We start from the raw sequence: 144,179 nt of genomic DNA on the forward strand, positions 1-144,179 counted from the left end.
CAAGAGACGTCTTTTAGAGTGAACAATGGCTTTAATCCTACATCGGAGTGGAAGCCCATCATTGCTCTCCTTAGTTTTAGCAACTAATCAATTAAGCACTGACAAGCCGCTAAAACAGTCATCATGACTTAATTAATTGTTGAAATGGTGGTGACAATTTATTTTTCTCTGGGTTGTTGATAAGGATATACACTGATTGTACAAAACATTAGTAACACCTTGCTCGTTCCATGACATAGACTGACCAGGTGAATCCAGGTGAAAACTATGATCCCTTATTGATGTCACCTGTTAAATAGACTTTACTCAGTGTATATGAATGGGAGGAGACAGGTTAAATAAAAAATGTAAGCCTTGAGACAATTGAGACATGGATTGTGTATGTATGCCATTCAGAGGGTGAATGGGCAAAACAAAAGATTTATGTGCCTTTGAACGGGGTATGGTAGTAGTTGCCAGGCGCACTAGTTTGAGTGTGTCAAGAACTGCAACGCTGCTTGGTTTTTCATGCTTAACAGTTTCCTGTGTTTATCAAGAATGGTCCACCACCCAAAGGACATCCAGAAATATACAGTGCTTTCAGAAAGTATTCACACCCTTTGACTTTTTCTACATTTTGTTGTGCCTGAATAAAAAATAAAAAAATAAATTCAACAAATTCATTAAAAATTTAAATTTAAATTTAAATGTTTTGAGTCAATAAGTGTTCAAACCTTTGTTATGGCAAGCCTAAATAAGTTCAGGAGTGAAAATGTGTTTAACAAGTCACATCAAAACTGGGGAGGACTAGGGGGTTGCTCAGGATAAAACATAAATGGAATGGAGCTAAGCACAGGCAAAATCCTAGAGGAAAACTGGGTTCAGTCTGCTGTCCACCAGACACTGGGAGATGAATTCACTTTTCAGCGGGACATTAACCTAAAACACAAGGCCAAATCTTTACTGGATTTGCCTACCAAGAATACAGGAAATGTTCCTGCGTGGCCAAGTTACAGTTTTGACTTAAATCTACTTGAATATATATGGCAAGACCTGAAAAAGGTTGTCTAGCAGTGATCAACAACCAATTTCACAGAGCTTGAATAATTTTTGAAAGAATAATGGGTAAATGTTGCACAATCAAGGTGTAGAAAGCTCTTAGAGACTTACCCAGAAAGACTCACAGCTGTAATCGTTGCCAAAGGGCTTCTACAAAGTATTGACTCAAGGGTGTGAATACTTATGTAAATTAGATATTTCTGTATTTCTTTGTCAATAAATTAGCAACATTTTCAAAAAATATGTTTTCACTTTGTTGTTATGTGGTACAGTATGTAGATGGGAGAGAAAAACGAACAATTTAATCCATTTTGCATTCAGGCTCAAATATGGAGTGGAGGCTCATCAGACGAGGACGAGGAGGACCATCCTCCTCAGTGAATTTAATAAATAAAAAAAATGTAAATATTAAAAAATAAAGATAAAACTACAACACATATATTCACATCACCAAATCATTTATTAAAACAAACTGTTTTGCAATGGTCTAGAGTAGCTTCAACGGGACTATGTAGAGTAGCACCAGTAGCCTAAACCTATTGATGTTACATTAAGCTGGGTGAATGGAATATGAATGACAGTCATCCAATATTCTGTAATAGAAATAAGAGCATCCTTCCTCATCTTAAATGGCACCGACTGACACACACACATTTTTATGGGATGGCTTTATTGAAATGTTTCTCAAAGCAGTTGTTCTAACAGTAATTAAACTTAGCCGGAGCACAGTCGCAGCTTCCCCAAGGCAGAGATGGAGATAGAGGCTTTAACAGGATGTATTGCTTTAAGATCTGTCAAATCAATCCCAGTTTGTTTTAGTTTCATAGTATCTTGTGTGGTGAGGATATTCAGTATATATATATTTATCCTCACCACACAGAGACTATGACAAATTTAAAAAACGGGGATTGATTTGACAGATCTTTAAGCAATAAATCCTGATAAAGCCTCTATCTCCATCTCTGCCCTGGGGAAGCTGCGACTGTGCTCCGGCTAAGTTTAATTACTGTTAGAACAACTATTTTGAGAAACATTTCAATAAAGCCATCCTATAAATGTGGACTTCAATTCAATTTTCTGACAATCCAAAGAGGGATTTGCTCTGTGCTAGATATGCTAGATGCCCCTGCTCCAGACTTTCCTTTCCAATCCCACGACACTCTACAAGCGTATTACTGAAAACATGATTTACATTTCAAACTTGACCTAAAATTGGGATGGGATAAAGACTATTGTGTTTTAACTAGCTTCTCTGGGTGTGCTTTTCCAGTTATTTATGGTCAAGGAATGGCACAGTGCACAGTGTTATATTCAGTATATTTCCACCATGGCAGACTGAAATCAGACTGACAGGCTAATTACGTAAATAAGTTCTTAAAGCTTCTAAAAGCATTCTGAATACTCTTGGCTCTGTGCATGGGAAAGGCCAGGGTCAAAAGAGAAGTCAAGGGTCAAGATCACAGACCTCCGGAGGGAGGGCAATATTTAAATAGGAGTTCAGGTACTTTACTCTGAGTATAGCTTGGCTACTATACATTTTCAGAGACATTGTTACATCTCTACCGTCAGATTGTTTCAGGTCATGGAAACTCCTTCAGCTCTTGTTGCTCAAGTTCTTTAGCTACAGTATGGCCCTGGTAGTGAACATTGTCATTTAAGCCTTGCTCTGAACAACACTTTACACAGGCCTAATTGTTTCCTCTATAATCTATCGGGGTAGCAAGTCACAGAGAGCATTATCAGATCAACCTTAGTGCCCTGCCATTCTCCTACACACAGATCGATACTGCAGGTCAATGTCTAGAGCACAGGCGATTTGCTACTCTCAAACAGAGAGAAGCGGGAAAGTTATGTACTGTACATGGCTTATCCAGTCAGCTCTCAGTAACACATTACATGAAAACATTTAAATAATCATACAGACCCTAACTAAGTAATGAGATGACAATTATGGGTAACTACATATTACCGCAAATCTTTTTTTCAGAGTCAAGTATATTTGTCCAAGCCTCAATTGTTCCTTGACTAGCACCATTCATTCTCACTATCGAGAATTCTAATGTGATGATTTCTAATAAAATCATCACATTAGATTAAAATAAAGCCATATTATAACCTATGTGTTGTGATAATTGCGTTATTTGCTCTGTGACCTGTTAGGTCATATCCCTTGCCACTGTGATATATAGGCCTAAGGCCAAGACAATAAGGAGACACGCACCTTTTCAACCACACCTTTGTTTCATCACAAAACCAGAGAGCAACATCACTGGTGAAGTCCACAATCAAACAGTAACATGACCTACTAATGTTTCCGTCTACAACTATCGATTTAGAACCACAGAGAGTTACAGTCACAAATAATAAAGGAGCTGCCACTATTTCAGCGCCATTTCAATTTCAACATCATCAAATCACCTGTGCTTAGTCTATTTCTGTGACAAGATACTAAAATCAATTTAGTCCAATCAACATAAGCTAAATATGATATGGCTGTCCATGGTACTGATTTCTCTATGTCTGTCTGTCTGTCTGTCTGTGTGTGTGTGTGTGTGTGTGTGTGTGTGTGTGTGTGTGTGTGTGTGTGTGTGTGTGTGTGTGTGTGTGTGTGTGTGTGTGTGTGTGTGTGTGCAAGTAGAAAAAAAACATTGACTCACCCAGAAATGCCAGTGCCATCCTCCTCTCTTTCATGACTGTCATACAGTACACGTGTTTCGTTTTTGTTGTCCTAGGCTAACTGGCTAAAATGCTTGCTTGCTAGCAATGTTATATCTAAGCTGCGCGCGTGCACAGGCAGGCAGCTCCCCGGTACTGCCATGCAGAAGAAATATCAGGCTCTGCAGAGAAGCACTAGACTGAAATTCACTCAACTTTATAGAGTTTTCCCTGTTAGTTAACACCAGCAACGTTTCCCTTTACTGTGGGAATTGTGATCGAATCAACGCAATATTAACCACTTTCAACACAAAATAACGTAACAAAATGAACTATGAAAGTCTTTTAGTATGTAAAACCAACTATGCAAGAGATTTAGTTGTAGGCAGAAAGCATCGGAGTAGGATTCTATTGCATTGACAGGCACGACTCAGGCCCATACTCTACACAGGCCGGTGCGCCATAACCAATCAGAGCTGCAGTAGGCCTATATGCAAATAGACCATTGCCATATATGGATCTGTGCCATTCACTTTGAACAAGACCGTTTTTACAGAATGAGCAGTGGTGAGTAGATGCACTTGGTTTGAGATCGAAGGGCGGCAAGTAGCCTAGTGGTAAGAGCGTTGGACCAGTAACCGAAAGGTTGCAAGATTCAATCCCTGAGCTGACAAGGTAAACATCTGTTGTTCTGTCCCTGAACAAGGCAGGTAACCCACTGTTCCTAGGCTGTCATTGAAAATTAGAATATGTTCTTAACTGACTTGTCTAGTTAAATAAAGGTCAAATTAAAAAAAGTGAGTTACATTTGTTCATATCCTTTGCTAGTGAGTTATTAGCCCATTTGTAGTCAGCTATGGGGGAGTGATTGCTTCCAACAAGAGCACAACACGTGTGCATTTCTAGACATATTTGAAAAGCTAGTCAAGTAAACAGCTTTTTTTTGTCTTTAAGGGGAAGTGTTGTATTTTGAGACAGGCTTGAATAGGCTAAGTAGCCAATAGGCAGATGGTAGCATAATTTGTCTGATTCTTGCATTAAACAACACAACAACATGTTCAGTCACCTCCTTGTCTGAAGGGCAAGTGGACAAACAGGTTAATATTAAGCCCTGCATGTTTTTTTTAAAGTCTTATGGAATGTAGGCCTACATTGAACAACACATATCGGCTGCTACTGTAGGCTGAATGACAGAACAGCTAATGTTATGGGATGCATTTTCTCCATTGTTTTTGATGGTTGACTACTCTGGTAGTCCCATATTATGATCAAATAGCCACAGTAGCTTACTTGACCACTTAAAGCGGGTACAGCCTCAGTGTTCACAGTAAACATGCTCCGGAATTTGCACATCATTTTCACAACATTCAGGTTTGCGCTCAGCAGACCTGAAATTTGCTCAGCGCTGCAAAATTTGAGGGAATATTGCTCAATGGCCTAACTTCCTTACATGGGCTACAATGCACCGGCCCAGCTAGTTAACATTAGCCTACTACATCGGTGGAGGCTCCTTAGAGGAGGAAGGGGAGGACCGTCCTCCTCAGTGAATTTCAAAAACATTTAAAATGTGAAACATTAAAAAAGTTATCCTTTTTAGATAAAACTATACTAAATATATCCACGTCAGCAAATAATTGATTAAAACACAGTCTTTTGCAATGAAGGTCTACAGTAATCTTAACAGCACTTTGTAGGGTAGCACCATGGTGTAGCCGGAAGACAGCTAGTTTCCGTCCTCCTTTGGGTACATTGACTTCAATACAAAACCAAGGAGGCTCGTGGGTCTCACCCTCTTCCATAGACTTACACAGTAATTATGACAACTTCCGGGGGACTTCCTCCAACCTATCAGAGATCATTTAGCATGAACTGACATGTTGTCCACCCAATCAAAGGATCAGAGAATGAATCTTGTACTGAAAACATAAGCTACAGCTAGCTAGCACTACAGTGCATGAAATGTGCTGAGTAGTTGACTCAAAAAGAATGAAAAACAATAGTAGAACAGTGTTGAACAAATACATTTATTCAAAAATGGAGGAGAAGCAAGAGAAAGAGAGAGCTAGCTACAATTTGTCTTTTTTTTAAATGATCACTTACATAACTAGTGAATGCAGATAGCTAATTTAGCCTACTCAAACACCCAGCTCAACAGAGCGGGATGCTATGTTAGCTAGCTGGCTATGGCTATCCAACACCGGAACTCTTCCAAGTCAAGGTAGATGTATTGCCTACGGGCCCGCCGGTGTAACTGCACTCCAGTGTAACTGCTAAACTGCTTACTGCTGACTGTATGTTAATATGTTGACAACAATGTGGGCTGTGTGTAGCAGTTATCGGTTATGATATGAAGGTTTGGCTTGGAAAGGTTCTTTCGCTTGGTATCAGACAGCTGATGTGCTGTCAAATGAAGTACACAAGCGAAGGGAAAAGGTGAGAGGAGAGACATTTCTCTCGACCTGTGTACATATGCTGTAAACTTACATTCATAGGCTAGGGAATAGCAACCTCATGATGGGTATAGGAAACATTTGAGTATCATGTAGTGGCCTAAACCTATCGATGTTACAATGAGCTATTACAATATGCTGTAATAGAAATACGGCCATCCTCATAAAAATTGTCCTCCCTCATCTTTAACAGCACCGATCGCTACCGTACTACATCTAGCTGCATGTTGAACTTCCATCCTCCCAGGCCAGGGGCACAATGCATGAATTTAATGTTAGATCAGAATCGTCGTTATAATCATTGGCCAGTACGGAGAATTAAGTAAAACTACAAGTCCAAATCCCTATTTCCACCCATGGCTAATTTAGGAAAGGGATGTTTTTAACTAGCTATCTAGCCACTGGAGGACAACAATGATATGCAACAATTCAAGTTCTTATTCGGTAAATGACGTTTGGCCTGTGATTGGTGTGAAGCCAATTTCTATTGGTGCGCCAGGACCATTCACAGTTGAGCTTACTCAGTTAATTTTTTTTTTCAAGGGAAGCCAAATGCTCGCTGGCTTCCTTTGCATCTAATGCCAAGGGGCAACAACCATGTCATACTCTTTTTGAGCAGACAGCATCAGATAGATGGCCTACACGTACTGAGACAGAGGGGCGCTGTTTCGCACGCTTGGATTATTTCTCCGGTGAGACATTCAGCATCTTGTGAATTGAAAACAATGTATGAAACATAGAGAGACTAAAGATAAATGACTTATTTGTTTTCTTGGTATATTTTTGGGGGAAGCCAGGCTGCCCTTGGCGGCCACGAATACGTGCTGCTGGGGTGATTGCCATCTAAGAACCAACATCTTTTTTTGCGTCAGTGCTACCTGCCAGTAATAATCGTCTCTGATTGATTGAGAGATTCAAGGAGCTATCATCATTAAGTAACATAGCAGATGCAATGCATTGAATATTTACATTCGTGCACTTTGAAATAATTTGTTTTACTTTGTCCCAGAAACACTTAACTGCAGGGCACTCCCACATCATATGAAGGAATGTGCCTACCTGATTTGTGAACAGTGAACAGTTGGGAGATGGGACCAATTTTATCGTAAAACATTTCCTTGGTGTTAAATGTCTGTGTACACACTTAAAATGTATAAATTGATGGGATGCCAAGGTCACATGCCATTTTGATTCCTAGTTATATTGTTTAAAAATGTTGCGCCAAAAATAAATTGTGTGAGCAATAATAGGACCAAAGCATAGTTTACGTTGTTTAAGGAATATATCAGTAAAGTCCACCTCTTGCAGGGCAATAGGAGACACCATATTTCTCTCCATACTCAGACAAGGGGTGGAAAAATCATGTCTAAAACAATTAAGGATGGGACAAAATGCTAGTACCTGGAAATAGAATTTAAAGTTTGGAGCGGATAGTACTCCTATGTCTTTCTCTCTTTGAAGTTTGTTAATTTTACCCGGGCTTGCTTGCCTTGCCATATACATTTAGAGACCACACTATGGATTTTATCCCAAAAGCCAGGAGGGGGAGACAAGGAAACATTGAACTTCAGAAATTCAGGCTTTACAATATATACATTTTTACAATAGATACTGTATTCTGCTGTGTTAAAGCAACTGGGAAAGTAGTCCATCTACAGAGGTCGGATTTAATTGATTTGACCATTCTGTTAAAGTATCTGGCAATGGTTTCATCTAAGGATGGAAATATATCTATTCCCAAATATTTGAAATGGGAAACTATGGGATTCCATAGGTAGAGATGTTATCCATCGGGGTCTTGACAAGCAGTAGGGCAGATTTGTTAAGATGTATTTAATAACATGAGATGGAGCTGAATTTGTCTATGATCTTCAATGCTTTTGCGAAGGATTGAGATATATTGTCAAAATAAAGTAAGATATCGTTGCCATATAATGAGATGACGTGATATGTAGAATTGAGAGATAGAACTTCCCAAGGAGCTTTGTTTTCTGATGAAGCATATAAGATATGTAATAGACAACGGAGGTTATCTGAGGATAATAGTTTTTTTAACAAATTTGAGTAAGTAAGTTTCGAGACTGGATGACAGAATTTAAAAAAATTGTTTAATATATGTGTTTATCAAATATATGGGGCAATACTGAAAGCACTGGGAGGCGTCCTTACCTTTTTTATATATAAGTGAAATTAGTGCTGTATTTACATATTTTACAAATTAACCTTTGTAAACAGCTGCGTTCAATTCAAGTAACAGACCTCAGCAGGAATATCGTCCCAACTAGGTGATTTGCCTTTATGCATGTTATCCAATGCCATTTTGAGTTCATGGAGAGAGATTTTGGCTCCCAGCAAGCCAACTTCCTCAGTTGAGAGCAGTGGTGACCCGTCATTCAGGGCAGAGCCCCACCTGTTTAGCTAAAAAATATATATATACAGTACCAGTCAAAAGTTTGGACACCTACTCATTCAAGGTTTTTCCTTATTTTACTATGTTCTACATTGTAGAATAATAGTGAAGACATCAAAACTATGGAACAACACATATGTAATCATGTAGTAACCAAAACAGTGTTAAACAAATCAAAATCTATTTTATATTTGAGATTCTTCAAAGTAGCCACCCTTTGCCTTGATGACAGCTTTGCACACTCTTGGCATTCTCAACCAGCAACAGTCTTGAAGGAGTTCCCACATATGCTGAGCACTTGTTCGCTGTTTTTGCTTAACTCTGCGGTCGACCTCAACCCAATTGAGATTGTTTGGGATGAGTTGGGGTGATTGTGGAGGCCAGATCATCTGATGCAGCACTCCATTACTCTCCTTCCTGGTCAAATAGCCCTTACACACCCTGGAGTTGTGTTGGGTCATTGTCCTTTTGAAAAACAATTGATAGTCATCAAGGACATCAAAAAAATTTCGTGTTTATCTTGGTCTGAGGTGGAATTAAAGCTCTTTGTATGACGTGACCGTCCATTTCCTGTTTCTGGAGCGCGCGAAAGGGGACATGGATTTGCCTTCTGTTTAGCTGTCGTTATGGACGACTAATATCTCCGGCTATGATTTTATTTGATACATGTGACCATATCATCGTAAAGTATGTTTTTTCAATATAGTTTCATCAGATTATTGAAAATTTTTCGGGAGTTTTGCCGTGTTCCGTTTGTTGACGTTGGAGAGCTTTGTGCCACTTGGCAAGTGTGCGTGCTAAATCGAGAGGGAAAATGAACGTTCTGAATCCAAACAACGACTGTTCTTGACAAAGGACACCTTGTCCAACATTCTGACGGAAGATCACCAAAAGTAAGAAACATTTTATGATGCTAATTCATATATCTGTCGTGCATGTGAATTAGTCGTGGGCGCCCAACTTTGGGGTACTCAGCTATACCGAAGCTGGATTTCGTAATGAAGTTATTTTTTAGAATTCTAACACTGCGATTTCATTAAGAACTAATGGATCTATCATTTCCTATACAACATGTATTTTTTACTTATGTTTATGAATAGCTATTTGGTCAGAATATGTGTGTCAGAAAACGTGTCAGAAAAATATCGTTGCTGTTTAGACGTTGTGGGAAAAAGATGCTACGTTAGCACAATGTGTAACCACTGATTTCAGCTCTAAATATGCACATTTTCGAACAAAACATAAGTGTATGTATAACCTGATGTTATAGGACTGTCATCTGATGAAGAAAATCAAGGTTAGTCAAAAATTATATATCTTTTGCTTGTTTGTTACGATCGCTAACTTTTGCTAATGGGAAATTGCTTGTGTTTCTGGCTATTGTGGTAAGCTAATATAACGTTCTATTGTGTTTTCGCTGTAAAACACTTGATAAATCGGAAATATTGTCTGGAATCACAAGATGCCTGTCTTTCAATTGCTGTACACTATGTATTTTTCAGAAATGTTTTATGATGAGTAATTAGGTATTTGACGTTGGTGTCTGTAAATATTATGGCTGCTTTCGGTGCAATTTCTGATTGTAGCTGCAATGTAAACTATGATTTATACCTGAAATATGCACATTTTTCTAACAAAACATATGCTATCAGACTGTCATCTGATGAAGTTGTTTCTTGGTTAGTGGCTATTTATATCTTTATTTGGTCGAATTTGTGATAGCTACTGATGGAGTAAAAAACTGATGGAGTAAGAAAAGTGGTGTCTTTTGCTAACGTGGTTAGCTAATAGATTTACATATTGTGTCTTCCCTGTAAAACATTTTAAAAATCGGACATGTTGGCTTGATTCACAAGATGTGTACCTTTCATATGCTGTATTGGACTTGTTAATGTGTGAAAGTTAAATATTTAAAAAAAATATCTTTTGAATTTCGCGCCCTGCACTTTGAGCTGGCTGTTGTCATAAGTGTACCGACGTCGGGCTTGCACGCCAAACAGGTTAAACTCTGCTCTGCACCATGTGTGTGACTTTTGGAAGGAGTAACTTGCCGTGAACACTAGGCGCATTGCTGCCCTTCGTGGTCTCCCCATCTACCTTTGTGAGGAAACCACTGGATTCCAGTAAATGGTAAAACACTTACATTTATACATGTTTCAGGTGGAGGAAACTGAAGAGCCGGACATTACAGACACACCTGTCGCTCTTCTCACAGTCGTCAGCGACACCTCAACGGATCATGTCCAGTTCAACCCAGCGAGGACTGCTGTTGAGCTAGAAGGTGACATTGAAATTACTGATCACTCCAGGTTGGCTGATGCAATTATGTTGTTATTTGGTTTGATTTCCGCCTTGCACCTGAGTTATCTCAAGCAGCTGATCCACAAATCCTGATGGGCTTGGATGATGGGAAAATGCTTAAACCCAAGCTGTTGTCTCTGAAAGATTGGAGCAAGAGTAAGAGTAATGCTGTATGGGTCTGTGGGGGTATTTGCCTTTAGGGGTATTTACCATCACCATTGAGGTTTTAGATTTGTCTCCAACTCATGTCCTTACATGGCTGCAAGGCCTTCCTCGTAGATCCGTCTTTAATGTGTGGCTCCACATTGTCCCATCATTGTCTTGTTAATCGCAGTATAGCCTCACACAGACACTGGCTCCAATAGAAAATCCTACATTCTTTAGAAGTTGTAAATGTTCTCCTTTAATTGTCATTGATGTTTGACGTAAACCATGTCCTGTTTGTGTTATTTTTGACCACACACATATTTGAGCTCTTCTGCTCTTCAGTAGAACTCAATAGAAACAGAGACGGCTCTTTCTGTACGGCTGCAAACAATGTGGAGTGTTTGATGAGATATGCGAGAGTTGAGATCCAGTCAAAATAAAGTTGTAACATACAGTATGTTCTGAAAAATGTAACGGAATTAAGTGAGAGAGAGTTCATTTGCACTAAAATAAAGCTGAAACATATTTTCTAAAATGTATGTATTACAACGGTTATAACAGTTAATGGTTTTTGATCATGGCTGCAGCTTTAATGTGCAGCTTTGTTTTTTCTCTTTTTTTGTCTAATTGCTGCAGCCTCATATACGGACAACGTTTACAATAGAAAATTCAGTGACCCTTTATTTGGATAGTCCATCCGTACATGGTCCATATATGCTAAATTAGCTATCAACAAATATTAAATGACTATCAACTAACCCTAACATATCAGCAGAGATGCTGTTGACATTTTCTTCCTTTCTTGATAGTTTGAGCAACTACAGGGGACTATCCAAGTAGTGTTACCGAAAATTCTAAATTCTTTAGAAGTTCAAAATGTTTTAACCAGGTTTCCATCCAACCAGAGAACATTTATTTTGGACGACGTCCTAAAAATTTCTTCAGGGAACAAGCTGGGAACTAAACAAAAACCTCCAGGGGACCATGACAGAATGTTATACGTTTTAAGTCCTTAGACACCGGATTTATCCTAGCCCTCCGAAAACTGGACACATGAATGGTCTCGCATCGTCCCATGAAACGTGTCTAGAACATTAATATTTGATATTCGGTCCAGCTTTAAATGGCGTTCAGCTTACAAAGGCTTCATCAAGCCTTCATAAGCACTACATAAATATGTTACAAAGGATCTATAACCATACGTAATGCTTTATAAAGGGTTCATAAATGTGGCATAATTTGTGACAATCACCCATGTCAAATATGACATAACCCACTATGTCAAATGATATGAACATGTGCTTTATAAAGGGTGACATGTTGTGCTGAATGATGGCACATGCTCTAAAGTGAAGTCATGCTAGTCACATTACACCTAATCTCATTCCCAGACACTTCCGCCCAAATGCGCAGATAGTCTGGTGGACCAACACATACAAATTGGCCTTCATTTTAAGAAGATAAATTGTGGAAATTAGCATGGTTTAGCCATAATTATGACTTTGTAGTTGTGTTAACTAGTGACGACCAGGGGAAATGATGTCAAATACTTTACTCAGTAAGGACACTCTCATAGAATGTTATGGTCACGCCCACTAAGGCCAACTTTGAATGGGTAATATCCCAGTCTTATCAGTACTGTGTGTGCAATACCTTGATGAAAGCCCCCAACATAAAGAAAAGTGTCTTTATCCTGGACCCTACTGTAGTTATATGTTCCTCAGTACACAAATACACTCACACAACAATATAACGAGCCATAGCGTGCAGTGCTGGACCCAGTCAGGTCTTTGACACATTTACCACTCCCCCGCTGAAAGATCAGCCACAAAATGTTGGCACCATTGTAACAGGTTGTAATCAAGCCCTGGACTCCAGCATGGGAACAGAAGAGGAATACCAATACTTTGTTTGAAGTGAGACACAATCAGTCATTCATAACACATCCATAACGACTATCACATGACGCTGTACTTACTTTAAAGTCAGACCCCTTTGGTCATTTAGAAAACATATATAAATGCCTCGTATCATATAACGCTGTATTTACAAAAAAGTCCGACACCTTTGGTCATTCATAACATATACTGTACATAAAGGCTTAACGATGTAAACACAAAATGTATTAACACTTAGGGAATTATCACTAACAGATAAATCAGATACACATTAAAGACATGTTTAAACCATACATTTCCTTTAATTTTTACATTTTTAAACAACACACACATAAAGTTTCAAAAAGTTCAACAATGCAATTACACATTGAACTTACCCAGGGCTGTGAACAGTGTAGCTTATTCTTGAGCTGGCAGACGAATGGTTCTTTCCCCTCTGCCTGCTGGAGGTACTGCATGTTGGTTCCACTTTAAAGTATGTAAGGGAATTTTAATTTTGTGCTTTTCTTTTAACTCATTTCTGTCTTCTTTTCATGTGCTGTTCTAATAACCAATATCTGTGTTCATGCAAGTGGCTGACTGAACAAATCCTCACTTATCAGCAGTGGTGGAAAAAGTACCTAATTGTCATACTTGAGTAAAAGTAAAGATACCTTAATAGAAAATTACTCAAGTAAAAGTGAAAGTCACCCAGTAAATACAACTTGAGTAAAAGTCTAAAAGTATTTGGATTTACATATACTTAAGTATCAAAGTAAAAGTACAAGTATGAATCATTTCTTGTTTTTATTTATTTAAGGATAGCCAGGGGCACGCTCCAACACTCAGACATCATTTTCAAACGAAGCATGTGTTTAGTGAGTCTGCCAGATCAGAGGCAGTAGGGATGACCAGGGATGTTGAGGTCAGGTCAAATATTGGCTATGCACCCAATAGGGAAAAAGGTTGGGCCATCCTAGCAATGTTTTAGAGTAATATAATATATACAATTTAGCAGACTCTTTTATCCAAAGCAACTTACAGTCATGCATGCATACATTTTTACGTATGGGTAATCCTGGGAATACAACCCACTATCCTGGTATTGCAATGCTCTACCTAGATGCATAATAAGGTTATAAATGCTTTGTGAAGACTCAATTAAAAATTATTTATAAGGCCTTTATTAAGTGGTGCTTATGCCACTCTTTATGAAAACACAGGTTTATGTCATATTTGTCAGTGTGGATTATGTCACATTTGACTATGTCACACAGTTGTCCCACATTTATTAACCCATTATAAAGCATGACATACGGTTATATATGATTTTTGACACATTTATTCAGTGTTTATGAAGGTTTTATGAAGTCCTTATAAGCTGCACGCCATTTAAAGCGGGACCGGATATTCTGAGAACATGGTTACCACGTTCTGGGTAAATTCTCTTTGACATTAAGGGAATGCTGTTCTCTTAACTCTGACACAAAAACATGCTAAATAGGTTCTAAGAAGGGTTTTGCTAACATACATAGAATGTTCCCATCATGTTCAAACACCAGGGGAACATTACAGGTAACTGTAACGCTCGTCTTCCTCCTCTTCTGAGGAGGAATAGTAGGAAGGATCGGAGGACCAATGCGCAGCGTGGTAAGTGTCCATATTTTAATAAAGAAATAGAACACTGAACAAAAACAACAAAGTGAACGAACGAAAACGAAACAGTCCCGTAATGTGAAAACACAGACACAGGAACAATCACTCACAACCCACAATAACAAACAGGCTACCTAAATATGGCTCCCAATCAGAGACAACGACTGACACCTGCCTCTGATTGAGAACCATATTAGGCTAAACACATAGAAACAGAATAACATAGAAAAAGGAACATAGACTACCCACCCAACTCACGCCCTGACCATACTAAAACAAAGACATAACAACAAAACAAAGGTCAGAACGTGACAGTAACATTACAAAAACGTTCTCTCTCCCTAAAATTGCTAACTGGCTTATACTCACTTCACTTTCTCTCAATGCACAGTGCTCAAACTATAAATCATTATTTACATTCAAGATCAGTTAAGTCAGATTAAGTAGCATATGTTCAATCTTTACTGTAGCATTGTCACCAGAATCTCACCCTCATAAATTGGCTGCTTGTTTCTTATTTTCTGCAGGGCTCTAAAGCCTTTTTTAAATATTGAAATCAGATTGTTTTTTGTCAAATTCATTTTGGAATAGTGACTGTCCAAGTTACAAGTGACCAAATCAGATTTGTGTGTGTTCAGACGGCAGTCATTTGCTGACATGGTTACGCTAGCTGTCATAGTAACGACGGGTGTGTGCTTGTGCTTCCTATGAAGGTGGTTTGAACTGTGGCTTGAAATAGCTGATTCCATGTGCTTCTTGGCTGTTCAGTCTGCAGGAAAAATAACAGATTTGAATCAGATATGATAAAATAATATATATTTGAGTCACTTCAAACTGCCAAAGTGAACAAGGCTTTACTACTTCCAGGGAAAAATAAAATGTCAGCCGGGAATGATAATGCGATCATCAGATTCCTTGAAAAGCGGATGGTGGGCGGCAGGCAACAACATCCCACTGGGCATAAACTGGTTGACTCAATGTATTGTGACGTGGAATCTACGTGTAAAATATATTGGATTTGAAAAAGGTTATCTACTTAACAACTGAGGCCTATTTAGACAATAGAACAATTAAGTTGTTTGAACGAGATAAATTGTTCAAATGACTTAGTATCTCAAACGAATTACTTAGTATCTCATTTGAACAACTTAGTAAAAAAAAAGAGGAATAAATCAAACTTTATTTGAAATGCATTTAAAGTTTGATTAGACTAGATTTAGTCTATAACTTCGATTTTTGGTAATTTTAGTAGCTTAAAGTTAAGGCTATCTTACAAACCAATGTAACAGTATTTATTCAACCTTAAAATGAGTAACACATCCATGGCCACATTTTGAGGTTAGCCTATTGTAGCTATAGATGTATTCTTATGTAATCGTAGAAAGCATGCATGTTCAAGATAGCATGCAAAGGTCACAGGTCTGTGGAGATCTTCACATTTGCTCTAATAATCTGTGCAGAATCTTGAACAGAATTGATAACATGCACTATACACTTTTAATGTAATCTCAACTGCAATTCAGGTAATTTGGTTGTGCTATTAGATGAAGCACAGTGATAACACAATAAGTTGTATAAATACAAAATATCTGACATTGTATTCCCATTTGAACTTTGTTGTGCTTTTAAATTACCCACATTTCCACTTTGAAATTATGTGGTGTGCCCAGTGGGATGGCTCCTGCGTGACTGCTGAAAATGTCACCAGGTTTTAATCATCCATCATGATTGCAAATACGCCTCTTAATCTACACAAGAAGCTAGTTGCACACAGAGGAAGTGAATGGTGTCCCGTAGTGTCATTTAACGGCTTGAGATAAAAGCACAACATCACAGCAGAACACTTGATATGATAGCTGGGTGCTTTTCCACCTTCCGGACCACTATTGTTACGAGGCTAGCGTAGGCTAAAGGGACAGGCATTTTATTCCATACCTGTCAATCAAAACTGAATTAATAGAAACTGTGTGGATCTTTGCGCGTTATTAGGTGTCAAAAGTGTTCCAGCACCATGTTTGTTTGATTAAATGTTGGCATGCTACATCTGCTGCTTGTCATGGTGCTCATTGGAATAATCAGATCAGAGAAAGAAAGGAAAGAAGGTAAACCAATGTTATGGACAACAGTGATAGCCCGGAGGAGACGATGCAAATCAAATCAAACAATGCAACTGTCACGTTCGTTGGAATGAATGTCGGACCAGGGCGCAGCGTACTTTGAGTTCCACATAATGTATTAAAGAAGTGACACTTTAACAAAGACTAAACAATAAACTAACAAACAACGAACCGTGACTACAACACTAACTCAAAACATAAACAATATCCCATAACCCACAGGTGGAAAAAATGCTACTTAAGTATGATCCCCAATTAGAGACAACGATAGCCAGCTGCCTCTAATTAGGAATTAGACCCCAAGACCCCAAAATAGAAAAAACAACCTAGAACCCCACATAGAAAATATAAACTAGACTAACCCCCCAGTCACGCCCTGCCCTACTCCACTATAGAAAATAAAGGCTCTCTATGGTCAGGACGTGACAGCAACGCATTGCAGGAAATCAATTGTCTGTCAACCCTCTCAAAAATGGCAAGACGGTTCCTGTTCACAATAATTGCTTAAATATGGTAACATATTGTGTATCACAATATTGAATGATTTGCAAAGGGCAGTGTGCACTCATCAACAGAGGAATTGTTCAAACTTGTACATTAATACAAACTGAAAATCTCTCATGTTCATGATGTTGTTTCTGAGGGGGAAAAAAACGTTCAATCACCACTACAGGAAATTGTGTGTGTGCATGTGTATGTGACTGCATGTATGCGTACGTGCATTCCTGTGGGTGTGTTTGTGTGCCTGCGTGCGTGCTCGTGTATGTTTGTGTGTCTGTGCGTGCATGTTCGTACTAGTGCCTGTGGATATCAAACTGTCTGAATGTGAAGAGATTACAGAGATTCCCTCCCACTCACTTTTGTTATAATGGATCTGTTCTCCTCTCCTGAAAATGAAAATAACCATAGATATAAGCTTCCAGGCGCAGTGAAACGTATTTCACAACTCTATCTGTCACGTTCCTGACCTTATTTTCCTTTGTTTAACTTTGTTTAGTTGGTCAGGACGTGAGCTGGGTGGGTAGTCTATGTTATGTGTTTCTATGTGGGGTTAAATGTGTTGCCTGATATGGTTCTCAATTAGAGGCAGGTGTTTGACGTTTCCTCTGATTGAGAACCATATTAAGGTAGGCTGTTCTCACTGTTTGTTTGTGGGTGATTGTTCCTGTGTCTGTGTCTACCACACGGGACTGTTTCGTGTTTTCGTTCGTTTGTGTAGTCTGTACCTGTTCGTGCGTTCTTCGTGTATATGTAAGTTCTCAAGTTCAGGTCTGTCTACGTCGTTTGTTGTTTTGTAGTTTGTTTAAGAGTTTTACCGTCTTCGTCTGTCTGTAAATAAATTCATTATGTCTTCATTCAACGCTGCGTTTTGGTCCGACCCTTACTCCTCCTCCTCATCCGAGGAGGAGGCATTAGACAGCCGTTACACTATCATTCATTCTCTTTTGATTAAATGTTTGTATTTTGTTTACTCTAAATGAACATGGTCACCCAGTATCTCCCAGTAAAATAAGCGTGGAACCATTCCATACATGACATCAGTTTTGCCAACACGGGTAACTGCTGCTGTGTTAAAATGGCCAGATGGCTATTCTTAGTCATTTTCGCATATTTTTTTTAGAGCTATGGCATTTCAAATGTCCTCACTGGCCCTGGCTCTTGGGCTCTGCATAGCAGACTGGTTATTTGGAGTCCTGCCTCTTCTCGCCACTTTTCCATATTAACACATAATTATAAACTGGGTGGTTCGAGCCCTGAATGCTGATTGGCTGACAGCTGTGGTATATCAGACCGTAAAACTATACAACAGTTTGTGCACAGCAAGAGAGCTCAGTGGTTCCCACCTGATAAATGCTGTCCATAATGGGGCTTCACAGCATCCCTCTTCCTTCCACATGCTCCTGACAGGAAGTGGACGCCATGTCTCAGAGTGACCTCATCCTCCCCAGTCTACCATTGGAGTTTAAAGCTGGGATGGTGTCACACATGGCTGCGTTTACGCTGTCAACATTTTCACAGCCAGTTTGAACTCCGTAACAAGGGCATCATGATGTGAAGTTTATGACAAGATCATTGCTTGTTTGGATGTTTATGACAGAATGTTCTATAGAATACACGTAGAGGGTTTAAAAGATAGAGAGCATAACGAAACACCAAACAATACCCACAATTCTCTAAGAATCTGTCAGTGGAAGATGTTTGTCTTCATATCTTGTTTTATGACCTTAAAGATGAATTATCATCCACCTTGTTCTGCTTCGTGGGGAGGCTCGTAAGGTTGCAGTGTAATAAGAAACACATTAAATTCAACCTTGACTCTCTACTGTATATGGTCATACCCTTTGTGTTGTGTCCTACAGTAAATTGGGTTGATTGTGCTCCCTTACAGTAATATCAAAATGAATGACTTGCACACAAAAAAAAATATATAATTCTCAAGGACAGTATGTGCTCATAGGGAAGTACTTTCCTATCACTGTCTTTACATTGTGGTTGTAGTGGAAAAATTTGAGGTGAAACTCGCGACTGGCGACTTGCTTGCGCCAGGGCCCAGCGTGACGGCTCAATCACAATTTCTGACATTGCTAGGATGGCTGTCCATTTGTGGCCTGTCACAGGGGTCAAAAACACCTTATCTGTGGACATTTCCAGGGAGGGACATTCCCACAGAACCCTGGGAGCATGGACTCCGTTGGAGGTGTGAAGACAGATGAGACGTGGATTCAACAAAATGAATGTTACTGTGTGAATTAAATTGTCATGTTTGGTTTGCCTCACGAGTTCATAAAGAGCTACATATTTGTGTATGTTTTATTGTACTCTAAGTGCTATGGATTTATTGTCACAGGGAAACTGTGTTATTTTGTTCGTCACATGGCGGATAGTTCAAAGAGGGAGCGACACAGGGGTGCACTCACATCATTTAAATTTAGTTGATTAGATTAGAATATGATTGTGTTTTCCTGTCTGAAAGTGCAAAGAACTGCTAATTCAGGTTGGGGGTGAGTTTCCGCTTGAATTTGGATAAAAGAACAGTGAATTTGTTCATACTTTGAGAACTAGCTACCAAGCTCCTGTGTGTATCAGACATACATAGTTGTGTGAACTGAATACACATGTAGCAATGTTAAGTCTTATTTAGTTGATAGTCATTTACTCTGTGTTATTCTGTAATGTATCAAGTATTTAATGTACAGTGTAATTGATTGAGTGTCAATTCTTTTGTGACTAATACATTCTATTAGTTTAATTGAGTAAATGCATTCCTCGTTTTTACAGAATAATTATGTGATTGACTATAACCTTATCATTTAGTAGGTATAATGGTAGTTGTTATACTGAACACTATACACATAGCATATACTTGGGTACTATCTCTTATCTGCTTGCCTCAATAAATTAATGCTAGAACATTGGTCGCCAGGATTAGCTATTTGTATCTAGTCTATTAATAATTGCATGATGGTGCAAGTGAGAAACATGTTCACTATAGTCATACTGAGAGGTGATGTAAGGCTCACTATCTTGACTAGAGACGAACAGGGCCTGTTGCGCTTATTCACATAATTTTGGAGTCAGATTGATTAATATAATATATTATTATGTTCAACCAGTGGAGGCTCCTCAGAGGAGGAAGGAGAGGACCATCCTCCTCAGTGAATTTCATGAAAATAAAAATAGTGAAATTAAAAATGTTATCCTTTTTAGATAAAACTATACTAAAAATATTCACATGCCAACAAATAATTGATTAAAACACATTGTTCCGCAATGGAAGTCTAGAGTAGCCTCAACAGTACTTTGTAGGGTAGCACCATGGTGTAGCCGGAGGACAGCTAGTTTCTCTCCTCCTCCGGGTACATTGACTTCAACACAAAACCTACAGGACTCATGGTTCTCACCCCCTTACATAGACTTACACAGTAATCATGACAACTTCAGGAGGACGTCCTCCAACCTATCAGAGGTCTTGCAGCATGAACTGACATGTTGTGCACCCAATCAAAGGATCAGAGTAGCTGAAAGTGTAAGCTACAGCTAGCTAGCACCGCAGTGCATAAAATGTGGTGAGCAGGGGACTCAAAAAGAGAGAAAGACAATAGTTGAACAGTTTTGAACAAATTAATTTATTACACAATTAAGGAAAAGCGAGAGAGAGAGAGATAGCTATATATATATAAACTTAGCAAAAAAAGAAACGTCCTGTTACTGACAGCTGCGTTCATTTTCAGCGAACATAACAAGATTCAACAACTGAGACATAAACTGAACAAGTTCATTCATGTGACTAACAGACATGGAATAATGTGTCCCTGAACAAAAGGGAGGGGGGTCAAAATCAAAAGTAACAGTCAGTATCTGGTGTGGCCACCAGCTGCATTAAGTACTTCAGTGCATCTCCTCCTCATGGACTGCACCAGATTTGCCAGTTCTTGCTGTGAGATGTTACCCCACTCTTCCACCAAGGCATATGCAAGTTCCCAGACATTTCTGGGGTGAATGGCCCTAGCCCTCACCCTCCGATCCAACAAGTCCCAGACGTGCTCAATGGGATTGAGATCCGGGCTCTTCACTGGCCATGGCAGAACACTGACATTCCTGTCTTGCAGGAAATCATGCACAGAATGAGCAGTATGGCTGGTGGCATTGTCATCCTGGAGGGTCATGTCAGGATGAGCCTGCAGGAAGGGTACCACATGAGGGAGGAGGATGTCTTCACTGTAACGCACAGCGTTGAGATTGCCTGCAATGACAACAAGCTCAGTCCAATGATGCTGTGACACACCGCCTCAGATCATGACAGACCCCACCTCCAAATCGATCCTGCTCCAGAGTACAGGCCTCGGTGTAACGCTCATTCCTTCGATGATAAACGCGAATCCGATCATCACCCCTGGTGAGACAAAACTGTGACTCGTCAGTGAAGAGCACTTTTTGCCAGTCCTGTCTAGTGCAGCGATGGTGGGTTTGTGCCCATAGGCGACGTTGTTACCGGTGATGTCTGGTGAGGACCTGCCTTACAACAGGCCTACAAGCCCTCAGTCCAGCCTCTGTCAGCCTATTGCAGACAGTCTGAGCACTGATGGAGGGATTGTGCGTTCCTGGTGTAACTCGGGCATCCCGCGGTTGTGATGTTCGGATGTACCGATCCTGTGCAGGTGTTGTTACACATGGTCTCCCACTGAGAGGATGATCAGCTGTCCGTCCTGTCTCCCTGTAGCGCTGTCTTAGGCGTCTCACAGTACGGGCATTGCCATTTATTGCCCTGGCCACATCTGCAGTCCTCATGCCTCCTTGCAGCATGCCTAAGGCACGTGAACGCAGATGAGCAGGGACCCTGGGCATCTTTCTTTTGGTGTTCTTCAGAGTCAGTAGAAAGGCCTCTTTAGTGTTCTAAGTTTTCATAACTGTGACCATAATTGCCTACCGTCTGTAAGCTGTTAGTGTCTTAACGACTGTTCCACAGAGGCATGTTCATTAATTGTTTATGATTCATTGAACAAGCATGGGAAAAAGTGTTTACAGATCTTCATTGTAAAGCGTTTAAAGTTATTTAGATTTTTACGAATTATCTTTGAATGACAGGGTCCTGAAAAATGGACATTTCTTTTTTTTTGCTGAGTTTATATACTACCGTTCAAAAGTTTGGCATCACTTAGAAATGTCCTTGTTTTTGAAAGAAAAGCTGATTTTTTGTCCATTAAAATAACATCAAATTGATCAGAAATACAGTGTAGACATTGTTAATGTTGTAAATGACTGCTGTAGCTGGAAATGGCTGATTTTTATGGAATACCTACATAAGCGTACAGAGGCCCTTTATCAGCAAACAATACTCCTGTGTTCCAATGTCACGTTGTGTTTGCTAATCCAAGTTTATAATTTTAAAAGGCTAATGGATCACTAGAAAACCCTTTTGCAGTTATGTTAGCACAGCTGAAACTGTTGTTCGGATTAAAGAAGCACTAAAACTGTCCCTCTTTAGACTAGTTGAGTATTTGGAGCATCAGCATTTGTGGGTTTGATTACAGGCTCAAAATGGCTAGAAACAAAGACCTTTCTTCTGAAACTCGTCAGTCTATTCTTGTTCTGAGAAATGAAGGCTATTCCATGCGAGAAATTGCCAAGGAACTGAAGATCTTGTACAACGCTGTGTACTACTCCCTTCACAGAACAGCGCAAACTGGCTCTAACCAGAATATAAAGAGGAGTGGGTGCACAACTGAGCAAGAGGACAAGTACATTAGATTGTCTAGTTTGAGAAACAGACACCTCACTAGTCCTCAACTGGCAGCTTCATTAAATAGTACCTGCAAAACACCAGTCTCAACATCAACAGTGAAGAGGGGACTCCGGGATGCTGGCCTTCTTGGCAGAGTTCCTCTGTCCAGTGTCTGTGTTCTTTTGCCCATCTTAATCTTTTATTTTTATTGTTCAGTCTGAGATATGGCTTTTTCTTTGCAACTCTGCCTAGAAGGCAAAGCATCCAGGAGTCGCCTCTTCACTATTGACGTTGAGGCCATGCTCATAAAAAAAACAACATCCTCCCTCATATTAAACAGCACCGACCGCAACTGTGTTCAACATATTTCCTACATAATGGTTAGGTCATTTCCTCCTCTGTATTGTCTGATCTCATCTCTGATTCATACACTACTGATTCATACACAACTGAACAGTATAATTTCCAACAAATGCTTCATGTAAACTGTGTACAATTTGTATACCGCTCTCGTATGTTCTCTCTATTCTGTTTCATTTCAAATTCAGCTGCAGAGAACTGCTATAGAAGTAGTATTTCATAAGAGGACTGGAGCTGTACAATTATCCCAGTAGCTGCCAGTACCTCCACTCCTCAAGCCTCAGTGACCCGACACCTGGTGATGGCTTTTGTTGCCAAATGTTGGAGATTGGCGAGAAAAGGTTGCAGTGATCCTGTAGGAGTGATGTGAGCATGTCAGCAGATGGTGTGGGATCATGGTGTGAGAAATAATGGATTGACAGACAAGCCTCCTGAAGAAAACACACAGGGGAGAGATGTGAATGCGTCAGCCCATGTCATGCTCCCAGTCCACTCGCCCTAGTGTCAATGTAGAAAGATCTATTTTGACTTTGCACCTACTTTCTCTTTTAAAGCCATGCTCTAGTTGCATCAACTGCGTGTGTGCAACCATCCACCATCATTACACATGTAGAGTGCAGTGACACAATAGTGTGCACATATGCATTCACATTTAACTTCAAAAGACGCATGCTGCTGACAGGAAAGAGTTCCAGGATTTGTGCACAGGAGGTAGTTGCAAAGACACCATGTGGCTGCCCCACACCCCCCTAGTCTTTCTAGTCTGTAGAAATATAGGATATTTTGCAACTATATTAACTATAGCCTTATATCCCAAATATACTGTATAAGAGTATTTGGCAAAGATGGTATTAGTGGATCTAAGATGCCGTTTAGTATGAGCCACACATTAAATGTCCTCTTGTCCTTTAGTGATGTCAAGGTGTAAGTCTCAGTGACCCACGAATCCCTATTAAAATGAAATATATTTGAAGTTCATGAGCACATATTTCTTTATCTATACATAATGTTTCTGTGCCATACACACATAGCAGGAAAGCAGAAGACCTGCAGGGTGGAGAAGATGACACAAATGGTATGTGAGCTCACATCAAAAGCATGCGGCTGCTTAGTGACAGCACGACATTCTGCGTCAGCCCGTCCCTGGAGTGGAAAGAGCTGTTGTTGGATATGTGGGGAGAATTCTGGGGAGATTATGATGAGAGGAAAACCAGCAGAGGGGCTCTACCTCCCTAGGCCTCCACGAGGAACAAGCCCCAAGGCAGGGTAGGATCAGTGTACCATCCTCAACGCCTCTCCCACTCCAAGTCATGACTTCCATGGCTTTGAGGTCGATCCCATTTAACTTCAAATGTAAAGGCAAAAGGCTCTAATTCCATATCCGTTATAAAGTGTTAATGACTCAAACGTATGATGAATGTAAATGTGCTGTTAATGCCTTGAAGTGTGCTATAAATGCAAATACATAGGTTGGATGACTAAACCTGTTTTTCTCTTGTGCTCATCGTGCTTCACAATCTGTACTTAATCAGTACATCTCTCCTATCCACCAGAACAAGCAGATGCCTCAGGCAACAATCAACTACAGCGGGGGGTGTCAAAATACATTTGCCCCGGAGGCCGCATTCGGTCTTCATCGAGATCTGGAAGGCCGCACTGAAAATGTTTATTATTTCTTTGCTGTCAAAATCAGCAAAAAATAGTCCTCTAGCTGTCCCGGATCCCTCCGGAACTTTCATTACGCACACCTGTCCCCTATTCCCACTGATTAGTACTTGTGTAAGTGTGCCCTTTGGTATCCATTGGGCTGTTGATTATTGTTACAATGTCCGTTGGTGCGTGTGAGTACCTGTGCTGTGTGTTTTGGGCTTTCGTGCCCTTGTGGATTGCACAGATGATTATGGGTCTCGTCCCGTGTGATAATCATTGTGCGCGTGTGTTATTTATTCAACGCACTCCTCGCTCTTTTGTTTTGGCTTTCTACCTTGTGTTTTGTTACGTGTTTGTTTGGTCTTCATCCCCGTGCCTTTACACGGCACGCCGTAATTTGAGCACAATAAAAAAAACTATTACGCATTCCTGCGCCTGTCTCCCGAATCATTCATGCCAACGTGACACTAGCCATAATTTTTTACATGTTTTATGCTCCTTGACTGTCAAGAAACTGTATGAATGTACGTCCATTAACATTTCTACACAGTTTTGAATTTAGTTTTTGTCATTTTAAAGTATACTGAACAAAATCATAAACACAGCATGCAACAATCTCAAAGATTCGACTGAGTTACAGTTCATATAAGGAAATCTGTCAATTTAAACATTTCACATGACTGGGAATACTGATATTCATCTGTTGGTCACAGATTCCTTGAAAAAAAAAGGTTGGGGCGTGGATCAGAAAACCAGTTAGTATCTGGTGTGACCACCATTTGCCTCATTTAGCACAACACATCTCCTTCACATATAATTGGCTGTTGATTGTGGCCTGTGGAATGTTCTCCCCCTCTTCAATGGCTGTGCAAAGCTGCTGGATATTGGTAGGAACTGGAACACGCTGTCATACACGTCATACACTCTCAATGGGTGACGTGTCTGGTGAGTATGTAGGCCATGGAAGAACTGGGAAATGTTCAGCTCCCAGGAATTGTGTACAGATCCTTGCGACATGGGGCCATGTATTATCATGCTGATTGGACCTACTGCCAAATTCTCTAAAACGACGTTGGAGACGGCTTATGGTAGAGAAATGAACATTCAATTATCTGGCAACAGCTCTGGAGGACATTCCTGCAGTCAGTATGCCAATTGCATGATCCCTCAAAACTTGAGACTTCTGTGTTGTGTGACAAAACTGCACATTGTGGGCTTTTATAGTTCCCAGCACAAGTGTATTGATCATGCTGTTTAATCAGCTTCTTACTACGATACACCTGTCAGGTGGACGGATTGTCTTGCCAAAGGAGAAAGGCTCACTAACATGGATGTAAACAAATTTGTGCACAACATTTGAGAGAAATAAGCTGTTTGTGTGAATGGAAAATGTCTGGGATCTTTTATTTCAGCTCATTAAAAATGGGACCAACACTTTACATGTTGCGTTTCTAATTTTCAGTGTATATTGAGTTTGTCATCCCTTAAAATCTATTGTGTGGTTCTTTTGTTCTTTGGCCATGAGGAGTATTCCCTGGAGTTGCAGTGGGTTGAAAGGTTCCCTCAGCCTTGGAAGGAAAACAGCCGTGTAGAGAGTTCAATAGTGTAATTGCTGAGTGTGTCAGGCAGATGGATGTAGCAGAGTGTTTGAGTGAATGCTCCATTTAGATCCCTCAGATTGGCCTGTTAAAACCTGTTTGGGATAGGGGGCAGCATTTTCACGTTCGGATGAAAAGCGTGCCCAGAGTAAACTCTCTAGATTTGTATAGAAAACACTCTGAAGTTTCTAAAACTGTTTGAATGATGTCTGTGAGTATAACAGAACTCATATGGCATGTGAAAACCTGAGAAAAATCCAACCAGGTAGTGGGAAATCTGAGGTTTGTAGTTTTTCAACTCATTGCCTTTCTAATATACAGTGTCTATGGGTCATAATGCACTTCCTAAGGCTTCCACTAGATGTCAACAGTCTTTAGACCCTTGTTTGAGGCTTCTACTCTGAAGGAGGAGAGAATGAGAGCTGTTTCAAACAGATGTCTGGCAGAGTGCCATGAGCTGGTCACGCGCGTGGCCGTGAGAGCGACCTGCGTTCCATTGCATTTCTAAAGACAAAGGAATTCTCCGGTTTAAACATTATTGAAGATTTATGTTAAAAACATCCTAAAGATTGATTCTATACATCGTTTGACATGTTTCTACGAACCGTTATATAACTTTTTGGACTTTTCGTCTTATCTTTCGCCTGGACTTGCCCGTGCCTCGTGAGTTTGGATTGTGAACTAAACGTGCTAACAAAAAGGAGGTATTTGGACATAAATTATGGACTTTATCGAACAAAACAAAAATGTATTGTGGAACTGGGATTCCTGGGAGTGCATTCAGATGAAGATCATCAAAGGTAAGTAAATATTTATAATGCTATTTCTGACTTCTGTTGACTCCACAACATGGCGGGTACCTGTATGGCTTATTTTTGTGTCTGAGCGCCGTACTCAGATTAATGCATGGTGTGCTTTTTCCGTAAAGTTTTTTTGAAATCTGACACAGCGGTTGCATTAAGGAGAAGTATATCTTTAAATATGAACTTTATCAAACAAAACATACATGTATTGTGTAACATGAAGTCCTATGAGTGCCATCTGATGAAGATCATCAAAGGTTAGTGATTAATTTTTATCTCTATTTCTGCTTTTTGTGACTCCTCTCTTTGGCTGGAAAATGGCTGTATGTTTTTTTGTGACTAGGCTCTGACCTAACATAATCATATGGTGTGCTTTAGCTGTAAAGCCTTTTTGAAATCGGACACGATTTGCGGAACCCCTAGCCGTAAGAAGTTCTTAAACACCTTTCAACCGACACATTACTCAAACTGTGTATGGCTCGACTAACCTGGAACCATTGGATATAATCTTCACCTCCCAAGAGATACTGTAAGTCATTGACTAAGTCCAGTCCATCACTTCTTTCCGCACTGATCATTGACTAAATTCCATTCAAATTTCCTGGAATGGAATATGTAACAGTGAGGAAAGTTTGTATCGTATTTCAACGTACTGTGCAATTATATACATTGCTTTTTTAGTTAAAAAACAAACACAAGAGGGACATGTAATACTACATAAACTGTACATATCTATTGTAGTAACCGTTGACAGCATAGAAAGTAACTTTCCTGTGAGTTCCCAATGCTTTGTGAAGCCCTAAATCACTAGTAGAGACACAGCTAGCCAGGCAAGTGAAAATCCTATCTATTATTCAACAGACAAGAGCATGGTTTGAGAATTGTGAAGCACACATACAGACACATACACATGCATGCAAGCCCACACGGACTGTGCCACAATCAAATGCCTTGCAGAGGATGATATCAAGCCCTCCACCCCATCACTCTCTATTACACACACGTGTGAATGCACGTACGCTCGCACACATACTAATATCTCTCCCTTGTTTGTCTTTTTCGTATCACCTTAGCATCCCTAAGTCATTATTCGAACTTCTATCCTCCAGTGGCTGAACCGATACATTCTTCATCAATGGAATTTTGGTTCTGTCTTTTGTCATCCATGCACAACATCCACTACTGTATATGACCTTGCAGCACAAGCTCATACAGTATATCAAGGCACAATGGCCATTCAAGTTAGATTTGTTTTCATGATTGTGGAGGCAGAGATTGAACCCTTGTGCATCTCATTGTTCTAGACCTTCAGTGTGCAGATGAGAAAGAAGCCTAAGGGAGAGGAATGGCAGCCCCTGTAGACCCCTGAAGACCAAACTCCATACAGCGCAGACACGTGTCACTGCATGTGGTAACGTTGGAGACTGCAGCTGCTGAATTTCCACGGAAGGTAGAAAATAGGAGAAATCCGTCAGACAAAAATGTGATGAAACAAAGGAATCAAAGGAGCAGAAAGAGCGAGAGAGAGAGAGAATGAGAGAGAGGAGGAACAAGTGAGAGAATCTGAGACAGATAGAGAAAATGAGAGCGAGAGAGAGAGAGAGAGAAATATTCATCACATTTTTTTCTGTCTTCAAGCCACTGTTGCTATGCTGGAGTTACAACATATGTGAGAAACCTTTGATTTTCTCACTAGTGGGAGGAAACGTGATCTGCCTGCACATTGCAGCCTGCTCTACCCAATGTGACACCTCCCTCCACAGCAATGTGACTAAGGTGGCTCCACACCTCATTAGGAGGCAGTCGAGGGCTACTGTCTCCATGATGCACTGATGATCACTTATATAATATCATCTGGTTATTTGAACAATCTTCACCCGGGGTGCCACACACACACTCCTAATCACTCCAATACTGATGAATTATATTTTCCCTGTTCTTACAAATGACATACTGTATACAGTGAGCTCCAAAAGTATTGGTACTGTTACAAAGTGTTTGCTGTTTTGTCTCTGTACTCCAGCAATTTGGATTTTAAATGAAACAATGACAATGAAGTTAAGGTGTAGATTGCCAGCTTTAATTTGAGGTTATTTTCATCCATAGCGGGTGAACAGTTTAGAAATTACAGCACTTTTTGTACATAGTCCCCTTTTTTAGGGGACCAAAAGAATTGGGACAAATTAACTTATACAGTATATGTATTAAAGTAGTAAAAAGTTAAGTATTTGGTCCCATATTCATAGCATGCAATGTCTACATCAAACTTGTGACTACAAATGTGTTGGATGCATTTGCTGTTTGTTTTGGTTGTGTTTCAGATTATTTTGTGCCTAAAAGAAATTAATGGTAAATAATGTATTGTGTCATTTTGGAGTCAATTGTATTGTAAATAAGAATAGAATATGTTTCTAAACACTTCTGCATTAATGTGGATGCTACCATGATTACGGATAATCCTGAATGAATCGTGAATAATGATAGTTACAGATAAAAGTTACAGATGCACAAATATCAAACCCCTCCAAAAATGCTAACTTCCCCTGTTATTGTAATGGTGAGAGGTATAATAGTTTGGCTAGGAATATGGGACCAAATACTAAACGTTTTACTATTTTAATACAGATAAGTGAATTTGTCCCAGTACTTTTGGTCCCCAAAAAGTGCTGTAATTTCTAAACGGTTCAGCTGATGTAGATGAAAATACCTTCAAATTAAAGCTGACAGTCTGCACTTTAATGCCATAGTCAGTGTATTATTTAAAATCCAAATTGCAGGAGTACAGAGCCAAAACCACAAAAAAATGTATCAGTGTCCCAAATAATTTTGGAGATCACTGTATATTTAATCTCAATCTTAAATATACAACTTCCTCCTCTGTCATTTGTTTCCAAAATGTCATTTTTCTGCCAGTGGGACTCATTCACCAGCTAGCTACATTATACTGTATTTAAATCAGACTAGACTGCAATTCACAGATAAATCTAGAAGATTCTAACATGAAGATCCTACTCTTGACTTGAAAATGCAGTTGCTGAATACATGGATGTTTTATATTATTGAATTAGAAGGGATGATATTGTCGTGGAAATTCTACACAGGGACACTCGAAGTCAATCTTAAATTAATCATTGTTTGTTAACAGTTAACTGGAGAGGTTCGAACCAACTTGATGCACCATAGTACACATTTGTCAGGAGCTCTTCCGGAGCAGCCCTGTTAGTTCTCTCATATACTGCAGACAAGTTATATTTGCATGATTTAGCTTATTCATCATTCATAATTAATTCCTCATTCACGTTTGCTTCATTCATGTGACCGACCAATACTGGTTCATGCATGTGACAGACCAATACCTCACGAGGGTTCTTCTCTCCAAGCTGAGACCTTGAAACTGGGCGTACTGCCAAATTGCAGATACTGATAGTGAGGATTCGTTCAATCAGTCACTTTCATGAACACAGAAATTGGTTATTAGAAAAACACAAACTTAACATTTTCCATCACAATATACAGTCATATCTTACAATGACACTTGTAAGTCCAGTTGATCCAGTTGAGGTCATGTTTCTGCTGTAAATGTCAGTATCTGGGTGATTACCCCAGCACCAGATAATGTTCTGGCTGAAATTATCTGTGCTCTAATCAGAATCTTAATTATTTCGGGGAAAAATACAGAGCTTTTGCACTGTCACCCCCCCAAAAACATTATATTTTCCATTGATTATGACCTGCCACCTACATCAGAGAGAAGTGTCAATGGGTGACATTAGTTCTTAAATGTTCTTAAACTTAAATGTACCGAGCACTAACAGAGAAGCACTACTGAAGTGAGTTGATGAGACGGATATGCTAATGCCAGTTAAACTGCCTACATTTTTTGCCTATTGCATTACACTATAATTGCGGGCAAAATTGCACTATATGCTCTATATACTATACCACCATTCCCCATATTATAGTGTACCAATTTTAACCAGGGCCTATAGGGCTCTGGTCAAAAGTAGTGCAGTATATAAGAAATATGGTGTCATTTGAGACACAGTTTCTACTGGAGGGGTCAGTGGGGGCCAAGCAGACCACATATCAGACACGCTACTAAACAGGTATTACTACAGCATGCCGCACACGGTCACACACACAGTCACACGCAAGCATGCAGGCACACACGCACACACACACACACACACACACACACACAACACAGGGGTAAAGCTGCCTCCTCTTCCCAGTGTGTGTCCATCCTCCAGATGACTCCTTTCATGAAAATATTAAGTGTCCTCGTTGTGAGTGAGTCACCCTGCAACAATATCCTCTATATGTTATCTGGGCCGAGCAAACCTTGTTCACATTGTATGTGTAATCTGAAACGCTCAGTACAGTAATCGTGGGCTGTGGGTGATGAGCAGCGCAGGAGACCTTGCTCGTCATCAGCTCTCCTGCTGTTCCTTTGTGGCCCTGCCAAACCTGCCCACAAATGGGTGTCATGACTCATGTCGTTGTTCGTTCCTTCTCAAGCAACCCATCTACATGTCTAAAGGGATATGGCAAAGAATCAGCTGACGGCGGGGGCAGATACGGTATTCACGTCAGTCCCAGTGTAGTGTCACCTGCCAGGCAGTGTTACTGTGTGTGTGGGCCACCAAGGTGACACTAGGACACATAACACCATGAGTCTTTGATCTGTCTGACAGGAGAGAGACCTCTTCAGCAACGGTGGTGCTTCCGTGATCTCCAGTTTTAGTGTAAGTTTCACTGGAAAAGATACACAAACATGAGCCAACAACATCTAAGCTGCCAGTAACCTTTCCTCGCATAGCCTTAGTGAGTTCCAAGTAATTTAGCTTTGTTTATGGCCTTCAGGTTAATTGATGAGACATGATAATATGACCAAGCCATGATTAGATAGGACGAGACCCTAGATCTGAGACTGTTAAACTTTCAATAGAAAATCTCCAAACATACACTACGTTGGGTGCAGAAAGCCCTGCTCAGGTTCAGATGGATCCAAGGTGTTAATATTATTAAATCAGACATGAATGTATTTATGCAATCTAAGTCAACGGGAGTTTCGGAAAATGCTACAGCGGAATGCTCAATTAGGAGTGCTCTACTGAACACGACTAACTAAGCTGCCTGGGCCCCAGAAGTGGAACACACATGGGTCTCCCCTCATCCGGGAATCGCCGTCTGGACCAAAAAGCACTCTTCCAGCAGATCTCCACATCCCCACTACTCCTCTCCGTTTCTCCCCGGTGCCATCTTGCACTATTATTGTGCACTCATCACATATGTCTTTCACCGGGGCCAAGCTCCAAAGTTAAAATAGGATTTATTGGAGTGTGAAAACTGTTTCAGATGCAAAGTTTGGATTAGGATGTATTTCTGAATATAAAAAGGCAGTGAGAGGTTGTGAAATGATTTGCATAAGTACAAGGGTCTCAGAGGGTTCTCACACCTCACGGATTGAACTGCTACAACAAATCTTGCCTATTTTACATGTTTTACCAAAGCAAATGGACAAGGTTCTGTTGAGTTACACCCCTCAGGACTCTCGGCTATGATCTCCAACTCCAGGCATACGGAATAACTTAACTTTTTATACCAATGTTCCTATTACCTCTTAAATATATATATATATATATATTAATTTCTGCCATGGCATTAAAATCTACAAAAAACACTGAAAAATAGCTTATATCTCAAGGCCATCAGACTGTTAAACAGCCATCACTAACACAGAGAGGCTGCTGCCTACATACAGACTTGAATTCATTGGCCACTAACAAATGGATCACTGGTAAACACCACTTTAATAATGATGTTTACATATGTTGCATTACTCATCCCATATGTATATATTGTATTTTATACCATCTATTGTAGCTTGTCTATACCACTCGGTAATTGCTCATCCATATATTTATATGTACATAATCTTATTCCATCCCTTTAGATTTGTGTGTATTAGGTAGATGTTGGGGAATTATTAGATTACTTGTTAGATACTGCTGCACTGTCGTAACTAGAAGCACAAGCATTTCGCTACACTTGTAATAGCATCTGCTAACCATGTGTATGTGACCAATAACATTTGATTTGATGTGATGTGATGTTACATTTACGTGTGGGTGTGTGGGCATCACCTACATTTTTTTCTAACAGTGTTCTATATCACTGGTGAGAATGTAACATGGTGACTGTTACATCACATCTATAGTTACTTAAAGATGCAGTTTGGGATCTTATGAACTTACAAATTCGTAACATATTGTACGAATTGGAATTCCTAACATACGAAAATGATGACGTAGTACACAATTGTGCAGAATTTCTGGGGAATCGTTTTGGCTGCTTTCAAAACTTCTGGCTGAAATTATACATAAGCTCTGGAGCATCACTTTACTAACTCATTAGAAAAGAGGCTGATCTGATCCTCAAAAGGGAAGAAAAGGTTTTTCATGTCAAAGGTTACCCTCTCCAGTCAGGTTTGAATGTACAGCCAGCATCGTTCCGACTTTTTCATTGCATTCTAACAGAATACTACAAAGTCCCCTTAGGCTTCCGGACCACTGCACCTTCAAGTGCATCCGAAAAAATCCATAAACTCCGTGGCTACATCATTTTTCCATTCAGACTGAAATGCTGTCTCCCTGTTGCCATTAGGCGTGAACGGGCTCTGTGGGGGATTTCCGGTTCACCAGCTGGGATAGAGCATGTTGACATAAAATACTGTACATACTTCCCCTGATCAAGCTCTGGAAAAACAGTTTTCTTTTTCCATACAGAATGATTAAACCCATCATGATAATGCATACACTTCTAACTTACCTCCAAGAGAAAAACAGATTTGATAAAGAACCATGTTTAGCTTTAATTAACTCATGTGTCTGCTTTAATCTGCACATTAATTAATCAAGATCGGTTTGAGATTCTAAACATGGTTCTTTATCAAATATGTTTTTCTCTTGGAGGTAAGTTGGAGATGTAAGCAATGTCATGATGGGTTTAATCATTCTGTTAGTCTCCAGTCATGGGGTAAGGTTCAGATTTTGATTCATTGAGTGTTTCCAGAGAAACATAAATCACGCACATCATCAAAATGCTTCTATCACTCCAATGAATAGAAAGTAACTCTTGGAGGCCATACCTGCAAACATTTGAAACAGTTTAAACTTAAAATGTGCATCAGCCAATTTAAATCGTTGATTCACTTGCACGTGATAGAAAGCTACATTGTAGCTGCTACCAGTTCTCACAGTCTCACTTCAGAATTAGACGTTCATTCATGTTTCTAAAATGTCAACTGTTGAAGTTGTTCCAAATGTCAAATGTAAGGTTACGTTTAGGCATTAACTCCACATTTTTAAGGTTACAATATGGTTAAGTTCAGGTATTAACTTCAAATGGTTAAGGTAAGGGTTAAGGTTTGGGATAGGCTTAAAATCAAAATATCAAAAAACAACTTTCTATCACTGGATTCAAACTTGCAATCTTTCAAATCAGAGGCAGATGCTTATGCTTATCCACCATCCCTTTCCACGGTACTGTAGCGAAACCCAAATCTTCTTCAAGGTAACAGCATTCACTATTGTCCCTACTGGCCAGTTTCCATGTCAATTCCCGATGTCCTCAGACATGGATGGACGTCGAATATCGACTTGTATCATGGGTGACCTGGCTGTGTAGTTGGTCCCATCAGATAACCTGGCACATGTTAGCCCTATGCTAACCTCACCAGATGACAGTGATTATTTCCTGGAAAAAAATTTTGCATCAGCCTATCAAAGACCTTAGACTTTATGTCCACCAACCAATGACATTTCTTAAAAGAGGTCAACCCTGGCCACAAGATAGATATTTTAAACCTATAAATTCAAGGTTTACTTTTGATCTGTTGGTCTGTAACAAAATGCTGTGTGCCAATATTGCATTGATGCATCCTCGACTAGGCTACTACAGTAGCTACAAGTACTAATCTCAGGTTTTTGCATATACACGTATACATTTTTGGCATATTTGCCCCCTTCCGTCCTTGACTTATCCTAAATAAGTCTATTTAACACACATAAGTTGTAGGAATTTCGATATCACAAACATAATTTGTGTTACATGCAGTTATAAGAGAACATTGTGAATCTATCATGCAGGTAAGATGTTACATTTCTATCAGAAAGAGTAGATTCTGAGGTTTCCAAAACCCTTACAATTGCCAAATATCTCTCAAAATTGAAGAGACTTTTTCTAAGAATATCCACTGTTCTATGCGCTCCACACGTGAGCACGTGGCAACAGATAGTCTACAGTGACATAAACTAATGAAAATACTATTGTGTCCTTTGAAATGACTATTTTTCAGTATTCTGACGTTACCCAAGACCTTCATATCACAACTAAAGGATACTTTTTCCCATAGCATATATATATATATATATATATATATATATATATATATATATATATATATATATATATATATATATAATGTATTTATTATATATGTTAGAATGTTTGAGTCAAAATGACTGCTCAACGGCTCAAAGGGGGCACTTGAGGCCCGGCTTTTCTAGTGTTAAATGATTCATCCTTAAAGAGGAAAGTTACAAAAGCTATTTAAGAATGGTTTCCCAGAAGATAAAAACACACTGCTCAAATTTCTACATGTAGGAATGTGAGGTAAAACACTACACTTTGAGTACTGATATTAAGCCTCGATTCCAAACTATTCACATGTCTACAGTTGCATCGAAAGAGGCTGAGTATGTTTAGCCTCAACATTACATTTTATGTTAAAGGGTGTGTGTGTGTGTGTGTGTGGTTTAGGCAGGTAAAGGGCAAAAGGTAGAAAGCTCACATACAGTAACATGATAAAGACATGGAGAGTGGTTCTAAAGTGTTTCAAAGGAAAGCTTTTCATCAAAAAATCAAGTGGAAAACCTGAATACCTATGTAGGGCTATGTGAGGGAGTGAGAACACACTGTGCGTCTACCGTCCTTTGTCTGTGTGCATATATGCATGACTCAAATGTGCAATACCATACCACAACTTCATACTGTATATCACAAAATAGGACACAGTAGTGACACAGACAGAAGCTGGATTCTAGATTGATGGATGAAAAACAGGAATATGATCAGAAACCTGCAGAGAAGACAAAGGAGCATGGACACCGTCACAGGTTACTCTCAACAGCAGACAATAAACATGTGGATTCATAGATTCAGAACTATATACAATATTTATTGACAATGTTTTTTTTTTCTCCATGTGTATTAAAACAGGTAATTCATAGGTTTCAGTACAGATCTTGTTCTGGAGATGCTCTTTGTGAGTGGCACGAAGAGGGAGGGGTTGCCGCTCTCTGGAGTGACAATAGAGGGACCGCCTAGGGCAGGGCAGGAGGCTAAAGCTTCATCTGTGAGTGTGCGCAAACACACTGTCACCAAGATGGTTAATTTAGGCTCTGATGTCACTTCTTCCGTGTCATTCACCAAGAGGAATCTTTTTATCGGAGTATACAAATATAAAAATATATGAAAGCAAATGCGCTGTGAGGTACAAACACATATTTCAAAGTAAAGCCATTTTATGAAGCAGACATTTTGCCAGTCAGAGATGTGCTTTCAAAACATCCCACTGGCTGACATACGTGCACACTCTCACACGGAAACACACACATACATACATATATAATATACTACAAACAGTTGTACTGTGGCATCACTGGGCAGATTAAGACGGGTCTGTAGCACTTCAGTAGTGAACTGGTTAGTTGGAGTTGTGCGGACCTGAGATGGGTGACTTAACGCTAGCTATAAGAGACCCATTAGTCTCCTTTTCACTTGACCTGTGCGCATGTGTGTGTGAGTATACATGTACGTATGTGTCTTTGTGTGTGTGTGTGTGTGTGCGCGTGTGTGAGCATGTGAGTTTGTGTGTGTATGTGTGCATATGTACAGTATTTGTTATATCTTTCTGATCAGCGGAACTAGAAATGCTTATACTCTTGCTTACATGTCACAGCTAACTCAGCCATGTGCTGCAAAAGAAGAGTACCTACATTCTTGCCTTTGATAATGCTTTAAATTTGGCCAAACTAAAGAAATAGTGATTTGAGTAATTGGAGCATATTGAAAACAAATCATGTATGTTTTAATAAGTGATCGAATGGTACTCTTCAAAATATTTACATTATTGTTGTCACATCAGCTGAAACCATGGAATTGCTTTGCATTCGTCTTACAGTAAAGTACAAATCAGGAAGTAAAAATGTATTTTAGTATTTTCTAAAGAAATCTGCAAATATTTACAGGAATATTAGGCTCCAAATGATGTTTACTAACATATTATTTTATACGTACACCTAGAAACAGGTTTTGGAACACAGTATTGTAAGCCCTACCCCAACTCTGTGAAAACTGTACAACACCAATATCAAGATATTTTTGTAGAGCAATTTACATATAAATCCTATTTAAGACAAACGTATATGTAGATTATCTGAAAAGAAAAGAAAAGAAATGCATGGTCATATGAAAATATATTAGCAAATTGGTGAACGGTCATGTGCTTTACACAAACACAATATTGTGATGATAAATAAAACATGAGTAAAAGGACAAATAGCAAAAATAACCAGCCATCATATAGATGTAGATTAGGTTAAATAGCCATAGTTAATATGCATGGTTATTAGGGGAGTATTCAGTTAAACCTTCACTCCAGGAAACCCATGTAAAATCACTTAGGTCTTGTGTTGCAGAAATGCACCAAAAAAGTTTTCCTGCAGTACAGGTTTGACTGAATTCCAGCCTTAGTCTCATGTTTATCTGGTATCACTTATTATCAACTTTACAATCATTATATTAATAGTAAGTATACTTCTATCACCACTTCAAACAATAATACAATGTTAACACGAAGAACAGATATGCTTTCTTTCTCAGATATGCAAAAAAACAAACACAATTATAACATTTTCCAAACGATCCCATTACTTATTCATCCTTAAACATTTACATTATGTTCACCATGTCACAACAAGAGTGTGGTGGCAACCTTTGTTTGGATTGTGGAAAAGTAAGTATAAGAGCAGGGGTTAAACTTTATGGGCCCGGGACCCCTTTTGTGATAGGAAATTCATCAGGGATCCCCTCATAATCCACTCAAACTTCCTGAGTGGCACAGTGGTCTAAGGCACTGCATCTCAGTGCAAGAGACATCACTACAGTCTCTGGTTCAAATCTAGGCTGTATCACATCTGGCTGTGATTGGGAGTCCCATAGGGCGGTGCACAATTGGCCCAGCATTGTCTGGGTTTGGCCGGGGTAGGCCGTCATCGCAAGTAAGAATGTCCCAAGTTAAATAAAGGTAAAAAAAAAATCTGAAACTTGAGTGCAATAAAAATAGCATACAGATGTAGGATCTTAATTTGATCAATCTTTTGTTGCTGAAAATTTTCCTGCAAAGAAGGAAATGCAATCTTGTAGTGTACTTGTAGTTTTAAAAAGGCATCTAAAGTTTGTAATTTCCACTTTGAAATGTCAGACTTGATTTGCCCTAACAAAATCTACCCCTACACATGTTTTTATGAATTATAATCCACATAATAATTTGCATTTCCTGTTGCTGCAAGATAATTTTCTTGCTGTAGCAAACTGTACAAGGTGTTTTACTATGATGTCTACAGTGCATGGCTGGACGAACCAAGTCTCAGGCCCGGTGGAAAAACAGGCCCACTTGGCATCGAAGAGAAAATGTTGCAGTTTTTAAGCTGCCATTCTATACAATTTTACATAATTAGAAAGATAAATTAATTGCATTTATGTTCAAAACAAGTATTGAGTTGAACATTGGGTAATTGGTGGAGTATTGTGGATACCAATATCCCTGTGAGCATCCCAGACCCATTTTGCCCATGGTTAAGAACATACTGTATGTTATAGATTAATAGAATGACATAGTATTGTACTGTATTACAACCTCTAAATGTATTCCACGACTCTCTTGGACAAAATTTGTTTAATCTGTTGTTGTTAGCAGTATTCATAAAAAACTCAAATAAAAAATATCTGGCTGCGGACACCATTTTGGGAACCCCTGGACCTAAATCAAAAGCAAGGAACTGAACACAAGTTGACAGTATTGAGAAAAGAGTATGTAGATGTAAAGCATGTAGATGCAATGCAATATGACATATTTTGTGAATATCAATGATGTTGAAAACAAACGCAATTGAACTTGAGGTGATGTCACTACATCTGCATTTAAGGAAAATACAAATGTTCATGGACATGTTTTGTATATTTTATTGTTACCGATCATCTAGGGTTCATCAAACCCTAAAATGATCAGAAATCACTAAGATAAATCATTTAGAATATTTGTGCATTTATCCCTGTTTTTGGTTCCATTACTATTCCAAGGAGCATAAGAGAGAAATTGAAATGGTCTAGTCTAATCCTTGAAACTATCTCTGTTTGGAGGGAGCACCAAGTTATTTTGGAACACCTACTATACAGCCACTATGGCTTTTGTATCGGTTTGTGCAAAATGTTGTTTTATAAAGGCAGTGGTAAAACATGGGAATTCCAACATGTGCACAGTTCTTCATGAAGTTTCACTAATAAGGTAAACAAACAGACAGGAAAGTAGTAATATTACAGTATTGTGTGTTTTGGTGTCAAAAATGTTTTAGAGGTTTCTTAATTTACAGTGCATTTGGAAAGTATTCAGACCCCTTGACTTTTTCCACATTTTGTTACGTTACAACCTTATTCTAAAACGAATTGACAAAAAAAAATGCATCGTCAATCTACAAGCAATACCCCATAATGACAAAGCGATAAACAGGTTTCTAGAAATGTTTGCAAACGTATTAATAATAAAAAATAGAAATACATTATTTACATAAGTATACAGACCCTTTGCTATGAGACTCGAAATTGAGCTCAGGTGCGTCCTGTTTCCATTGATCATCCTTGAGATGTTTCTACAACTTGATTGGAGTCCAACTGCAGTAAATTCAATTGATTGGAAATTATTTGGAAAGGCACACACCTGTCTATATAAAGGTCCCACAGCTGACAACGCATGTCAGAGCAAAACCCAAGCCATGAGGTCGACGGAATTGGGGTCCGTAGAGCTCAGAGACAGGATCGTGTCGAGGCACAGATCTGGGGAAGGGTATCAAAAAATGTCTGCAACATTGAAGGTCTTCAAGAACAGTGGCCAACATCATTCTTAAATGGAAGAAGTTTGCAACCACCAAGACTCTTCCTAGAGCTGGCCGCCCGGCCAAACTGAGCAATCGGGGAAGAAGGGCCTTGGTCAGGGAGGTGACAAAGATCCCGATGGTCACTCTGACAGAGCTCCAGAGTTCCTCCGTGGAGATGGGAGAACCTTCCAGAAGGACAACCATCTCTGCAGCACTCCACCAATCAGGCCTTTATGGTAGAGTGGCCAGAAGGAACCCACTCCTCAGTAAAAGGCACATGAGAGCCCGCTTGGGGTTTGCCAAAAGGCACCTAAAGGACTCAGAACATGAGAAACAAGATTCTCTGGTCTGATGAAACCAAGATTGAACTCTTCACCTGAATGCCAAGTGTTACGTCTGGAAGAAACATGGTACCATCCCTACGGTGAAGCATGGTGGTGGCAGCATCTTGCTGTGGGGATGTGTTTCAGCGGCAGGGAATGGGAGACTAGTCAGGATCGAGGGAAAGATGAACAGAGCAAAGTACAGAGAGATTCTTCATGAAAACCTGCTCCAGAGTGCTAAGGACCTGACTGGGGGCGAAGGTTCACCTTCCAACAGGACAACGACCCTAAGCACACAGCCAAGACAAAGCAGGAGCGGCTTCGGGACAAGTCTATGAATTTCCTTGAGTGGCCCAGCCAGAACCTGAACGAACATCTCTGCAGAGACCTGAAAATAGCTGTGCAACAACGAGAGGATCTGCAGAGAAGAATGGGAGAAACTCCCTTAATACAGGTGTGCCAAGCTTGTAACGTAATACCCAAGAAGACTCAAGGCTGTAATCGCTGCCAAAGGCTCTTCAAAAAGTACAGAGTAAAGGGTCTGAATATTTACGTAAATGTGATATTTCAGTTTTTTATTTGTAATAAATTTGAAACATTTTCTAAAAAACAGTTTTTGCTTTGTCATTATGGGGTATTATGTGTAGATGAGGTGGGGAAAAAACGATTTAATACATTTTAGAATGATGATGTAACGTAATAAAATGTGGAAAAAGTCAAGGTGTCTGAATACTTTCCCGAATGCACTGTATGTTGAATGTTGATTCTACTACTCGCGATGCCATACCTAGGCGTGATTCTTTATGTTTCACTATTAAGGTAAAAATTGAAGGAAAAGTAGCATTGTTACAGTTTACTTATGGTAATGATTTGTCAGAAAAGTAGAGTAATGGAATGTACTGATAACCAAAAAGAAACATATCTTTAAAATAAAAGAGGACTGCCCCTTTTCAATTGAGATTTGGAGCAGTGTTGTGCTTTTTTGTATTCTGGTTCATTTTACCAGCTTGAAGAGCAGGCTTTTCTCTCTTTCGTACATGTTCTTTTGTATGGTTAATATCGAAACCTGGATGTTTGAAATGGCAGTAATGACAATGTATATTTACTATGTGGAGTTGCTCAAAACCGTCATGCAAACCCTTCCAGCTTCCTGAAGTGAATTATGTCATGGACAAACGCTGGATGGATCCTCTCTGGAACTATGATAGACACCATTCCTTTTTAAACAATCATTTACAGGAGATATTTACACATCATGGTGATAGAAAATAATGGCTTGTGATGCATCACAAAATGCCCATGATAGACGCCTTAACTGCTGGCTCAATGGCATCAGTCATTAGGAATAGGAATCGCATAGCAGATGTTATCTGATGCTTCTTAACAAACTAGAGCCAATGTGCGTTTCTGTATATCTATATGAAGAGCAAGCATGAACAAATACATCATTGTATCCTGTAATCTTACGGATCTGTGAACAAAGGACTAAAATGGACAAGGGACAATATGAAGATACACATTTGTGCATCTATCTTCAAGATATCTTTGATCATATACAGTATCTATCCCTGTATCACTGATTCGTGAACTGCATTGATGACTAATGCAGCCTTCTCTTTCTCAGTTTCTCTCTCTTCTTCTGTCCTTTTTTTTTGCAATATATTCAACCTCTCAGTTGACAGGGGGCTTGAAATTTGATCAATCAAGTGAATATTCTGTACCTTTTCTGAGTGAATAAGCTACGAAAACAATGTTAAACCAGGAATCAAAGGCTTAGTGATACATTTGTCTGTAAGGTGTGCTATAGCATTCAATGTGAATCGTCTGTAAGCTTTACCTTCTAGTTTCTTCGGTCAAGGTTTGGAATGATGTTAGTTTCTGTTGTTTAGAATATCTACGACACTATCAAATGTTTTCTTAGAATTGAAATAATGCTTAAAAGAAAGTGTATGATTTGTCAACTATATCAACGTAGAAAAGGTTGGTTAATCATAAAACCCTCATGCTATGACTTAATATAGCAATACTATGAAAATGGAAAGTTCACAATACAAAGACAAAATCAATTGTAGGATAAATAACATCCCATCTGTCTCTTTGAATGAATACATCTTAGAAAAGATTGACCTGAATGTGCTTGTAGCTGTTTTAAGGAATGTCTTTGTGGTCTGTGAGTCATTTTAAAATCAATATATCATTAATATTTCTAACTATGTTTTGGCAACAAATTAAATATAGATTGTACAAATAAAACAAAAATATATGCATACAAACATTTAAAAATGATAAAATACTATATTCACTAAATATTCTAAATTATAAACAAAAACTCTGGTACAGGCACCATATATGTTCTGAATCTTTCTCTCCTCTAAGGTTTTCATGTGTTAGCCAGCAATTAAGGTGTTCCAAGCTCAAATGGAATCAGTCCTGATTTTGTTTTAGTAATTCAGTCTTGTGTTGCAAGAACAAACAGCAAAATGATACCAATTCAGAGAAAAACAAGCAACATTTTTTTGTTTGTTTTGTTCTGCCCTTGCTGAAGTCCATTTAGTTGACGTAGTAGAGCCAATAGATAATGTTGAACAAGGAAAATACAGTGGGGAAGATCATTCTCGACCACTTGTCGATAGAGTTTACATCAGTTAAGTCGGGAATGTTAATCTTCAGCTGAGAAGCACGCCTCCGTAGCCGGCTCTTCTTCTGAGTCACATGCCGCTCCAGAGTGTTGCGTCCAAAGTTGTGCCTGGCCTGCAGCCCTGCTTTGCGGTACTGCAGGGTGGAGCTGTCATAAGTTAACATTGTGCTCCTGGGGTCACTGAGACCAAGGGTCAGCTCCGACGCTCCCATCTCATTCTTAATTTCTATTGTTCCCAGTAGAATGTTTTCATGTGGGTCCATCTAAAAGGTGAGAAATGATACAAAGAGTTTAGTTACAAAACGCTATATCCACCAAGTTTTGTTTTTCATCAGAAATGATTGCTTATGGGTACCTTCACGTGTGTGTAAAATATAACTGTTCTCAGATGTTTTATTCATAGATTTTAGATTTTCCAATGCTTCCCACAGTTGTGTCGTTGTCTGGATGTCCTTTGGGTGGTGGACTATTCTCGATACACACAGGAAACTGTTAAGCGTGAAAAACCAAGCAGCATTGCAGGTCTTGACACACTCAAACCATTGCACCTGGCACCTACTACCATACCAGTTCAAAGGCACTTAATCTTTTGTCTAACCCATTCACCTCAGAATGGCACACATATACAATCCATGTCTCAAGGCTTAAAAAACCTTATTTAACATCTCCTCACCTTCATCTATACTGATTGAAGTGGATTTAACAAGTGACATCAATAAGTGATCATAGTTTTCACCTGGATTCACCTGGTCAGTCCATGTCATGGAAAGAGCAGGTGTTCCTAATGGTTTGTACACTCAGTGTACATCCATTGTTTACCTGGTATGGAATATTCTTCTCCTGTATACTTGACTGTGTTGTGGTTGTCTAACCTAGCTATCTTAAGAGGAATGCACTAACTGTAAGTCTCTCTGGATAAGAGCATCTGCTAAATGACTAAAATGTCAAACGTAAATATTTGACAAAGATCTCATATTATTGTATTAATATTTAAAAAGAAAAAAAAAATGCTTCATTGTTCAATGAAGCATAACCCCCCCCCCCCACACACACACATTTGTTAGTATGCATGAGTCTGACGGTCCCTGCGTAACAACAACCGCCAGGGATGGTTGTTAGCAGGAGAGTGATTGCCGCCAACCAGGGCATCGAGATAAGCCTGTTACCTCACTCTGCTAACGGAGTGGGGAGAGCCAGGCATGGAGGAGGAAAAGTGTAGGGCATCACCCTTGACAGGGTGTGTCAGCGCTTCCATCCCTAAAGGTAAATTGCCAACATATATTGATGGAGCCTCCAAACTACCCTCATGGGGTAGTCGCTTCTAATAGACTGTGGAGTCAGACATGAGAGATGCAATAAACTGACTCGCAGAAGTTGATAACACAGCAGGGGCAGAGAGTATCCCAGTTAACTGGGTTCTCGTAATCCATCTGAGGCATAAGCATAGTGTTTTTCTCAAAACCTGCTTCATCCTCTAGGACTGTGCCCTCAGTAGAGTGGCAACAGGCGCACTTATACACGTCACTGAGCAGGTGCACGTACGAGACAGTAGCCGACACAATGACGTAAGTCGTCAACCAATGTAGCTAAAAGGAAGAAGGAAACATCCTGGTGACCCAGATGTCCTAATCCTAAGCGGTAGAATTTGTACACTCTTTGTGTCATAAGTCGTTTTAGTAATCTAATACTAGATTAAAATATGTTTGTAATTGTGTCTGATATTTTGTTCTTTCAACTCAACACCCCTTTGCCTGGACACGCTAGGAATGGAGGAACCTGGTTTTATCACCCTTCTCCTGGTGGAGCCGACTCTGGCTGACTACCTCAACCCCACATGCCATGCAGCTAGAGCAACCGCTACTTCCCTCCCTGGAAAGATGAGGTGCTTTTCCGCCTCCATTTTCCAGAAGTTGTAGAATAACGTATGGTATAGGGGTGAGGACAGAGAGGGCACGGGGAATTGAACACATTATTGCACAATGAGGCTTATCAGAGGGGTTAAATGCATTCAGTTGGACAACTGACTAGGTATCCCCCCCTTTCATTTCCCATGTATTCACCATCTACTAAAATGGGAAGCTATCAATCACAGCGTTTATTTGCTAGATGTTACTATAGAGTACTGCAGATACGTACATACAATTAAAATGTGTTTAGAATGTGCAAACCAGCATCTAAAAGTGGAGTTCAGGGGAGGACAATGATGGTGGTGGAACCTATAGGTAAAATGTAATAAGTGGTGTAAAGGAAATACCAAAGTCGTTCTAGTTGGGTTCTTTTTACTATATGTTGTCACTCAGTTGTTAATCCAGTACCTTATTCTTTTGATCGCCTAGTCCCATCGCTGCATCATCCACAAAGATTGGTTCCCACATTGAGTCATGAGCGTCAATATCCCTCTGTTTCATTCGCGCATACAGAGTATCGTCTCTCTGAACTACATTTCCCACCAACCACTGAAAGCATACACAAATCATTATGCTCACTTGGGTCAGCTGCTAGGAGAGGCAACACAAAATAGACAATTCAGGTAAATGTAACCATGGTCAGAGAGGCAGTTAATGCAATTATCAAATTTCACTGAAAAAAAAACAAAAAAAGGAATATCTATCAAATAATCAGCATACAGTGAGGCACCAGGAAATCCGGTCACATGTTATGTCGTGTTCACGTGATAGTTGGAACTAGGAAACTCTGAAATTCCCGATTTACTAATTGGTTGAAGCATCACGTGCATAACTACAGCCTATTAGCAAGTCAGACATTTCCAAGCTTCTTAGTTCCGACTAGCACGTGAACGCGGCAATAGCACCAGGTATAAACAAGGCTTAAAACAGGTAAATGTAACAGGAAGAATACTCTTCACAAGCTCCACAGGCTCTCTTACGGGCTTTAAATGTTTCCTGGCATTTCATTCCATTTCATTTAGCCAAAAGAAACTGAGAAATTCTCTGCCTGTGTGGCAAATTGCCTTATTTGGAGTTCACACAAGACTGGCGTAGGCTTATTAAGGCTTGTTCTCCTTGACGGTAAAGCAGAGTAGCATTAATCCAACCCCCCTACTTGAAGTGGTGACACTCTTCATCATGATTACCTTACTGGTCTTCACTACTTTTTAGCTTCACAGTCAGTTCTTTCAATAATTAAATTCACTTTCACAAGGTGAAGAAAGAGAAAACATCAGCTTCATGTACAGTAAGCTCAAGAATCAAGTCACTGCTTTCATCTGAAACTGTCAGCTCTCAAATGACTGTGCATGTGCGTGTGTTTGTTCACAGTGAAATTATGAGAATAGGACTGGACAGGAAAAACAAGTACAGCGATTCACAATAAAAGGGAAGACTAAGCACTCATTTCCATCAAGTATGCATTGTATGACAAGTAAGAATGTATCTAAATGTGCACGAAGATGATTCACTACCTAAAGAATTTGGTTATTTTCAAGGCTGTGATTACATACGGTGACTTGTATCATCTATCCATTTGGGCTACTCTTTAAAATACTGGGTATCCTATCAAGTACATGGTGTGTACTGTACCTTGTTTGGATCCATTCTCATGTTCTCGTTGTTGGCGACGGCTGCTTTCTCAGCCGCCCTCTTCTGGCGCTGGGGTCCCCTGCCGAAGAAGATGTAGTTGACCAAGGCGTACTCCAGCAGGGCCAGAAAAACGAAGACGAAGCAGCCCATCAGGTACATGTCAATGGCCTTGACATAAGGGATTTTAGGAAGGGTCTCCCGCAGGTGAGTGTTGATGGTGGTCATGGTCAGCACAGTGGTGATTCCTGGGAAAATAAACCCACCCATCATCACAGAGAGACTCCCACAGAGAGAGCTACTCAAGCCTTGACCACAGATCTGAGGGATCAGATACATCAGGTTTGTTCTGCTTCTCATTTGAATGTGCTAGCAAGCAGACTGCTGTGACTGACACGGCATCTCCTGTTGACTTTCACAACCTTTCACAACCATTTCTGTTTAATGATGACAGTCAACTGGGAGGTCAGCTCACTGTTAAAAAAGGGGTCTTGGTGTTTCTTCTACTTATATGGTGAAGCTAACTGATGTCATTCAATATGTTCTTGTTTCAACTCTTTTATGACAGATTAATCTGCCTTTTTTTCCGTATCGACTCTGCAATCTGTAATTCATATTCCAGCTCCGATTCTGGTCAATGACAAGAATGACAAGATAGAAGCTGGGCATTGCATCCATACACAATTGCAATGCACAAGCCATACCTCTGTTGTTAGTGCCTATAAATGACTGAAAGCAGGACAGGAGTCAAACGGTTCCTGAACAGAGGTCTGATTTGGGTTGACCAACCCCCTGTCCAGCCGCCTCCATTATCAAGCATTACATCTGGTTTTCATTCAATCCCATACGTGCCTCCCCTCTCGGATAAATAAATGCAGGTCAGTCTACAATCGAGGAGAGTGCTGCTCTTATCGAGGGAGCCAGCGATGTGGACGGGTGAGGGAGAATGGAGCTCTCTATATCCTATGCAGGCAGGCAGCACCACAGACCTCATGGGCCAGACTTATGCAATGAAGGTTGACAGCGAGAAATTATGACTTCCAAAATACAGGGAACAAAAAAATGCAGAGGCACTCAAATCAGAGTGGAAAGGAATCACTTCAGTCATCCATCACTCTACTTTAGGAAGCATCTCGGTTGTTATGACAGATTAATCTGCCTTTTTCTCCAAACCGACTTTGCTATTTAGTGACTTTTTTCATGTTTCTCTTTACTTTTTTTGTACCAAGAATTCATACTATTATCAAATATGACCACCAAGCACTTTTGGACATCGGATCAACAGTTACTAACCTCGATTTCGATTTCGATTTCGACTCAGCTGTTCTTTTGTTCCTTTGTTTCATGGGGTACCAAAATGCAGCAGACATAGATGCGGTAGATGGGCTGGCATCCTGGTTAGAGAAAATCAACCAGAAATCCCCTCCGTTTCATTGTCCAAATGTCCAGTCACACGAGAAAAAGAGCTTCATTCGAGAGTCTCCTATCAGAGACTTAAAAAGCTGCAATAGTATATGCCTCACAGAAACATGGATGGCCCAATCTATGAACATGGAACAGTGGTTTCTCCATGCAGCAGCACGATCGGACAACAGCAGCCTCGGGCAAGTCCAAAAGGGGAGGAGTCTGCCTTTTCCTAACAAGAACTGGTGGCCTGCTTCCAGTGTAGTGTGGATGTCTCAAGCTTTTGCTCATCTGACATAGAATACCTCATGGTACCAAGAGAGTTCTCATCTATTATTATCATGGCTGTCTACATCCCTCCACAAGACAACACCACTTTTTCACTCAAACTATGACTCATGAACAAACAAGAAAGCACACACACCAAGGCAGAGTTTCACTAAAATTCATACAAGGCCCTCCCTCGCCCTCCCTTTACCAAATCAGACCATGACTCTATCCCCCTGCTTCCTGTTTACAATCAAAAGCTCAAACAGGAAGTACCAGTGATGCACTGAATACAGAAGAGGTCTGATGAGGCAGGTGCGAGGCTACAAGACTGTTTTGCTAGTACAGACTGGGATACGTTCTGGGATTCATCTGATAGCACTGAGGAGTTTACCACATCAAAGACAGGCCTCATCAATAACTACATAGACGACGTTCCCCCACAGTGACTATACATGTACGAACGTATCCAAATCAAAAGCCATGGATTACAGAAAATATCCATTCTGGGCTAAAAGGCTGGATCTACTGCTTACAAGGAATGGGACACGGACATGGGTGCATACAAGACAGCACGCTACGACCTCCAACGAGACATCAAACATGCAAAATGACAATACAGGAGGAAAGTGAAATCATATTACACCGGCTCCAACTCTCGTCGAATGTGGCAGGGCTTGCAGACGATAACAGATTACAAAGTGAAACCCAGCCGTGAGATGCCCAGTGACCCAGAACTCCCAAACGAGCTAAATGCCTTTTATGCTCGCGTCGAGGAAAACATAGAGCCCTGCCCCTGTTGTTCCGGATGACTGTATGATCTTGCTCTCCAGGGCCGAAGTGAGTAAAACTTTTAAACAGGTTAACACTCGCAAGGCCACTGGGCCAGACAAAATACTAGGACGCGTTCTAAGAGCATGCGCAGACCAGTTGGCATGTGACTTCACTGACATTTTCAATCCCTTTTTGTCCCGGTCTGTAACCCCAACATGTTTCAAGCTGACCACCATTGTCCTTGTTCCCAAGAACTCTGAGGTAACCTGCCTAAATTACTATCGCCCTGTAGTACTCACATCTTTAATTATGAAGTGCTTTGAAAGGCTGGTCATGACACACATCAACAGCATCATCCCAAACACGCTGGACCCACTCCATACCGCCCCAACAGACCGACAGATGATGCAATCTCAATTGCACTTCATACTGCCCTCTGCCACCTGGACAAAAGGGGAAATAACTATGTGAGAATGCTGTTCATATACAGATCAGAGTTCAACACCATAGTCCCCTCCAAGCTCATCACCAAGCTCGGAACCGAAAACCTCGTTCTGCAACTGGATCCTGGACTTCCTGACAGGCCGTCCCCATGTGGTAAAGGCAGGCAACAACCTCCGCCAAGCTGACCCTCAACACGGGGGCCCTTCAGGGGTGGTGCTTAGTCCCCTCCTGTACTCCCGGTTCACCCATGACCTCGTGACTTCGCACGACTCCAACACCATCATCAAGATTGAGGACGACATGACGGTGGTAGGCCTGATCACCGACTGCGATGAGATAGCCTACAGGGAGGAGATCAGAGACTTGGCAGCGTGGTGTCAGGACAAAAACCTTTCCCTCAACGTCAGTAAGACCAAGGAGCTGATTGTGAACTACAGGAGAAAGGGGGGAGCGCACGCCCTCATCCACATTGACAGGGCTGTAGTGGAGCGGGTCGAGAGATTCAAGTTTCTTGGCGTCCACATCACTAAGGACTTAAGATGGTCCAAACAGACCCGCACAGTTCTGAAGAGTGCTCGACAGCAACTCGTCATCCTTAGGAGGCTGAAAAGATTTAGCATGGGATCTCGGATCGTAAAAAAGTTCTAAAACTGCACAATCGAGCGCATCTTGACTGGTTGCATCATGACAAATTCACCGCCATCGACTGCAAGGCACTACAGAGCGGGGCGGCAGGTAGCCTAGTGGTTAGAGCGTTGGACTAGTAACCGAAAGGTTGCAAGATCGTACACCCGAGCTGACAAGGTAAACATCTGTCGTTCTGCCCCTGAACAAGGCAGTTAACCCACTGTTCCTAGGCCGTCATTGAAAATAAGAATTTGTTCTTAAGCAGATAACTGACTTGCCTAGTTAAATAAAGGTAAAATCAACAGCCCAGTACATCACTGGGGCAGAGCTCCCTGCCATCCAGGACTTCTATATCAGGCAGTGTCAGAGGAAGGCCCGAAATATTCCCATCCAAGCAATAGACTGTTTACTTTGCTACCGTCCGGCAAACGGTACTGGAGAATCGGCTCTGACCAACAGGCTCCGAGAGCTTCTTCAGCCAAGCCATAAGACTGCTAAATAGCCATAAGACTACTAAATTGTTAAGTAAATGGTTACCCGGTGTCATGTTTTACAAATGATTGGTGACAGGCGCAGGAATACGTAATAGGGGTTTTTAATACTCCACCCAAAAATACAACATGCCATGAAAAGGCACGGGGACGAAGCCCATAAACAAAACAAGTATACAAAAACACAGGGAGCGAAAAAACAAAAGAGCGACGTTAAACCTCTAATAAATACACGGGACGAGACCCGTAACAGCAAGTGCGCAATAACACACGGGACGAGACCCGTAATAACGGGTACACAATACATGCAGCACGAAAGCAGAAACAACAAAGCATAGGTGCTCACAAGACCAACGGACATGGGAACAATAACCGACAAGACAATGGTGAACAGAGGGCACATATATACAATTACTAATCAGGGGAATTGGAATCAGGTGTGTGTAATGAAACAGTTCAGTGACACCTAGAGGCCGGTGACGTAGACCTTCGGAACTGGTACACGGAATGAGCAGCAGTACCGGGGGGATCCGTGACACGCGGACTATCTGCATTGACCTTATCTATACACACTCACAAGACTATATATACTCACTCACACACACTACACTGACAGTCTCTCACAAAACCCACATACAACACACAGACACACACACACACACACACACACACACACACACACACACACACACACACACACACACACACACACACACACACACACACACACACACACACACACACACACACACACACACACACACACGCTGCTGCAACTCTGTTCTTTATTGTTACACTTATTATTATCTATCCTGATGCCTAGTCACTTTACCCTGCCTTTATGTACATATTGTATCTACCTCAAATACCTCGTACCCTTGCACATTGATCTGGTTCTGGTACTCCCTGTATATAGCTTAATTCTTGTATAGTTTATTCCTCTTGTGTTATTATTTGTATCTTTATTTATTTTTTCTGCATCGTGTCAAATTTGTATTACTCTTTCATGTGAACTCAAGAAAATATGTTTTGGCAATACAAGGTGCGACTATTAGAGATTCAAAACCATTATAGATCTTAGTGAAAAGAAACAGCACACCACCCTGTTAGTATGTGTACAGTATGATGTAGTGTTAAGGCTCTTTTCTATCCATAGCTTTGAAGATCCTCTATTATAGCGCGATGGACAATTAAAGGCAATGTTCCCGTGGTCACGGAGACTGAATTCATGATAAATGCTGCATATGTCTGCTCAATCAGAAATCCCCGTCAACATTTTCCACGGATCTTCAGCGATACATCCACGATTACGGATTGAATCCAGCCCTTACACTATGGATTCCCGCTAGCTTAACCATGCCTCAGACTTTTGCATTGGCTAAGGTTGTTGTGAGCTTAGTCATTGGTCACATGACAAAATCCATGACACACAAGTCCCTACCTAAAGCCACTCTGGCAGCAGAGGCATCATAGTTGATCCAGAAGGAGACCCAGGAGAGGATTGTGATCAGGATAGAGGGCATGTAGGTCTGCAGGATGAAATAGCCGATGTTCCTTTTTAGCTTGAAGCTGAGGGAGAGTCGGGGGTAGGATCCTATACGGAGAGAGATAAACAAATAGGCATTGTCAACGTAAGATGACACAAGACTAACATACATGCATACAGGTGGTGGGTCTCCTGGGCTTGTTTGACCCTTGTTGTGTAAGACACTGATATTTCCCTCTGTCCTCTCATCCGGATCTGTTTCTATTGCCTTTAATTTGCTTTCTGCTTGACTCCTGAGGCTCTCTACAGTATACAGCTAACAACCTATGCCTGACAAAGGCCGCTTGAATGGTCCCACTCCCTGTTGTCCTCTCCAATAGCTCTGTTGGGGAAATACTCAGCAGAAAAAAATCCTGGTTCTGGCTTTAACTGTGTGGCATCAGCATTCTCTTGCATTATCAGTTATGCCTATAGCCATATGCATGTCGAGAGGGGTTCTTTGCCTGCCTAGGAGAGCCCTCTGTTTTTGCTTACCTAAGCTTTATTTGAAATAAACCCAGTAGGCTGTTCTATGGTACTCTAGCATTACTTGAACATGCTCATATGTTTGTGTCCTTGGGGATTGGGTTGTATTTTGATTATGTTGTATTATTCTATTAAAATGGCAGGCGAGGGACCATTAGAGCTTCATATCAAGAAGGACCCACGGTATAAGGAGCTGAGGAAAAGCCAAACAGCAGGTGCAGTAAGAGTAGGAGAAGAAAGATGAATGTATTACAGTGTGGGCATAAAAACGCCTCTGGCACACATCTCCAGTGAGTAGTTCACAGTTAGCATCCGTGAGTTTAGTGTGCAGCGCACGGCAAATAGAGATGCGGGAAGGGTTTCCTCGAGGACTAATGAAATAGTGGGGTTGTTACGGTTACAGAGGGAAGGTGTTACGATCTTGTTAATAGAGCAACAAGGGCATTTGTCCTGTCCTTATCACATCATAAGGGGGTTGTATTGGATAAGTGCCAACCATTTCTGCTGATGTGTACTTCTCCATGTGACCTGATGGTCAGTCCTTACTACTCTCAGCATGCTGCTGTAGAAAATGGGAATCCCCCATCCTCAATGCCTAAGCAGTGCAGTAACAGCAAATAAAGAAACAGGTGAGCTATAACTACTGTACATTCTCTATGCATCAGAAAACATCGGGTTTACCAGTTAATGGGGACACATGAGCTCTGTAATTGTTTGACTCACTCTGTCTCATTGTATTGCTCCAATTCAATAAAGCAGGTTCCCCGACCCTCTATATACAATACCATTGCACTCCTGCCTGCTTGCATGACAAATTCATGAATATGAAAATGTAAGATTATGAATAAATCATTCCATCAAACCATTTATTTTTTAAATAACACATGAGCATGCTCCGTTTCTGAGGGCAGGAGTGGCCCCCATTCTGCCTGTGGGACTTGTGCCAGTTCGGCTGAAGCGGGAATGTCCCACATCCGTTCCGGCACCACCACGCAGTCTCCCATCCACCTCACTCTCTGGACCCACCATCACTCCTCCCCCTTCATAGAAGCCTCACTCTCTTCCCACCTCCCCCCTATGTGCCAAATGTCCTGGAAATAGAATGCATGTGCCAGCCTGTCAGAGAAGATCCAATGTCAAAGCTATGTGCAATCAGGGAAGATCTGAACCTCTAACTGACCTATAAAGGGATGCACTTTACCAGCCGACCCATTGCCACCACACACACTTCCCCATGTTCCTTGCACTGCACAGCGGGGGGCTCTGGACCGGCCTGTGGCATTACGGAAAACCAGCTAGACTGATGTAACATGGCATTTTCTGAAAATGCTAAGAGCTCTTACTCAGAAACAGGCCAGAGAAAACCTTGTGAGAGAAGCCGTTTTTGTCTGCTCTGCAGTCCTTTGTATCTGTACCTAGCTATGGTGATCAGTTAATGAGAGACGCTTCATTTAGGGGCCTTTGGGGCAAAAGACATCACCTGTAGAGAAGACGACATTCTTGGAGATGAGTTTGTGGTCCACAATGGAGAACTGGGGGAGTTCTATTCTCTCCACCCCCGTCACAGCGTTGTCACCTCCTCGCCAGTAGAACTCTATGTCATCAGTGGTGTACCCATCTGAGGAAGGGAGAGAGACAGGGCATTTGATGAAGAACAAAGAAGGAAACTGCAAGTTAGTAATGTAATTAATGTGTATGTGTCTCAAAGGATTATTAATTCAACATTAACACTTGTAGGCACACAATCATCAATAAGGCATACCGATAATGTGTTGACTGAATCATTATCATTATAAATACTGTAGTGTAAACCTAACATGTCTACCACTTGGATCGATACAAATACACTCCCCTACGTATTTATTTGGACAGTGAAGGTAAAACATTTAAATTGGTTCTATACTCTAGTGTTTAGGGTTTAAGATCACATTTTTTATGTGAGGCGACGGTACAGAATGTCACCTTTTATTTGAGGGTATTTTCATACATATCTGTTTTACCGTTTAGAAATGAAAGTACTTTACTGTATGTATCTCATACCCCCATTTGAAGGTGTCATTAGTATTCGGCCAAATTCACTTAGAAAGTATTACATTTAGTCAAACGTTTACAATTTGGTCCCGTATTCTTAGCACAAAATGACTATATCAAGCGTGTGACTACAAACTTGTTGGATTCAGTTGCAGTTAACTTTGGTTGTGTTTCAGATTATGTTGTGCCCAATAGAAACTAATGGTAAGTCATGTATCAGTGTCATTTTGGAGTCACTTTTATTGTAAATAAGAATAGAATATGTTTCTGAACACTTCTACATAAATATCGATGCTACCATGATTATGGATAATAAATATCATACCCCCCCAAAAAATGCTAACCTCACCTGTTATCAGTAATCGTGAGAGGTTAGCTTGTCTTGGGGACGTGATCTTTGTGAATCAGTAACTTTCTCACTCATCGTTAGTCATGATTAATTTATGATTATCTGTCATCATGGTAGCAGTCACATTAATGTAGAAGTATTCAGAAACATATCGTGTCTACAAACACAAGTTTGTAGAGTCACAAGCTTGATGTAGCCATTAAGTACTAGGAATATAGGGACCAAATACTACACTTTTGACTCAATTTAATACACTATAATGGAATTTGTCTAAATACTTATGAGACATTCAAATAGGTGGACTAGATACATAAAGTGCATTCCTTTCTATGAAAATACCCTCAAATAAAAAGTTACATTCGGTACTATTGCCTCATAATTATAAAACATTTGATCTGAAATCCAAAATGCTGGAGTATAGAGACAAATAAAAAAATGTAGCTTCACTGTCCAAATAAATATGAAGGGGAGTGTACACTATAAATACAAAAGTGTTTGGATGCCCCTTGGAATTAGTGGATTTGGATATTTCAGCAACACCCGTTGCTGACAGGTGTAGAAAATTGAGCACGCAGTCATGCAATCTCCATAGACAAATATTGGCAGTAGAACGGCCTTACTGAAGACCTCAGTGACTTTCAACGTGGCATCGTCACAGGATGCCACCTTTCCAACAAGTCAGTTCCCTGCTAGAGCGGCCCCGGTTAGCTGTAAGGGCTGTTATTGTGAAGCGGAAAAGGCTCAGCCGTGAAGTGGTAGGCCACACAAGCTCACAGAACGGGACCACCGAGTGCTGAAGCGCATAACAAAAAAATATCTGTCCTTAGTTGCAACACTCACTACCGACTTCCAAACTGCCTCTAGAAGCAATGTCGGCGCAATAACTGTTTCTTTGTGAGCTTCATGAAATGGGTCTCCATGGCCGAACAGCCGCACACAAGCCAAAGATCACCCTGCGCAATGCCAAAAGTTGGCTGGAGTGGTGTAAAGCTCGCCGCCATTGCATTCTGCAGCAGTGGCAATGCGTTCTCTGGAGTGATGAATCATGCTTCACCATCTGGAAGTCCGACGGATTAATCTAGGTTTGGTGGATGCCAGGAGAATGCTTCCTGCCACAATGCATAGTGCGAACTGTAAAGTTTGGTAGAGGAGAAATAATGTGTTCCAGTGAAGAGAAATCTTAACGCTACAGCATAAAATGACATTCTAGATAATTCTGTGCTTCCGACTTTGTGGCAAGAGTTTGGGGAAGGCCCTCTCCTGTTTCAGCATGACAATGCCCCCGTGCACAAAGCGAGGTCCATACAGAAATGGTTTGTCGAGAATGATGTGGAAGAACTTGATTGGCCTGCACAGAGCCCTGACCGCAACAGCCCCGAACACCTTTGGGATGACTTGGAACACCGGTTGCAAGCCAGGCCTAATCACCCAACATCAGTGCCCGACGTCACTAAGGAACCACCATCTAGTGGAAAGCCTTCCCAGAAGAGTGGAGGCTGTTATAGCAGCAAAGGGGGACCAACTCCATATTAATGCCCATGATTTTGGATTGACATGTCCGAGCAGGTGACCAGTAGGGCTGTGGCGGTCATGAAATTTTGTCAGCCGGTGATTGTCAAGCAAATAACTGCCGATCTCACGGTAATTGACCATTCATTAACATAAACTGGCTTCCACGCATAGCCTACAAGCCACTGACCCAGACCTTCGTAACGTTTACATTTTAAAAAGTAAAATAAATCATTTTAATATACCCTACACTATCACAATAAATTCATTATTTATTTTAGACAGGTCTAAAGAAACATAATATGAAGAAAATATTGTCTATTTCAGAAGAACGGAATAGCATACTCTGAGTTGTCCTTATGTTAGGCCTTGATCTGCCTATGCAGTGGGCTTTACTAGTTCATTTAGCAGACAAGATTTGCTTAGAATCCCATGCCATTATGTTATAGTATGAAGAATACAGTTGAACATGGCTGAATAAAATAGAAAGGATGTTTTCTCCAAACGATTTCGGTTGGAGTATGTGCACATGCGCCTACTCTGTGTTGAGTGGTTAACAAAGAAACTGGTCCTCCTATATGCTTAATTTAGAGTTATTTATGCAACTTTAGTTATGATACAAACAGTGGGCTATGTGTTTAGATTTGTTTTATACATTCTAAGGCTGCATGATGCAACTGTAATGATGATTTGAAAGAAGTTGCATGAAAGACATTTCTTGCACAGGCTGTACACACTTCATCAGTCTCTCATTCACAGTTTGACAAGTACTTGACAATGCCTTGAATTTACCTGCGGCATCCCCATAGTGCGGCCGTAATGCCCCCTAAAAAAATCCTTGCATTTTGCGGCCATTGGCCGTTGTGCCCTTGGGCTGAATATAGTAATTATAATTCCCTACTCCCAGCTGTGTTCCGAAGCACCTCTCACTCACATGGCTCTCTTAGATATCTCAATTCTTATTAGTCAATGCCCGTTGCATGTTTGGGTTCTTTTCACAGGCATCTATCTCAGCTCCGAAGTAGGCTACAAGTGAAGACAGACACATCGAACTCCGAGGCGCATATTGAAGATGTTATAAGAACCGTCATCATTTCCTTTTCATCAACCAACAAGATGAGTAGGCCTAACGAACAGCAAAAGCACTAGCCTATGTCAATTTACTATCTCCCATATTACAAAGTTGACCTATTCTACTGGTCAACTTGTCCTTCTGTGCGAGAAAGAAATATTCCAAACATAGTCTGGATCAGCTGTGGGATGCAATAGATCCCAAATTAATACAACCACTCGCATCCCACATTTTTTTAAAGCAATGAGGCGGTTGCAACAGAACGTTTAGCTTAAAATGTTGATAAACTATTAAACTATTTCTTCACATTTTAAGCGCAGCAACGTGCACAAAATGCAATTAATTAGTGGGAAAACACCATTCTCAAAAGTGATCACAAGTGCAATTATGCATGTAATACATAAAAAGTGCATTTTTATGGTGAAAATTATCTTCCCCAAACCAGTTAGGCTCTGCACCGGTTGTAAAGCGGATTAACGTGCTTCATTTTAAGAAGTTATTTGGCCACTTTAGTTGTGATACAAACCTTATCAAAACATATAGGCCTATGGGCTAGGCTACATGAGGTGTGGACCTATAATTTGAAAAACTCTTGCCTAACTGCACAAAAGCTGGGCATCATTCACAGTGATAATGTATCATTCACAAGTGACACACTAATATTGTCACCCATCAGACTATTCTTGATTTAATCATCTTTACATATACTAAATAATATACGTATGTGTGAAATTAGTTTTGACTTATAATGGCCCATTATCATGCACCTGTCTCGGAACAGCTGCAGGGGAAAAAAACACATGTAATCCAGGGGCGCAACTTTGGTTTTAGAAGTGGGGAGGAAATATATATATTTTTCATCCAGTCGAATAAACACTCCAAACAGCCTAGTAGACAGCTCGGAGGCGTCCGCATGGTCCTAAAGCACACCATTGCCTCATGTTGTATCACATTCCAATGATAAAACTGGGGGGAGCCTAGTTACCATGACTAAACGGTGATGTGGACATTTGACTGCGGTCATGACTCGTGACTGCCGGCGTGGCGATAATACGATCACCATAACAGCCCTAGTGTCCACATACTTTTGGTCACGCGGTGTACTGTATATCACAATAGAGAAGCTGTTCAAATAAAACAACCAGAAGACAAAGTCAACTTACTACTCCGGACCACAATGAGAAATAAAGAAATAGAACAGAGGATAAATACTCACATAAAACAATGTTGTTTTGTCTGCCTTAGTGCTCGCTCAACTGAAACTAGTACAGAAACAAGCATCCAGCCAGTGCACTCCCGGCTATAAATGATTGAGCAACATCTTACAGAATCCCGGTGAAAAAAATGATTTTCCATCAGACCATGAAACTAGGCCTTGCATAATCCACTGCCTGACAGCCTGGGCCAATGCAGTTGTCAAGTCGGCTGACTCCAGGGCACTGTCTGTGCACGCATTGTAACAGAGAGGCAAGAGACAGGGTTAGTGATAGAGGGTTCTGCACCACTCGAAAACACAAAACAAATTCAGGGAAGAACTCTATTAGAATAGAACTCTATTAGAGTTACGTCAAAAGCATTTCCTCCTCATAATGTCTGGTAATCAAAATGTGTGTATTTGTGTGACTGTGTGTCTCTGAGCCTGAAATATCACATTTACATAAGTATTCAGACCCTTTACTCAGTACTTTGTTGAAACACCTTTGGCGATTACAGCCCCGAGTCTTCTTGGGTATGACGCTACAAGCTTGGCACACCTCTATTTGAAAAGTTTCTCCCATTCCTCTCTGCACATCCTCTCAAGCTCTGTCAGGTTGGATGGAGAGCGTTGCTGCACAGCTATTTTCAGGTATCTCCAGACATGTTTGATCGGCTTCAAGTCCGGCTCTGGCTGGGCAACTCAAGGACATTCAGAGACGTGTCCCGAAGCCACTCCAGCTTTGTCTTGGTTGTGTGCTGTGTCCTGTTGAAAGGTGAACCTTCGTCCCAGTCTGATGTCCTGAGCGCTCTGGAACAGTTTTTCATCAAGGATCTCTATGTACTGCTCCGTTCATCTTTGCCCCGATCCTGCTGTCACCACCATGCTTCACCTTAGGGATGGTGCCAAGTTTCCTCCAGACATGGCGCTTGGCATTCAGGCCAAAGAGTTCAGTCTTGATTTCATCAGACCAGAGAATCTTGTTTCTCATGGTCTGAGAGTCTTTAGGTGCATTTTGGCAAACTCCAAGTGGGCTGTCATGTGCCTTTTACTGAGGAGTGTCTTCCATCCGAACACTCTACCATAAAGGCCCTATTGGTGGAGTGCTGCGGAGACAGTTGTCCTTCTGAAAGACTCTCCCATCTCCACAGAGGAACTCTAGAGCTTTGTCAGAGTGGCCATCGGGTTCTTGGTCACCTTCTCTGACCAAGGCCCTTCTCCCCCGATTGCTCAGGTTCTGCCTTTCCAAATCATGTCAAATCAATTAAATCAACTTGTAGAAACATCTCAAGGATGATCATTGGAAACAGGATGCACCTGAGCTCAATTTTGAGAGTCATATTAAAGGGTCAGAATACTAATAAATGTGCAAAATTTCTAAAAACCTGTTTACAATTTGTCATTTTGGGGTGTATTATGGGGTAATAGATTGCTGAGGATTTTAGAATAAGTCTGTAATGTAACAAAATGTGGAAAAGGTCAAGGGGTCTAAATACAGTTAAAGTCGGAAGTTTACATAAACTGATTTTAAATGTATTTGGCGAAGGTGTTTCACAATTCCTGACATTTAATCCTAGTAAAAATTAGATAGGATCACCACTTTATTTTAAGATTGTGAAAGGTCAGAATAATAGTTGAGAGAATGATTTAGTTCAGCTTTTTTTCTTTCATCACATTCCCAGTGGGTCAGAAGTTTACATACACTCAATTAGTATTTGGTAGCATTGCCTTTAAATTGTTTAACTTGGGCTAAACGTTTCAGGTAGCCTTCCACAAGCTTCCCACAATAAGTTGGGTGAATTTTGGCCCATTCCTCCTGACAGAGCTGGTATAACTGAGTCAGGTGTTTAGGCCTCCTTGCTCACACAAGCTTTATCAGTTCTGCCCACAAATGTTCTATAGGATTGAGGTCAGGGCATTTTGATGGCCACTCCAATACCTTGACTTTGTTGTCCTTAAACCATTTTGCCAAAACTTTGGAAGTATAATTGGGGTCATTGTCCATTTGGAAGACCCATTTGCGACCAAGCTTTAACTTCCTGACTGATGTCTTGAGATGTTGCTTCAATATATCTACATAATTTTCCTGCCTCATGATGCCATCTATTTTGTGAAGTGCACCAGTCCTTCCTGCAGCAAAGCACCCCCACAACATGATGCTGCCACCCCAGTGCTTCACGGTTGGGATGGTGTTCTTCGGCTTGCAAGCCTCCCCCTTTTTCCTCCAAACATAACGATGGTCATTATGGCCAAACAGTTCTATTTCTGTTTCATCACACCAGAGGACATTTCTCCAAAAAGTAAGATCTTCGTCCCCATGTGCAGTTGCAAACCGTAGTCTGGCTTTTTTTATGGTGGTTTTGGAGCAGTGGCTTCTTCCTTGCTGAGCAGCCTTTCAGGTTATGTCGATAAAGGACTCGTTTTACTGTGGATATAGATACTTTTGTACCTGTTTCCTTCAGCATCTTCACAAGGTCATTTGCTGTTGTTCTGGGATTGATTTGCACTTTTCGCACCAAAGTATGTTCATCTCTAGGAGACAGAACGCGTCTCCTTCCTGAGCGGTATGGCGGCTGCATGGTCCCATGGTGTTTATACTTGCGTACTATTGTTTGTACAACTGAACATGGTACCTTCAGGCGTTTGGAAATTGCTCCCAAGGATGAACATGACTTGTGGAGATCTACAAATGTTTTTCTGAGGTCTTGGCTGATTTATTTTAATTTTCCCCTGATGTCAAGCAAAGAGGCACGGAGTTTGAAGGTAGGCCTTGAAATACATCCACAGGTACATCTCCAATTGACTGAAATGATTTCAATTAGCCTTACTATCAGAAGCTTCTAAAGCCATGAAATCATTTTCTGGAATTTTCCAAGCTGTTTAAAGGCACAGCAACTTGGAGTATGTAAACTTCTGACTCACTGGAATTGTGATACAGTGAATTGTAAGTGAAATAATCTGTCTATAAACAATTGTTTGAAAAATTACTTGTGTCATGCACAAAGTAGATGTCCTAACCGATTTTCCAAAACTATAGTTTGTTAACAAGAAATTTGTGGAGTGGTTAAAAAACAAGTTTTAATGACTCCAACCTAAGTGTATGTAAACTTCTGACTTCAACTGTACTTTCCGAAGGCACAATACATGTATATGTAAGTGCGAGAGTGTGGTGTGAGCGAGTGGGTAGACCGCTGGGCTGATCTATGACAGGATTATTCAGCAACTCTCCCACTGCCTCATTGATTAGTACCATGCAGGCATTCCCTCTCTCTTCCTCCTCTCTCCTCTCCTCCCTCGGCTTTCTCCTCATAATTACTACTGGTGACCTATTTCGATGCTATAAATAATTAAGTCACTCAGAAACTGGTTTTACCATATTATGTTCAGACTGCGTTCTAATTTCTGGATCATTCTGTACAAAAAAATTGATAGGTGCTCATATCCGAAAAATGTGTGAGCTTTAAAACAGCAGATTACTACACAATAGTATGTGTTTAATTGGAAAAATGTGGGGTAGGCTATTTCCAAAAGGCTGTTAAGAGCTATTTGCTTTTAGGATATCATATTTAGTTAATAGAGCATACAGCACATTATTACGTGAAGTTTGCCATTATGAAATCAAAGTTAATTTGCAATAACCAATGCGTTATTATTATAGAGCCTACATGATAAATATCCTTTCATCCCTTCCTATAGAGATGTCTAGATCTGGCCGTTGCTTGGTTGGTTGAGCTTATCTGATCCACTTAACTCCATTGTTTCAATGTCATTCAGCCTGACTTTGCTAATTATATTTGGCCTCTATTTTCTGTTACATCACTGCATTTTGCTTGGATGGATCCCAATGCAGAATCGGTGGTGCACAATAACTGAAGGGAGGAAATGGGGGAGAGAGGAGAGGGGGAGAGAAGAAAACTCCCTGTTTTTCCACATAGGCTCGGAATTCCTTGTGCAGTGGAATGCTCCAGACCCGATCCAAGAATTAAACCATGTCCTTGGTTGAAAAAAAATAAAATTCCCTCTTGATAACACAGTTGGAGATATAATAATAATACTGAAGCTGTTTAACTAGGGCCGGTCATGTCCTAGGCCCATCTGACTGGAGGCGTTTTATACAGCTTATAAAAAGAAAGTTGTACAAGAAAGAAAAGAAAGACATTTCTCATAAAATGACGAAAATAAAGAAATGGATTTGTTTTATTGTTCCAAGGAAGGAGGCCTTTGTCAGAGTGTGGTGGGGAAAACTATATATGGACTAATAATATACTGCACCTTGACTTGAAAATTAACATTTTGGTTCAAATCAAACATTCAAATGTGTCTCTGTTAGGGGATCAAACTTGAGTAGCATTGAAACAAAGTGACAAGTGAATCCTGGGGGTATACTCTCTTAAGGTAAAATCCTAACTTGAGAGATGCGCTTGACTTTGAATTTTGTGTAAATCATGTAAGTCCTAAACGAGGATGGATATCAGTTAGTATTAATGGAAAAGCTGTGGCCTTTAATTAATTAAAACTTTCGTTATGCTTGGAGTTATAAACATCCCTTGGTTCATACATGAATACTTCATCATCAAAATTCAATCGAAAGTAGACAAAACCAGAGCCCAAGCCTCAGTAAAGTCAGTAAAGTATGCATTGAGTCAACGAGAGTTTCAGACATACCTAACAAAGGTCTACACAGGTAGACTTAAAAGAAAATTCCACACCAAAACTATATTTCGGTATTTATTACATTAGTCCATTGTTGACACAGTCCCAAAATGTTTTACTTGTCATCAATGAAGTTTTCCCAATATGTTACTTTCAAAACACAGAAATCATCCCTATATGATGCATTTTCATAGACAGAGCTATTTTATAGTTTTAACCATGTTTTGAGGCTATATAGTGTTTACAATTACTTTGTTTATAAACTTTGGAGTAAAACAAGCTTACGCGAATACTGCATTTTGGGTTGTGATGGGGTATGAAAGTTGAACTAAGCTCATGAGGCATTTGTAAGCTATATTCTTCAAGGATCAATGGGTATACAGTGCTTTTAGAAAGTATTCATACCCCTTGCCTTTTTCCACATTTTGTTGTGTTACAAAGTGGGATTAAAATAGACTTATTTGTAATTTTTTGTCAACGATCTACACAAAATACTCAGTCAAAGTGGAAGAACAATTCTAACATAAAATAAATAAATAAAACATATCACTAACATATCTTGATTAGAGAAGTATTCAACCCCCTGAGTCAACACATGTGAGAATCACCTTTGACAGCGAATACTTTCTGGGTAAATCTCTAAGAGCTTTCCACATGTGGATTATGGAACATTTGTCCATTATTCTTTTCAAAATTCTTCAAGCTCTCTCAACTCTCTCAAATTGGTTGTTAATCATTGGTAGACAACCATTTCAGGTTTGCCATAGATTCTCAAGCAGATTTAAGTTAAAACTGTAACTTGGCCATTCAGAAACATTCACTGTCTTCTTGGTAAGATTTTGCTATGTGTTTTAGGTTATTGTCCTGCTGAAAGGTGAATTAATCTCCCAGTGTCTGGTGGAAAGCAGACCGAGCAAGGTTTCCTCTAGGATTTTGCCTGTGCTTAGCTCATTTCTTTTTTATCCTGAAAAACTCCCTAGCGTTAATGATTACAAGCATACCCATAACATGATGCAGCCACCACTATGCTTGAACATGTGGAGAGTGGTACTCAGTAATGTGTTGTATTGTATTTGCTCCAAACATAACACTTTGTATTCGGGACACATTTTCAGCAGTATTACTTTAGTGTCTTGTTGAAAACAGGATGCATGTTTTGTAATATTTGTATTCTATACAGGCTTCCTTCTTTTCACACTGTCAATTAGGTTAGTATTGTGGATTAACTATAATGTTGATCAATCCTCAGTTTTCTCCTATCACAGCCATTAAACTCTGTAACTGTTTTAAAGTCACTATTGGCGTCATGGTGAAATCCCTGTGCGGTTTCCTTCCTCTACGGCAACTGAGTTAGGAAGGACGGCTGTATCTTTGTAGTGACTGGGTGTATTGATACACCATCCAAAGTGTAATTAATAACGTCACCATGCTCAAAGGGATATTCAATGTATGATTTTTTTCTTTTTTTTACCCATCGACCAATCGTGCCCTTCTTCGCCAGGTATTGGAAAACCTCCCAGATCTTTGAGGTTGAATCTGTGTTTAAAATTCACTGTTTGAGTGAGGGATGTTACAGATAATTGCATTTGTGGGGTACAGATTTAGCCAGATGGTTAAAGCACGTAGCAGTGTTAATTTACATCCACTAGATGGCAGTGTCCCGTTAAGAGACCCATAAATAATGTGTGCAAGCGGTTATGGGATTGCGCCTGAGTAGTGTGTAAGAGTGAGAGCAAGCATTACACTGGAGAGCTCTTTAACATTCATCATGTGTTCAACATTACTTTAAATGGTTAAATAATACTTTTTGTTTTGCTCTTGTAGCGGAATATACCATATTTCGCATCATCTGCAGTGTGGTTAGGGTATCACGTGGACAGTGTGTTTTTACTTATTCATATTGTTTTATGACAACATTTATTTAGTCCATACAACTTATTATGTGACTTGTTAAGGACATTTTTACTCCTGAACATATTTAGGCTTGCCATAACAAAGGGATTGAATACTTATTGCCTCAAGACGTTTCATCTTTTCAGTTTTTATTAATTAGCTAAAATTTTGAAAAAAACAACATAATTCCACTTTGACTCCACAATAATTTTCTAATTCAGGCTGTAACACAACATAATGTAGAAAAAGTCAAGGGGTGTGAATACTTTATCAAGAGCACTGTATGTAATACATTTATAAGGCAAAACTTGTATCTAGTAACTGCTGATTGCCCCTTTAACTGGAGAGAGCACAGAAAAAGTCCAAATCCAAAACAGCTGATGCATATTCCCCCTGCATGTGCTTGGGAGGTTCTTCTTAAACATGACTAAAATTATTGTTTGATACCGATGGTTCAAAGCTACTTTAATCTTATTCCTGGTGTCCAATTAAAAGCTTGGCTCTAAAGTCTGGCAGTGTGCAGTGAGCTATCTATCTTCAGCTCAGCAGGTTGGCAAACGTGCAGGAGCGGCAAAAGGAACATCTAAGGCACAAAATAAACTCCAGTGTACAAACTGTTCAGACCCCAGAGGACATTTGTGGTTTCTAAAAGAGGGATATCATAGCGGTGCTGCTCTCTATACGTTGTGCACCGCTGGTGCTGAAAATGTAACTATTACTTGGTGGAACATTGAGATGATCATTTCATGATTTCACACTGACAACAGCGTAAAACCACCCCAATAATGTGGCATCTCAACTTTTGCCAAGACATCTTAGAAAGAAAAACAGCATGTAGGTGGCATTATCCGCTCGAACACAACATATGTTCTCCAAAATGGTACAAAGGTGCAATTTAATCTCTCTTTCTCTCAAAATAGGTCATTTGAATGCCTCAAAGTTGTCAGAGAATAAAATAATGTACTCAAGGTTGTCTGGACAATGATTACATAATGATATTCATAGATATATTTGAGAAAAAGGGGTTCAGAAAGAAGCAAAATGTAATCTAATATACTGCACCTACATTTGGCACTGGCAGCTCGATTTAAACAGTGTAGTAGTCCATACAGTATGCTTTAATAACACAGGTCTGTGTATGTACTAAACTATGCAACTATTATAACATGCCTATATGACTGCAGGAGTTTGACATTGTTCAACAGGGCCGGATTTAGCCTTCTGGGGGCCCTAAGCAAGATTGTTGTTTTTGTTGACTCTCTTGCACTGGCTCTCTGCACACTCACTGGACTCTACCCATACACTCACACATACTACACCGACACCAGCACAAACACACATACACTCACACTACATACGCTCACACACACACAAAAAAAATACACAAACATGCATATTGATGCAACACACACACACACACACACACATATACACTCTGCCAAACTAGACACTCTAATGTACTTGTCCTCTTGCTCAGTTGTGCACCGGGGCCTCCCACTCCTTTCAGAAGAAAGTTATTTGTTTCTGGCCATTTTGAGCCTGTAATCGAACCCACAAATGTTGATGCTCCAGATACTCAACTAGTCTAAAGAAGGCCAGTTTTATTGCTTCTTCAATCAGAATAACAGTTTTCAGCTGTGCTAACATAATTGCAAAAGTGTTTTCTAATGATCAATTAGTCTTTAAAAATGATAAACTTGAACTAGCTAACACAACGTGCCATTGGAACACAGGAGTGATGGTTACTGATAATGGGCCTCTGTACGCCAACGTAGATATTCCATAAAATCTGCCGTTTCCAGGTACAATAGTCATTTACAACATAAACAAAGTCTACACTGTATTTCTGATAAATTTTATTTTATTCGACAAAAAAATAGCTTTTCTTTCAAAAACAAGGACATTTCTAAGTGACCACAAACTTTTGAATGGTAGTGTACATTTTGGGAGGGGGTTGGAGGCCACCTAGCGCCCTGGGGCCCTAAGCGACCGCTTAAGTTGTTTGTGCCTGGAGCCGGCCATGTTGTTGAATAATACAGCCCATGGTTATCGCTTCCCAAATATATGTTATGTGGACAACTGCACTTACTACAGCCGAGAGTTACGTACATGCATTATAGAGAAGCCGGGAAGAAACCACTACCCAACATGAGAACACCAGTCTCATCACACACTCCAGGGAGAGAACAAGTCTGCACCAAAGACGTATTTCATTACAATCAAATTAATATGAAGACAGAGGGGCATATTAGTGGAACAATTTATAGAAGGAGAGTAACTAATTGCATCACAATAATTGTATTGTGCATATTAAGTGCTCTCACAATAATGATTTGAGTAATTAAGTGTTGGATATTTATTATTGCTTGCAGACATATACTGTATCTTGGGCAGTGTACTGTATACAGGTGCCCTGTAATTACCCCTCTCTTTACCCAGTCAAAATGTAATCACGTTTCTGATGCTTCATCCTCTCTTCCCTTCCACCTTCTGAACCCGACAAAGTGTAACCGATGTGAAATGGCTAGCTAGTTAGCGGTGGTGCGCGCTAATAGCGTTTCAATCGGTGACGTCACTCACTTTGAGACCTTGAAGTAGTGGTTCCCCTTGCTCTGCAAGGGCCGCGGCTTTTGTGGAGCGATGGGTAACGATGCTTCGCGGGTGACTGTTGTTGATGTGTGCAGAGGGTCCCTGGTTCGCGCCCAGGTCGGGGCGAGGGGACGGACTAAAGTTATACTGTTACATTGATGCTGTTGACCCGGATCACTGGTTGCTGCGGAAAAGGAGGAGGTCGAAAGGGGGGTGAGTGTAACTGATGTGAAATGGCTAGCTAGTTAGCGGTGGTGCGCGGAAATAGCGTTTCAATCGGTGGCGTCACTCGCTTTGAGACCTTGAAGTAGTGGTTCGCCTTGCTCTGCAAGGGCCGCAGCTTTTGTGGAGCGATGGGTAACGATGCTTCGTGGGTGACTGTTGTTGATGTGTGCAGAGGGTCCCTGGTTCGCGCCCGGGTCGGGGCGAGGGGACGGACTAAAGTTATACTGTTACAAAAGCTTCCATCTCACAATATGTGATATCTTCAGAAGCCATCTGAACTACCTATATGCATGCATCAGCTCTAACAGGCATGAAGAGAAATACATACAGTGCATTCAGAAAGTATTCAGACCCCTTTACTTTTCCCACATGTTGTTACGTTAAAACCTTATTCTAAAATGGATTAAATAGTTTTTTCCCCCCTCATCAATCTACACAGAATACCCCATAATGACAAAGCAAAAACAGGTTTTAGATATTTTTGCTCCAAAGAAAACGGCTACAAGCTTGTCACACCTGTATTTGGGGAGTTTCTCCCTTTCTTCTCTGCAGATCATCTCAAGCTCTGTCAGGTTGGATGGAGAGTATTGCTGCACAGCTATTTTCAGGTCTCTCCAGAGATGTTCAATCAGGTTCATGTCCGGGCTCTTGCTGGGCCACTCAAGGACATTCAGAGACTTGTCCTGAAGCCACTACTGCGTTGTTTTGGCTGTGTGCTTAGGGTCATTGTCTTGTTGGAAGGTGAACCTTTGCCCAGTCTGACGTCCTGAGCGCTCTGGAGCAGGATTTCATCAAGGATCTCTCTGTACTTTCCTCAGTTCATCTTTCCCTCGATCCTGGTGGTTGCTTGGTGGTTCCAAACTTCTTCTATTTAAGAATGATGGAGGCCACTGTGTTTTTGGGAACCTTCAATGCTGCAGAAATTTGTGCCTCGACACAATCCTGTCTCGGAGTTCTACAGACTTGACTTTTTGCTCTGATATGCACTGTCAACTGTGGGACCTTATATAGACACGTGTGTGCTTTTCCATGTCCAATCAATTGAATTTACCACAGGTGGACTCCAATCAAGTTGTAGAAGCTCATTTACTGCATTTCTATACAATTTAAAAACTCTAAAATGCTATTTGGAGAACAGGAAAAGCAAGCAAAACTTTGCCCAGCTATTAGCACGTTGGTTGCTATAGCTTCATTCTGCTCAGTCGATCTACAAACACATAACCTATTAGCTACACAATTAGCCGCTACACATTAACTCAGCACCGGGATTGAAAACTATAATTTAATTCGTATAGAGAGATCTCTTAGCATAAAAATGATTTTATTAAGAAAATATATATATTTTCTTTACAGAACACATTATTTCTTACAGTTTTAAAAGCTAATTTCCTGCAATTTTACATGGATAATGCCATGTTAATATGATGTCTGAGTGAGTGACTAATAAAATCAATTGGGTCTCCCTGGAGGTCAGGGCCCCTGGGCACATGCCCTGTGTGCCTGGTCGGTCATCCGGCCATGATTACTACAAGTTTAGATAGCTGGCTAGACTAACTACACTAATTTACCAATCACTTTTTTTTTTACTGACATTGGCTAATTGAGTGACTGTCAGTGAGTGACATATAACAAGAGATAAACTGCTGATGCAGGACCAATTTTCAAAAATTGCACCTTGTGTATTCTACTATTCTAACTTTCAAGTTGAGACCCCAACTGATAATACTGATATGTAGCTATGGCCCTGGCTGTATGTAATAACACTTGCAGACAGAAGAGCTACAGTACCTAATCTGCATCTTATTTCACATTTCCACACCCACTTCCTAGGGGACTTCTAAATGTGATTTACAACATGCCATTTAAGTATGTTTTGGTTATGTTCCTTCCCCCGTATTCTGTTTCATTCAATAGGCAGCAGACCTTTACAAGTTACAAAACAAGAACATTTCAATATTATGAATATTCTATTAACGCTGCTTTGTAAGGTAATTGAATAATTATAATAAATGAATTAACTTCTGAAAAAAAGACGAAGCAGATGAAGCCTCGTGTTTTTCTACTTTTATTCGGGAGTCGCTGTTGCGCTCGGGAATAAGTCAGCCACCAAAATGAAGGAGTAGGCTGAAGTGTTTGAGAGCTGAAGTGTTCTGAGGCATGTACACTCCCATACACTCTCTGTCCCTGGCTGTTATGCCTTCAGCTACTGAGCCATGTCTGAACAGCAGTTGAACAGGACCACACTGGAACATTTGCCTCCACAAAACTACACTCTCGACAAAGGCAAAACAGGTCCCAATTAGATTTGATTAGGTCATTTTTGTTCACTGTATTCCTAATACGGAGAAACAATGGATGCACAATGTTAGTTGGTTCTGTCAAGATAAAGGTCGACATCATTAGGAGAATGCAAATGTAGCGCTGTTGCCCCATGCTCTTGCATTGCATGACCTTTCAAATTGTAGCTATATTTCCAAAGATGAGAAATCTAGTAAAAAACATTGATATGCTGTTTGGGAACTGAAGTGATTCAGCAAGAACGAAATAGCCTACTCACTAATGCAGACCAGAAACAAGAATGAATAAAAGAGTGGAAGATGATATTTTTTGGATTGAAATGTTTGTTTTCTGGTTTGATTTCTTAAAGTGATACATGTGGGGTAATGAAAGGCCATAAAGCATTTACCAAGCTGTTGAGAAAGGAATACACTTTTCTAAAAGCAGCATTTACAGTAGACCTTGGCCTCCAAATGACCTGCCTTGTTTGGTCTCATTTCTTGCACAGCATTGTTATGCGGAAATCCCTGAATTGCCGAAGTGATGCAAAATAGTACACTGTCAAATCTGCTGACAGGAAACACTGTTCATTTCCCCTCATGTGGCCACATTTACTGTACAGCTACACATTCTTACAGAGATGGTTCATGTCCATGAGTGGTTTCAAGGTTTGAGATATTATTGTGTTATTGTAACTGACTAGAGATTGTATGCCTTACACTGTGGATTCCATATATGTACAGTTCTAGTACAGAGCATTGGTTTGGCACATGCTGTTTCCCATTTATGCCAATTCAAATCAAATTGAAAGCGAGAAATATAGAAACTCACAGCTCTCTATCTCCAATGTGCAGTTTTGCTCGTCCAGTGGATATCGTCTCAGGTCCATCATACAAGCTGCTGTAGTGGTGATCCTGAAGAGAAGGGGGAGAAAAAATACATTGTCAAGAGTCTGTACAGACCAAGGAGGTCACATTGAAGGTTCAAGTGGTCCTCAGCACTGCCGATGGGATCCTAACTTCACTTTACTCTGTAATTGCTTAATTGCAGCTTTAGGTCCAAGGCCGATTAGTATAGTATGAAGACAATTTCCTACAATCAAAATATCAATCAGTATCTGGGCCCTGGGTCTAGCAGATAACTACATCCTAGTAGCAAGGACACATATTGCTACTAAACGGCTTGGCTTTTTATAGCAGCGTCAGGAGCTTCTTCATAATGTACTGCTCTCATACTGTACCTTGTCAGTGTACAGATAAAGTAAATGGTGTGATGAAGTCGACGATAACCATTAGCTGATATCGATCCCCAGTTAAATCAACGTTGGATCAATCTCTAGATTACCTCAACCTTATTTAGCAGCTATGACACTGCAGCAGCACTTCCAGCAAGATTAGACAATTCAAAATAAAGAGCTAATTCATTTTCAAAGTTTCCCAGACACATGACGAAGAAAGACAATACAAAACAACGGTTATTTACGAACCAGCCCGTCTACAGTGGTGTGTCTATAGAGCAGGTGAGTAAGCCTACAGCTGCACGCGAGTAAATATGAACTTTTTATCTAGCCTGCTCTCATCATACAGTATGTTGCCAGATAAATAAGCAGTACATGACTACAGAAACACTAAACAAGCCATACACGATTCTGTATCTGTAGGTGCAGTCCATGGGGCCACGGATTAAAAGGCCAAACCTAATCCTTTTCCCGAAGGTAGCATTCTTTAAATAATCCCACTGTGCACGCTCCAGGTTCCCCTACCTGAGAGGTGAATCACTCCCTAGCTAGCTGCAGGCCAGCAAGGCCAACCAGGATAGCTACTGGTAACAGTCCCACACTGCACTAAATCACTCAGCGACATACTGTATCCTCTGGATGCTGCTACGCTACATTTGTAGGATCTTCACATCGATTGGGGAACTCCTGTTCTGGTCCTGAGGAGCTGGGTGCACAGGCTTTTATTCCAGCCCATTACTAAACTAAGCCAATTCAAAATATCAACAATGAATTTCTTCAGTCGGGACCATGATTATCTGAATCAGGTCGGTACGGAAGGGCTGCAATAAAGGTCTGACAACCAGTTGTTCTTCAGGACTAGATGGAGAGCTCTGACGTTGTCGGACCATAAGCGACCTTGTTGACTAACCTGTGAGGCAATGTTGAAAGGAGTGGGTCGAGAGTGTCCATATTACTAAGGAATTAACATGGTCCACACACACCAACACAGTCGTGAAGAAGGCATGACAACGCCTCTTCCCCCTCGGGAAGCTGAAAAGATTTGGCATGGGCCCTCAAATCCTCAAAAGGTTATACAGCTGCAACATTGAGAGCATATTGACAGGCTGCATCACCACTTGGTATGGCAACTGCTTGGCGTCCGACCGCAAAGTGCTACAGAGGGTAGTGCGTATGGCCGAGTACATCACTGGGGCCAAGCTCCCTGCCATCCAGGACCTCTATACCAGGCGGTGTTAGAGGAAGGCCCTAAAGATTGTCAAAGACTCCAGCCACCAAAATCATGGACTGTTGTCTCTGCTACCGCACAGCAAGAAGTACAGATGCACCAAGTCTGGAACCAATAGTACACTGAACAGCATCTACCCGCAAGCCATAAGACTCCTAAATAGTTAACCAAATAGCTGCCCAGACTGTCTGCTTTGACCCTTTTTGCAGGGGGTGTCCCAAGGATGTCCCAAGGATCCCAGATAGCACAGACCAAGGCTGAAATTCCTTGAGGTCATAGGTGAAAGCTTACTGTATACAGTGCATATGGAAAGTATTCAGACCCCTTGACTTTTTCCACATTGTGTTATGTTACAGCCTTATTCTAAAATTGATTAAATTCCATCATCAATCTCCACACAATACCCCATAATGAGAAAGCAAAAGCAGGTTTTATAATTTTTTGCAAATGTTTTAAAAATAAAAAACAGAAAAAACATATTTATGTAAGTATTCAGGCCCTTTGCTATGAGCTCTGATACAGGATTGTGTCGAGACACAAATCTGGCAAAGGGTACCGAAACATTTCTGCAGCATTGAAGGTCCCCAAGAACACAGTGGCCTCCATCATTCTTAAATGGAAGAAGAATGGAACCACCAAGAATCTTCCTAGAACTGGCCGCCCGGCCAAACTGAGCAATCGGGGGAGAAGGGCCTTGGTCAGGGATGTGACCAAGAACCCGATGGTCACTCTGACAGAGCTCCAGAGTGCCTCTGTGGAGATGGGAGAACCTTCCAGAAGGACAACCATCTCTGCAGCACTCCACCAATCAGGCATTTATGGTAGAGTGGCCAGACGGAACCCACTCCTCAGTAAAAGGAACATGACAGCTCACTTGGAGTTTGCCAAAAGGCACCTAAAGGACTCTCAGATCATAAGAAACAAGATTCTCTAGTCTGATGAAACCAAGTTTGAACTCTTTGGCCTGAATGCCAAGCGTCACGTCTGGAGGAAACTTGGCACCATCTCTACGGTGAAGCATGGTGGTGGCAGCATCATGCTGTGGGGATGTTTATCAGCAGCAGGGACTGGGAGACTAGTCAGGATCGAGGGAAAGATGAACTGAGCAAAGTACATAGAGATCCTTGATGAAATCCTGCTCAGGACCTCAGACTGGGGCGAAGGTTCACCTTCCAATAGGACAATGACCCTAAGCACACAGCCAAGACAACGCAGGAGTGGCTTCGGGCCAAGTCTCTGAATGTCCTTGATTGGCCCAGCAAGAGCCCTGACATGAACCCGATCGAACATCTCTGGAGAAACCTGAAAATAGCTGTGCAGCAACGCTCCCCATCCAACCTGACAGAGCTTGAGAGGATCTGCAAAGAAGAAAGGGAGAAACTCCCCAAATACAGGTGTGCAAAGCTTGTAGCATCATACCCAAGAAGACTGTAATCGCTGACAAAGGAGCTTCAACAAAGTACTGAGTAAAGGGTTTGAATACTTATGGAAATGCGATATATCCTATTTTTATTGTTCATATATGTGCATACATTTCTAAAAAACTGTTTTTGCTTTGGCATTATGGGGTGTTGTGTTTAGATTGATGAGGGAAAAAAACAATTTAATACATTTTAAAATAAGGCTGTAATGTAACAAAATGTGGAAAAAGTCAAGGGGTCTGATTACTTTCCGAATGTATTGTATATTCTTATTGACACAGAGCCCACTAACAAGACATAGATATCAGGAGAGAAAAGATGAGGGTGATGGTGAGAGACGGTTTGGGAGTATTCAGCTCCGAGTCAAATCTATTTTTATCTCGTAAAGAATCAGCTGTGTAGTGCTCGGGCAAAAAACTAAAAGTGCACCCAGGGAGGGGCCCCAGGACCAATTTTGGTAACCCTGGAAGTCTACTGGCATAACTCAACAAGAACAAAGCAAATGGATGATGTGAATACTTGCAAAAAAACTATTTGAGATCTCGAAATCAACTTCTCGTGCCCTCTAGTCAGTGTTCTGAAGACAACATAATGACTGTGGCAATTAACTCGAAAAACAGAGCTGCATCGTAGAAAATATACAAAAATGTTCTTTGCAAATGTGCAGCCTATTGCAAAAACGGTCTAAAGTGCTTTTTAAATGATGTACTACCATTATCATTCCAATATTATTAACATACCTGTCCATTTATTCTCCTGCAGTGTTCATTATCATCAGAATTAAAGCATTAAAATTACTAATGGCAATCATATAGTCCTGGATCTAGTTATAGGTTCTGGCACATCCTGATATTACACCAGGTGCCAAACAGCCATTAAACCTGAACACTATAATTCTTTATGCCAGATACTGGCATAAAGATCATTAAGTGTGCAGATGACAACTCCAGGGTGCTTTTATAGCAGCTTAAATGAACATTGCCAAAGGTAGAAGGATGCACAAAGCTGACCTTAAACGTTCCACTGGTTCAATCAATGTCGTTTCCATGTCATTTCAATGAAATTAGGTTGAACCAACATTGGATAGATGTTGAATTGACTTCTTTGCCCAGTGGGTTCCTTTCCCCCCTCATCCCAGTAGGCAGAAACAGTACAAACTGATTGAAATGACTGTTGTTTCAACCAGTTTCTTGTCGTGAAGATGGTTTGCCTGATGAGGTGTTTAGCACTCTAGTCTGATCACATAAACGATCTCCCATTTCCCCCGGTCTGTGTTTGGACCTTTTGCACACACTCCTATTTGTAAGCCAAATGTCTGACTGTGATGTTCTTTTAGAAAACACAATGCATTCGAAACACATTTTTATGGGCTTTTAGGGGTCTGAATATTAGGCCACATTTGTTTACCCCGCAGAATGTGGAGATAACGGTGTTTCAAATGGTAACTTTGGAGAGTTGTGAAACATTTATGCAAGGTCTTGGTGTGACCCAAGGGGGACAGGGCACCTTTAAAACCAAATTACTCTCTGTCTGTGTTTACTGGGGCTTTAAAGGGCACACACTGAACTGTAACACCTGTATCAGAAACACTGGGAGAGTCATTGAGTGCCAACACAGGGGACTGTTTACGCTCGTACAAGAGGTCTGCCGTAGATGAACCCAATGCTATCTTCAACAGCAGCATGATTCTACGTTCTGTATGTAAGACAGAATGATTACTTTGCCTATTCGTAGGGTCCAGAGTTTTTCTTAATCAGCTTGCGTGGTCAGGAGAAACTCTTAGGCCAAACGAAGTCAATCATCCACACAGAGGACAGAGCAGCTTTTATCACACTGGAACTGTTTCGACACTGTAATACCAGTAATGAGTGACTAGATAAGATCAGCGTATCCATCAGGCAGGAGCAGGAACAGAAAGCGCTGATAGAGAATGAGTAATAGGGAGTGGAGTAACTCTCCCTGGCTCTGGTCTTGTGCGTGAAGAGAAGGTGGACACCCACAGTCGGTGCTGCCAGCCAGCCACGGCCCTGCATGGCAACATGGGTAATCGTCTAAACCCACCTGACGACACTGATAAATGCCGGCCAGCGGAGAGGCTCATCTTGGAGCCCAATCCTCTGCGGTATGGCACAGAGATAATCACCTGCTCCCTGCTTTCTACGCACCTGTCTCTCTCTATCATCCACCACCGTCCTCACACTACAGCCGAGACGAGGTCAACACATCCTTCAGCTCTGCTCTACACCACAGGAGTGGTCAGTGTGTACAACACTCTCACTCTCAACTTATAGTTTGGAGATCTGGGCCAATAACTCATTATAAATTGGTATATTGGTCAACCACTAGTTGATTTCAAGTAACAGTAGATGGGCCAACTCGGTGCACTGGGTCTTTGCGTCATATTTCCCATGAATCAGAATGACAGGTATTCTCTCATAGCCTATGTCAGGTAGCTACATAGTTGGCAGCAGCGATCAGGTTATTATTAGCTAATCAGGCTCAAATAAAATAAGTAAAATTACCATCTAATTATATGATGTTCTTGAGCACATTCATGGGGCACACTCATATTCATGTTCTTTATAATATCACATTTTAGCACAAACACATTGTTCGTCATCACCATCCGTCTCTACCAGCGAGAGATAATAGGCAACTTATTTGAGATCATGAAAGCAGACCAGAGAATGGTTGGTTGATGCTCTCAGTGGTAGCAAAGCCAAAATTATTTTTGCATGAGCAAACGGCCGATCACAAGGATGTCAAGTGTAGAATTAACTGTTTACATGTCACAGACCTTCCCTTTACAGTACCTGCGATGAGCAACACCTCAATGCCCTAAACACTGTCTGTATTGCACTGTATTGTACCTCAATCCACACTGTGAGAGGGATTGGGCTTCTGTGAAATAGATAATCAGACAGTGGAATGTCCCATCAGATAATCTCACAAGAAACTGAAAACCAGGCCTACAGATTCTCCATCTGAGCAGGCCTACAAATGATCCATCTCACGTCACTTCACGTCGCACCTGTCAATTATCTGTGTTTATATATAAGATACTGTAGCACTGACCTACAACACAAGAAAAAAAAGGTTCCAGAGGTCAATCCCAGTTTGATCCCTTATCCGATCGTTAATCTAATACAGGCACCATCCTGCCAAAAATACATATGGTAAACAGAGGTTAACAGGAGGGAGTATGGCACTGATTTATGACCACATACAGATTGGGATAGTATTAATGTGTTAATCTCATGTCCCCACAAAACGCAATGCTCTGTTTCTGTAGGTGTAGTAGTACTTAACAGGCCGAACTCTCGCATGACACAGAGACAGATCTTGTCACAAAGCCAGTTAATATCAATGAAGAAATGGAAAAAAATACCTTTTTGTCGTTTCAAATAACACACTCCAGAGGTTCTGTACCCAGGAGTGGCCTAGATCTTTGAGCCTCTGAGGTCGAGATGAATGTTCTATTTCCGCCTGTGGTCACCCTGTCTTTGTTAGCAGTAATTTCCCTCCGATGCATCTGCTGCAGCTGATGTGGCTTCTGACTTCCAAGTGTTTAACCAAGGAGCAAATTGGCGGTTACTTGCCAGCAACTTTCTGATCTCTGTGTCAAGATGGAGTCAATGGAGTAGAATTTGAGCAAACGCCTTTGGCACAGTCTTCAAAGGAGTGTGTACACATACAGTGGTAGGCCAGTACTGTTAATGTGAGTGTGTGTAGCAGCGTCTGTCTCTGCTTGTGTATCTGTGTGTGTGTTTGTGTGTGTTTGTGTGCGCGCACTTGAGCGTGGTCTGTGTCTCCGTGAATATTTACTTCAAGCATTAATTGATGTACAAAATAATTGTTCACGTTTCCAACATAACCCTCGGTTGCTTGGTTACTGACTACAAGCGGTGCCAAGCGAGCCCCATATGGCTGTCCACCTACTGTGACCTCAAGTGCCAGGCAGCGCGCCTGGACTCTGGCACGGGCTCAGTGCACATTATGGCAGGGGTTTTGGGTCACACTAGGATCCGGCACCCCTCTGGAGCTCCAGAAGTTTGAGGTCAGAACAGCGACCTCAGGGAGGGGAGGAGGGCACCAGGGCCCGGGGGAAGGAGAGACAGACCCATCAAATCCATCCACATGTCTTCTCAACCCACGTCTACTGCTGTCTGTTCTGTTTTCACACACAGGCATCAGCACTTCTCCCTTGGACATATTTTCACACAATATTTTGTTCATTATGTCTGGTCACCTTGGTTTTCGTACTGCTGGTCTTTCCTGATGAATGTTTGGGACATGGGTTAATATATTTTCACATGGATAGGCAATACAATGCTGTTCAATGCTCAAGCGTCATTCCCCCCTTTAACAGAGCAAGCACATCATTAATAGCGTCTGTTTATGCATGAAAAACATATAACGGTTTTTAAAAAACAATTATGAATTCATGAAAGTCTTCTCACTTGGCATTGTCATTTTCTAAGGAGTGAGAGGGGATCAATTTTACCTCAAGTCACCTGTGCTGGGCACATGCGGTGCTAGCAGTACGATAAATTCTCAATATTTTACTTTAGAATTCTTCATTGTTTTCTTGGACTACTTTTCTTTGTGCTCCTCTGCAGTGACTCAAGACAACAGCTACTTGAACAAAGAGCAATCATGTTCATAACACTGAGTGTCTGTCTGTCTGCCTGCAGAAATACAACACAAATACAAACCCAAGCCTTGTTTCATGTGCTGCTCTGTAGCGGATTGAGGCTTGTGCAAACAAAAAGGCATATTTTTTAACCTTGCTAATTCCATAGTTCTCTTTTCAATTGCTTTCCTTTGAAAGGTCAACAAGAATCTTTATTGTTGGGCCGAAAGAAATGCCCTTGAATAAGTGAATTTCAATGTTTAATATCAAACCAGGCTGCTTTATCAAAAACACGGTCTCAGCATGTCAACAAAAGCTCATTTGAATACACACTGGGGCATAAAAGCCTGTATTGTTTGCTTTGTAGTGGACTGTAATCATTCTGCAGGCGAATTGGCAGCTCAATGGCGAATAAATGAGTTTGGCAAATTTGAATATTCATCATGTATTTGTGCACAGTGGCTGTGTCAGCGATCAGGAAACACTACATGCACTGAATCCAATTAAGATTCCAATGAAAGGCATGTATGAAAAGATCTAGCAGCACTATTGTAATGCATATTGTGTTTTTATGTGGATGCTGCATGTAGAACAGTCTGACCACTCAACAGAGGTAATCTGCATCTCACTGAGGAGGAATAGCGAGGTCATGGAAAGAAAGGGCATGATTCCCGGTTACATGACTGGGTCAGCCAACCTACACAGTTATATTATTACAACAATATGCAAATGTGTGAATTGCATTTTTCAAAACAGATCTGTGAGAAACAACTATTAAAATGCCATGCGGATGTACACCATTGTTGCCTGTCTGATAATAGAAAATCAAATACATTTTGGTTTGTCACATGCGCCGAATACAACAAATGTGTAGACTTTACCGTGAAATGCTTGCTTGCGAAACCTTCCCAACGATACAGAGTTAAAAAATTCAAATAATAGCACAACCGGAATATATATACACAAGAATGGAGCTATATACAGCGAGTACCAGAACAAGATCACTGTGCAGAGGTATGAGGTCTTTGAGGTAGACATGTACATAAAGGAAGGTTAAAGTGACTAGACATCAGGATAGATAATAATAATATTAAGATAAAGAACACAGTATCAGCATATAATGAGTTAAAAAATGTGTGTATGTGTTGTGTCGGTATGCATGTGTGTGTGTTATGTGTGTATGTGTAGGTTTTGTGTGAGAGTGACAGTGTAGTGTTTGTGAGTGAGTGAGTATATAGTTTGTATAGTCTTGTGAATGTGCATAGACTCAGTCCAAAATAGGGTCTGTGCAGATAGTCCGGGTAACCGTTTAATTAACTATTTAGCAGTCATGGCTATTTAACAATTTTATGCCTTGGAGGTAGAAGCTGTCTAGGAGCCTGTTGGTCCAAGAGCTGATGATCCGGTACCGTTTGCCGGACGGTAGCAGAGTGAACAGTCTTTGGCTTGCGTGGTTGGAGTCTTTAGCAATGTTTTGGGCCTTTATCTGATATCTAGGTTTTGGATGGCAGGGAGCTCAGCCCCAGTGATGTACTGGGCTGTCTGCACCACCCTCTGTAGCATTTGCAATACCAAGCGGTGATGCAGCCAGTCAAGATGCTCTCAATGGTGCAGCTGTATAACTTTTTGAGGATCCGAGGGCCCATGCCAAATCTTTTCAGCCTCCTGAGGGGGAAGAGGCCCTGCCGTGCCCCCTTTACAACTGCACAGGTGTGTGTGGACGCACCCTGGTATTTTGTCTGGTCTGGCGGCCTTGCGAGGGTTAACCTGTTTAAAAGTTTTACTCACATCATTTTGCTTATTTGGGAGATCAGCATCACTGGGCATCTCATGGCTGGGTTTCCCTTTGTAATATGTTATCATCTGCAAGCTCCTTAAAAAAGTATATAATATTAGACACAACCATGCCGGGTGTCAGGGTTGGAGGATTTCAATTGAACAATATTTTCACTGTGACCTCCTCCTCCACCTTCACATCCACCTACACCATAAATCTCATTCCTACCATCACTTAAAGATTCACTCCGGGATCTTAAGCACAAGAAATGTGTAACATATTGCACAAATTGGATTTGTACCATATCAGACAAAATGGATGACATAGTAAAAAAAATTGGATGACTTAGTACACAAAAAATGGGGACCCGTTTTGGCTCATGAGCACCACTTTCAAAACTACTGGCTGAAATTATACAAAAGTTTGAGAGTACAGTGGCTTGTGAAAGTATTCCCCCTTGGGTTTTTTCCTATTTTGTTGCCTTACAACCTGGAACTAAAATAGACTTTTGGGGGGGTTGTATCATGTGATTTACACAACATGCCTAACACTTTGAAAATGCTAAATAGTATTTATTGTGTAACAAACAAACAATACAAAAAAACTGAAAACTTGAGCGTGCATAACTATTCACCCCCCAAAGTCAATACTTTGTAGAGCCACCATTTACAGCAATTACAGCTGCAAGTCTCTTGAGGTGTGTTTCTATAACCTTGGCACATCTAGCCACTGGGATTTTTGCCCATTCTTCAAGGCAAAACTGCTCCAGCTCCTTCAAGTGGGATAGGTTCCGCTGGTGTACAGCAATCTTTAAGTCAAACCACAGATTCTCAATTGGATTGAGTTCTGAGCTTTGACTAGGCCATTCCAAGACATTTCAATGTTTCCCCTTAAACCACACGAGTGTTGCTTTAGCAGCACGCTTAGGGTCATTGTCCTGCTGGAAGGTGAACCTCCGTCACAGCCTCAAATCTCTGGAAGACTGAAACAGGTTTCCCTCAAGAATTTCTCTGAATTTAGCGCCATCCATCATTCCTTCAATTCTGACCAGTTTCCCAGTTCCTGCTGATGGTATTCTTGGGGTGATGAGAGGTGTTGGGTTTCCACCAGACATAGCATTTTCCTTGATGGCCAAAAAGCTCAATTTTAGTCTCATCTGACCAGAGTACCTTCTTCCATATGTTTGGGGAGTCTCCCACGTGCCTTTTGGCAAACACCAAACGTACTTGTTTATTTTTTTCTTTCAGCAATGGCTTTTTTTCTGGCCAGTCTTCTGTAAAGCCCATCTCTGTGGAGTGTGTGGCTTAAAGTGGTCCAATGGACAGATACTCAAATCTCCACTGTGGAGCTTTGCAGCTCCTTAAGGGTTAACTTTGGTCTCTTTGTTGCCTCTCTGATTAATGCCCTCCTTGCCTGGTCCGTGAGTTTTGGTGGGCGGCGCTCACTTAACAGGTTTGTTGTGGTGCCATATTCTTTCCATTTTTTAATAGTGGATTTAATGGTGCTCTGTGGGATGTTCAAAGTTTTGGATATTTTTTTATAACCCAACCCTGATCTGTACTTCTCCACAACTTTGTCCCTGACCTGTTTGTAGAACTCCTTGGTCTTCATGGTGCCGCTTGCTTTGTGGTGCCCCTTACTTAGTGGTGTTGCAGACTCTGGTGCCTTTCAGAACAGGTGTATATATACTAAGATCATGTGACAGATCATGTGACACTTAGATTGAACACAGATGGACTTTATTTAACTAATGTGACTTCTGAAGGTAATTGGTTGCACCAGATTGTATTTAGGGGATTCATAGCAAAGGGGGTGAATACATATGCACCCACCACTTTTCCGTTTTTTAATAAAAGAAAAAAAATGTTTTAAACAAGTAATTGTTTAAATTTCACTTTACCAATTTGGACTATTTTGTGTATGTCCATTACATGAAATCCAAATAAAAATCAATTTAAATTACAGGATGTAATGCAACAAAATATGAAAAACGCCAAGGGGGATGAATACTTTTGCAAGCCACTGTATGTCTTTAATCCTTAAGTTATGAAACTCCACTGTGTTATGTGCCAAATTTAACCCCTGCTTTCATGCTACAGCTCTCAAAATAAGTGCTTCTGGTCACGCTGGGCTTGACAGCGGCCTGTGAAGGTCATTAGTCTAAACACAAATACACTGTCAAAGGTCTGTCTCACACTGCTAGTCAGTGTCATCCTCCTCCCCTTCACCCTTCCCTTCGGCCTCATCTAAATTAGCATCCTGTAATCCTTTAGAAACAAGATGAAAATCAATGTAGAAAGGGGATAATTTCCATTCTGCACTCATGACTGAGAGTTGGGAAGCAAGTTCAGGGAGTGAGTGTTTTAATAAATGAAACAAACACGCAACACAAACAAAGCACAGACATGACCCAGGAACAGAAACAATGACGTCTTGCGGAGAAACCAAAGGGAGTGACATATTAAGGGCAGGTAATCAAGGAGGTGATGGAGTCCAGGTGAGTGTCATTATGCGCAGTTGCACACGTGACAGTACCCACTCCCCGACGAGCGGCTCCGGCCGCAGGACGCCGGCCAAGATGACGATCCCTTGGGATCAGGAGCGGACCGGTCACCTCTGCTAAGGCGCGGGAACCTGTCGATCCAGCTGAGGCACGGGAGCATGACGACCTAGAGCGCTGGAGAGAGAGCATACTTGACAGCACCCCCTCCCTGGCGCGTTCGCCTCCAGCCGCAGGACGGCAACCACAGGGACGATCCCGGGGATCCGGAGCAGACCGGTCACATCCGATGAGGCGCAGAAACCTGATGAGCTGGCTGAGACCTCCCCGGTTGCCTCGGTCGAGGCACGGGAACCTATTCATTCATCTGAGGCATGGAAGGCTATCGATCCCGCTGAGGTATGGAAACCCGTCGGGCCAACTGAGACATGGGAATCCGACAAACCGGTCGAGACCTCTCAGGTAGCTCCGGCTCCTACACCCAGACCAGACATCATCTCCAACACAAAAACGAAACAAAAAAAATCATTCCCTGATGCTTCCCTTTGTTGAGTCGTCATTCTGTAACGATGTACGCTGAGAGTCGGGAAGCAAGTTCAGGGAGTGTGTGTTTTAATAAATAAAAGAAACAAACACGTAACATAAACAACGCACAGACATGACCCAGGAACAGAAACAATGACAACTGGGGGAGAAACCAAAGGGAGTGAAATATAAAGGTATCATTGTGTAACGATGGTGACAGGTGTGTGCCATAACAAGCAGCCTGGTAACCTAGAGGCCGGAGAGGGAGCACACGTGACAATGACTTGACTTCTAAAGCCACCTCTGCTTAATGTGATTTTTCCGCACAACGATCGGGGAATAAAAGAGTCATTTTCCAGTAGCTAGGTAAAAAAGGCATGCTCTCTCTCCATTACACCCAGATTACTAAATTCAGCAAAAAAAGAAATGTCCTCTCACTGTCAACTGCATTTCTTTTTCAGCAAACTTAACATGTATATATTTGTATGAACATAACAAGATTCAACAACTGAGACATAAACTGAACAAGTTCCACATACATGTGACGAAAATAAATGTAATAATATGTCCCTGAACAAGGGGGGTTCAAAATCAAAAGTAACAGTCAGTATCTGGTGTACTGCAGTGCATCTCCTCCTCATGGACTACACCAGATTTGCCAGTTCTTGCTGTGAGATGTTACCCCACTCTTCCACCAAGGCACCTGCAAGTTCCCGGACATTTCTGGGGGGAATGGCCCTAGCCCTCACCCTCCGATCCAACAGGTCAAGGAGATTGAGATCCGGGCTCTTCGCTGGCCATGGCAGAACACTGACATTTCTGTCTTGCCGGAAATCATGCACAGAACGAGCAGTATGGCTGGTGGCATTGTCATGCTGGAGGGTCATGTCAGGATGAGCCTGCAGGAAGGGTACCACATGAGGGAGGAGGATGTCTTCCCTGTAACGCACAGCGTTGAGATTGCCTGCAATGACAACAAGCTCAGTCCGATGATGCTGTGACACACCGCCCCAGACCATAACGGACTCTCCAACTCCAAATCCATCCCGCTCCAGAGTACAGACCTCGGTGTAACGCTCATTCCTTCGACGATAAACGCGAATCCGACCATCACCCCTGGTGAGACAAAAACGTGACTCGTTGGTGAATAGCACTTTTTGCCGGTCCTGTCTGGTCCAGCGACGGTGGGTTTGTGCCCATAGGCGACATTGTTGCCGGTGATGTCTGGTGAGGACGTGCCTTACAACAGGCCTACAAGCCCTCAGTCCAGCCTCTCACAGCCTATTGCGGACAGGCTGAGCACTGATGGAGGGATTGTGCGTTCCTGGTGTAACTCGGGCAGTTGTTGTTGCCATCTTGTACCTGTCCCGCAGGTGTGATGTTCGGATGTACCGATCCTGTGCAGGTGTTGTTACACATGGTCTGCCACTGCAAGGACGATCAGCTGTCCGTCCTGTCTCCCTGTAGCGCTGTCTTAGGCGTCTCACAGTACGGACATTGTCATTTATTGCCCTGGCCACATCTGCAGTTCTCATGCCTCCTTGCAGCATGCCTAAGGCATTTTCACGCAGATGAGCAGGGACCAGGGGCATCTTTCTTTTGGTGTTTTTCAGAGTCAGTAGAAAGGCCTCTTTAGTGTCCTAAGTTTTCATAACTGTGACCTTAATTGCTTACCGTCTGTAAGCTGTTAGTGTCTTAATGACAGTTCCACAGGTGCATGTTCATTAATTGTTTATGGTTCATTGAACAAGTGTGGGAAACAGTGTTTAAACCCTTTACAATGAAGATATTTGGATTTTTACAAATTATCTTTGAATGACAGGGTCCTGAAAAAGGGACGTTTCTTTTTTTGCTGAGTATATTTGTATTGAAGAGCTCTTTTCTCAGCGTATTTAGCACATACAAATCCCCACTAGAACTAGTTATCTTGCCAGGAAAATACAGTGCATTATTCCAAACACTTGTGTATAATAGGACACTTTGCAATACAGTAAGAATTATTTCGCCCCCATCTATAATATATGAATGTAACGGCTGTCTAATTCCTCCTCCTCGGATGAAGAGAAGGAGTAAGGGTCGGACCAAAACGCAGAGTGGTTAGTGCTCATAATGATTTAATTAAAACGAAACTGAACACTTACAAATACAAAAAAAAAAAAAACGTGACAAAACCGAAAACAGTCCCGTGTGGCACGAACACTGACACGAGATACAAACACCCACAAAACACACGTGAAACCCCGGCTGCCTTAGTATGATTCTCAATCAGGGACAACGATTGACAGCTGCCTCTGATTGAGAATCATACCAGGCCGAACACAAAATCCCAACATAGAAAATCACACATAGACAAACCCACCCAACTCACGCCCTGACCAACTAAATAAATACAAGACAAAAGAAAACAGGTCAGGAACATGACAATGAAGTTCCTAAGGGCCCAATTTCCTATTCTTTGTTTGGCTCAGGCCTACGCAACTGGCTGCATTTAACAAGTGATTCACCTCATTGTTAGCAATATAATAACCATGTAAAACATTTCTGTTGACAACTCAAAGCCCTGGCCTTGCTTCGCGAAAGGGGGAGGATATAATGCAGCTTTAGTAGTGCTGTTTGTTATTAGGAAGTAAGATGGGAAGGGGAAATATGATGGGAGACAGCTTCCAGTTCCCCTCCTCTTTCTCTCGTCTGATAGGACGGCTCAGGTCAATGCTAGATGGAGAGATTATTCTGGACTCTGACACTCTAATAACTTAAAGCTATCTAGCCTCAGCAATAATGTGGCTTCTATGGTTGACATATTTAATAATCAATGAATCACTCCATGAAACAATCAGCTAATTGCTCTTTGCTGCAGAGGAGGAGAGAGAAGGAATTACGTAACATGGAGTGTTGAACACTAAGCCAACATACCAAGTGCTAACTCATAGTGGGGGGGGGGGGGGGGGCAGATGGAGGCTAGGGAAAAAATACAGTGCCTTATGAAAGTATTCATATCCCTTGACTTTTCCACATTTTGGTGTGTTAAAGTCTGAACTCAAAATGGATCAATATTTTTTCACCAATCTACACACAATAACCCATAATAACAAAGTGAAAACATGTTTCTTGATTTTTTTTTTGCAAATGAATTGAAAAAGAAATACACAAATATCTAATTTACATAAGTATTCCACCTGTTGCAGTGATTACAGCTGTGAATCTTTCTAGGTAAGTCTCAAAGAGCATTCCATAACTGGATTGCGCAACATTTGACCATTTTTATTTTCAAAATTTTTCAAGCTCTGTCTAGTTGGTTGTTGATCATTGTTAGACAACATTTTCAGGTCTTGCCATAGATTTTCAAGTAGATTCATGTCAAAACTTTAACTCGGCCACTCAGAAACTTTCACTGTCATCTTGGTAAGCAACTCCAGTGTATATTTGGTCTTGTATTTTAGGTTATTGTCCTGCTGAAATGTGAATTTGTCTCCCAGTGTAACGGCAGTCGTAATCCTCCTCCTCGGACGAGGAGAGGCGAGACGGATCGGACCAATACGCAGAGTGGCTAGTTTCCATAGTGATTTAATAATTAACAACGACAACATGCGATACAAAATAACTACCGTGACAGTCCTGTGTGGCGGAACACTGACACAAGAACAAACACCCACAAAACACACGTGAAACCCCGGCTGCCTAAGTATGATTCTCAATCAGGGACAACGATTGACAGCTGCCTCTGATTGAGAATCATACCAGGCCGAACACAAAACCCCAACATAGAAAATAACACATAGACAACCCACCCCAACTCACGCCCTGACCAACTAAATAAATACAAGAAAAAGGAAAAACAGGTCAGGAACGTGACACCCAGTGTCTGTTTGAAAGCAGACTGAACCACATTTTTCTCTTGGATTTTGCCTGTGCTTAATTCCATTCTGTTAATGTTTTATCCTGAAAAACTCTGTAGTCCTTAACGATTACAAGCATTCCCATAACATGATGCAGACGCCACTATGCTTGAAAATATGGAGAGTGGTACTCAGTAATGTGTTGTATTGGATTGCCCCAAACATGACACTTTGTATTCAGGACAAATGATGGGCAGTATTACATTAGTGCCTTGTTGCAAACAGGATGCATGTTTTGGGACATTTTTATTCTGTGCAGGCTGCCTTCTTTTCACTCCGTCAATTAGGTTAGTATTGTGGAATAACTACAATGCTGTTGATCCATCCTCAGTTTTCTCCCATCACAGCCGTTAAAGTCGCCATTGGCCTCAGGGTGAAATCCCTGAGCAGTTTCCTTTCGTTAGGAAGGACGCCTGTATCTTTGTAGTGACTGGGTGTATTGATACACCATCCAAAGTGTAATGAATATCTTGACCATTCTCAAAGGGATATTTAAATGTCTGCTTTTTATTTTATTTTTAACCCATCTACCAATAGGTGCTCTTCTTTGCAAGTCTTTGGAAAACCTGCCTGGTCTTTGTGGTTGAATCTGTGCTTGAAATTCACTGCTCGGCTGAGGGACCTTAGCGATATTTGCATGTCTGGGGTACAGAGATGAGCTAGTCATATCCCAAGTCCCCCTGCCCTCCCTCTTCCCATTTTCTGCAACTCAACAATAGCCAGTCAGTTTATTGGATAGGGGGATATCTGCACACAGCGGTGTCTTCATTATGTTTTGATGATTTTTAATAACCTGTGTTTACAAATGGGATGCGTAGGCATTATTCTGGCCCCTTTTCTAAGTAACAGATTCAACTTCCAAAGAGCTAAGTAGGTGTATTATCATCCACGGCACTGCAGTCATTATACTCTTCAATACATATCCACCCACATTACAAATGTGCTATGCAGTGCCTCATCTGATTGAAACCAACATTGTACTCCATAAGAAATGGAGTTCAACTGATTTTAAAAGAGATCCCATCCCATTTGAATATTCCATTGTTATCCATTCACTTTATATAGAGACCATTAATCAGGAAACAGGTTATAGCATCTCAATATGAACAACCCAAAATGTCAAACAGGCTTTTCAGTTGACAGATACTGTTGTGTAAAGTATCCGGGTAATTTGTTAAAATGAATCTGGGGAATATTCAAGGATATGGATCATCTGCTCTCATACTGCTGGATAGTTAGAAAGATAACGATGATGGATGACTAAGTCTACCGGCTCACTAAGTAACTTGCCAACAAACATTGTCTTTATTGGGTAGAGATAGGCCTATTCAAGGTGTGGTTTTGTACATGGTTTGGTTACAATATTTACTTATTTCTCCAAAGTAATGTCAAGTTATTGATTTTTTTTACAATTATGAAACATTACAAACATTACCTCAGGCTATAGAGCACAGTGCCATCTGGATGCAGTCGAATCATTCTGTTTTTCACAGTGACACCATGGACAAAAGACTTCTTGTCATTTAGGAAGTAGGTGTCCGGGACCCACAGCTGATCCGCTACCCGGTTATCCAGGGTGAGATTGAGGGGAATCTCTGAGTAGGATAACCGCTTGTCTCGCCAAGCTTGCTGGAAATACATAGTCAATGTATAGTCCTAAAAAAGAGAAAGATAGAGAGAGACATAGAGAGACAGAGAGAGAGAGACATAGACAGAGAGAGACATAGAAAGAGAGAGACAGAGAGAGAGAGAGAGAGAGAGAGAGAGAGAGAGAGAGAGAGAGAGAGAGAGAGAGAGAGAGAGAGAGAGAGAGGAGAGAGAGAGATATTACTGGGGCCCAGGGATCAGGATGGAAAGTCAAGAAAAAATATATTAACTCGACATGAGTAGTGTGACGTGTCTGACCATTTGTCTTTGACAGAGTTATAGAGACCCCAAAAACGTTATTTAGCAAGACATTAATGTTGGTTTTAAGAATGTTGTCTGCAATGGCTTAGTACTACTGCACACGTGAATAGCAAATGCCAGCATGTCCAAATAAAAAAACATGTTTTTATTTCAGTAGCAAGAGTTTCCGACCCTCCCTTGGCATTGTGCATTCACATCACAACAACTCGAACAACACAACAACTTGAAAAACGCCCCTTCAAATGAGTGGATTTGACTATTTCAGCCACACCCGTTGCTGACAGGTGTATAAAATCGAGCACCCATCCATGCAATCTTCATAGACAAACATTGGCAGTAGAATGGCCTTACTGAAGAGCTCAGTGACTTTTCAACAAGTTAGTTCATCAAATTTCTGCCCTGCTAGAGTGGCCCAGGTCAACTGTAAGTGCTGTTATTGTGAAGTGGAAATGCCTAGGAGCAACAACGTAGGCCACACAAGCTCACAGAACAGGACAACCGAGTGCTGAAGCACATAGTGCGTAGCACGTCATCTGTCCTTGGTTGCAACACTCCCTACCAAGTTTCAATCTGCTTCCGGAAGCAACATCAGCACAAGAACTGTTCGTAGGGAGCTTCATGAAATAGGTTTCCATGGCCGAGCAGCAGCACACAAGCCTAACATCACCATGCGCTATGCCAAGCGTCGACTGGAGTGATGTAATGCTTTCCGCCATTGGACTTTTGAGTAGTGAAAACGCATTCTCTGGAGTGATGAATCACGCTTCCCCATCTGCCAGTCCGACGGACAAATCTGGGTTTGGCGGATGCCAGGAGAACACTACCCGCCCGAATGGATAGTGCAAAATGTAAAGTTTGGTGGAGGAGGGTCTGAGGCTGTTTTTCATGGTTCGGGCTAGGCCCCTTAGTTCTAGTGAAGGGAAGTCGTAATGCTACAGCATATAATGACATTCTCAATTATTCTGTGCTTCCAACTTTGTGGCAACAGTTTGGGGAAGGCCCTTTCCTGTTTCAGCATGACAATGCCCCCGTGCACAAAGTGAGGTCGACACAGAAATGGTTTGTCGAGATCGGTGTGGAAGAACTTGACTGGCCTGCACAGAGCCCTGACCTCAACCAATGTTCTAACATCTAGTGGAAAGCGTTCCCAGAAGAGTGGAGGCTGTTATAGCTGCAAAGGGAGACCAACTCCACATTAATGCCCATGATTCTGGAATGAGATGTTCGACGAGCAGGTGCCCACATACTTTTGGTCATGTAGTGCATGTCTGCACTGCACTGTAAAACAGGTATTCTGTTTAACGTGTATCTGTGTACTATATTAGTAATCATTTGTGGTGACTCATAAGTCAATACATTTAGTTATGAAGTCAGGACTTTGCTAAGTTACCGAGGATGTAAAAAAAAACAAGCTAAAAAATATCTAAGGAGAGAAGATATGACCCCAATTCATATACTGTATATTGACTACTTCAGGTATTTTACATCCTCGGTAACTTAGCCTAGTCCTGACTTCATAACTAAATGTATTGACTTATGAGTCACCACAAATGATTACTAATATTCTCTTTAAAACAACAATTGACAAAATTTGAGTTGCAGAGCACATTGCATTTCAGCTGAATATAATCATTTATGGGGTTAGCCAGAGAGTATTGCAAAATGTTCAGAGTGAATTTGGAACAAACAGCCAAGCCAGCACACTGCCCCTGCTACGCTAACAATAAGAAGCAGAGCAATCCGTCCATCCATGAAAAATAAACTTGGGAAACTTGCTGTCTCAGGGCACTTTTGTCACCACTGGCAGATCCACTTCTCCTAACAGAGGCTGAACATGCCTTTTTGGATATGTCTGTTGGTTGCAAAGATGACGACATCCCTATATCTACTACACCGAATGGACTGACTGGAAAGGGGGGCGTGAAAGCAGGAACAGAGATCGAGTCAGTGAGCTATCGTCACGTGACTCACGCCCCAACATGTCCCTCCATTTCTCTCCACGTAAACTTCTTGTTTGCAACAAAGTTTGCTGCTAACATTGTTGCTGACCTAACTATGCTCTTCCAAGTCCCATAAAACATTGTGCATCATAACATGAAAGAACAAACAGCAGAGCCTGGTTGTAACTTTCATAATTTTGAAATGTTTCTATTTCCTTTTCCGGCTAAGGGTGTTTTTACTGCTTATCAAAAATGTTCATCTTTATGTAAATTACGTATTTGTATTCAATAAAGTGTTAATTGCTGGTCAGTGTTGTGTCGATTGATCAATAGTATTGCCTGTGAGGTGTATTAACACTGTCTATTGAAAATACTAATAATACCTGGTCTAGGTGCTAATGGTTTACGCCAGGTTAGGGAATATATTTTTATCATTCAGAGAGGCTGCATATGAGGTAACATGCTGTGACAAAGATCTGCCAGTATATAGGCACCTACTCAGCTGTGTGAGTTTTAGATACTGAACAAAAATATAAAAGCCCCTTACAAAAAAGATTGCAGTCAGAGTGCAGTATGGCAGCAGTATGCTGCAAATACAGTGTCCAAAATAACATTTTTTTTACTGCAGTAATTTTTCAGTATAACTGCAGATAGAGCGCAGTATAACTGCAGGTCAACTGCAATACACTGCAGTTATTCTGCAATTACTGCGTCCAAAATGCCACAGTCGACTGCAGTTAATGCACTTTTACTGCAGTTTCAAAACTGCAATCTGTTTTTGTAAGGGGAAACATGCAACAATTTCAAAGGTTTTCCTGAGTTACAGTTCATTTAAGGAAATCAGTCAATTGAAAGGAATTCATTAAGCCCTAATCTATGGATTTCACATGTCTGGGAATACAGATATGCATGTGTTGTTCACAGATACATTAACAAAAAATAGGGGCGTGGATCAGAAAACGATAGTTACCGGATTTGCAACTCCAGTTCTATGAGTGGAGCGTTGCCCCATATGGGAGCTCTGCTCCTAGTGGTTTAAGGCGGAACGCAACGCTCCAAAATGTACTCCCTGCCGAACCGAACACTTCCAGAATTAATGAAAAGGTCGGGCTCAGCTATGGCTGCGACCAAATCCCGCAGAATCTGAGGCTAACATAGTCATGGCGTCTTCTAGAGCGAAATCTACCCTGAAAAATGTCCACCGCTGCTTCCTCTCATCTAAAGAAAGGATGGCGCAGCTAGGGCATTCCGGGGGATCTGGGAGGCCTAAGCACAACGATACTGGTGGAGCAGCGACACTGAGCTCTAAAAATAGCTTTTGGGTTGAGTAGAAAAGGCATGTTCATTCAGCACGACACACGTCCTTCGCATAGAGTTGATCAGGCTGTTGATTCTGGCCTGTGGAATGTTGTCTCACTTCTCTTCAAGGGCTGTGTGAAGTTGCTGGATGTTGGCGGAAACTAGAACACGCTGTCATTCATTCACGATCCAGAGCATCCCAAACATGCTCAATGGGTGACATGTCTGGTGAGTATGCAGGCCATGGAAGAACTGGGACATTTTCAGCTTTCAGGAATTATGTACAGATCCTTGTGACATGGGGCTGTGCATTATCATGCTGAAACATGAGGTGATGGGGGCGGATGAATGTCACGACAAAATGAAATTATGTTCATTGTTCGTAGCTTATGCCTGCCCATACCATAACACCACCGCCACCATGGGACAGGACAGTCTGTTCATAACGTTGACATCAGAAAACTGCTCGCCCACACGACGCCATACACATAGTTTGCGGTTGTGAGGCTGGTTTGACTTACTGCCAAATTCTCAAAAATTATATTGTTGGCTTTTGGTAGAGTAATTTACATTAAATTGCCTGGAAACAGCTCTGGTGGAAATTCCTGCAGTCAGCATGCCAATTGCATGATCCCTCAAAACTTGAGAAATCTGTGGCATTGTGTCGTGTGACAAAACTGTACATTTTAGAGTGGCCTTTTATTGTCCCCAGCACACACAGTGCACCTGTGTAATGCTCATGCTGTATAATCAGCTTCTTGACATGCCACACCTGTCAGGTGGATGGATTATCTTGGCAACGGCGAAATGCTCACTAACAGGGATGTAAACAAATTTGTGCACAACATTTTAGAGAAATAAGGTTTTGGTGCATATGGAACATTTCTGGGATCTTTTATTTCAGCTCATTAAACATGGGAAGAACATTTTACATTATGCGTTTTTATTATTTTCCTGCATTTGTATTTAGTAACTGACTTCTTAGTGCTCTGGTCCTAATTTCAGAATTTCCGCCTTACTGACGTGCCCAAAGTAAACCGCATGTTACTCCGGCCCAGAAGCCAGGATATGCATATGATTGGTATCATTGGATAGAAAACACGTTGAAGTTTGTAGAAATGTTAAAATAATGTATGATACTACAACACAATTGATATGGTAGCTGAAAATCCAAAGAAAAACCAACTGGAATTCTTTTTCTTTTGAGATCCCATGCTCTTTCAATGGAAAGCTATGGGTCCTATGTAATTCCAGCTCCCATATTGCAATTCCTATGGCTTCCACTAGATGTCAACAGTCTTTGTTCAATGTTTCAGGGTTGAATTTGGAGTTTTGGTACCGGGAGTCACAGTTGGAAATCAGTCTTTGGGCGCGCGACGAAGAGGACGCACACTTGCTAATTTTACTTTCTATTGAACAAACTTCTTTCTGTATGAAATATTATATTTTATTTACATTTTAGGGTACCTGAGCATTGAATAGCAACGTAGTTTGACTTGTTTTAACAAAGTTTAGCGGTAGCTTTTTGGATTCCTTTGTCTGCATGTTGAACGAGTGGATTACTCAAATCGATGGCGCCAACTAAAGAGACTTTTTGGGATATAAAGAAAGATTTTATCTAACAAAACGACCATGCATGTTGTAGCTGGGACGCTTGGGATTGCAAACAGAGGGAGATTTTCAAAAAGTAAGTGATTATTTAATCGCTATTTGTGATTTTATGAAGCCTGTGCTGGTTGAAAAATATGTTGATGTGCGGCGCGGTCCTCAAACAATTGCATGGTATGCTTTCGCTGTAAAGCCTATTGTAAATTGGACAATGCAGTTATATTAACAAGAATTTAAGATTTTAACCGATATAAGATACTTATATGTTCATTAATGTTTAATATTACGATTATTTATTTGAATTGCGCGCCCTCCAATTTCACCGGATGTTGTCGACAGGTGTCCCGCCTAGCCCTAATTATTTTTAAATAAATGGAATCTATTTTTGCACCCGATCCTCTGACGAATCAAATGCTGCTCCAAGCCTAAGTAACTAGGCTGCCGAGTCCCCTATGTTAACACTCCAGACAGAAGGTAAGTGTGGGTGGGCACAGGAAATTGAGAAACCGTTATTAAGTCTGCTGTTGGTTAGTGGTGGTTGAGGATATGTACAGATATCTTACAGCACTTTACTGTACTAAACAGGCCCCTTCCTGCACGTGCAGCCTCCCAACACTTGAGATACATCCCAGTTGATCTTTATGTAATAACTCTCGCTGCGCTCACTCTCGCAATCTTAACAACACATGCTGGGCTTTGTTTCCATGGAGGCTTCACAACCTAGTTCCCTCTCCACTCATCACTACACAATACCGATCTGCTATCTTAATTTGATCACACTGTCGTCGCAAAGCATTTTCCTGCGTGGCAGGAAATTCAACTTTGTAGTGTATTCAATGTTTCAAAAGGCTTCATAAGTTTGTCATTTCCTCTTAAAAATGTCAAACTTGATGTGCCCTAACAAAACATGTATCACCCCCGACAATAAATGTCCATTCATTATAATCCACATTAATAAATCATGTCTTGTTACTGCAGGATTATTTGAATGTTGTGAGAAACTAGTCAATTTAAGGTAGTATATCTGTAGCATCTACTAGGCATGGGGTCCTTCTCTCTTTCTGATGAGAAAGGCTCAAGGCCGTGGTGCATTGAAGTATGAGCTCTCCCTTTGGCTTTGGTTACACTGCTCTATCATATCAATCAGTCTGTGGTCCATGTACTGTGTACACAACACTCCACAGTGAACTATTGTGAGTATTGTATGTATTGATGTTGTCACTAGAGTCTGCATTTGGTAGACCACAGTGCCAACATTGGCAAAATAACTTGTTAGAAGTACCACAGTATTCCCTATGAAAGTCATAGAGTAGAAGAGATAGAAGATGATAGGAACAGAGTGGAGTGTGTGTGTGTGTGTGTGTGTGAGAGAGAGTGTGTGTGTTTCTGTGTGTGTGTGTTTGTGTTTGTGTGTGCAACCGTGTGCGTTTCCATGCACGTTACATGTGTGTGTTTATTCAGGCAGAGAAATATGAACGTTTATAGATCCATGTACGATAACAAATCGTTTGCCATGACTGCTCACTGTGCGTGTCTGGGGAATAGTCCCTTGGGGTAAGAGTAAACTGCATCTGTTCTCGCCTGGCAGAAGGATTACACCTGCAATTTAGGATTAGTTTCGGATTTGACTATTTTATTATAATCTATGATTGTAAATGTGTGTACTGTACAATTCAGTCTGACTGCCAATTTGCCAATAAAGCCTACTGTCACCTATACCCGCAGTATTCACATCATTATGAAATCTCATGCAATTTGAAGCATGTTTTCGTTAGCGATTAGATAATCACTGTAGGCATTTCCTGTGAGGCTTTTCCTGTTTTCACACAGAGGAGTTTTCACAGCTGTCCAAAGTTTGGACAGACTCCACACTTGAATAAAGACTGCATTGTGGCTGTGGCTTGTTATGCTGAGGGATAGAGAGTCCCCCTTGTCATCCCATTGCTGCTATTGTCTTGAACTAGCTTCACCTTAGATGGAAGGCTTGCTTAGCAGGATGGCCCTGCGCCAAAGTTACTGGGACTGGAGTAAAACATGGAGCAAAACATGGAGCTCCTCAAAGGCGTGTTATAGCCTCCATCTCTCTGTTAGGAGAGGGGGAACTGCTGCTGAGAATCAACAGAATCGCAGTGCTAGCCAGTGTCAGTGTGGAGGAGTCTGTCATAACACCAGTGGTAATGAGCATCACTAAGTAATCTAAGTCAAAGGAGAGAAAAAGGGACGGCTAGATTTATGAGAGCTGGGCTGCCAGTGAGGACAACAATAGAGTAATTATTTTTTCTCCAACCTCTCGCACAGCTGTTGGCTTCATATTAACAAATCCCTTTAACAAATGGCTGCATCCAATGGCTCAGTTTGGCCACTTATCGCAGTCACAAAACCAAACCTCCACACCATCAAAAACCTAGATTATGACTATGCATTATTAAGGTAGATCTAAAGGTTTCATTTTCTTTCTACCTTTTGAAAGTTTCCAAAATCCTTTTTCTCCTCTCAGACTCAGGGCAAGTGCCACTGCAGCCTAAGAGGCTTTCACAGAATGCTAACTGAAGAGAAGTGTTGAAACATGGGTCAGGTCTGAGTACCAAAGAGTGTTGTGCAATTACTCAGCTGCTGACAGGAAAGTAAGGATTCATCACCAATACTATATTCAACAGGGAATAATCAAGTGTCCACATTTTGTATCCATTGTATAACCTTGTTCCTTATCGCCGGAAATGGAATTTCAGGTATATCCTCTCTCCATGCCATTGCACGTGTTTAGTTTCCGATACACACAGAGATTGAAAACAACAATGACTAAAATAAAATAAAAATGTTGAGTAGTCCTGGCATGACTGACCCGTGTTGGGCCAAAACCGCTGCGGGCACAATTTGTGGATAAAACACAGCCTCGGGGTAGAGATGCTGCCTCACTAGGCGGGCTCCTATCAAATGTGTCCTGACAGTGGCAATAGCAGGGCCTGGGCAGAGCATGCAATAAGGCCACCTTTTCGTTACTATTCCCCCCAATAACCAGTCCCCCACCCTGAGTGGACCGAGGCAGTGCGGGATGGTGGCGGGGGGGAGGGCGACTATGGGTTCTATTTCTGCTTCCTCATCACCCACTACCCTTGAAGTGAGTTATCCATTTTCAATGGCAGTGGTGTGTTTGCTGGAAGGGAGGGAATATGAAAGTTAAGGAAAGCTCAGTGGAGCAGTGATGCAAATTGCTTTTATTCTCACCACACTTTCAACGTCCCTCCCTCCTTTCTTTCTTTATATCTCCTTCCCCCTTCTCCCTCTCTGTGACTTTCCATCTCAATCTCTGGGGAGGCACCTCTTGCGTCAACCCACGTGCCTCTGTTGAATAATAAAAAATGCCCTGACACTTTCACAGCAGGCGTGTGAACACATCTGATCATTATTACTGAATAAATACCGCCAAGTGAGCTACTCTATCCATAAAATAGAGCTTGTGTTGGATCCTATTAGAAGGTGCAAGATGGTTTTAAAGAGTTGATGACAAGAGCCGAACTGGAATGCCTCTCACACGGCATGGCAGCAAAAGTCTGCTGACGCCCGGATCCTAAAGCAACTTCACACTTTCCGCCTGTCTTTGGAGTGGAATGAGTGAGAAGACCTGATCCGCCCATCGTTCAACCAGATGTCCACAGTACGGTCTGATGTTAACCCACTTCAGTCACTGGAAAAGCTCTCAGAAAAGATGCATCCCTTATTCCACTCACATAGCCTACCTAGAGTACACAGCACTGCTACAGAATGTTTCTTAATAGTAGACAACAGATTCATACCCACAGCTGTATAACGTATCTATCCGCCCAGTACCCTGGGGTACTTGTATCTGGGTATATGTAGAATCCTTTGAACAGCTTGTCCACACTGCACAGAATATCTGAAATGGAACGCCATGTTTTTGCCCCAATGCCCTGTGAAATAAAAACACAATACAAATGTTGCTTTTGGTTGACAGGGTGAAGTGGAGAAACCAACCACGACAAATTACAATGTCTAGAAATGGCACAGCAGCCAGTAAACAGGCACAGCAGTCTCAATGCAGCGTGTGTCATGTTCATTTACAGGAGGTTTCACTCCTCAGATACTGAGACTCAAGCAACAAAAAAGAGCATTTTCTGGTTGGATGATTGGATTTCCCAGAGGGCATTGTTCTTCTCTGAGGACTAAACCTCTTACAGAGTTTGTCATCATTTTGTCTTTTGCTCATCATTTCCTAAGTATAGCCTGTTGGAGAGTTGATGGGCGTTTCAATGGGGCACTATCTCTTGGGCTGTATAGCCTAAATACCTTCCACTCTCTCTAGGTCCTCTCTACTCCTTCATTATTTAGCTTGTCCCGGACATAACATTCCGCGCTTGTGAAGGGGAAATGAATTTAGGCGGCCCTTTTTGTGATCCCCGAGCACAAGCCAATAGCTCCGTGGTTGGCATCAGTGCAGTTAACTGACTGTATGCAATTTACTTGATATGATTGGTGCATCTGCAGGCCTTTTTGTGTCCCAGAATGACGTTGACTTGAGTGGCAATTTATCTGTATAGGGAGGCATCGGAAGAGGGGATAAGATTATTAGGGCTCTTTTTAGTTCGAGGGGAAGTTGACAAGAGTTTCTATCTCAGCCGTGGACGTCAGAATGTAAACCAGTCTAACATTAGAGATGAGTCTCTTTCTCTCCATGCCATTTCTCCCACTTACTTGCCTCTCATCCTCTTCCTCCATGTGCATGTGTTGATGTGTGTGTGTGTCTATGTGTGTGTGTATGTGTGTGCACGTGCATTGGTGTGTGTGCGCTGGCGTAGTCACGAGCCTACGTTTGTGTGCGCAGGCTGTGTGTGAGTAAGTGTGTGCCAGAGTTAGTATGTAGCTTAAGTATGAGTGCCGCTGTGTGTATGGCTGAGTGTGGGTTTGTGTAGTATGTTTCAGAGGGTTGTTCTGCCAAGCTTCTGCCTTTCCATAGCCTTTCAAATTCCTCTGACTCCACCACACAGAAAATAATATACTCTAAGCAAACAGATCTAGGAGTCTCGATTCCTCATGCATTATGGAGGTCTGAGAGGCAGCCTTATTGCTATTGCAGTAGTGTAGCGAAAACATAACCAAATCTCGTATTGTCAACAATGGGATAATGTAATACATTGACATTTGGAGATCGATGTCAGGCAACCACAATTCAGGAAGCGAGTTCTCATCTTGGAAAAAGCCTCCTGCTGTTCCTGACACGCAATTGTCAGTCAGTGTGGAGGCTTGCACATACATCCTTGACCAGGGACACCCTTAAATAAGCAATACCTTCTCTCACTTGGTGTGACTTACAGGAGAGTGTAGGGGGGGGGGGGGGGGTTGTATTTATTTCAATGCATTTGGGTACATCTTCGCATTCTAAATCAACTGATATGGTAGCTTAATGACTTTAAATTATTTTGGGTTATCCAAGGAGTCACGTTATTTCTGAGAGAGATTGGATCTTTCCTCACAAGCATATTTCAAGCCAAACTGGGAGAAGGATCGTTCTTGAATTATGGTGGCATTTGGGCATGGCATTTTGGGAAAAAATGAATTACATTTTTCTAGATTTGTATTCATTTAAATGTATTTGAATAAAATCTAAATCAACTAATATGGTAGCTTAACGACTTTAAATATTTTTTACCATTATGATAACATTGTGCCACCAGTAGGAGTAGTAACACCAATGATGGTAACACCAATGAGAAATGTTATGTAAATCAGGATCTGAAATAGAGGCCACAAATGCTTAAATATAAGGTTATCAATTCTTTCAAAATAATTTACTAAAGTGATATGATTAATCATTTTGCTCACAATGTTATTTCCTTTCACTTAAATTGACTAACACCAAGTGACACTTTGGATTTAGACACCTTAAATTAACAATTGAAGCCTCAAATTTATGACATACTAGAAGGATGTAATTAGCTAATAATTTTCTTTAATATTGACCCCTACTCCGATAACAGTTTGCCACTGGAGAGAATGCTCAAGGTCCTTGTAATGTAATTGACGTGATTTTCAAGACGGTAACACCAATGACATAAAACTGAGGGGCACGCATTATACAACAACAAAAAAATATATATATATTTTAATAACCTTCTTTGTTTTATTGATACAGCATATACAATATTAAATATTTGTGTTCACATTCGAGTACTCAAAATAATAGACAGATATCTCTAAATCGCCAAAATATGTCACTACACCTCTACACATCTCCAGTGGGACAATCCAACTTGCTAGGCCCTAGTAGTTTATACAATGCATACAAATAAATATATGTTTTGCATTATAAAGGACTTACATAGGATTTCTTATTAAATAACAGGTAAATAAAGCTGAAAATGTATTATTTGTTTTTGAAATATTAAAGTGTTTTTACACGTTGCCCAAATCAAGGGACATAATGTACCACTGCAATTCAAGAATGACCCAAAATAGACATATCTCACACCAGCCAATGAATAGGCACAAACTGCGGGACTAGGTTTGCTGTCAAACCTAGGTGTCATACATGCTGCAAACAGCGTTAAAATGAAACCCAAAGTAAAGCATCTTATTGGCATTTACACTAAAGGTCCCAACTTTCAATAATACATTCAACATGGCATTGTGGTCATATTATTCACAGATGATGTGAGCAAAAGAAACCTCCAGACATAGAAACGAAGTATGCCATATTAAGTTCTGTTTCCTCTGTCACAGTGAAGTTGAATCCGAGAGTGGAGGCCGAATTTTTAAACATGTTTTTGAGCAGAATTATATCTATCTATACTGATACTTTGGATGGGGAATACACGCTGATGCATGTGATAGAGCAGAACTGGTGATGTAGTTGTCAGATGGGGCTTCATTTGACTGCAACACAAGTACACTGGCTGAGAATATTTCAGGGGGAATAATACCCCACGCATGCTGAATTTTTGCTGGCAAACCGCAATACATAGAGGATATAAAATTGACTACCTCTTTCAACAACATCCAGTTCCCTGAATTTAATCCATTACGTGAAATAAACCATGTTGTTCTCCTTCCATTTCTCTGTATTTCCCATCCCACTGAATTCAATCTGGGATGTTACAGTGGGTATTTCAGAGAGAGAGAGAGAGCGAAAGAGAGAGAGAGAGAGAGAGAGAGAGAGAGAGCGAGAGCGAGAGGAGGCAGAAATCCGTCCGCTCCCACATGCAACAGCCCACATCCTCCTCGGAATGAAGGGAAGGGAATAATGAAGGGTGGATGATGCAGACGGGCATTGGGCAACCCTGACATGCACCCACTAATCCTCCTCCCTTCATGCCACCCTCGGTTTCCCCTCCTTTTAGTTAGCTCCCTGAGCCACTGTTGTCGGCCTGCATAATTAAAAGCTCAGGAATTGTTTTGGGGATCAGCTTTAGCATAACTGCTGATGCAAACCACTTGGCCTAGAAAGCACCTTACTTGTTCTTGGGTTCATTTTCCTCTCTGCTTCCTCTCTTTCCTCTCTGCTTCCTCTCTTTCCTCTCCACGGGGACTCTTATGTAAGGCAGCGAGACAGCACAGGGAGGAGAGACAGTGAGCCCAGTATTTTTGGTTTAAATCTGAGTTCTTCCGCTGAAATGTCTAAGATATTCCTTGGTTACAGGGTGTCTCATTAAATGCAATCATCCCTGCTGAAGAGCAACACAGTGATTTGACAAGTCTCTTTCGATACAGTATGTTTGACCATTGACAATACTTTTCTCAATTATTTTCTCAGATAAAACTCAGGGAGGGAAAAAACGAACAATATACTGTAGCTTGCAGGATAGCCAATTAGAGTCCTCGAGGACATGACACATTGGGAGAGCAGAACGATGACACTCCATCTCTAGTCGGTGTGAGCAGCGACACCTATTCTCACCTCTGTACCTCACACTGTGGCCGGCTGAAATGACTCGCTGTCCAGTCACAGGCACAGCGCTAACACTTCATATATGAAATAACTGCGAGCGGCTCCTTCACACTCAAGCCTGTAGGCGTAGCTTGATGAATCTTCTAATCATACACAGTGTCAGTGGAGTGGATATCTCTGCTTTCCACCACAAAGGTAGAGGGACAGGCCAGTAGCTCACTGCAGAGCATTTCTTATTCCAGCTTTAGCTTTTTACTGTTAAAACCTTTTGAGACTTATCCAGGGTCAGAGTTGATTGGCTTTTGATATGTTCTAGTGGAGGTATTGATCTTAAATCATTACAGTGCTATATGTGTACTGTGTAGTAAGGTGAACAGAAATACATCAGTCACACATCCACATATAATTGCCACTCAGCTATTTATCTAACAGAGACAAATCTAGGATTGTTGTGTTCATTTCCCCGTGCACAATATTCACATCAGATAGGAGAGCACAGTGTTCAGTGTTCTTTGCCCAACATCCAGCTGGGCCCATCAGTGACAGAGAGACAGCACCATGAGACAGCCACATGTGACTATTACAAATAAATAAGTAGAGCAAGCTCCGTCGGTGCTGCATCCACGAACAGCACACAGAGAGTAGCACTGGCGGCGATTAACCCACTTTCATTTGTCACTCCGCCTCATCCGCTGCGTCGGCCATTTTCGAACGCTGTGAGAGAACAGGTGGGGAGATTATCGGTCCACAATGAGCGGCACAAGACAATATGTTGTCAATTCCCAACGCTGCCCTGTGACACGCAAACAAGAAGCAGCAGCCTATGTGTATGTGCATAGGGCTGCGGCTATGGCCTGATGGCTATACATCCCGGCTCATTGTTCACTGTCGACGACACCACTGAATCAGTGCATAACTACTGTAGTCTAACCACAGGGAATTCATTACACGCCCGCCTTCCCTTGACATTTGGAGCACTATCCCTAATTGCATGATAAGCAATATCGGCATCATTAATAACAATGTAAGCAGTAAATCATTAGTGTTTGTCACTGTGTGTGTGATTGCTGTTAAATGAGCATGAGGGTATAGCTCAACTAGAGTCCCCCCAGCCATGCTATGCTAGGCTATGGAAGTGGCCTATGCAGTATACAGTAATAGCAGCACTCTGTCAGAATGTCTGTGTTCCCTTAAGGCTAGGCACCCTCCTCTGCTCACCCACTTCCCCCAGCTAGGCCAATCTCACACTTAGTAACCATGGGTACGCCCCATAGGAATTCGTTTATCATCCTTACACATTTCTTGGGTACAAAATGCTGTAAAAACCTGTTTGTTTTTTGCTGGGTTTCAAAACAACTTCCAATACTTTCAGTGGTTTTCCAAAAACGAGTCCTGGAATCAGTTCTAGGGCCAGCTGACTTTTACAGCTGTGAATCCAAGGGTTTTCAGCTGGTTCTCATCAAAGACATATCAAGAGTGGAGGGAATGAGGTAGTGAGAGAGAGAAAGAGAGATAGAGATAGAGAGAGAGAGAGGAAAGGAGAGATGTAGCATGAGCATGGGGCAAAAACTGAGAGGTGGAGTGGGAAGGAGAGATGGCAGAGGAGGTACAGCAAGCAATGCATGAGAAACAAGACAGGATATATGTGATGCGAAGGAGTGGAGGAGGGTGAGAGAGAGAGCAATTAGGATGTGCAGACTGTTGCGGATAAGTGATGCATAAGTCTTTGAGAAAGCAAAAAAAAATGAAAGAACTTGTACAGACAGTGTAGAAACTTGGCAGAGAGGCATGATTCAGCAGACGTGAGCCTTACTGGTGAAGAACAGGTTTAATTCTGGTACTATAAAGTCTCACTCAACTTCAGCCCAACTACCTCAGCACACAGGCTTAGGGAATTGACACTGAGACTGGCTGGAGCCAGGGTTTATCAACAGTGAATCTAGAGCAGGTTGAAGTTCTATGAACAAATGTTAATTGAGTGACAGACATTATATTTTTCAATCCCTCTGTGTAAATGCAAGAGAGAGAAAAATAATTCCCATGTTCACATGCCTGATAAAAGTGACTGATAATGACAGATAATGACAGCCATTATCATCTATAGCCAAGGTAGGAGCACAGCTAAGTCACACTTTTTAACACACGCTAGTTAACTAGGCTCACATCTTGGCAGTTGTTCAGATTCTCCATAGCAGCCTCTTCAAAGTCCCAAATACAGTGGCTTGCGAAAGTATTCACCCCCCTTGGCATTTTTACTATTTTGTTGCCTTAGAACCTGGAATTAAAATATATTTTTTGGGGGGTTTGTATCATTTGATTTACACAACATGCCTACCACTTTGAAGATGCAAAATATTTTTTATTGTGAAACAAACAAGAAATAATACAAAAAAACTGAAAATTTGAGCGTGCATAACTATTCACCCCCCAAAGTCAATACTTTGTATAGCCACCTTTTGCAGCAATACAGCTGCAAGTTTCTTGGGGTATGTCTCTATAAGCTTGGCACATCTAGCCACTGGGATTTTTGCCCATTCTTCAAGGCAAAACTGCTCCAGCTCCTTCAAGTTGGATGGGTTCCGCTGGTGTACAGCAATCTTTCAGTCAAACCACAGATTCTCAATTGGATTGAGGTCAGGGCTTTGACTAGGCCATTCCAAGACATTTAAATGTTTCCTCTTAAACCACTCGAGTGTTGCTTTAGCAGTATGCTAAAGGGTCATTGTCCAGCTGGAAGGTGAACCTCCGTCCCAGTCTCAAATCTCTGGAAGACTGAAACAGGTTTCCTTCAAGAATTTCCCTGTATTTAGCACAATCCATCATTCCTTCTATTCTGACCAGTTTCCCAGTCCCTGCCGATGAAAACCTTCCCCACATCATAATGCTGCCATCACCATGTGTCACTGTGGGGATGAAGTTCTCGGGGTGATGAGAGGTGTTGGATTTGCGTCAGACATAGCGTTTTCCTTGATGGTCAAAAAGCTCTCATAACCCTGAGTACCTTCTTCCATATGTTTGGAGAGTCTCCCAGATGCCTTTTGCTGAACACCAAACGTGTTTGCTTATTTTTTTCTTTAAGCAATGGCTTTTTTTCTGACCACTCTTCTGTAAAGCCCAGCTCTGTGGAGTGTATGGCTTTAAGTGGTCCTATGGACAGATACTCCAATCTCCGCTGTTGGAGCATTGCAGCTCCTTCAGGGTTATCTTTGGTCTCTTTGTTGCCTCGGATTAATGCCCTCCTTGCCTGGTCCATTAGTTTTGGTGGGCAGCCCTCTCTTGGCAGGTTTGTTGTGGTGCCATACTCTTTCCATTTTTTTAATAATGGATTTAAATAGTGCTTCGTGGGATGTTCAAAGTATCTGATATTTTTTTATAACCCAACCCTGATCTGTACTCCTCCACAACTTTGTGCCTGAACTGTTTGGAGAGTTCCTTGGTCTTCATGGTGCTGCTTGCTTGTTGGTGCCCATTGCTTAGTGGTGTTGCAGACTCTGGAGCCTTACAGAACATGTGTATGTACAGTTGAAGTCTGAAGTTTACATACACTTAGGTTGGAGTCATTTAAACTTGTTTTTCAACCACTCTACACATTTCTTGTTAACAAACTATAGTATTGGCAAGTCGGTTAGGACATCTACTTTGTGCATGACAAGTAATTTTTCCAACAATTGTATACAGACAGATTATTTTACTTATAATTCACTGTATCACAATTCCAGTGGGTCAGAAGTTTACATACACTAAGTTGACTGTGCCTTTAAACAGCTTGTAAAATTCCAGAAAATGATATCATGGCGTTAGAAGCTTCTGATAGGCTAATTGACATAATTTGAGTCAATTGGAGGTGTACCTGTGGATATATTTCAAGGCCTACCTTCAAACACAGTGTCTCTTTGCTTGACATCATGGGAAAATCAAAAGAAATAAGCCAAGACCTCAGAAAAAAAATTGTAGACTGCCACAAGTCTGGTTCATCCTTGAGAGCAATTTCCAAATGCCTGAAGTTACCACGTTCATCTGTACAAACAATTGTACACAAGTATAAACGCCATGGGACCACGCAGCCGTCATACCGCTCAGGAAGGAGACGCGTTCTGTCTCCTAGAGATGAATGTACTTTGGTGCGAAAAGTGCAAATCATTCCCAGAACAACAGCAAGGACCTTGTGAAGATGCTGGATTAAACAGGTACAAAAGTATCTATATCCACAGTAAAACAAGTCCTATATCGACATAACCTGAAGGACGCTCAGCAAGGAAAAAGCCACTGCTCCAAAACCGCCATAAAAAAGACAGACTATGGTTTGCAACTCCACATGGGGACAAAGATTGTACTGTTTGGAGAAATGTCCTCTGGTCTGATGAAACAAAAATAGAACTGGTTGGCCATTGGTCAGGAAGTTAAAACTTGGTCACAAATGGGTCTTCCAAATGGACAATGACCCCAAGCATACTTTCAAAGTTGTGGCAAAATGGCTTAAGGACAACAAAGTCAAGGTATTGGAGTGGCCATCACAAAGCCCCGACCTCAATCCTATAGAACATTTGTGGGCAGAACTGAAAAGATGTGTGCGAGCAAGGAGGCCTACAAACCTGACTCAGTTACATCAGCTCTGTCAGGAGGAATGGGCCAAAATTCACCCAACTTATTGTGGGAAGCTTGTGGAAGGCTACTCGAAACGTTTGACCCAAGTTAAACAATTTAAATGCAATGCTACCAAATACTAATTGAGTGCATGCAAACTTCTGACCCACTGGGAATGTGATGAAAGAAATAAAACTGAAATAAATCATTCTTTCTACTATTATTCTGACATTTCACATTCTTAAAATAAAGTGGTGATCCTAACTGACCTAAAACAGGGAATTTTTACAAGGATTAAATGTCAGGAATTGTGAAAAAACTGTGTTTAAATGTATTTGGCTAAGGTGTATGTAAACTTCCAACTTCAACTGTATACTGAGATCATGTGACAGATCATGTGACATTTAGATTGCACATTGGTGGACTTTATTTAACTAATTATGACTTCTGAAGGTAATTGGTTGCACCAGATCGTATTTAGGGGCTTCATAGCAAAGGGGGTGTATACATATGCACCACTTTCCAGTTTTTATTTTTTAGATTTTTAAAATCTTTTTTTCATTTCACTTCACCAATTTGGACTATTTTGTGTTTGTCCATTAGATTCTATAAAAAAAAATCCATTTAAAATTGCAGGTTGTAATGCAACAAAATAGGAAAAACGCCAAGGGCGATGAAAACTTTTGCAAGGCACTGTAGGACCAACAGGAGGTACACCAAAAGTTTTAGTGGCCCCCACTACTAACAGTGTGTGCAACACTAGTCACAAGTCACATGAATGTAACGGGCAAGCAGGTGGACTGTATAATGATACTCCTGCCACACAGACTGTACTGTACAGTGGATATGACAGCCTGCACTTCTAATGAGCCATGACAGGCATTTTTGAGCAGAGCAGACAAGTGGAAGCCTCCAACCATTAGAAGTCAAGTTGGTAAAGTCTTGTTGAGTCTGCAGTGTGAACTTACTGCCATTGGTGCTAGAGACATGAATATATATGCTCCAGTTTAACTGTGGAATACCCCTCTTGATCCGTCTAATTAAAAGCAGAATGCCATTGCTAACACATGTGGAAATAACGTGGCCACTTACATACACCAAGGGTGCCCCATAAAAATGATGAATGTTTGATGATTTAGTTCATGAGTGACAATTGTATTAACCCAGTGTTTCCAAATGCAGCCAATCAATAAAAGATGCAGGCAAAGCGCAAAAGCAATTAGATGTTACTGTACGGTCCTAGAAGGACAAAACACAAGAACCACATGTGTCTGTGTATCCAGCAAGACTGTCAATACCTTGTTCTATAAGATTAATACAAAAAATCTTTTAGGATGAGAGTGAGGGTCAAGATAGAAACACAGGATGACCTCATTGCTTTCAAACATCATTTAAGAATAGTGCTTGCTGAAAGCCTGTGTGTGCTGGAATCTCCGACCAACATAATTAATCCACTAAGGCAAATGATTAAAAACACTAACATTTCCAATCTGGACCGCAATTGCCTTTTAAATTGAACGTGCCGCCATTTGTTTCATTAACTTTTAATAATGAAAGGGGGTGTGCAATGTACAAGGAAGAGGTTTATCGCTTTATTGCAAAGTTGCTGAAATTAAAAAAGGGCATATCAAAGCTCAGAGGCAGCCATTAAGACAATTACTGGCTGACTAAACATGACATAGCTCCCCTTAGCTTGTGACTCATTTGTGTAATGGAGGAGATGGTCATGTGACATGGCCCGCCACACGTCTCTTCGCTGGTAAAATCAACATGGCAACGTTATGGGTTATAACAGACAGGAACTCCCTGCCCACTCACTTAAGCTGCCACATAAAGTATACAGTGTACAAAACATTAGGAACACCTGCTCTTTCCATAACATAAGACTGACCAAGTGAATCCAGGTGAAAGCTATGATCCCTTACTGATGTCACCTGTTAAATCCATGTCAATCAGTGTAGATGGGAAGGAGACAGGTTAAAGAAGAAGCCGTAAGACAATTGAGACATGGATTGTGTATGTGTGCCATTCAGAGGGTGCAAGACAAAATATTGAAATGTCTTTGAATGGGGTATGGTACAGTAGTTGGTGCCAGGAGCACCGGTTTGTGTCAAGAATTGCAACGCTGCTGGGTTTTTCACACTCTATAGTTTCCAGTGTGTATCAAGAATGGTCCACCACCCAAAGGACCTCCAGCCAACTTGACACAACTGTGGAAAGCATTGGAGTCAACATGGGCCAGCATCCCTGTGGAACGCTTTGACACCTTGTAGTCCCTGCCCCAACGAATTGAGGCTGTTCTGATGGCAAAACGGGGTGCAACTCAATGTTAGGAAGGTGTTCCTAATGTTTTGTACACTCAGTGTATACAATAACAATACACTTCACTAGAATGAATTAGGTAAAGCGCAGAGGGTAATCTTCAACATTGTCATACCGAACATCCAAGAGCCTCACCATGTAAAAGGTAATATACCAATATGTGGAGGGTAATATAACCACCGAGATTATTACGTAAGAGACCCATAAATTGACTCTCCCCTGAGTTCCACATACTGAGGAAGTCAGCAAATTGGTTTCAATTTCACTTTTCAATTAAACTACAAGTTTAGGAATGTATGAGTCTAGTGTCTTTTCGATACAATCAGCAAAATAGTTTTGTCTGAGTCAAACACAGAGTATGCGGAACAGAAGTTCCCCTGAGAACCATGTCTGTGATACACAGAGGCAGTGGGCCATTCTTGCTCTATCGTCACCGAGGCTCCTGAGAATACACACACCAGAGAGCATTGACACCAAGACCACTGTAGTTTGTTGATCACAACAACACGAGGAATACAACAGTGCCTAGAGCAGCCACAGACCTTGGAGATGTAAGCGAGATGTAAGCACGAGAAATGATCTAAAACGTTTGCTGTCTCCACGCCAGTCATGTTCATCAGCCACGCATCCCAAAAGGGCAAGGAGCCATCCTCACCATTACCATCACCACCGCCGTCATCGACACGATTAACCGATGTCCTTCACATTTGCATTGATAGTCAGCTCATTATAAGCATACATATAAACAATCTAATTGATATTCTACTTTCTTACTAAATGTAATATTAGGCGTATGACTGGATATACAATTGATCCCAAACTCTACAGGGACGTACATAATGAATTATGTAGAATGCCGTATGCGTTGCTGTTGCTCTCTGGTATCTACCCACACTCGCTTGTGAATTCCCTCCGCATATACTTGTCCCTGAATGATGCATGAACCGAGCATATGAAATGTATACAAAGCCAGTGGGTCTGCCTGTGTCTGTACTCTGTTTGTCGATGGGCCCAGAGCGGTTAGTTCCCTTGGCTGTCAGTTGGAACAGGCAGGTTAAATAGGTCAAAGGCTTTTGAGTGAAAGGGACCCAAGAGACCATTACATGGCAACTGAACTGAACATGAAACCATTTGCCATGTAACAGGCCACATGTCAAAGCCTGACTAATGAAAAAAATCAATAATAATAATACATTTTTCCAGAAAATGTAATTCATGGCAGTTTCGGGTTTTTGCATGTTGCTGTATAAAGGATTACATAGTATTATTACGACTTTCAACAGCCGTAGGTGAAAAATGTATGTCATGTCTCAGGCAAGGTTACCTGCTAATCACATGAATCACATGAATAATGTTAACCGAATAGATTAAGGGGAATGAAGCCAAATCTATTTGGCCTTTCTGTGAAACTGCTCTTCCACTTACTTGTTCATTTCTAAAAGACACTGCTTGACAAACAAATAGCTATACACTAGCCTGTGAAGATCGGGATTCGCTCGCTTAGTCACGTCAATGAGACAGGATTTGAAAGGATGACTTCGTGAGACTGTACACGTGAGTGTCACATTTCCAGAGCACAGAATCGCCCAGCCAGGATGGATGATCCAGCATCAACATGCATGTCGTCTATTATTTCATTGTATCTCAAATCCATTAAAATGACAAGACTGGTTTCCCCGCCATATGTAGCACTTTACAACAGCATCTAGTTTGAAATGTCTTCTACATCCCTTAGGGATATAACATATATTGCATTTTGTCCAGTACTTAGCGCAAACAGTCATTTCTCAGGGGACAATTTCACACACATTACTGCGCTCAGCTAGCTAATATATCCTAACTAACCTTAGGGGGATATTAACTCTGAATTCTTAAAGGTTAGGCATTAACTCAGAATGGTTGGAACCAGAGACAACATGCAACCTTTGGAAGGAGAGGCAGATGCTTACAGTCATCCACCATCCCCTTCCACAATGCCCTAGCAAAACCAACAGTGCTCACTATTGTCCCTAGTGGCCCATTTCCACGTCATCTCCCGATGTCCCCAGACATGGATGTACGTCGAATACTGACTAGTCCTGTGACAGTGGTTGATGGTGCTGGTCAAAGTTAAATGGAATGGGGGTGTGGAATATTGTATATCTTAAATGTATGCCTACATTCAGATATCTCTGTTCAATATCACTTACCCTTCCATTTCATGACCAGTTGTCCGGGAACAGGGACATTGTCCTAATGTGCCAAATAGTAGGCAAGTTCTCTGCATTTGAGGCTACTAAGCCCATTAAACTGGTCCGCGAGATTTTTGATATGTTTAGCAAGCGTCATCAGATAAGACCTTGTGTGTCTCTGCTACTCTATCATAGCCTCTCTTTCACACAGGTACATGTTTGTTTTCTTCTTTGTCAATGTGCCTCTTCAGTGTCATTCGGTCTAAATCTTCATCCATTGCTGCTGCTCAAATGGACTTCTTCCCTTCTCTCACTTCCTCGGCTACTCTCTCAAGAACCTGTTTGAAGTGTGTATACACGGGGCATGATACTATCTGCTCTGGAACAATAAAAATGCACTATCTTGAGTTCATATGCATGACACATTGCTAAAATACTATGCGTATTAGACATACAACTGACAAAACGTATTCATTATTTGTATGGGGTATGGTGAACATTGGCTCAACTTACCCCATGGCCATAACCTCAACTTACCCCAAGACAAACATTTTGACCATATTAGCCCACAGAGCTAGAAATGTGCACTTTCATACTAGGTTTATGACATCATACTGTAGCTTATACTGTACATAACTGATGTACAAAACAATCTTAAAACGATCGACTTTGGTTTAGATACAAACGTCATGAAACCTAAGGGAGACTGGGGTAAATTGAGCCATTGTCTATGTTCAGCATCACTCCATCAAGGGAAATATAGTATTATTTCTAAGAAATATATCAACATGTACACTGAGTGTAAAAAACGTAAAGGATACCTGCTCTTTTCATGACAAAGACTGACCAGGTGAATCCAGGTGAAAGCTCTGATCCCTTATTTATATAAATTGTCAAATACAGTTCAATCAGTGTAGATGAAGGGGAGGAGACAGGTTAAAGAAGGATTTTTAAGCCTTGAGACAATTGAGACATGGATTGTGTATGTGTGCCATTCCGATTGTGAATGGATTTAAGTGCCTTTGAACGGGGTATGGTAGTAGGTGCCAGGCACACCGGTTTCAGTGTGTCAAGAACTGCAATGCCGCTGGGTTTTTCACACTCAACAGTTTCCCGATACACCATCCAAAGGTCCTTCAACCAACTTGACACAACTGTGGGAAGCATTGGAGTCAACATGGGCCAGCATCCCTGTGGAACGCGTCCATGTCCCGATGAATTGAGGCTGTTCTGAGAGCAAAAGGGGGTGCAACTCAATATTAGGAAGGTGTTCCTAATGTTTTGTACACTCAGTGTATTTCAGGATGTTGTGTATCCCTGGAAATAATCAGTTACAGTTTTGAATACATAACTTGTCCAAAAAAAGTGGTATCTTGGCACAACTTACCCCGGGTATGGGGTAAATTGAGCCGTGGGACAGGGAAAGTTGAGGGGCCTCCAAATTTCTGTACTGAATGAAATATTACCACTACCTTTTTAAAGCCATGTCTATCTTGATTTCCCAAACACAATTCAAAACAATCACTTTTTCTCTTTTAAAAATGTTAAGCATAGTTTAACACATGCTTAACACCTAACAAACGCTTTGTAAGAATTTGTACTTTTTTTTAACATAGGCCAGGCCCTGGTGTTACCTCATATCCCAGCGATAAGGCCTTGCATTACACCTGGGTAGAAAACACCTCAATTTGCTCAACTTGCTATTGGCTCAACAATTGGCTCAACTTTACCTCATGGCCAATGGCTCAATTTACCCCAAGACAAACATTTGGACTATATTAGCCCACACAGCTACAAGGATGCACTATCATGCTAGATTTAGGACCTTATATTGAACATTATAAAGAACCCAACTGATGTATAGAACAATCTGTAAATGACCTACTTTGGTTTAGATACCAGAATCATGGAACCTCTAACACAATATATTCATTTGACTTGGTTTCTTCCTTTACCGACTGCATGAAAGGATGACCTCTTCCTAAATACTTGGTGACATGATTAATGTTGTGTATGGTTGCTTAGAAACAACGGGGGGCTCAATTAACCCAGAGGTCATCCTGATCTTCCTGTCTGGGTTGGCGCCCCCCCTTGGTTTGTGCTGTGGTGGAGATCTTTGTGGGCTATACTCGGCCTTGTCTCAGGATTGTAAGTTGGTGGTTGAAGATATCCCTCTAGTGGTGCGGGGGCTGTGCTTTGGCAAAGTGGGTGGGGTTATATCCTTCCTGTTTGGCCCTGTCCGGGGGTATCTTCGGATGGGGCCACAGTGTCTCCTGACCGCTCCTGTCTCAGCCTCCAGTATTTATGCTGCAGTAGTTTATGTGTCGGGGGGCTAGGGTCAGTTGGTTATACCTGGAGTACTTCTCCTGTCTTATCCAGTGTCCTGTGTGAATTTAAGTATGCTCTCTCTAATTCTCTCGTTCTCTCTTTCTTTCTCTCTCTCTGAGAACCTGAGCCCTAGGACCATACGTCAGGACTACCGGGCATGATGACTCCTTGCTGTCCCCAGTCCGCCTGGCCTTGCTGCTATTCCAGTTTCAACTGTTCTGCCTGCGGTTACGGAACCCCTACCTGTCCCAGACCTGCTGTTTTCAACTCTTAATGATCGGCTATGAAAAGCCAACTGACATTTATTCCTGATTATTATTTGACCATGCTTGTCATTTATGAACATTTTGAAAATCTTGGCTCTCTCTAATTTTCTCCTTCTCTCTTTCTTTCTCTCGGAGGACCTGAGCCCTAGGACCATACGTCAGGACTACCGGGCATGATGACTCCTTGCTGTCCCCAGTCCGCCTGGCCTTGCTGCTATTCCAGTTTCAACTGTTCTGCCTGCGGTTATGGAACCGCCACCTGTCCCAGACCTGTTGTTTTTCAACTCTTAATGATCGGCTATGAAAAGCCAACTGAAAATTATTCATGATTATTATTTGACCATGCTTGTCACTTATGAACATTTTTGAACATCTTGGCATAGTTCTGTTATAATCTCCACCCGGCACAGCCAGAAGAGGACTGGCCACCCCTCATAGCCTGGTTCCTCTCTAGGTTTCTTCCTAGGTTTTGGCCTTTCTAGGGAGTTTTTCCTAGCCACCGTGCTTCTACACCTGCATTGCTTGCTGTTTGGGGTTTTAGGCTGGGTTTCTGTACAGCACTTCGAGATATTAGCTGATGTACGAAGGGCTATATAAAATAAACTTGATTGATTGATTGATTGGTTCAACTTAACCCACTCGCCCCTTTCAGCTTCATGTGTCATCTCAGGAACACTCAGACTACAATATTTTAAACGTATTGCAATAAATGTGTCCAACTATGCCAACATAAACACGCCTCGGGTAAATTTTGCTCCACGTTGTATCTCTCAATCACTTAATCACACAGTATAGTAATCCTTTGATACAGCCCATTCTGTTCTTCACAGTTTTCCACAGATATGTCTGTGATATCTTGATCTCCACAGCTGCCATGAATCGACTGTGCTGTGTTTCAAAATGGAGGGCTCTGCATTCTGAGCACCTTCTCCAGCAATCAATAAGCTCCTCTTGACCTTTGTCTACATCAATAATGGTATTTCTGATTTTTGGAATAGGAGAAGAAGTTTGTCTCATCCTCGACACAGAGTATTTCTTTCCCCAAGGACTCTGTTGGCATAGTCTTTGACAATAAAATGGCTCATTCAACAGTAATATTACTCAACTAGGAAGAAAAGAAAGAAAGAAAGAAAGAAAGAGAGAAAGCGAGAAAGAGAGAGAGAAAGAAAGGAGTTTAAATGTAGGGCAACACTGCAGTAGATTCTACCATGAAAAAAAATGAACTAGCTGCATGGAGTTGCAGTTGCTCTATTTCATTTGTATTATGTGTGTTCTATTGTGTGTGTCTATCTCTGAATCATATGAACCCCAAGCAACATTAGGTGCATGACCTTCCCTCCAACCTAACGGACACTGCCTCTCCAAATAGCAGGTTGTTAATGTTAGGACACTTTCTCGCGCACCAGGCCAGGCCTGACGCCAAGGATTTACTTCGCCCAGCCTTACATCTAACCTTTTCTCTCCTCCCAGGGCTCTGGATGGAGGAACACCCAGGAGCAGAAGACCTTTTCGGGGAATGTGCATTCAAACACAGGCCTATTATATACCTGGCACGCTGGATCAACATACGTTACGTGACTCAGTAACCACGGCGAATTCCAACCAGAGGACAGACGGCACCTGGGGCCTTTGTTCCACAGACCAAGCACACAACCACGGAGCTCCCTTCCCTGGCTCTAATGAGTTAACATTGTCCGAGGCAGGTAGAGGAGCTGCTAAAGACATGGTGCTGCTGGAGTACAGCGGAGGAGGGTGGGAGAGGATGGGTTGTCGGTAGACATAAAAAAACGTCACCCTCACTCAGCCTCTTGTTAAAAGGGGTGCATTAGGAAACCCTACTGTCCCATCCCCTCCTTCCAGTCCACTATGTGGGCTTCTCTGGGGAAGTAGTGAGGCGTATGCTTTCAACCAACTATGTGGCCTGAGTCTAAAGAGAAGAAGAAGCCATCCGTATGTCACGATCGTCTTGATAAGAGAGAGAGGACCAAGGCGCAGCGCGTGAAAAATACATCTTCTTTAAATGAAGGAAAAACAAACACTTACAAAATTAACGATCGTGAAGCTAAACCTGAACTAAGTGCACACATGCAACATAGAACATAGACAACTACCCACAAAAGCCTACTTCCTATGGCTGCCTTAAATATGGCTCCCAATCAGAGACAATGAATGACAGCTGTCTCTGATTGAGAACCAATCTAGGCAGCCATAGACATAACTAGACAACTACACTCTTCTCTGCCCCATACACATACAACACCCCTAGACACTACAAAACATATACATTCCCCATGTCACACCCTGACCTAACTAAAAAACATACAGAAAACAAAGAATACTAAGGCCAGGGCATGACACCGTATCCTAGCTATGATTTTAAGAGGAGCTAAAAGCTTGGGGGAGCTGAGATTAAAGAGGAGGCACCACAGAGTAGTGATGGGGGGGAAATGTATACAGTTACATATTGCGGTACTATTTTTGACAATATTATACCGATCATTTGACTCAAAGTATTGATTAAAAAATATATAATAAAAAAAAAGTACAACTTTTTGGAAGAGCGCAATCCCTCTCCTATTTCTACTTCCAGCCCGGCTTTGTGGATTAGCGCAACGTGATAATAGTCGCTGAGCATATTTGTTGAAAGCATTAAAGGTAAAATCATTATCCAAAACAATAACTCAGGTGGAGATTAAACATGCAGACGCATAACAAAGGCCAACTTTTTGTCATCACACAGGGGTCATCCACATTGCCACAGGCAGCTGCCTACCATGACGTAACCTTCAGTCATGGTGCGTTGGCCACTCGCTTTGGCGACACAGTGAAAATCACTGTTTAATCTGGATGAAGGCATGCAGGAGTCAGAGCCAGACACATCAAAATGTGGAGGGCACTAGACCAGTGATCTATGCGTTTACTCTCTCTGGCCTTCCTCTGACATCATGCAAATGCATGCTAATATGGATGACAATGGCAACTTCCACGAGTAACATCTTGTAAATCATACATCTTGTTTTATACAATAAACCCAACTGGAATTACATTTGGTCTGGTGGATGACTATGATGACAACAGTTTAAACTAAAGCCTATGGGTATTTGTGCCAGAAACAGTCAATTGTGTCCTCTTAACTTCGTATTATGATGAGTCCCATTACAACTGGAAAACATAATTACAACAACCAGTAGAGTTGAAATGTACCTGAGCAAAACTAGACCTTTGTATGTGTCTGCTATTTCATCACAAATGCAGTCATTGTATGCGAACTCAGCAGTAATCTAAATACATGCATTAATAATATTATTTATAATAATAATATCAATTTCAGTGTCATATAAAAAGGCCTTATTGGTCTACTACAATGGAGGCATACGTCTTCTCGTAACACGTGTTAAATCTGAGACACGACAACACAACTGAGAACACACTAATAGCAGAGATTAGCAGAGATATTGACATGACTGGAAGCATAACCATGGATTTGATCCAAAACATACCCAAGGGTTTGGTGGAGGGACCTTTCCTCTCAGTCAAAGCCTGTAAAACCTGTCACCCTTTACATTGATGTGCAGTTCTGACTAAGTAGCACTAGAGGATGCTCTTGCATGGAGCAAAACTTGTCTCCAGCAGTGTGCACTTCATAGATTCCTTGAAACATTAGTATTTCCAGGCTACCCCGACCAGTAAACACATTACAAAGACTCAAACCACTTTGTTCACTCTTCTCAAACACAGGTATGTGACATGTCAACCAACCCCGTGTGTTCATCCCATAAGGCAGGCGCTTCCATAATCAACTGACATGCAATTGAAATTCTGGTTACAACCTGAAACATGTTTTCAGTTATGGGTGGATTAGCAACAACATGCTAGGCCTATGGGTGTGAATTTAAAAACGTCGATAGTCATAGTAAAATGTAAAATGGGTTGTTGCCATTGAGATGACTTCTGAAGGTGTTTGGATTGTTCCTACCCTATTATGCAAGCAATCGCCGTAGGTGTATTGACAGTGCCTAGCAGATCAATACAGCTGTGAGAAGACGAAATATTTTGATAGCATCGGTTAGACTGGTAGCCTATTCCGTGCAGTGCGCTGGGGGGTTTCCTTTGGGAAAGACAGTGTGTGGAATATCAGAGCAATGCCCACAAATCATTAGGAGAGGGTGATAATCGAGTACTTACCATATTGACTTCAGATACCATGTCTATGCTGGCTATGTCTATATTCATCCCAACACCCACAGGGGGACCTGCAACAAATCAACAAAACGGACCGTAATGTTAACCATTTCATCATTTTGGGGGTTTATAAAATGAATACCATAAACCACAAATGTGTGTTAACACTTTGAATTATAGCAACTGCGTGCCATCAGCACACGAGCAATCATTCATTGACTTGCTGTCAGCCAGATAACACGAAACAATATGGGGATTTAAAAAAAAAACAGGTGCACACGGTGCCTTTGATGTTCATCGCAAAACACCGTGCATGGTGCTTATTTCGTCTAAGTGCTTCCGAGGAAATTGAAAGTGTGTACCTATGTCGACCGCTTTTACACCTGAATAGAGAGATGACCGCGTTCGTAAGGTAGCCTAGGCAAGACACAAATCGCCGACATAACAATGGGTTGGGGAATTAAAAATCACGTTTCATGACACTACCGTCAAAATGTGTATCATTGATTGAGCAATCAATGTAAAATAACCTTCTGGTATTGTGTTATAAAGTGTTCGTAATCCGTGTCGTTTAGCACATGTGGAACGAGGTGGCCAAATGTATCTATAGGCTACCTGGACAACCGGTGGGTAAGCTATGTGCGTTTAACTTTTATAAAATGAGAAGGGATTTGCGCGATCCACCCAATTAGAGCAACAACTGGGTGTTATATGGCTGACAACAGAAACGTCAATTAGAGTTCGTATTAAATTATTTCAATTACCTCCGAAATCCGGCCTCAAGCGAATGTCATATCCTTTCAACAGTCTATCCACAGTTTCTTTTACGATTGACATATTGCTAGGGTCATTGACACTAGAGAAAGAGAAGGAATACATTATTATATTTACAGGCTTCTGAAGGCATTGTTTAAGTGTTTCCTACAGTTTTTCTACAGTACAGTGTAAAGCACAGCCATACAAAGTGAAGAGCATCTAAACGGACCACTTACCTTTGCGCACAGACCACTGCCACTATTACAGGAAAGGTCCAAACCCCAAAGTAGCTCATTTTTCTTATTCTCAACGCCGCCATAGTTTTGATATGATTTTGGATTTCAGTGAAGACAGACGAGATCCAACTTATTCTGGCCAGTGCAGTAATTCCAGTGTGGGACGCATGCGCATTTCTTACCACAACATCAAGAAGCAGTGGCTGCTGATGCTGGTGGTAGAGCAATTTCCCTGCCAGAGAAAATGTTTTAATGGGCAAGCGAGAAGCCTACAAGTTAGTTAGAGGCAAACGGATGAATCTCACTCGCCGTTCATGATTTTCTAAAACGTGTGAAACAAACGTAATATAGATAATACTTTATTTCCTTAGTTTCCGTTAATATCGATGTTTTATTCCACTTAGAGGGAATGTTTAAAAACTACAACATTAGCAATTAGGATGAGGTGTTGCATCGGCTACTTTAATCTAACATCAATATATGCTTCAACAGATTCGTGGTTGGACAGAACATTGGGAGGGACAACTATTTAACAGTGTGTGTGTGTGAGAGTGTGTGTACATAATATGCGCGCACTCTGAGCTGTAGCTTCACACGTTCTCTTATCTTTCGCTTCACGTTTTCTCTCTTTCACGGGCGAAAGAGAGAGAACGTTCGTAGCTACAGCTCAGAGTGCGCGTGAACCAGGGTGTTTGAGGCGCAGAATGATGAGCAGCAATAGGTAATAATCTGATTATTTGTTAGAGGTGTGTTTAGAGGGGCAGGGCAGTGACGGCACAGATGATTAGTTCCTTTGGAAATTGATCAATATTCAGAATATGTAGGCCTAGATTGAAATCACTCGAACACAAAATGTATAGTCTATATAAACCTATAATGTCAGAGCATTCGTGAAATAGTCAACACCAGTTTGGAATTACAAATTAGGCTACCCATGCGCTGGGCTGGATGTGCTCGCTCTCTTGCGCTCTTGCGCTCTCTCTCTCTCTTTCAAGGTGGGATGCTCCTCAAAGTTTTTATGACATGACTCAACTTCCAAATCAATTTCACCCACTGCACCTCTCTCACGGGTTCGGGTTTTTGACGCAAATTTGCAAAGGCATGTTCAAATTGATTTCATTGCCACTCGCTGTTGCTCTTGCGTCAATAACGCGCCTCGAGGCGGATAGAATACATGAACAATAGCAAGTATGCTATACATTTCAAAGCAAGCGCTACCCACTCCTGAAACCGACATATGTCACTTTGTAAAAGTGGACAAGCGTTGGTGGAATTCAAATACAATGGCGCACGGCACTGGGCAGACCCCTGGACGATAGTCACAATGAATCAACATCCCTCTCATCTGTCATTCCTTAATAACAACCCACAACTAAGATGTGTATCATTGAGCTACTAGCTGCCACATGTGTAGACCTACATCAACATGATATTAGTGGACATTATTGGACAGTTGAATGTTGAAGTACCCTCTTGGGGTATATTTTGTTTCATATCGGTTTACTTGTAGCCTGGTTGCTTGATTTGCTATACATGAGATGATGTGTTTGGAAAGCAGCTGAATAACCCAGCTATTCTGAGATTGTAATTAGACCATGTAGAGAGAGATAAACTCTGCCCTCAGTTAGACAAATAACCACTAGAACATCTGTCATTAAAACCATAGGCCTCTGTGGACAAACATAAATAAACCACCAGGTCAAGTTCAAAAGCTTTATTGTCCATTTGCTAAAAACTGACATGTGTATTTGGCTTCCATCGTGGTTTACATCAGACGCATAAAAACACACCATGCACAATACAATACAAATTGGTGGTTAAATTGTCACTAGTTCATTCACTCATCTGTCGTTTGCTATCCATCGTGAATGCACATAAACCCTTGTCTCAGCCACTCCCCCTTCTAATACTTGTTCATTTGCTCTACACTTCTAAAGAACATCTGACGTATTCAGCACTTGATAATGTAGCTTTCAGAGAGTGGATTTTCACGTGTTCCCTCTCCAAGGTCAAACAGACTTCCTCCCAGCACTAAGACTGACGAGCGTAGGTATACAAGTGACGGATAGGTTACTGACTCTTCATAATCAAACACTAGTCGTATTTTCTCCCTCATGTCCAGTCAAACTGCATCACACCATGTATTGGAATACGGCGTTTTTGGCTGTGTTTTAGTACAGGGTTTGTTTGCTGGCGTGAAGGGTATTGATGGAGAGAGAGGCCATTCTAGCCTGTTTGTGCAGAGAGCCTGTGGATGCAGATAGCACAACACAGCGTATCATCTGCCACGACTTTGGGTCGCACTGTTACCACAAGCAAGGAAAAAGAGGAGGAAAGTAAACATTAGCAGTCCTCTCGCAATGGTACACACTCTGTGATGTGCTATGTTTGCCGGTTAAACTAATACACTGGAAAGGTCAAAGTTCAAATACTGAATACTGAATACTCAAATACTGTACTTATGCTGTACAGTACATTTCTTAGGAACTGCTACATAGTGTTTATCAGTATAGGTTGTTACACAATTGGAACATGGACTATGTGTTTACAGATCCACTTGCTGAAGTTAATTCCATGTGTTGTATATTGAATCAAATGTTATGTAAGTACATTGCTGTTGCAAAGGATACACTTGTAATTATAATGTACCTATTCAGGAGCAAGCAACTCATTGTAAATTGGAGCACAATAGGTTTAATCTTTTTAATTATTAGCTAGCTATGAAATTACAATAACATCCTTTGCAGACTATTCATTCTAACCAGGGGTGTATGCACGCACGCACGCACACAGTAGCCTACATAAAGTGTAATACATAAAAACATCACATGATTATTGAAAACAGTATCCATAGAATGTGTGGACAGACTGGATTATTTTTGATAAACCTAATGTGGGGAGTTTGCACCTGGTCACAGATCTGTGTGTGGACCCCATGTGGACGTCTGACATGGTGTCACGATCGTCTTCCTGAGAGAGAGAGGACCAAGGCGCAGCGCGTGAAAAATACATCTTCTTTTAATGAAGGAAAAACAAACACTTACAAAATGAACAAAACAAACGATCGTGAAGCTAAACCTGAACTAAGTGCACACATGCAACATAGAACAATGACATAGACAACTACCCACAAAAGCCTACTGCCTATGGCTGCCTTAAATATGGCTCCCAATCAGAGACAATGAATGACAGCTGTCTCTGATTGAGAACCAATCTAGGCAGCCATAGACATAACTAGACAACTATACTCTACTCTGCCCCATACACATACAACACCCCATAGACACTACAAAACACATACATTCCCCATGTCACACCCTGACCTAACTAAAAAACATAAAGAAAACAAAGAATACTAAGGCCAGGGCGTGACACATGGCCAGGTACCCAAGTGAGATGGCGACGTGGCAGGATGCCGGGGGGAGATGGGACTCATATCTTTTGAGGCATAGTTTTTCAAAACCCATCTTCTGTATTATAATTGTGATGTTTGGTGTATATACCTGAGGTACGTACAGTGCGTCATGTATCAACATTGCAATCACATTTTTTTCCACCACAATGAACAGGTTTTGTGTATTTAACATGCAGTGAAATGATGACTGCACTTACAGTGCTGAGTAGCCCTTTCCTGCAGTCAATGACCAAAAGCGCCCTCTTTGGCCTCATGGGTGGAATGTTATTCATATTTTTCAGAATTTCCGAATTAATAAATATATATATATTTTTTATTGATGACAATCGGGTGTTTCTATGTCAAACAGTTTTGTTATATTTCAGTCTTCTGTGGTGTGAATATAAAGTGTAATATTGGGACGCAAACTCAAATTGGAATAGATTTCAACTCTATATCTGACATGGGACAGGTGTTTTCTTTTTTGTTGTTGTCCATAAGCGTGTGAGGTATATACTTTTGTTTCAAAGTATATTAGTTTAAGACTATCAAGAATCACTCCGTGTGACCTTGATTTAGCCCTTTGCAGTAAAAGGTTAAATAGAGGATCACAATTAAACAGCCCTAAAAGGTACATTTTTAATGATGCCTCTCTTGACAAGATGTTTCGTCAAAGTAGTCTTATAGTGATGAAATAAAAGCTTTGCCAATTAAAACAGATAATCAAAGCATAAAAACTCAAAAGGACATCTGGTACTCGAAGGACCGATCATAGCTGACTCATTGAACAAAGTCTGATTTCCAAAGCAAGCTGTATTTCAACATGAACTTGATGTTTCTCAGAACTGTTTCTCATGCCAAAAGATACACTGCATAGAGTAGCATATACTGTATATACATGTACGTGCTGTTTCTAAAGTTGTGGTGAAACCATTTGAAGAACTTAAGTTATTGACATCAAACGTTTTTGATATCTATAATGTTCATACAATACGTCATAGCTGCTCCAAAATGGAAATTATAACGCCAATCTTTACATTTGTTTATGTTCTTCAGGAGCCATGTGGGTTCCCCCCACTGTGACACCAGGTTGCTTTGGCGATGACTATCAACAGTTTCCTTGCCAATGCCAGGAGTGAGCTACGTTTTGAAACTGTAGATAACCAGTAAAAACGGAGACCATCAGCCCTCCTCTATGCCTCATTAACTGCCACCAACAGGAGGAGGCGCCACCTGCTGTTTCTCAAGGTCACAGAGCCCTTCACACTACACGACAATGGACACCATCGCCAAATCTGGGGTGAGTGTCTTGGGGTGAGTGTCAGCTTTCAGCCACAGTTGGGAAGAATTTCCAAGCGACCTTGCCAAACAGTGCCTTTTGGTGTCTTGGCTTCAAATATTGAGATTCCAACGGAGTAACTGGAGCTCTTCCACCAGCAGACCTCCCACGTGAGACCCTCATGTCAACATCTGCTCCTCACTCCTCCTATGTCCCCTCTTTTGCCATCTTCTTTGCCCCCTCACAGAAGAGCCCTGCTAGGCTTACCTCAGAACAACCACTGCCCACCCACACCACCTCTGCAGGCTCTCTGACTTTGACTTGACTCACTGAGTTTCTTTTTTTGTAACAGCGAGCCGTTACCATAGATACTGTATAATATAGCAGAATTGCCACATCCACTGTTGGCGGTATGTTAAATATAACACAGCACTGCAGCACTGCTATTAAACACATATACTTTATACATTTGGACTAAGATGTCATTGAATACAAACTTGGGTTAAAAGTAGACATTGATCTAATCGAATTAGAGAAAGGATGTAATCTGGTGTTTATCCAGAGTTGATGTTAATAATTAAATAGGTTATGCAGTTTACAGGGGATATAATTAGTATTGAAAGAGACTGACACTCAATGACAACAACATGTGCCAGATTAGCTGGCTGTAAAATAGGACATTCACTGGGTCACAAGCTGGTTTCTGTATTTTAGTGGAGGAGGGCCTGCTCCTCAGCCTGATCTTTTACTAGCTTTTTTTATCATGAAATGCTTTGACTGCCTCTTAGTACACCACAGCATTAGCTAACCTTCTGCTGCTGTCCATGGTGCTGAAGTTTGAAGACTGCCTTACCTAGGTCTGGTAGGATTATGCCACTGTCCATAGAGCTAAAGTTTCAATTGCAGTTGGTTGCTTTACAAGGGTCTATTGGGAGTTTTGTTGCTGACCATGCTGTTGAAATGTACACTACTAAAGTTGGTGGGGTGAATAAAGTTAACTTTCCTTCATTCCATGTCAATGCACAATTATGAACAATAACATTTCATTGCATAAATAATGTGCCTCTTTCCGCTGGAGATGCTGAGTATGCCCAGAAGTTGTTGTACTGACCAAAACAAAGTACCAAATGTTCTATTTTCCCAGGCAATTTGGCAAAGGTCTCTTTTACAAAGGTCAGGGAGTTAGAAAAAGGTTTCTGTGAAGCAAGTACCTGCAAGGCACTGAGAAAGCTGCTTGATTGAATTATGATACTTAAAAATCAAGAGTTATGTGCGAACACTCAGACGTCGTCAGAGGCTTAATCAAGTTCAGTTTGTCATCTCTGGAGTGACTCAGTTGTGACACAAGTCATGTAAAATATTTGTATCTTAAAAAATTGATTGGAAAACCCTCACCTTTCTACCGTTGATGTGTGTGATATCCTGGCTCAAGATGTCTACAGTGCAGAAATAAACATTGGTGATGAGTGTAGTTAGCCCTCAAGTTACCCCTGTGCAATATGAAGTGCTTTGAGAGCTGTATAATGCACAATGTTAATATAATCCATTATTATCATGTACGCAGTTCAACTCTTAAGATTCAAGTGATCTGTTCAACAATCCAGAGATACCTTTAATTCAAACACTGCATATTGAATGTAATGAACCAGAATGAATGCTTTCCAGAGTAGGATATGTTGTATCTGGATTATTAGCAATTAGGCTCCACTTGTGGGCCAAAATGCCTCTCAGCGGCACTATCCTTGACCATTTGGCACTTTATGACATAGAGGATGCTCCAAAGAACAGCAAAGCTTAAAAATCACCATATCTATCTCTGCATCAGTGCACTATGGGACACCGTCATGGATTTGTGTGTGTGTGTGTGTGTGTGTGTGTGTGTGTGTGTGTGTGTGTGTGTGTGTGTGTGTGTGTGTGTGTGTGTGTGTGTGTGTGTGTGTGTGTGTGTGTGTGTGTGTGTGTGTGTGTGTGTGTGTGTGTGTGTGTCAGCCAGGGAGCACTCCTCGGCCGCTTCAACAGAGATATGATGGTCATGGTTCTACCTCTTCTTAATGATCTGTGGTTGAAGCCCCTGCTCTATTGCCTTCTGAACGGACCCCTAGTCCCATAATGGATGGCACGGCTCATGTGATGAATAATGCTGTGCCCATTGCACGGTGCTTAAACCTCACTGCCATGGAGGTGGATTAGGATAATGGCCCTGTGTCATTTCAATGGTGGCATTACATAGCATGCCAAGCAGATTCACACCAGTGAAATCTGAAATAAGCTCCCTTCCTAAAGGGCATCTTGGCTCAGAGCATGGCTTCCATTAATGCTAAATGAATCATATTACACAGTAATGTTTACTGTAATGTTAATTCAACCACTGCCCTTGCTACCACCGTTTTTACAGACGTTGTCATCCAGAGCAATTTACAGTAGTGAGGGCATCAATTTTCATACTGCCAGCCCTCTATGGGATACAAACCCACAACCGTGGCATTGGAAGCATCATGCTCTAACAACTGAGCTACACAGAACCGCCATCATTAGCACTACCATCGCTATCAGTGCTCCTGCTGCTATCACCAGGGCTGACCATGTGACCTTCCTAGGGTCAAACTCAGGTCTCCTGCAGGCCACAACACTGTTAGCCCGTGGTGTACAAAACCTTAGGAACACCTGCTCTTTCCATGACATAGACTGAATCCAGGTGACGCTATGTGTGATCCCTTATTGATGTCACCTGTTAAATCCACTTCAATCAGTCTATATGAAGGGGGGGAGACAAGTTAAAGAAGGATTGTTTAGCCTTGAGACAATAGAACATGGATTGTGCATGTGTGCATTTCAGATTGTGAATGGCCATGACAAAAGATTTAAGTGCCTTTGAACGGGGTATGGTGGTAGGTGCCAGGCGCACCAGTTTGAGTGTGTCAAGAATTGCAACACGGCTGGGTTTTCACGCTTTACAGTTTCTCATGTGTATCAAGAATGGTCCACCACCCAAAGGACATCCAGCCAACTTGACACAACTGTGGGAATCATTGGAGTCAACACTGGCCAGCATCCCTGTGTAATGCTTTTGACACCTTGTAGTCCATGCCCCGACGAATTGAGGCTGTTCTGAAGGCAAAGGGGGGTGCAACTCAATATTAGGAAGATGTTCCTAATGTTTTGTACACTCAGATTATATTTTCATTACTATTCCCTTGACCGCCTACATTTAACACATTTTCTAATACGTAGACACAGCATTACCCACTGCACCACATCTTGAAGGAGATGAGGTGGGTGTACACCGTTCAAAGTGCATTTATAACATTATATAACTTACATATTGAGTACAATAACACTATGATTGTTGGATTTCATTGCATAAATCATTTATAACACCTTTCATGCTTTTTTTTTTAGAAAACATCTATCTCCGTCAGATAAATTATAAATATGGTGAATATGTTATACCCTTCATTTAAAGGATATGTAAACGTTACAATTAAAAGTTGTCTACCATGTTTAGTACAGACTAACACAGTAGAAGATAAGCACACAATATGAATAAAATATTAACAGAAAATCAAAGTAGAGATTGTGGCAGAGAACTTATTTGAACTAAATAGCATACAATATTTGACTGCACAAAGCACTTTGCTCTCACATTTGTCTTTGCGCTGTATTAAATATTCCCCTATTTCCTATTTGACATTAGATCGGTTGTTACTGTACTTGTCAGAATCAATGTGTCCATACAACTATGATTCTATCTAAGTGGTATAACACAAGTAATACTTTTTTTGTAACAGTCAAATTTTAAATTTGGACAATGTCACTCCAGGTCAGTGAGAGTTAAGTGAGCCAGCAAACCTCCTAATCCTACTCCTGCCTTGCCACCACCACCAGCACAATCACATACACCATCCTAGGTTTTTCTGATTTATTTGTATTTGTTAACCCATGCTGACATGCAGAAGATTTGAACAAGCATAAACAGACTGTCACAGCTAATGGAAAAAAGCTGTTTGACATGTCCAAGGTCAACAGGCAATGAGTATTGATGCTTTATCTCCTCAACTTTGTTATGAATTAACATCTGTAGAATGCTCTCCACCACAAACATTTAAACCATCTCTGGTGTAATCTCTTGCAGCAGGACATTTGAGCCTTTTCCAAATCGGTCCTTGCTAATTCCCCGCCAAAACTATCAGTTGATTTCTTCCTTCTAATGTCCCATAATGCCTTATTCGATTATTTTCAATGCCCTCCGTCCCTGCTCTTCAGTCTCTTAAAACTCTTTAGTTTTTCAACTGAGCGAGTCAGATGAGGCGCAACCGCACTGGAGAAGAAGAGCAGGACTGGCGCAAATGCCCTCGCTTTTTACACTAAGCCGTGTGATCGGTGTTTTATAATGGTTTTAAATGATGGAATATGCAAATTATAACTGTTGACCGGGGCTTTTAGGCTGTGAAGTGTTTGAGGCATGGCTTTCGTTTTCACTTTCTTTTTTCTGTCCTGGTGAGTACAAGTTAACTATTCTTCTACGACTTTACGCATGTTAGGATGTTGATCGATGTAAATTATGCAACTTTGATGCAGTAACAAGTTGTACCGAGTAGAATAAGGCGACAGATAATGACGATGTACTTTGTTTACAGTGTGAGCAATGTTTGGGGAAATAATCCGAAATCGACAGAGATTGATGGGAATATCTATTTGGATAACATTACGCGTATATTGGATAGATTACTAGATGGATATGACAACAGACTGCGACCTGGATTTGGAGGTACAGTAATGCATATTTTAGAATTCTAACAGGTTGTTTTTAAAGGTGTTAAATTCCAGTCTTCTCACTCAGTAGATAAAGTTGTACTTTCCACTGTGCTGAGGCACTTATGTTCCGGACATACCCTAATTCTTGGTCACTATCCGATCGTTGGAAGCTGCTTTTGGTGCACTTACTATAACTCAAATGTGTGCCCTCGAGTGTCCAGGCAATTTATTTACCCACTTAGGGTCTCCTTCTCACAAAGGGCCAATCCTACTAAGGGATGTTATTGTGCTGACTTGTGAGAGGAATATCCAACAGTTCTACAGGTCTAGTAACTGTAAACTGGCAATGGGATATCATTAACAATAACAGCGTTTTTATCTTGTTGATAACTTACATGCTTCCTTTTGTTTTTAGATTGAAGAGTTATGTTTATTTGGCTATGTCTTATGCTAAACCAACACTTATCTTTGTAGGTCCAGTTACTGAGGTCAAAACAGACATCTTTGTAACCAGCTTTGGTCCAGTGTCAGATGTTGAGATGGTATGTGGCCGCATTACTACTTTATCCAGTCCACTTCTATAACACAAAACTCCAGAGTATTGGCATGTATGGATATTTTAATACACACGTGTGTTATTGCAGACAGATAATTGCTTGTTGCTCTCAGTCCTAGAATGTCTCCCCACAGTCTCAAGTCATGTTCCTACCAACCATATTATTCTGGCATTTGGGCAGAATGTCATTAGTGCAGCTTAGGGATTTTAATCTGGTTGACAATCTCTGTCAGTGAGGGTCCCGAGCCTGCTGATCGTTTTATTTCCTTTACCCACTATACCATGTGATACATTAGTAGCCATCCTACAGGCAGTATAGATAAGACCCTTAAGAGCAGTAAAGCCATCCATTTTATCAAAAAGCATTCCCGGATTGAAAAAGCCATATCCATGGTTACCGTTTGGATCTTCAGTCATTTGTTTTCATGGAGAGGAGTTGAGAAATATGGATATGCACAGTAATTAAACAGATCACAAACAACACAGAGGGGATACTTTAAAATATGACGTTTTTTCCCCCCCAAAACACTATATATCCATTTTCTGAAATGTTGTTAAATTAACTTTTATTGTTTAAAGAACTTATGAAAGAGATTGGTTTTGTTTTTCCACTATCTAATCATGGCATGGGGTTGTTCAATGACAGACATGTATTTGTTTAAAATCTATCACTTGATGGTTTCATTTCAGAGACAAATAATCGTAGTTTTTTGCAAAACGCTATATATATCTGCCTCACTGTCAGATAAATAAGTAGTACTGCTAGGTTTTACACAGTCAAATGTAACAAACAACTACATTGTTAATAAAGAACTGTACAAATCATAGATTTATATATATAAAATGAATCAATGCTGTAATATGAGATCTGTATGTAAAACAGTTACATTTGACATTTTAGTCATTTAGCAGATGCTCTTATAAAAGTGACTAGTCCATTCATCTTAAGATAGCTAGGTGAATACATATCACAGTCAAATATGCAGTATATGAACATTCCATTCCAGCTAAACAATGGATATATAGCGTTTGCAAAAAAAATGCTAATTTTAATGCACAGCTAGTCTATTAATTAAACATCTGAGAACAGTAATATTTAAACACATGAAGGTATCCATAAGCAATCGTTTCTGGAGAAAAAAACGCAAACGTGAAAAATACACTCCTCATTTGCATAAATGAAATAAGTTGACTTATTACTGACAATTTGATAAAAAAAAAAAAATGAGGTCACTGATATGCTGTACGTACTGTACAGTACATGCCATCATTTGCATATGAATTGATTGCTGATTTGATGTCCAAACCACCATGTTGCAGGAGTACACCATGGATGTGTTTTTCCGTCAAACGTGGATTGACGAGAGGTTGAAATTCGAGGGCCCCATCGAGATTCTGCGGCTCAACAACCTCATGGTCAGCAAGATCTGGACGCCAGACACATTCTTCCGGAATGGCAAGAGGTCCATCTCTCACAACATGACCACTCCCAACAAGCTGTTCCGCATCATGCAGAACGGAACTATCCTCTACACCATGAGGTACTAATGAGTCACACAGCCATCCAGGTCCAGGATAGACCTACGTAGTACTCTGTGTTCTACTGGACAATCTAAGTCTCATAAAAAAAAGAATCATGGGTATGGTTGAGCTATTTGTGCAATATACGCATACTTAACCAGGCGCATTTCTATGAGTATTGCTTTGTTTTCAAAATATGGTACTACCCACTGTATGCTGGTGTGATTTAGTTATATATGATCATAGGTGAGCGTTACTACTGTACATACAGTGTGTCCAATACTCTTTTCCATTCCATTGCAGATTGACAATAAATGCGGAGTGTCCCATGCGACTGATGAACTTCCCCATGGATGGCCATGCCTGTCCTCTCAAGTTTGGTAGTTGTAAGTTGTCTTGATAAGCCTTAGTCAGACAGATGGTTCCACCAGAAGAGCTGGTGATTACATACTGACTACAGAATCTTTATTTCTGCTGTCCAGATGCCTACCCCATGAGTGAAATTGTGTACACGTGGAAAAAAGGACCTCTGTTCTCTGTGGAAGTACCAGAGGAGTCCTCCAGCTTGCTACAGTACGATCTAATAGGACAGACAGTGTCCAGTGAGAGGTTAAAATCCAACACAGGTAAGAATGTATTCATTCACTCTATGCTTAAGTAATGCTTACAGAAATAGGCCTTAAAAAGATAGCTATGCTAACTAACTGTATGCATCCTGTATGCATATGGCTTTAAAGGATTTCAATGCAAAGACAATAGTACATTCTAAATGGAATTTTCATCTGAATCTGTGCTTTTCCTGTACACATTCAATGTGGGGTATTTGACATGTGCTACAGTATGCATGTACTGTATGTGTGATGTCTCCCCCGTGATGCTCACTGTCTGATCTGTTGTCTGTAACACAAATCAGTATTGTGCCTTGTGAATTTTCTGATTTGACAATGTATGCCTGTTAGAAACTCTGTGCCACAGACAGAAATTCCATTTGTTTTCTGACAGGTGAATATGTAATCATGACTGTTCACTTCCACCTGCAAAGGAAGATGGGCTTCTTCTTGATTCAGACATACATTCCCTGTATCATGACGGTGATCCTGGCTCAGGTCTCTTTTTGGATCAATAAGGAATCCGTTCCTGCTCGAACTGTATTTGGTAGGCCTCCTCCTGATCTCCATCTTTACTCCCTCCATGTCTCCACTGGGTTGTCCACCATGCTTACATGTTGCAAGGTTACCCCCGAAGGTCCCATTATAAGCCGGAGTTCCTTTGGAGCGATACAATAGAGCCACTTTAACCATAACAAAAGAATAAAGGTGGATTGCACCAATTCACCACTCATTACATGATCCATTCCGTATCCTTTTATGTAGATTAGGTGAGGATATAGTATTTTAATGTTCTTTCTTGGCAGAACTCGGTAATGGTTTGCATTCTATGGAGTGCTTCACTTAGTGGAGTGGTGCTCGAGATAAAAGGCAGCACAGTCACATGGTAGCTCTCAGACCTTCTACCTCATTATATTTGTTTCCTCCAAAGTGGTGGAGCTGAATTAATAGTAAATAACTCCTACTTTGAAATCGGTCATACCGAGAGGGTTGGGGGGGTGATGCTGTTTACTTGGACTCGTTCCGAGGACTTGCAGATTCCGCTTGTTCCCGTTACATCATGCTACACTTGTTTCAGCCTCTAGCCTCGGGAACATGGAGCTCCTAAGTTTAATTTGCCATACTTTGGATTTTCAATTTTAATTTCCTCAGTTACATTTTCATGAGCAGGAGTAGCGGCTACTGGCCTTTGTAGATTATGGCTCTCTTTGGAAGCTCGTCAGCATTTTGAAAATCCCACACAGAAGTGAAAGATACCAATCGTTAGTACGTGTTCAAGTTGGGCCCCACGTGAAACGCACATATGCGGAAAGTCATTAACCTCCCACATCCCACTGCTTTCATTTCACACAGTTGCGGGGGAGCGCTGTGAAGATATTGGAGTGTTTTTAGTGTGAACATGGTGTGTCCTTTAGGAGGCTGTTGCATAAAACATATTGGATTTTCCCCAAACCCAAGAATGACAGGCTTTATCTTCACGGTTTACACTGTTTGTTTTTGCGTTCCGAAATGCTACGATTAAGAGACTGTAAATTGCTTCTGTAAATCCAATGTATTTAAATGCTTTGGTGACACAACGTGACAACCGTAATATGGGGCACAGCGAGAAGCCACACAAAATAAAATGCTGGGTTGTTTGGATGACCCAACTGCTGGGTTGCAGGTATTGGGTCACTTAGTTGGGTTGTTTTCTATACAAAGAGCAAGGTTGGGTTGTTGATGCTGGGTTATTGATGCGTGGCATTGAGATATGACCCAGTGGGTCAGATCAGAAACTGGAGGTGTGGCTTAGCAGTGGTGTGACTTTCAGGAGTTATTTTGGGCTACCCGTGAGAGTAAATGTCATTCCGGGTCATCTGTTCTGTTTTATTGTCATCAAATGTTAAGGTTGAACACTGACACTTTTGTAGCTATAATGAGGTTTACACAAGTGTTCCTTAAGAGCCTATGGATTACATTAAAAAGACCCAGCTGCTGGGTCAACCCAGCATGAAAGTGAATAAAAACCCAAATGATGCTTAAATTAACCCATGTTGTGTAATCCAAACAACCCAACATGTTGGGTTATCCATGCAACCCGAATGGCTGGGTCACAATAACCCAACGTGTGTTCTGTCCAATATTTACCCAGTGCTGGGTTACCAAATAACCAAAATTGGGTTGTTTTTAACCCAGCATTTTTTTTAGAGTGCAGTAGCTAAATAGGTTGTGGTAATGTACTGACAGGTGCAGAAGGATAAAGAGAGAGATAGATAGCTACGCAGAAGCACTCCATCAGGGCTAAAGCACATTAGCCATTGTTGTTGTGACTCTCTAAGAGCTGAAAGTCCCCAGAGCTGAAGTCTCACAGACTTAATTGAGTGGGCCTAATTTGTACCTTGCTTTTAGCCTTTAAAAGCACACGGATGCCTCAAGCTCCTCAATTCTTTCTCCTGTCTTTCTCTTTCATTTTCTTCCTCCTCTTCTTCCCTCTCTCTTTCTCTGGCCTCCTCAGCTTTTTTTACTGACACGATTTCTCCCATATCCCTCTTCCTCAGTGTGATCATTACCAAGTGCATGAGTTTGACAGGCAGTGTTGGCCATTGGTGGGTTTTTTATAGAGAGTTGGTACTGTAGCTAACTTAATCTATACTGGCTATACTGGAGTTCTATACTGGCTTTCAGTGCTGAAGCAGTGCTTAAATGCAGTGAAACATGATTACATCCACTTAAATGCTCTCTACATGTCCCCCCTGTGCAAATGAGCTGTGTAAATATGTAATTGTTAAGAGCATAGCAGGGCAGTGGCCAATGGACCTTTTTTGATGTTGACAGTTTTAGCTTAATGAAAACAATCTCTGCTAAATTATAGCTGTACCCCGTTAATGGACCAGTATAGAGCATGTCCCTTATGTGAATTAATAATGACTTGTAAGGGCCTCGATAGTGTGAGGCCAGCGATTGAAACTCACTTTGAATAAATGTGATGATGTATTACCATGAACACATATTGCATCCATGGGTCTGTTTGCATTTGTGAATCTCCACAGTGTTATTCATCGCTCAGATATCTGTTGCCACGTTAAATGCAACGGATTGAGGCCCCACTGCTTTGCCTGTTGTTGTTGTTATCGTCAACAAGATCCAATTTGTGAATAGAAATCAATGCAGCCAATCAATTTCCATAGTAGCCCTGCCTCAGCTGAGGTGCCTGACCATAATATTATTTAACACTCTCAAACAATGGCAATTTATTTTTGTAATCCCTTGGAACATAACTTGCAGTGAACCACTAGAAATAAGCAACTCCATTCTGACAAAGGTTGTACAGATTGAAACTTCGCAATCAATTTATTTTTGATATACAGGTTAAGTCGTTTATTAGAACGTTGGTAGTCTATGAATATGTCTCTTCCCAATGTTATGAGGAGACAAGAGTGTGAATTCCTGCAAGTCTTGATAGTCCTGTCAGGTGAAGTCACTTGGCATTCCAATGAACCTTATCCAATATCAGTAGAAAGTATTTCAGAGGACATTTATGCGTACTGTATAGCACAGTGAATTGCTTCATATAATCTGTGGGCAGAACAGCCTTTCTACACTCTCTTCATTATCCAGGATTGGGACTGCTATTGCTCTTTTTCCCTGTAAACTTGTTCCATGTAAGCCTTCATCAATTCATCTGTGTCCCATCCTTCTCATCATCATGACTCTCCTGCTCCTCCAGGCCCGCTTGCAGCTCAGTCATCCCTTGGCTCCCTGAGATGAAACTACACTACCCTGGCATCTCATTGCAACCCGCATCCGATTGATTACCACGTGTCTAAGTCTAACCCAAGGAAGTTGTGCTGCTCTGGAACTATCATCATCATCACTAAAAACAGGCCATCCCATGAACAGTAAACACTGTGGCTGGTATGACAAACTTCATCCACCCCAACCCTCCTCTGCTTTTAGAACGACGTAAGAAATACCCTGCTGTGATTTCAAATGGATTTGCGTCCAAGACATAACAGGAATACTAAAAGTTGACCCAAATGAAAAGTTGACCTCATTTATATGGATAAATAGCAAGTCATCTATTGATCCTGAGAGTCAGCAATCAAAAACATGGCTTAGTTTCCTCAGCTTAAGCTTAGGGTTAGGATAGTTGCGTGCACAAATCGAGTCCTGTGATACCATGTTTCCAAAGAGCATGCCTAAATGACCTGACTTAAAGTTGATTTAGGCGTGCTGTTACCGTAGGAACATACTGTATTACCACAGGCCCTACCACTCCTGTGTTTGCACGCAATGATGTTTAGGCTAAGCTGTGGGTGAGTAAACTAAGCCATGTTTTTGGTTGCTGCCTCCCAGGATCAATAGATCATGCTGAGAGTACACAGTGTTACTTTGAAAACCCTAACGTTGGTGAATTTGTTATCCTGTATGACTCGCTATTGGTAAAGTGAATACATAATGGGTGAAGTATTGATTTTCTTAAAGTAAGAAAGATTGGACTTTTTTACATTTCGCTGGCCACTTGTTTACTCAAGTCTCCAGGCTGAATATTTTATAGCGCTACAGGTATCATTACTTATCAATAATACCAGAGCACATTGGTATCTGAGAGATAGACATTATAATCAACTTGGTATAAAAAACAATTGTGACCCTCCATCCAAAGGACAGTAAAGACAAAGTGCACTGTTAAGCATTGAATTTGGACACAAATGCATTTCTGAATGTAGGAGCAAGGTTAGTGGTTGAGTAGTGTGAACTTGTGTGAAAATGAGGCTAGAGATTAAACATCATGCCCACAAATTCACCCTCTGGCGAAGTAGGGCATCAATTACCATCTAAATTATGAATGGGTTCTGAGGATTTTATGCACAGTAATGCAATACTAATCTTCATTTTGTAGGTTGCTATTGATGAAGTTACAGTATCGTCAGTTATTATTAATGAGACAGCCTAATCTGATGAACTCGAGACACTATTTTTGCTCAAAATGTTCAGTAATGTTAGATCAGTGTCATGAGAATTACAGCAGAAATCATTTCATTCTCTGAAAATATATGATAAGATTTGATCTATTGGGTTCATAGAAAGAACCATTTTCAGGCCAAATGACATGCTTGAATAGACTCAACCATTTCCCCTTAAGCTATTTCATTGCTTGTAAGCTCATGTGTGTTCACATTAAACTGCTTTAATGCAAACCACTGGATGGTTGCTTGTCAGACCCTCCAACCCCCTTCACTCCACTCCATGCCCTGACAATCACCACTCAACAAGATGATGAGCCTGGTACCCTGGAAGCCCAGCCAGTCAACCCTGGGGCTCTGGGAGATAGACAACAAAATGTATCCTCGATCCAGTATCTCTGTCTAAAATCTCTCTATGTGCCCTGTGTATCCCAGGCATTACCACTGTGCTAACCATGACCACACTCAGCATCAGCGCCCGCCACTCTTTGCCCAAAGTTTCCTACGCCACGGCCATGGACTGGTTTATTGCCGTATGTTTCGCCTTCGTTTTCTCAGCCCTCATCGAGTTTGCAGCAGTCAACTACTTCTCCACGCTGCAGGCCAACCGGGAGCTCTGCAAGGTGGCCGCCATCAAGGCAGCCCAGGAGGCTGCAGAGGCCGGGAGGAGTGACGGGGAGTCCTCTTCGGTAATCCACCCCCCTCCTCCCTCCTTCCCTCCTCGTTTTACACTCCTCCCTCCCTTTCCCTTTCCTCCCATCTCTATGTCCAGCTCAACCTCCGCTCCTAGTCTATGATAACACGAGCGTTTGACGAGAAGAGACAGCCAGTGGCGTCATGAACGCGGTTGCTGAAGGTTATGTAAGAGGAATAGATGAAGGGAATATCCAGGCAGATCATTACAGGCTCACACGAAACCTTCATGCTGGAGGGGAAAGGCAAGCCCAATGCTTTGTGCTTCTGTGGGAGAGATACTATTATTAGGTGACTGCACCAAATACATGAAGGCCTACATGTAGGTTTTCAGATAACAAAATTACTAAATAGTCAAACGGAGAGGAGCTCTATCTCTGTCACCATTTTGAATTGCTATCTCTTTAAATTATTCTAAAAGGCAGCCAAATCTAAATGACCTGGATAAGATGTTGACTGTTTTTGACTGGTTTACTGGTTGTTGACCGGATAAGATGTTGACTGGTTATCACTGGTTGACTGGATAAGATGTTGACTGTTTTTGACTGGTTTACTGGTTAAGATGTTGACTGGTTATCACTGGTTGACTGGTTATCACTGGTTGACTGGTTTTTGACAGGATAAGATGTGGACTGAGTCTACCAGCTCTTCCTTGGCTGAACACTAAGGAATGTTTATATTATACACTGATTTAGATGTGTGTCAGCATGCTAACACTCCATTTGTTCACCTGATTGGTGAAATCGGATTAAAGACAGGACACTTGTGATCACTTCCACACAAGCCAAATTGATAGAATACGCGGTGTATTATGTTGCACTATTAATCCTGCATTTTTCATCTCATGAAGACAAGACAATGTCACGCAGTATTTACATTTCATGAGGTATTCCGTCGAGCTCTAGCGATATTAATTCAGTATGCAGAACAATGTTATATAGGATATCTACTGTATAAGAATTTGCTCTGATCATTGTGGGATTTGAGCCTGAGAGCCAGCAGAGAATTCAAGCCTGTTGTCATTTCAGAAATAGCTGCACTATTAAAGCATTGCGAGCCACATGCTCCCTGCCTGATTTCTCACCTCCGTCGGACTCGCACAGCATCCAGCAGCTGACATTTGCAGCTCCAACCTGCTCTGTGATGGAAGCCAGTTAAACCCGTGCCAGCGCCCCCACTCTACCCCACACCACCCCTCACAACCCTGCCTCAGTCCCTGCTCCCAACTCCACACCGCCCAACTGTGCCTCAGTCCCTGCTCCATTCACTCTGCAGCACCACAGTAGCCAAATACTATTAAATACCAAATGTTGTATTGATGAATGAATCAATGACAATATCTTTTATGACTTTGTGCACATGGCATACGCCACCGTGTTGCTATAGGAAATGGATTCAATTACTGCGTTATGCCAAAATAAAACCCAATTGATTTCCTATTTTAATCTGAATTGCCGATGACTTACTGATGTGCTGGTCATAGATTTACTGTGCAGACCTGTTCTTTCACTCACCCCTTCCACCCACTTTTATGTTTGTGCGCCGTACAGGACGCCAGCAGTATGCTGAAGAAGAGGATGAACTCTACGCCTCACTTTGAGAGGCCAGCGGAGGTGTTCCCTAACCCTCCAGTGAATGCCCAGGCCTTCCTCCAGCAAGGCTCAGCCGTGCCGTCCAACAACTTACTGACGGGCACCAGCATCATAGACAAGTACTCGCGCATCCTCTTCCCTCTGTCGTTCGGGGCCTTCAACCTAGTCTACTGGATCGTCTATCTTACCAAGGACACCATGGAGATGACAAGGTAGAGGTGACACGTTTTCTAGTGGCTACTGTAAATGTTTGGAAGCTTGCTGCAAATGACGGGAAAAAGACAGTGTGAAGCAATTTCATGTAGACGGTATGTTCAGGTAGGCCAATTTGATGGAAGAAGTACAGTAGAATCCGTTATAGCAGGATGGTCTGTAGCTAGTCATATTAGCTGTTCTGGAGCCCTCTCATTGTGAAATGCATGTAGAATACATGTGCTAAATGTTTCAGTTGTATATCATATTATTGGAACTGGTGAAGGACCACTGTTAAAATGTCCTATTATATTATATAAAAATAGAGTAGCCAGGAAGACAGGTCCACATGATGAAAAGGGGCAATTTCACGATAAAGGAATTATGCTGACTTTTCACTTTAGCATGTATCCTAAACAAAAACCCTTGATTACAAAGTTTAACAAACCCATTCAAATCTATGCATAAGAACTACTTTTAACAATTTACACAGAACATTTCACAAAACACATTTACTTGAAGAACTGTGCAGATGCTCTGTTTGGTAAGAGAATTATGGTAAAATCTCTGTTTTTTTATGTGACCACGTTTTCCGAAAACTCTTAAATATCTGCTTCGAATTAAGATTCAAAGATGTCAAATTTGCATTCTTTAAGATAAAATATTCAATGTCCATTAAAATAACATCAAATTTATCAGAAATACAGTGTAGACATTTACAACATTAACAATGACTATTATAACTGGAAACAGCTGATTTTTGATGGAATTCCTACATAGGCGTAATGGGGCCCATGATCAGCAACCATTACTCCTGTGTTCCAATGGCACGTTGTGTTAGCTAATCCAAGTTTATCATTTTAAAAGGCTAGTTGATCATTAGACAACCCTTTTGCAATTATGTTAGCACAGCTGAAAACTGTTGTTCTGATTAAATAAGCATTAAAACTGGCCTTCTTTAGACTAGTTGAGTATCTGGAGCTTCAACATTTGTGGGTTCAATTACAGGCTCAAAATGGCCAGAAACAAATAACTTTCTTTTGAAACTCGTCGGTCTATTCTTGTTCTGAGACATGAAGGCTATTCCATTCAAGAAATTGTCAAGAACCTGAAGATCTCGTATAACGCTGTGTACTACCTTCACAGAACAGCGCAAACTGTCTCTAACCAGAATAGAATGAGGAGTCGGAGGCCCCAGTGCACATCTGAGCAAGAGAACAAGTACATTAGAGTGTCTAGTTTGAGAAACAGATGCCTCACAAGTCCTCAACTGGCAGATTCATTAAATAGTACCCGCAAAACACCAGTGTCAACTTCAACAGTGAAGAGGTGACTCCGGGATGCTGGGCTTCTAGGCAGAGTTCCTCTGTCCAGTGTCTGTGCTCTTTTGCCAATCTTAATCTTTTATTTTTAATGGCCAGTCTGAGATATGGCTTTTTCTTTGCAACTTTTACCAAGACACACCTGTTAATTTAAATGCATTCCAGGTGACTACCTCATGAAGCTGGTTGAGAGAATGCAAAGAGTGTGCAAAGCTGTCATCAAGGCAGAGGGTGGCTACTTTGAAGAATCTCAAATGTAAAATCTATTTTGACTTGTTTAACACTTTTTTGGTTACTACATTTGTGTTATTTTATAGTTCTGATGTCTTCACTATTATTCTACAATGTAGAACATAGTAAAATAAATAAAAACCCTTGAATAAGTAGGTGTGTCCAAACTTTTGGTTGGTACTGTGTACCAAATCTTTTTTGATTCACAGCCTCATAGATGATATACATACTTTTTCTAACCATTCTGGATTACAACCAAATAACAATAAGTATACTATATTACGTATTGAATCACTAAAATATACAACTTTTACATTACTGTGTAGTTTACCAATAAAATGGTCTGACGGTGAAGTGGACATACCCGGTGTTCATATCGCACAAGAAAGAAATGATCTCACTGCAGTGCATTTTAAAAGAAAGTTGGCAAAAATATTTAAGATCTTGCTACCGTGGAAAGGAAAATACCTGTCTATTTATGGAATAATCACTCTGATTATTTTATTTACATTTTGTTTAACCTTTATTTAACTTGGCAAGTCTGTTAAGAACAAATTCTTATTTACAATGATGGCATACCAAAAGGCAAAAGGCCTCCTGTGGGGACGGGGGCTGGGATTAAAAATGTAAATATAGGACAAAACACACATCACAACAAGAGAGACACCACAACACTACATGAAGAGAAACCTAAGACAACAACACAGCATGGTAGCAACACCACATGACAACAACATGGTAGCAACACAACATGGCAGCAGCACAACATGGTAGCAGTACAAAACATGGTGCAAACATTATTGGGCACAGACAACAGCACAAAGGCAAGAAGGTAAAAGAACAATACATCAAGCGAAGCAGCCACAACTGTCAGTAAGATCTAGACGCTTGAGAGCATCCTTACCTGCTGATCTGTAAATTACGTCTCCGTAATCTAGCATGGGTAAAATGGTCATCTGAATCAGGGTTAGTTTGGCAGCTGGGGTGAAAGAGGAGTTATTAAGAGGAAATCATGTCTAGATTTAACCTTAGCCTGCAGCTTTGATATGTCCTGAGAGTAGGACAGTGTACCATCTAGCCATACTCCCAAGTACTTGTATGAGGTGACTACCTCAAGCTCTAAGCCCTCAGAGGTACAGTAGTAATTACACCGGTGGGGAGAGGGGCATTCTTCTTACAAAAACACATTACCTTTGTTTTGGAGGTGTTCAGAACAAGGTTAAGGGCAGAGAAAGCTTGTTGGATACTAAGAAAGCTTGGTTGTAGAGCGTTTAACACATAATCCGGGGAGGGGCCAGTTGAGTATAAGACTGTATCATCTACATAGAAATGGATGAGAGAGCGTTCTACTGCCTGAGCTATGTTGTTGATGTAAATTGAGAAGAGTGTGGGGCCTAGGATCGAGCCTTGGGGTACTCCTTTGGTGACAGGCAGTGGCTGAGACAGCAGATGTTCTGACTTTATACACTGCACTCTTTGAGAGTCCGGTGTCGGTCGGTGCTCAGTGGGTGTGGATGTTGGTTACAGTAAATGGAAAGAGAGGAGGCTCATGGGTCAGTGTCAGTGAGAGCTGGGCGAGGTAACATTAACTGTAGAGAGAGAAGGGAGAGGCAGAGAGCGAGAGGAGGCTTGTCCAGACTGTTTTCACACTCCTGCTTTGACCACCAGAAGACATAAAGAGATAGAAAACAGTTATGATCTGAGCATAACAGTATACCAGTGGAAGGGAGGACAGTAGGAGGTGGTTTGTGACTACTATGATTTCCCATTGTATCCAATTAATTTGCAGTAATTCCGATTTGGTGAAAGAAGGACAAGTTTTAGTCACAACAAACACCTCCTACTGTAAAAACAATATAACTAATTGGTAGGTGTACATTTCGTTGTTACTTTTGTGAACATTCATTATCCTCCCTTTTGAGGAAGAGAAATAAGAAAATACAGTGTCTTAAAGATATGTGTGTTTTTGGTAACTGAATTACCAGGCACAAGGCAGTGTTTCTTAAACTTAGGGATGGATTGAAATGTACAGACATTTACCTGGACGGAAATGGGGGATGGTCATGCTTTTTCAAATCTATTCCAGGGGAGGGTCATGTAATTTGTATTTGATGAAATGTCAATATTTCTCAGTTTTACAATTAGTTGCTTATTAGGCTATATATCGATGTGTGCCCAATGCTGCCCCTCATCTCTGATTCTCCGCTGAGCATGCAATATCAATTGCGCCTATAGGCTATTTGGTCTGATCTCAATCAAATTGTCCATAGCCTATAGGCTATAGGCTACGAAGAGCATGCTCGGAGAAGCACAGATCAAAGTTATATTTCTAAGATAGCTGCTGGGATAGTGTAAATAAAACTAGGCTGCATTACACACTGCAATGGATATTCCATCCCTGAGTCCTGGCGTGCTCTGTTCTGCTCTTGCTGATCAAAAAAATTGTTTAAGGCTGCTGAACCAATGTCTGTGCTGTGTAGGGCAAAGTGTAAGTTCAGGAGGAAAGTCTTCCAAAAATAATTTTTGATTAGGCCTAGTCCAAAAAATGCTTGCGCACAGATGAGCCTGTAACCTATGCTCTGTTCAGTTTGAGAAGGTGAGTGCGAAGATGAGAAGGTCAACTTTGATAGCTTGCCATTACTATAATTGATTTTGATTAAAAACAATATGTTTCTTGCCCATTATGTATTTATCAGAGCTATTGACCTCACAACTTACATTGTGGTGCTAAAACTTGAAGCAGCAACCGTGGCACAATCAATCGTAATTGGACAGCTCACGGTGCTGAAAGTAGGAACAATTCATTTCAACAGTCTTCATTTTAATTTACTAACAACAAGAGTGCTTTGTGTTGGAGTCTATTTCTTCCTATTTAAGAAGTAAGAGGTAGGCCTACCTGTTTGATAGATAAAATTAAGCTATAGGCAGTTGCTATATCCATATATTTGTTGGTGAATTCCTTCACCCTACCTTGTTGTAGCCTACCTCTGTGTCAGTGAAGGGTTGTTAAATTAAAACTCGTATTAAGGGGGTATGAGAGGGTATGCCATAGGCCTACTTTTTAATTAAAGAAAATTACAAAAATACATTGTTAGATTGTTAATATGGCTTGGGGGCAGTATTTCGATGTCTGGATGAGAAGCGTGCCCAAAGTAAACTGCCTGTTACTCAGGCCCAGAAGCTAGGATATGCATATACATAATTGGTAGATTTGAATAGAAAACACTCTAAAGTTTCCAAAACTGTTAAAATAATGTCTGTTAGCACAACAGAACTGATATGGCAGGTGAAAAGCTGAGGAAAATCCATCCAGGAAGTGGGAATTTTTTGATGTGGGTATATTCAATTGAATGCTTATAGAGTATCTAATGGGTTAGGACCCAGATTGCAGTTCCTATGACTTCCACTAGATGTCAACAGTCTTTAGACATTGTTTCAGGCTTGTTTTCTGAAAAATTAAGAAGAATGAGACCTTTCTCTCAGTGGACTGTAGAATCATGCAGTGCTGGTTTGCGCGCATGACCGAGTGCGCACCCTTCGTTGTTTTTCCTTTCTATTGAAAA

General features: G+C 41.2%; 2 protein-coding genes across 3 annotated transcripts; one reads left to right on the forward strand and one right to left on the reverse strand.

Moving 5' to 3' along the window:
- Window positions 1-43,375: 43,375 nt before the first annotated feature.
- Window positions 43,376-119,610, reverse strand: LOC120044394 (gamma-aminobutyric acid receptor subunit beta-2). Of its 2 annotated transcripts, XM_038989024.1 has the most exons (10): window positions 119,528-119,610; window positions 119,300-119,391; window positions 118,539-118,606; window positions 89,463-89,683; window positions 71,642-71,724; window positions 54,498-54,635; window positions 52,448-52,600; window positions 47,003-47,247; window positions 45,779-45,919; window positions 43,376-43,726 (listed from the first exon to the last, which is right to left on the reverse strand). In XM_038989024.1, the coding sequence occupies exons 1-10, from the start codon at window positions 119,608-119,610 to the stop codon at window positions 43,376-43,378; spliced, it is 1,575 nt and encodes a 524-aa protein (XP_038844952.1). The 2 variants fall into 2 exon arrangements, with proteins under 2 accessions (XP_038844952.1, XP_038844954.1); XM_038989026.1 differs by lacking the exon at window positions 45,779-45,919 and having other exon boundaries at window positions 119,528-119,595.
- A 9,273-nt stretch (window positions 119,611-128,883) lies between these two features.
- On the forward strand, window positions 128,884-139,087 carry LOC120043904 (gamma-aminobutyric acid receptor subunit alpha-6-like). The gene is made up of 8 exons (XM_038988506.1): window positions 128,884-128,968; window positions 129,430-129,497; window positions 130,832-131,052; window positions 131,336-131,418; window positions 131,515-131,658; window positions 132,035-132,187; window positions 137,022-137,275; window positions 138,830-139,087. The coding sequence occupies exons 2-8, from the start codon at window positions 129,495-129,497 to the stop codon at window positions 139,085-139,087; spliced, it is 1,116 nt and encodes a 371-aa protein (XP_038844434.1). The 5' UTR covers window positions 128,884-128,968; window positions 129,430-129,494.
- The last annotated feature ends 5,092 nt before the right edge of the window (window positions 139,088-144,179 follow it).

The sequence above is a fragment of the Salvelinus namaycush genome, chromosome 3 (genome assembly GCF_016432855.1).
Source record: "Salvelinus namaycush isolate Seneca chromosome 3, SaNama_1.0, whole genome shotgun sequence".
Lineage (NCBI taxonomy): Eukaryota > Metazoa > Chordata > Actinopteri > Salmoniformes > Salmonidae > Salvelinus > Salvelinus namaycush.

Bases quoted from the DNA above. Each gene is read 5' to 3' on its own strand.
- LOC120044394 (XM_038989024.1), bottom strand. From the start codon at position 119,610: ATGGCGGCGTTGAGAATAAGAAAAATGAGCTACTTTGGGGTTTGGACC. The intron at 119,392-119,527 runs GTAAGTGGTCCG...CTCTTTCTCTAG, and splicing joins GCAGTGGTCTGTGCGCAAAG to TGTCAATGACCCTAGCAATA. The intron at 54,636-71,641 runs GTGAGTTTCTAT...TCCCTTCCTCAG, and splicing joins CACATTGGAGATAGAGAGCT to ATGGGTACACCACTGATGAC.
- LOC120043904 (XM_038988506.1), top strand. The intron at 131,053-131,335 runs GTACTAATGAGT...ATTCCATTGCAG, and splicing joins ACTATCCTCTACACCATGAG to ATTGACAATAAATGCGGAGT. The intron at 131,419-131,514 runs GTAAGTTGTCTT...TCTGCTGTCCAG, and splicing joins TCCTCTCAAGTTTGGTAGTT to ATGCCTACCCCATGAGTGAA.